Source organism: Acomys minous (assembly GCF_964271855.1).
Source record: "Acomys minous genome assembly, chromosome: 20".
NCBI classification, from domain to species: Eukaryota; Metazoa; Chordata; class Mammalia; order Rodentia; family Muridae; genus Acomys; species Acomys minous.
Genome location: NC_140502.1, coordinates 17,672,743 through 17,814,540, shown reverse-complemented (window position 1 = coordinate 17,814,540; position 141,798 = coordinate 17,672,743). Strand labels below are relative to the sequence as shown.

Sequence of the window (141,798 nt, the reverse complement as noted above, 5' to 3'; positions counted from 1 at the left end):
ATCTTGTTCTTGGAGTCAAACTTCTGCTGAGTGAGTTCAGGCGCTGTCAGGGCTCGGTACTGCTGGCTGCCCCTGCTGGTCAGAGAGGTCAAAGCCTGGCATGAAAAGGTGCAGGCGTGGAAAGGGCACCCATGTTCACAGCCAGCTTGCGCAGGTATGAAGTTCAGCTGGCCTGGGAAGCGCCAGCTGACACCAGGTGGTTGAGATCTCCATAGGTGGGCGTGGTCAGTTTGAGGGTGCAGAAACAGATGTCGTACAGGGACTCCACCACGGTGTCAGAGACTTTGGATGAGGGCATGATGCTGAAGGTGTCCATGATGCGGTCTGGGCACTCCTCTCTGATCTTTCTGATGAGCAGGGTCCCTATGCCTGAGCCAGTGCTCCCCCTCACCCTCCGCACACCCCCCCACCCCCCGCCCAGTGAGTGCGGTCAGCTGGAAGCCCTGGAGATAGTCACAGCTTTCAGATTTCTTTCTTACCACATCCGGGACGGAGTCCCCCGGCTCAGCACCCTCTGTGTAGTAGCCCTTTGCCCAGTTATTTCCTGCGCCACTCTGGCAGAACACGAAGTTGTCTGGCCTGAAGATCTGCCCAAGTGGTCCAGACCTGACTGAATCCATTGTGCCCGGCTCCAGGTCCACCAAGATGGCCGGAGGTACATATTTATCACCAGTGGCTTTGTTGTAGTAGACATTGATTCTTGCCCGATGCAAATCGCTGTCGCTCTGGTAACTACCAGTGGGGTCGATACCATGCTCATTACTGATGACTTCCCAGACTTTGGCACCGGATCAGGTTGGTGCACTCGTCCGCATGGATGTGCACGAGCGCTCACGTGGTTGGAGCCTCCTTAGCTTCTCGCTGGCCTGGGTCTGTGTCGTTGGGTCTGGCTAGCCTCCCCTTCCACACCCACTGCTGGGCCACCTGGAACTTACTCCAGAACCGACAGGCTGAGCCTCTTCACCTATTTCTTAACCCGGCTATCACACAAATGATTGAGACTCTTTATAGTGTAAGGCTTCACAACACAATCTGAGTTTTTAAAAGTCTGTGCTTAACCTTCTATGCTACGGTGGGTGTGGTGGCGCATGCCTTTAATCCCAGCGCTCTGGAGGTAGAAGCAGGCGGATCATTGTGAGTTCCAGGCCAGTCTGGTCTACAAAGAGTCCAGGACAGCCAAGGATACACAGAGGAAACCCTATCTCCAAACAAAACAAAACAAAACAAAACAAAAAAAACCTTCTGTGCTACTTTGTCTTACTCCTAGAAAACACCCCAGCGATACTTGCAGTTTGTTTCTTTGTTACTTTGCACAGGGTTTCCAGAGGTCCTGAGTTCAATGCCCAGCAACCACACGGTGCCTCACAACCATCTCTAATAAGATCTGGTGCCCTCTGCTGGCATTCAGGTGTATATGCAGACAGAGTGCTCATACACATTAAATAAATCTTAAAAAAAAAAGAAAGAAAGAAAGAAAGAAAGAAAGAAAGAAAGAAAGAAAAGAAAAAGAAAGATTGATGAACACGAGCCCAGAAGTAAACCAGTAAGCACAGTCCCTCCGTGGACTGGCTCTGCTTCAGTTCCTGCCTCCTGGGTTCCTCCTTGCGTTCCCGTCTCTGGATGGCCGACTGTAAATGCTTCCTGGAAGGTACAGGTAGCAATAGGCGTGGGATGGGGATGCAACACGTTCCCACGGTCCTATGGCTCTGGGAGGGGCTCCCATGATCACGTGTGAAGGAATAAGATTAGCACAGGAGCTGGGCGGTGGTGGCGCACACCTTTAATCCCAGCCCAGCACTTGGGAGGCAGAGGCAGGTGGATCGCTGTGAGTTCGAGGCCAGCCTGGTCTACAAAGTAAGTCCAGGACAGCCAAGGCTACACAGAGAGACCTTGTCTCAGGAAAGAAAAAAAAAAAAGATTAGCACAGGTGGGATCCAGGGCTGCAGCTGAGGTAAGCAGACACAGAGGCCATGGTACCCCCTTCTCTCTTTTTCCTCAAGGGGCTCCTGCTCACAGTGGCTGAGGAAGAGACCTCAGAAGGGAAGAGGCCCTGAGAGGAGACTCATTTTCTGCCTGAATCTTGAGGGGAGAGTGAAGGGGCCTTCCCCCAGGGACCTCAACACCCGCCCCCAAAGACCCCAGTTTGTTTGACTAGACCAACTCCATGACAGGCTTCAGGTTTCCTGTCTGCCTAACTAGGCCAAGTTTCTAACAATTCCTGGGAAAACCACAAGTTATGGACAGCTCATAAACAGCTAATCACCTTACAGAACAAAATGAGCGGATACCATGTTTTTTTATTACGTCATGGCCTTGGTAAAGAACGCAGCCTGGCCCCATCCAATCAAATTAAAGGCCAACTCCTGAGTAAGAGCCCAAAACTTCAGTGATGCAAAAAGTCCCCAGTAACCAAACAAACACCCAATGCTGAATCCCCTCGTACACTCTGACCCAATTCTGACCAAATTCTGTCACAGATCCCTCCAGCTGTCTATGATTGAGCCTACACACTCATTCTGGGGTCGCCCTGTAGAGGAAAGAGGTGACCCTAGCACGCTAGAATAAAAACACTCTTTGTTTTTTGCATACTGTCTTGGGGGTCTTTCTTCAGCAGATCACCTGGACCCTAACAAGAGGACACAGGGAGGGACAAGAGGACACAGGGAGGGACAGAAGTTGCACAGCTGGAAGTTTCAGGGAACAGGACATGCTAAGGGCTAAGCCAGATTACGCTTTATTCAAAGTGAGTCACCATCACCTGCTGTGTTTTTCCTGTGTGTTGATGGCTGGGGTCCAGACAAGGGTCACTGTGGTCATGGCGGGTACTTCCTGCCAGAGATTAGTGGACATAGGGTCCACATGAGGACTGCAGGTGGAGGGTGCAGGCTCTGTGGATTCAGGCCAGTCAAGGGTGTGGAACTCAAGACCTTGATGCTGCACTTAGGGTCTCCAGGCAAGAGGGCACTGCGGGAAGAATGACAGCAGAAAGGAATGTATTTGTGGGAGATGCCAGAGGAATGGAGATTGTTTAAAACCCGTATGTGAAATAGGACATTGGAGGGATAAAGCAAAAATTGTAAAATCAAAGTCCCTCAAAACAACAACAACAACAAAACAAAGTCCCTCAATGTGCCATTGACTACCTCAAAATCGGTGGATTCAGTGTGGTTAGCTAATAGTTATTGGCAATTTAAAAATACTTAAAAGGGGCGGGGGCTGGAGAGATGGCTCAGAGGTTAAGGGCACTGACTGCTCCTCCAGAAGTCCTGAGTTCAATTCCCAGCAACCATATGGTGGCTCACAACTATCTGTAATGTGATCTGATGCCCTCTTCTGGCCTGCAGGTGTACCTGCAGGCAGAGCACTGTATACATGGTAATAAATAAATAAAGTTTTAAAAAAATTTAAAAGGGATTCCTGAGTTCTAGGCCAACCAGCCTGGTCTACAGAGTGAGTTCCAGGTCATCTAAGATTACACAGAGAAATTCTGTCTCAAAAAGCAAAGCAAAACAAAACAAAAACAACAGAATGAAAAGATTAAGCCTGGTTTGGCTTGAGTCCAGGTCCCTAAAGCTTAGGGGACTTCCCCCAAGCAGCTGCTGATGACAAAGTAGAGCTGTGCTTCTGTCCCCCTTGGGACTGGCATTCCTCGGGGCCTGGGCTGGTCCATCTTTATGCACTGATGCTTATAACTGAAGGATCACACTGGGCAAAAGAAAAAACTAACGGGAAATTATGTTGGGTTTACTTACATACTGCAGAGTGAAACGGACAGTTCCCGATATCTGCAAGCCTGTAAATACAGGAGAATCATACAGTCAATCTAGATTGCTTTGACCATATCTTGTAAAAAAAATCTTTAGGGTCCTCTACGGACAACGTTGTGCTATCTGCAGAGACGCTTTCTGGCCTTGGAATAGTTGACACACATCACATGTACATATCACATGTATGACATATGTATCGTACAGCTTTGCTACCCATGGAGTTGTTGTTGTTGTTGTTGTTCTGAAGCATGGATAGCAGTCTCAAATTTCACTTCTAGTTTTATTCATATTAATCCATTTCCTTATGAAGTTAATCTAGTTAAAAGAGGTCAGTATTAATCACTTGTCAAAACCAAAACTAAAAAGTGGAACTGCCCTTTCTTTCTTTCTTTCCTTTTTGTTTTTGCTCTTGAGACAGGGTTTCTCTGTGGAGCCCTGGCTGTCCTGGATTCGCTTTGTAGACCAGGCTGGCCTCGAACTCACAGAGATCCACCCGCCTCTGCCTCCCAAGTGCTGAGATTACAGGTGTGCGCCACCACCCAGCTGGAACTGACTCTGGATACTGTTAACTATTTATCTTCACTCTCGGTCTTTATTGCCTCCTTCCAGTGGCTTTGTTTCATGGGCTGGTGAGTCTTGGGTTTTCTTTGTTTTCTTTTGGAATTGCCAGGGTCTCATGTTCTTGCTTTTTGTTTTTGTTTCTGTTTTTCTGAGACAGGGTCTCTCTGTGTAGCCTTGGCTGTCCTGGACTCGCTTTGGAAACCAGGCTGGGACCTCGAACTCACAGCGATCCACCTGCCTCTGCTTCCCGAGTGCTGGGATTAAAGGTGTGCGCCACCACGCCCGGCCCTCGTGTTCTTGCTTTAAGGGCTTAACATAAGAATCAAGGGCCCCTTGGGCGAAAGTCCTCTCGGGACTTATTAAGTTGCTTTTTGTTTGTTTGTTTGTTAGTTAACCCCACTCTAAGCCTCAGTTATTCCTCCAAAAGTGGAAATGATAGAATCCTTTTGACAGAAGCAAAAAACCACTCGGAGTGTTCCACCAGCTTCAGGCACAAAGGCTTGTGTGGGGGTAGAGAGCAGTCATAGTGTCTGATTCAGCTGATGTCCTGCTTCAGGCAGGTCCTGCTCAGCCGGGAGATCTGGCCTCACTGACTAACCCCTCCTTTCCATATGTTTTCAGAGGGGATCTCTACTTCCCAGAGCTAGTAATTTCATAAATCTTCACAGTCTTCTTAATTATAAAAAAAAAAAAAGTTGTCTGAGACAGCCCCGTAGAGAACCCAGGCTAGGCAGGCCTAAGGGAACCACGTTTCTAGGAGTCAGCCAATGCCTTCCCTCCAGCCTCTGTTAAAGACGTGGCTACTCTTCCTTCGGGAGAATTCCTTAACTTCCGAGAATTCCTTAACTTCCGGATGACCTGGGTGCTATGGCTTCATTGTTTCTCCTTGCCAGGAGCGTGTCATTGAGAATCACTTCTGTGCCTTAAAAGGGGGTTGGGGGACCCAACACTGTGAATTGGGGGCACTCAGTAGCGCCCCGCCCACCGGGCTCCTCTGATACTAACCCAGTGGGTCTGGACTCTGAGGGAAACTAATCCCTCCACTCACCCCTCTGCCTGCTGCCCCGTTCTGCTAGAAGTCCCAAAGCCTTACTCAGTTTTGCAACAGTCATTGCTCTAATACAGATTCTAACTCTTCCGGGGGAGTCTGAAGGTCTCTGATATCTCTCTCTCTCTCTCTCTCTCTCTCTCTCTCTCTCTCTCTCTCTCTCTCTCTCTCTCTCTCCTCTCCAAGTTACCATGACAGCATCCCGGGCCTCCTACGCGCTAGACGGAAAAACCACCGCATCCTTCCTGCGGTACCTTACTAAAGTGTGTATCTTGAGCTTAGCCTTGAAGAAAGATACGTTCAAACTGGGAGTTATTAAACAAAAACAAAACAGCCAGCAGATGCACTTCAGCAAGGCGCACTTCCGCCACCCCCCACAATGGGAAGGCAGTGCTGGGAGGGCAGCCTAGGCTGTATAGGGAATGCAAGAGCCTGCACTACAGGATAATCTGTTCCGAACCCAACAAAATGAAGCTGAGTGGGGTGGCCCGTAGTTCAACTCTGTCACTCAGGAGCTAAAGGCAGGTGGATCGCTGTGTGTTCCATGCCAGTCGGTGCTACAAAATTCGCCATTCTCACATAAAACAGTAACAATAACAAAAATAAATAAATAAAAAAAATCAAAATCAAACACAGGCCAGGCAGTAGTAACACGCACCTTTAATTCTAGCACTCAGGAGGTGGAGGCAGGCCAGTCTCTAAGTTCAAGGCCAGCCTGGTCTACAGAGTTAGTTCTGGGACAGCCGGGGCTACACAGAGAAACCTTGTGTCCAAACACCAAACACACACAAAACCCAGCAAAGTAAAAGAACCCCTACAGGCCGGGCGTGGTGGCGCACGCCTTTAATCCCAGCACTCGGGAGGCAGAGGCAGGCGGATTGCTGTGAGTTCGAGGCCAACCTGGTCTACAAAGTGAGTCCAGGACAGTCAAGGCTACACAGAGAAACCCTGTCTCGAAAAACCAAAAAAAAAAAAAAAAAAAAAAAAAAAAAAAAAAAAAGAACCCCTACACTGTACACTGCCCCCCGCCCCACAGTATTAGCTGGGTGTGCCCCAACCCAGCTTCGGCTACAGGACAGCCTGCCCTTTGACCTGGGATGCCTTGAGTAAAGATCCAAGTTAGAGAGGGGCTCTTCCGTGACATCTTCTACTCTGTCACCTGACCCAGGCCACTCACTGTCCTTGAAGCTTGCCTGGCTCAGCACGGGCCTCTGTCACAAAGTCTGACTGTGGCAGCTTCCAGAGAGCAAAGACCTGCCAGTGTGCGGAGAACGGCCAACAGCCGCAAGGCAGAGCAGACCGCAGAATGGGTTCGCATTCCCTCGCGGCTCCAGTCTACTCCAGGAGGCCTCCCTCGGCACCTGTGCAGGTTCCTCTTCCTGGTGCTGTGGTAAAAACACGGAGATCTGGTTCCGGTTCAGAGATCGAGTCCATGGCGGTGGCGCGGCCACGGTTTCAGGAGCTCAAAGCAGCTCCTCACATCACACCTACAGTCCGCAGTGCTCCGTGAATTCTCTTTATAGTCCAGGGAGTCCTGGCCAGGATGGTGCCACCCACACGGGAAGATGGGTCTTGTCACAGGTGCTAAGTGATCGAGCTAATATCGCCAGACGTCCTAGGCCCTCACAGATGTGCCTGGGGCCTGTCACCCAGAAGATTCTAGACTCTTTGCAACGGACAACATTGACCATGGACGATGACCTAGTATTAACACATGTGGATGACTGAAAGTCACCCATGCTTGCGTTAGCTTCCAAAACAATTAAATTACAACTAGCGAGTGGGGCCTAAACCTCATTTCTTTGAACAAATGTCCCAGCGATTGCAAGGTGTTGGCATTTTTTAAAAAATTAGATTTCTGTGTTCTGGATCCCTCTTCAGTTTTTGGAATCAAGCACAGGGGCTCGCCTGAAGTGGCAATACACCCGCTTAGTGCCCGCGCTCAGCACCAGCAGGCGCATTTGTCTAAGTCCAAGGTCGGCCTGGTCTACACTGTAGATCCAATACCAGCCGGAGCCACACAGTGAGACCCTGTCAGAAGAGGAAAAAGAAAGGTGCCCGAGAGATGGCCCAGTGGTTAAGAGCATGTGGCTGTTCTTCCAGAAGACCTAGGGTTTGATTCCCAGCTGCACACAACAGCTGACAACTCTCTGTACCTCTAGCTCCTGTGTCTCTGATGTCCTCACTTGGCCTGCCTTTGCCCCGTGCGTACAAGTGGTGCACAGGCTTGCATTCAGGTAAAATGCTCATGCACACAAAATAAAAACATATATATATATATATATATATATATATTTTTTTTTTTTTTTTTTTTTTAAGGTCTTTCGAGACAAGGTTTCTCTGTATAATAGTCCTGGCTATCCTGGACTCTCTTTTGTAGACCAAGCTGGCCTCGAACTCACAGCGATCTGCCTGCCTCTGCCTCCCAAGGGCTGGGATTAAAGATGCTCGCCACCACGCCCAGCTAATAATATATGTTTTGAAAATAGAAAAGAAGCTGGTGGTGGCGGCACATGCCTGTAGTCCCAGCATTCTGGAGGCAGAGACAGGTGGATCTCTGTGAGGTCAAGGCCAGCCTGGTCTACAGAGGGAGCTCCAGAACTGTCCGGGGCTACACAGAGACACGCTGCCTGGAAAACCAAAAACAAAACAAAAGACAACAGAGCAAGACATGCACGATGTAAACCTTGGCAGCTGCCTGGAAAGGGAGGTGGAGAAGAGGAAGAGAGGAGCCAGATGTGTGGGTCAGGCACGGAGGTCAGCATACCACACCAGCACAGGGCAGGTGAGCAGCCCCACTGGGGAGGGAGGGGGAAGAGCTTGAGAAATGGAAGCCAAGGGCCCGGTGGTGGTGGCGAGCGCCTTTAATCCCAGCCCTCGGGAGACAGAGGCAGACAGATTGCTGTGAGTTTGAGGCCAGCCTGGTCTACAAAGCGAGTCCAGGATAGCCAAAGGCTACACAGAGAAACCCTGTCTCGAAAAACCAAAACCAAACCAAAACAAAGCAAAAACAGAAACGAGCCAAGAAGCCCAGAGTGTCAAAGAAAGCAGGACCAGGCCATGCTGAGCGCCTGAAAGAAAGAAACGTTCTATATCTCTGTTGCTTAAAGCCTTCCCTGGAGCAGTTCTCTGTAGGAGCATCTCTGGAAGCTCAGGGATGAACAGCCAGCACAATCCCAATCCCAAGTCCTCTCTCTCCTAGCCTCCTGTTTTAGGCATATATATATATATATATATATATATATATATATATATATATATATATATATATATATATTTTTTTTTTTTTCCCTCTCAGAGTCTCTACTAGGATGTTTTCAGCTAGCAACCTCCAAGCTCCCCCACGAAGCGGTTCGACTTCTAAGGGGATAAACATCCTGTTCTCTCACTAGTCTGTTCCCCATCCCACACTTGGGATCAGTACAAAAGCATGCTTCTCTCTCCCACAGTCGGTGGATCTGCCCATGGCTGTGCTGCCAGAAACAGATGAACACGTGTGTGTCGTTCCACAGTGTCAGGATTAATTGGGTAGCAATCCACAGCAGGAAGAGGTTGCAGTGACAGCAATTTGTCATTTAACCCTCCTACCTTGGTGGCTTGGCTGAAGGGGAATGAGAACTGTTTTATTCTCCTTAATTATTAATGGGCGCTCTCACATCATGCAGCACGTGGCGTCTCGCGTCTGCGTGCGTGTCCGCGGGTGACAAAATGACACCAAGTTGAGAGGCGGCAGAAGTGGGGCAGAAAGCAGGAAGCAGACGGGACTGCAGATCAAAACTGTTTAAAGCCAGGCGATGGTGATGCACGTCTCGGGAGACGAAGGCAGGCGAATCTCTGTGAGTTTGAGGCCAGCCTCTTCTACAGAATTTTAGGGCAGCCAGGGCTACCACAGTGAAACCCTGGGTTTTTTTGTTTTGTTTTGTTTTGTTGGTGGTGGTGGCTTTTAGAGACTGGGTTTCTCTGCGTAGCCCTGGCTGTCCTGGACTTACTTTGTAGACCAGGCTGGTCTCGAACTCACAGAGATCCACCTGCCTCTGCCTCCCGAGTACTGGGCTTAAAGGCGTGCACCACCATGCCTGGCTGAAACTCTGTTTTGAAAACAACAGCAACAACAAAAAAAAAGCAAAACAATTCAGAAACAAATCACACCCACATGGGCAACGTGACCTCTGCCGTTATGCCTCACGTCACACATGAACGTTATCTAGACAGTATTGGTACTGGGTATCAGAAAAGATCGGAGCATCTGAGGGGTGGTGTTCAGTGCCGTGTTTAACACGGGACTCACGGGACTCAGAGCTTCCATGGCTTTTGGGGATGTGTAGGGCTCCTGAATTCAGTTCCCCACGAATTCTGAGGGTTGACTATGTGTTTGATCCGGACCCCGGGCTCTTTTTAGCCCCTTTAGATTTCTGCTCGCCGTACTGAAAGGGCCTCACGCTGTACCAGAAGCTGTCTCAGACTTTCCTCCTGCCTCCTGCTTTCTGCTGAGAGGACAAGCACGCGTCACCGCGCTGGCCTTCTCTGCGGCTTAATTAATAATTTTTCACTTCTCCATTTTTCACACCACTGACGAAGTGTTTCCCCCACTGTGGTGTGGGAAGGGGGAAGCGCTCACTCACTGGTCACCTTCCTTAGGCGCGAGAGGTTTGAAGGCTTCACACTGACAGACACGCCCCTACCCCTACCCCACCCCCATCGGCCCTCAGAGGGAGCTCTGCTGAGCCCCTGCGGTTTTTCATGGGGCAGCGTCATTCTGTCATTCATTTCCAGACTGCGGCTACTGAAGATTCCAGTGTCAAATAGGTGACAAGCAGGTGAGGGAAGCCAAGCCTCCTGCCCCCAACGCCCCACTCTTGGACTCTGGTTTTGGTGTCTTGCAGGGGGCGCTGTGCCATACAGTCTTTGAGAAGGACCAGAGGTCCCGATGGGAGAGTAGTTCATGTTCAGGGATCTCTGCCATCCCCTCTCTGGTCCACAGCCGTCTCCTAAGGCCTTTGGGGGTGGAGGAGTTGCTGCTGGGGCTGTAAAGGCGTATCCTGTGTTCCATATGATCTGCTGCCTATGGCCTAGTGACTGGATACAGTTGCTCTGTTTTCTGTTTCTCAGTTTCCCTATAAGAGGACACAAGGTAAAGGATCCTTGACTTGTTTTTTGTTTTTGTTTTGTTTTGTTTTGTTTTTTTGAGACAGGGTATCTCTGTGTTAGCCTTGGCTGTCCTGGACTTGCTTTGTAGACCAGGCTGGCCTCGAACTCACAGCCATCTGCCTGCCTCTGCCTCGCGAGCGCTAGGAATAAAGGCGAGCGCCACCATGCCCAGCCGATCGTTGCCTTGTATGACACGCAGTGGTTCTCAACCTGTGGGTCGAGACCCCTTCGGAGATTATACCATCTGCCTGTCAGATATTTCATTACAGTTCATAACAGTGGCAAAGTTACAATTGGGAAGTAGCAATGGAAATAATGTTACAGTTGTGGGGGGAGGGCAGTCCCCACAACACGAGGAACATTGTAGCATTAGGAAGGTCGAGAACCACGGTTGTCAAGACTACACAGAGAAACCCTGTCTCAAAAAACCAAACCGCCCCCCCCCAAAAAAGGTCACCTTAAGTACGAACAGAGAAGCATCCCCAATTCAGTAGTCTGCTACCATTTGCCTAGCTGTGAGATTTCACTGAACTGGGCCCGTGAGGACAAGCAGTTGGCAAGAGGATTTGTTTCTTAGAAACCTATCTGAGGAGTTGGCTGATGGCCCGGGCATGCATCTAGCTCTGTTCTTCGTGCTGAGCATACCAGAAGGAGACGGCTAGAGGACCAAGCTTAGCCGTGGCTATTATGCACCTTCTAGAGAGGCCCTCACTGCTCTGCCATTCAGCCCAGTAGAACTGGGGCTCTGTGAGGACAGGGACTAGGCTGCTGTTCGGGGTACAGCAACCACCTAGGAAAGACTCAGATACATGTGGATGGATGGATGGATGCATGCATGCATGCTTGCTCAGGGCCCTGCCTGCCCATAGATTTATTTACAAAATTCTCAGTTTTTGTGACTAATGAAAGCGTTTAATACCCAGTTCGATTTTTTTTTCATATTGGGGGTATGTGTTCACACTCGCCTGTGTGTACGTGATGAAACTGTATTCAAGGTCAGTTTATTCCTGGCAGCTGTCACCTGGCAGAGGTCTCCTATGGAAACGCACTGAGTCTTTCTTTCCCCCCCCCCCAAGACAGGGTCTCTCTGTGTAGCCTTGGCTATCCTGGACTCACTTTGTAGACCAGGCTGGCCTCGAACTCACAGCGATCCCCCTGCCTCTGCCTCCTGAGTGCTGGGATTAAAGGTGTGTGCCACGCACGCCCAGCTTCGCTGAGTCACTTTTTAAAAGACAAAAAATAAAAGGGATGGGTTCCTGTCAACCTGGCCCCAGTTAAAGTCACCTGAGCAGAAGAACCTCATTAAGAGAGCCCCTCCAATAAAAGCAAGCTGTAGGCAAGCCTGCAGGACATTTTCTTAATTCTTGATTGATTAGGGAGGGCCCAGGCTGTAGGTGGTGCTGTCCCTGGGCTGGTCATGAGCTTTATAAGAAAGCAACTGAGGTCGGGTGGTGGTGGCGCACTCCTTTAATCCCAGCCCTTGGGAGGCAGAGGCAGGAGGATCGCTGTGAGTTTGAGGCCAGCCAGGTCTACAATGCGAGTCCAGGACAGCCAAGGCTACACAGAGAAACCCTGTCTCGAAAAACAAAACAAAAAATAAAAGAAAGCAACTGAGGCCGGGCATGGTGGCTCATGCCTTTAATCCCAGCAGAGGCAGTCAGATCTCTGTGAGTTCAAGGCCAGACTAGTTACAAAGAGAGTTCCAGGATAGCCAGGGCTATTACACAGAGAAACTCTGTCTCGAAAAACCAAAAAAGAAAAGAAAAGAAAGCAAACCGAGCAAGGCGCGGGGAGCAATCCAGTAAGCAGCACCCCTCCATGGCTTCTCATCAGCTCCTGCCTCCTGGTCTGGGCTGTGTTTGAATCCCTGTCCTGACTTCTTCCATGATCAACAGAGATGTGAAAGTGTAACCTTTTCCTCCCCAACTTGCTTTTTGGTCATGGTGCTTTTTGTTTGTTTGTTTGTTTGTTTTTCAAGACAGGGTTTTCTCTGTGTAGCCCTTGCTGTCCTGGAACTCACTCTGTAGACCAGGCTGCAGCCCTCACTTCCCCCCAGTGCTGGGATTAAAGGCCTGCGCCACCACTGCCCAGGGCTGTCACAATAGCAATAGTAACTTTAAGAAGGGAAACCACTTGAGCCCGAGAGGGAACAGGTGCAACACACGAGGTTAGTAGCACCCACCCTTTGTCCCAGCACCCTGCAGGTAGAGAGAGGCAGACCTCTGAGATACAGCCTGGTCTACATAGTGAGTGAGATCTTGTCTTTTTTCTTTTAAAGAGAAAAATGGGGGTGGCGAAGGAGAGGAAACCTTATGGTTGTAAAAAGAGCCACACATTAACTTTTTTATTTCAGGGTTATTGTTTTTGGGCCTTACAGAGTTTTTTCCATCATCTTCCTACAACACGTTTTAATCATCTAATGTGCTTTTTCTTCATTTTCGTTTCGGAGCAGTAACTGACCGTACATTACTTTCTCTCATCCAAAGGATGGTTTTCATTTAATTTTTTTTTTTTTTCTCTTTTCGAGGCTGATGTGATGGCCCAGAGGCTAAGAGCACTGGCTGCTCTTCCAGTCACATGGTGGCTAGTGACCATCTATAAAGGGATCTGATGCCCTCTTCTGGCGTGCAGGTGTACATGCAGACAGAATACTCACACAATGAACAAACAAAACAAATAAAAAACAAGCCCAGGAGTTTGACCCTGCTCCAAGGAGTATATGGGCAACACAAATTGGGCTTGGTTATTATTCTTTCTTCTTCTTCTTCTTCTTCTTCTTCTTCTTCTTCTTCTTCTTCTTCTTCTTCTTCTTCTTCTTCTTCTTCCTCTTTTGTTTTGGGGGAGGTCTTAAGGGTGGGGGTGAACCTGGGAAGACTGGGAAGTGAATGTGATCAGGGGGCATTAATGAGAAAGTTCCAAATAATTAACAAAAATATTATGTAATAAAAAAAGAGTTAGGTCATTTTATCAGGCACTTTGATGTTGTTTTGTTTGTTTGTTGGGTTTTTCGAGACAAGGTCTCTCTGTGTAGCCTTGGCTGTCCTTGACTCACTCTGTAGACCAGGCTGGCCTTGATCTCTCAGAGATCCACCTGCCTCTGTCTCCCAAGTGCTGGGATTACATATGTGTGCCACCACACATACACTGCATACTGCATTGTTGTTGTTGGTTTTATTCTTTTAAACATTCAGTTCTCATTAGGGGTTATGACACATTTATAGCAGGAGTAAATGTTGGCATTTTGTACTTCATCCCTTTAAAGTCACCTGTTTACCCTTTTGGTAAGTATGCTAATCGTTTTACTTACTCTGTCTTTAAGACTCAAAACACAAAGATGAATAACTGTCCCAAGAAGATTACTAGGATGTAACACATTATTGTAAACTTTACGGGATATATTTGTGATCCTTGAAGCAGCTTTTATATTTACTTATTTTGGTTTTTTTGGAAACAGGTTTTCTCTGTGTTGCCAGGCTGTGTTCACTCTGTAGACCAGCATCACTTAGAGATCCACTTGTCTCTACCTCTCAAGAGCTGAGATTAAAGAGGAACACCACCACAGATGGGCACACCATGGCGCATGGATGCAATCTCAGCCCTTGGGAAGCAGAAGTGGGTGGATCGCTGTGAGTTCGAGGCCAGCCTGCTCTACAAAGCGAATCCAGAACAGCAGGTTTTTATTTATTTACCTTTTTTTGCGGGGGGGGGGGGGGGGGGAGGGGGAAGGGGTGTTGAGACAGGGTTTCTCTGTGTAGCCTTGGCTGTCCTGGACTCGCTTTGTAGACCAGGCTGGCCTCGAACCCACACGGATCCACCTGCCTCTGCCTCCCAAGTGCTGGGATTAAGGTGTGCACCACCACGCTCTGCCCTGAAGTAGGTTTTTTTTTTTAAAGTGACCACTTAAAAATAAAGTGGACTGAAGAGATGGCTCAGTGTTTAAGAATATATGATAGTCCCCAGCACTCGGGAGGCAGAGGCAGGCGGATCGCTGTGAGTTCGAGGCCAGCCTGGTCTACAAAGCGAGTCTAGGACAGCCAAGGCTACACAGAGAAACCTTGTCTCAAAAAACCAAAAAAAAAAAAAAAAAAAAAAAAAAAAAAAAAAAAAAAGAAAAGAAAAGAAAAAGAAAAAAAAAAGAATATATGATAGTCTTAGCGAGGAACGGAGTTCAATTCCTAGCGCCCACAAGATGACTCTTTTCCATCTGTAACTCCTAGACACTGACATAGTATATGTTCATACACATAAAATAAAGAAATAAATTTAAAATTAACAATATGTTTAGAGTTGTACCGCCTTCTTCTCTGTCTCTGTCTCCTCCTTCTCTTTCTCCTCCTCCTTCTCCTTCTTCTTCTTAAATTCTGTACGTACAGGTGCTTTGCCTGATGTATGTCTGGGCACCACAGAGCGTGTCTGGTGAGTGTGGAGGTGGAGGAGACATGGGATCCCCTGGGACTGTACTTACAGATGGTGCTGAGGCATCTCTCTAGCCTCTAGCACTGTATCTTACATAGTGTTGGCTAAGATATGGACCTTGAAAGTCCTGTCTGTTCATTTGCTTAATTTGTTTTGTTCTGGTTTTGTTTTCTGAGACAGGATTTCTCTGTGTAGTCCTGATTGTCCTGGAAATCACTCTGTAGACCAGGCTGGCCTCGAACTCACAGAGATCTGCCCGCCTCTGCCTCCCGAGTGCTGGGATCAAAGGTGTGCGCTAACAGGCCTAGCTCATTTGTTTGTTTATTTGGTTGGTTGGTTGGTTGGTTGATTGATTTTTTGAGACAGAGTTTCTCTGTGTGTAGCCTTGCGTTTCCTGGAACTCGCTCTGTATCATTTGTTTATTTTAAAGAGGCAGTAGTGATTTTTTTTTTTAATCCTCAAAAATCCTTGTAATGTTTATGTTTATGTATGTGTTTATATGTTAACATACCTCTTGTTTCAGGGGGTAAATAACTGAAGGGGTGGCCCCTTTATTGATGGTTTTTTTTCTTAATGTTTCCCTAATACCCTCAGTGGGTACATAAAAAGTGAGAACGCATGGGGTTTAAATTTAGATTCACCATATTAAGTAAGAGAGCTCAGGGCGATCGTGGTGGCACATGCTTTAATGTCAGCACTCGTGAGGCAGAGGCAGGCGGATCGAGGCCAGCCTGGTCTACAAAGCGAGTCCAGGACAGCCAAGGCTACATAGAGAAACCCTGTTTCGAAAAACAAAACAAAACAAAACAAAAAAGTTAGCTCAGCAATTCCTGAGGCCATCATAGGGAAAGAAGTCAGCAGAGGTGTTTCCCCTGCCCCCACCCCACCCCTCCCCCTCCCACATGACCCTCCCCTCACTCCGGAAGCTGCTAAATTTACCGACAGTGTCAGAGATCTCAGATGAGCAGAGACGCAGACAGCCAGACAGCGGCCGAGACTCTGGCTTTGGAGACTAAGTACGCACGGTCGGATAGGACAGGACGCAGCTATTCTGAACAGGCTGCTTCAGGAAATTTGCTCCCGTGGTGTCCTGAGCTGCTCTCTAGAGGCAAGAGACTGGCTTCAGATGTCTGCGGTATCAAGTCTTAAGATGATGTATCCCCAAATGCCATGTGTTTGTTATTATGAGCCAGGAACCAAGTATGGGGAAACCTAGGCAGGCGTTCTCAACCTGTGGGTCGTGACCCCCCCCAAGACCATTAGGGATCACCAGTGATTTAACTAAGCCTCATAACAGCAGCAAGATTACAGTCGTGAGGTGGCAACGAAAATAATTTTATGGCCGCGAGGGGGTCAGCACAACACGAGAAACTGTGTTAGGAAGGTTGAGGTATTAGGAAGGTAAGGAATTTCTAGTTTGAGTGCTATTGGCAATCAAACAGTAAGTGGGTCTCAGGCCAGAGAAACAGAGCAGGGAAGACCAGCAGGGGCGGGCAGGGAAACCCACGAACAGATGGACGGCAGGAGGAGCACTCAGTGTTGTCCACTCTGAGGGGTCGGAGACTGAGTCCCACCTTGCCACCCTCAGCAGCCAGTGGAAGTCCCCAAAACTTTAGGGACCTGACACAGCACAAACTGGGACTCAAGGCTTCAACACTGCTAAAGGGATTTTAGGACTGGCCTGTAGGAAAAAGACAGTTACACATAGGTTTGAGTGTGAGAGTGGAAAAAAGAGACGGCCGTGGTCCTGGCGAGTGTGGCTTTCCTGAGAGAACACAGCCTTTACAAATGAGGAAGAAAAAAATAGTCTGGAGACAGGGCCTCTCTAGGTATTTCTGGCTGTCCTAGAATTTGCTGTGTAAACCAGGCTAGCCTTGAACTCACGGAGAGCCATCTGCCTCTGCTGAGATTAAAGGTGCGCACCACTATGCCTGGCTACAGATGAAAAAAATTTAATATAGCAGGATATTTCTTTCTCCATCTGCCTTTATCTTAAACCAGGACATGTTATTTCCATTTGACATAGAATTTAGTAGAAAGCTATTCCCAGAATTTTCTTTGCTTTCGTTATAGCCTCTAAAGAATTTTCAAAATAGAGTTCGCTTTTTCTTTCTTTCTCTCTTTCTTTTTTTTTTTTTTTTGGGGGGGGGAGGTTTGCCTCGAACTCACAGCAATCCGCCTGCCTCTGCCTCTCGAGTGCTGGGATTAAAGGCGTGCGCCACCATGCACCGCAACTGTAGCACTCTTGCAGAGAACTGCGTGTGTGACTCTCAGCACCCACTTCCTTGCAGAGATGGACTGTAACTCCCTCTCGGCAGAGATGCAACGCCTCTGGCTTCTGCAGGCACCTACACTCATGGACACACACACACACACACACACACACACACCTGCACTCACCCAAGCAAAGGCACATACACATGATTTAAAAAACAAAAACAAGCCGGGCGTGGTGGTGCACGCCTTTAATCCCAGCACTTGGGAGGCAGAGGCAGGTGGATCGCTGTGAGTTCGAGGCCAGCCTGGTCTACAAACTGAGTCCAGGACAGCCAAGACTACACAGAGAAACCCTGTTTCTGAAAAACCAAAAAAAAGAAAAAAAGAAAAAAGACAAAAACAAAAACAAAAATGGGGCTGGAGAGATGGCTCAGAGGTTAAGAGCACTGGCTGCTCTTCCAGAGGTCCTGAGTTCAATTCCCAGCACCCACATGGTGGCTCACAACCATCTATAGTGAGATCTGGTGCCTTCTTCTGGCTTGCAGGTGTACAGGCAGGCAGAGCACTGTATACATAGTAAATAAATAATTTTTTTTTAAAAGCTAGGTGTAGTAGCACACACCTTAAAAAAAAAAAAAGATTCTTAGCCAGGTGTGGTGATCCACGCCTTTAATCCCACCACTTAGGAGGCAGAGGCAGGTGGATCCCTGTGAGTTTGAGGCCAGCTTGGTCTACAAAGTGAGTCCAGACAGCCAAGGCTACATAGAGAAACCCTGTCTCGGGGGTGGGGAGTGTGTGTGGGGGGAAGATTCTTAAACTAAAACCAATAAATAACCTTGAGTGGTCTGTAAGCACATTGAAGTTTCACCAGCTCTTCTCTAAAGTGTCTTCCAGCTGTAAACGCAAATGTATCACACTCACCTGAAGCTTGTCATTTTACTCAGAGCAGAACAGAATTAATCTATGAGGAAGGCCAGGTAAAGTCTTAGGCAACACCGGTGGTGTTTTGCTGCCACCTAGTGTCCATGATTGTTAATTACACTTAACAGCAGTCAGGCGAGGTGCTGGGGTGCTGCAGGGAGGTAAAGACCTGCACACAGCCAGGATCATGAACCACAGTCCTGCACGTCAACTTCAAGGGACTGTCGAGGCAGCCCAGCCCACACCACTGAGCAACTTCACATCTGAAAATGAAGTTTATAGAGCTCAGTGGTAAAGGCTGCGTAACTAACCTCATGGCTTGCACTTTAGCCAGATGGTGTAAGAATGCCCCTCTGGTCCAGCGTGTCCCTCCCACCCCCACCCCCCACCCCCACCCCCCAATTCTGAGACTCTAGTTGAAGGTGTAGGACAAGGAGAGGACTCTCAAAGACTGTCTCTTGACTTTCACTCACAGGAAATGGTGTGTGGGCACCCAACCCCCGCCCCCCCACCACAATAAATAATAAATGTCACGCAAAAGCGAGGCTTAACTTTTTATTGTGTTTTAATTTATTTCATATGTGTGCGTGTGCATATTTCTCTATGTGGTGAGAGTGGAGGTCATAAGACAACCTGGAGACATTTATGGGGTCTCTTGCCTTTTTTTTTTTTTTTTTTTTTTTTGGTTTTTCAAGACAGGGTCTCTGTGTAGCCTCACTTTGTAGACCAGGCTGGCCTCGAACTCACAGTGATCCACCTGCCTCTGCCTCTTGAGTGCCGGGATTAAAGGCGTGCGCCACCACGCCCAGCTTTTTTGGTTTTTCAAGACAGGGTTTCTCTGTGTAGCCTTGGCTGTCCTGAACTCACTTTGTAGACCAGGCTGGCCTCGAACGCACAACGACCCACCTGCCTCTGCCTCTCGAGTGCCGGGATTAAAGGCATGCGCCACCACGCCCGGCTTCTTGCCTCTTTTTAATGAGACCGGCTCCCACAGGCTTAGAAGCATAGTTGGCCAGCAAGCTCCGAGGGGCCAGCTGTCTCACCTCCCGTCTCACCATTGCTGGTGTTACAGGGACACAGCACCTTGCCCACAGAAGAAAACATTTACAGGGAAGGGAAGCAGAAGAAAAGACCCAAGACACAGTGGGTATGGGTGGACTCAATCTAACTTTATTTTTAAGCAGGATTTTTTTTTCAGTGTGTGTGTGTGTGTGTCTGTCTGTCTGTCTGTCTGTCTGTCTGTACCAGTGTCTCTGGAGGCCAGAGGCATTGAATTCCTTTGAGCTGAAGTTCAAGTGATTGTAACACACACACACACACACACACACACACACACACACGATACCTCACAAACAACCCATAACTCCAGTTTCAGGATATTGGGTGCCCTCTTCTGACCTCCAAGGACCCCAGGCATGAATACATGCATAAAGACAAATAATTACTTAGAAATTAAAAAAAAAAAAAAAAAGAACATAAAAGGTTTTCCAGAAAGCAGCCCATCCTACTACTCAAGATTCTCCAGTGGCCGATCACAAAGTTCAAATTTCCTTCCTCTCTAACCTTGCTTAGCTTCCACCACCAATCAATCCATAGCGCACGTCCTCTGTGGATCTGTCTGTCCATACTCTCTCTGGCCTTCTGCCCCACAGAGCATTTATTTATTTATTAGTTAGTTAGTTTTTCTTTCTTTTTCTTTTCTTTCTTTCCTTTTTTTTTTTTTTTTTTTTTTTTTTGAGATAGGGTTTCTCTGTGTAGCCTTGCCTGTCCTGGACTCACTTTGTAGACCAGGCTGGCCTCGAACTCACAGCGATCCGCCTCCCACAGTGCACTTACATCTTCCTTCAAAACCAATACCAGAATGTGACCTTGCCATTCTCTGCGGCCCAGAGCCATGCACACCTTCATCGGAGGCAACCCGTGACTTGCTGCAGGGCGGCAACTATGAACGGGAGACATGGGACACAAGCTAGGTACCCAGAGCATCTTCTCCTGATTTTTATATCCTCGTGAAAGACACGGAAATTAAGAAAGTAAGGTCCCCACTTCAAGGAACATAAGCAAATGCCAGAGAATAAAATGGGGAAATAAACATACAAGAAAGAAAGAAAGATGGCCGGCCGGTGGTGGCACACGCTTTTAATCCCAGCACTCGGGAGGCAGAGGCAGGCGGATCTCTATGAGTTCGAGGCCAGCCTGGTCTACAAAGTGAGTCCAGACAGCCAAGACTACACAGAGAAACCTTGTCTCGAAAAACAAAACAAAACAAAAACAAAAACAAAAAAAAAGGAAGAAAACAAGGAGACACAGGGCTAGTAAAGGAGATAGTGGGAAAGCCTTCTTTCCCCAGCACAAATGAGATCCTAGGTTTGTCCTGCAGCATTAACAAAGGGAAGAGAGAGAGAGAGAGAAAAGAGACGGAGACAGAGACAGAGACAGAGACAGAGAGACAGAGAACCAGCGCCGTCTATGGGACAATGTGGTTATGCACAGGCTAGTGCTCAGGCCTTGCTGATCACTTCCAGCTCCTCTGGTCTGGAAAGGGACCTGGCATTGGATGTTTTGGATCCTTACCACAGGCTGCTGCCGGTCCTGATGGAGATTCCGTGGTGATGGGGAGGAGTGAGGCTTCAGCCAAGTTTTCAGCTAGAGTTATACATTTTGAGTTAGCTATTATGTTCACTGTGCACGAGCCTGGGGGAAAAGCAGAGGTACCCTACGATGAACTCAGGCTGGCGTGTTTTTTATTTTTTATGTTTTGACTTTTCGAGACAGGATCTCTCTGTGTAGCCTTGGCTGTCCTGGACTTGCTTTGCAGACCAGCCTGGCCTCGAACTCACAGCGATCCACCTGCCTCTGCCTCCCGAGTGCTGAGATTAAAGGCATGCGCCACCAAAGCTGCGGGGCTGGCTGGTGTGTTTTTTAAAGCTCCCACAGGAAGCCTAAAGTAAAAAGATGCAGTGAGATGTTACACAGCAATAGAAAGAAACAGAGGCCTCTGGCTTCCTACTCCCAGGCCAGCCCAGCTCTTTAGTCACCTACCTCCTTCAAGCCACCAGACAGGCAGCAGTCTGCCTCACCCCTACAACATCCATCTTGTTGCCAGTGTTTTTCCATTTGGCTTTGGTTTGGTTTGGTGGTTCATTTTGCTTTTGTGTTTACACAGGGTCTCGTGTATCCCAGGCCAACCTAGAACTAGCTTTATTGTGGAGGATGCCCTTGTGAGTCCTGATCCTTCTGCCTCTACCTCCTCCCGTGGGTTATGGTTACAGGGGTGCACCACCAAGACAGAATAAAATGGCCAAATGTTCAAGAGGAGGCAGGAGGATTGATTTTCAGGTTCAGTTCAAAAGTCAGCCTGACCTACATACATATGGAAACTCCATGTCAAAATAATAGGAATAGCCAAGTGTGGCTCCCAGCACTCCAGAGGCAGAGACAGGCAGCCTGGTGTACATAGCAAGTTCCAGACTAGCCAGGGTTATGTAGAGAGGCCCTGTCTCAAAGCTAAATAAATTAATGATAAAAATATATTAATGATAAAATAAGTTATTTGCTCGAAACAGAGCATAGCCGTGTACACCTGGAACTCCAGCACTGATGACGTGAAGGCAGGAGTGTTAGAAGTTAGCCAGGCGCGGTGGCGCACGCCTGTAATCCCACCACTCAGGGAGGCAGAGGCAGGCAGGTCTTTGTGAGTTCGAGGCCAGCCTCGTCTTCAAAGCAAGTCCAGGACAGCCAAGGCTACACAGAAAAACCCTGTCTCAAAAAACAAACAAACAAACAAAGAACAAAGAAGTTCAAGGGCAGCCTTCATACTTGGAGATACTGTCTAACCAAAAACTATTAATAAAAATAAATAAACTGCATGCAGCCACCCTGACTCATTAGGCATACTGAGTAGGCTGGCCTGAGATCCAGGCTAGCCTCTATAATTTTGATGATCCTCCTGCCTCTGCCTCCCAAATCCTGAGAATACAGTCCGGTTTAACATTTTATATATGTGTGAGTATATACATGTAAATGGGAAAAACATGAAAAAAATAAAAAAATAGGCTAGCTGCGCATGCTCATAATTCTAGCATTTGGGAGTTGGAGGCAAGAGAGTCAGAGGCGCTCACGGTCATCCTCGGCTACACAGCGAGTGTGAGGCCGGCCTGGAGTACATGACAACTTGTCCCAAGAAGTCAAAAAGAAAGCCGGGTGGTGGTGGCGCACACCTTTAATCCCAGCACTTGGGAGGCAGAGGCAGGGGGATCGCTGTGAGTTCGAGGCCAGCCTGGTCTACAAAGCGAGTCCAGGACAGCCAAGGCTACACAGAGAAACCCTGTCTTGAATCCACCCCCTCCTGCCCCCCCCCCCCAAAAAAATAAACCATCCCCCACAGAGATCTGCCTGCTTCTGTCTCTGGAGTTCTGAGAATAGAGGTGTTGGCCACCACTGCCCAGCAGGGACACTCTTAACACATCACTAAGTTCAGCTCCCCAGGTGAGATGCAGCCCTGGCCTCCTCTGGACCACAGCCTCTGTGTGCTGACCTTGAGGAACCACTTCCCAGGAGATTTCCTCTTGGTGACGCTCGTCATTAATTGTTAATCACGACTGATTCTTCAGCCCCTAGCATCAACTGACCCAGGAAATCAAAGAAGAATTCAATTCCACAGATGTTGGGGGCAGGGTTGAAAAAGGGTTTATTTGGTTTTGATTTTTTTTTCTTTCTTTTTGGTTTTGAGACCGGGTTTCTCTGTATAGCCTTGGCTGGCCTAGACTTGCTTTGTAGACCAGGCTGGCCTTGAACTCACAGTGATCTGCCTGCCTCTGCCTCCCGAGTGCTGGGATTAAAGAAATGTGCCATCACACTCGGCTTGGTTTCGATTTTTTGAGACCAGGTTTCTCTGTGTAACCCTGGCTGTCCTGGTGCTCATTCTGTAGACCAGGATGGCCTTGAACCAAGATTCAAATGCCTCTGCCTCCCAGGTACTGGGATTAAAGTCATGAGCCACCACCTCCTGGTCCTAAGACCACAGATTCTTTTTTTTTTTTTTAAGATTTATTTATTTATTATGTATACAGTGTTCTGCCTGCACACCAGAACTTATTATAGATGGTTGTGAACCACCATGTAGTTGCTGGGAATTGAACTCATGACCCCAGGAAGAGCAGTCAGTGCTCTTAACCTGTGAGCCATCTCTCCAGCCCAGACCACAGATTCTTAATTCAAATACATAACACACAAATGGTTCTTACAGAAACTTTGATCCCCACCCCCTTTCTCCCCCAATTCATCCCCATACTTTACAAGTCAGGCCTCCTCCATTTTAAGTAATTGCTCTCAGCATCATCTTCCAAGTTCCCACAATAGTTTGGCAAACTCTGTGCTTTTCTAGTCCAGAGCTTGAAAATTTCACCCCTTCCTCCAGCAAAACATTGTACGGTATGAATGCCACATGGTCAGGTCTATTACAGCGATGCCTGTACACCAATTCCTATCCTAGCTGGCTCTGTTACTGTGATTAAAAAAAAAAAAAAACACTGGATAAACCCAGTGCGGAGGCACACGCCTGTAATCCCAGCACTCAGGGAGGCAGAGGCAGGCAGAGATCTCTGTGAGTTTGAGGCCAGCCTGGTCTACAAAGCGAGTCCACCACAGCCGAGGCTACACAGAAAAACCCTAGATTGAAAAATAACAACAAACAAACAAGCAACAAAAACCACACACATACACACTGGTTAAAAGCAAACTGAAGAGGAAAGGCTTAATTCAGTTTACAGGTCCACTGTTAAAAAGAGGCCAGGGGAGGGGGGCGCTGAAGAGATGGTTCAGTGGTTAAGAGCACTGTCTGCTCTTCCAAAGGACCTGGGTTCAATTCCTAGCACTCACATGGCAGCTCACAACTGTCTGTAACTCCAGTTCCAAGGGATCTGACACCTTCACATTTGGGTAAGTAGCATGATTTTAAGCCAGCATGGTGACACATGCCTTTAATCCCAGCACTCGGGCGGCAGAGGCTGGTGGATCGATGTGAGTTCGAGGCCCGCCTGGTCTACAGAGAGAGTCTAGGACATCCAAGGCAAAACAAAAGACCCTGTCTCGAAAAACAAAACAAAAATAAAAAAAATAAAAAAGAGAGGCCAAGGAGGTGGCACACACCTTTAATTCCAGCACTCAGAAGACAGAGGCAGGTGGATCTTGCTACGTTTTGAGGCCAGCCTGGTCTACAGAGCAAGTTCCAGGACAGCCAGGGCCACACAAAGAAACCCTGTCTCGAAAAAACAAAAGCAAACCAAACCCCCAAAACAGAAGAGGCCGAAGAGGAACCTGGACAGAGGAACTGAAGCAGTGACCCCTCTCCCCTTCCGCCTAGTGGCTTGCTTCCAGGCTCCCAGCCTGCCTGGCTTTCTTAGCTTAGTCCCCCCCACACCCACAGGGACAGGCACCACCCAGAGTGGTTGGGCCCTCCTACATCAATTAGCTATCAAGATAGTGCCCTGCAGACAAGGCCGCAGGACGATCTGATAGAGGTGGATGCTCAATTGAGGTTAACAACCAAGATTAGCTGTCGCAGGCTAGCAGGCTGGGCAGGCTCGCAGGCCAGCCTAGTCTGTCTACTTGGTGAGAGAATTCCAGACCAGCAAGAGACCTTATCTCAAAACAAACAAACAAACAAACAAAAAACAAAACAAAAAAACAAAAACACAAACAAAACAAAACCTAACAAAACGCTTAGGTTGACTTTTGGGACCGGAGAGATGCCTCCGTGGTGAACACTGACTTCTCTTCCAGAGAAGCCAGGATTCAATTCCCAGTACCCTTGTGGTGGCTCATAATTGTCTGTAAACTCCATTTCTAAAGGATTGACACACTCCTCTGGCCCCTCTAGACAACAGGCATATATACATGGTGCACAGACATCCATGGAGGCAAAACACCCAAATACATAAAATCAAATCAAAGGGGAAAAGAGCCAAAACCAAGTGTTTGGAAAAATAATGGAGCAACTGAAATTCTTTTATCCTCCCTTTCTTCCTGCAACCTCCTGCTCACCTCCCCTTCCCCCTCCCACCTTTTCTTTTTTGTTTTTCGAGACAGGGTTTCTCTGTGTAGTCTTGACTGTCCTGTACTTGCTTTGTAGACCGGGCTGGCCTCGAACTCACAAGGATCCGCCTACTTCTGCCTCCCAACCCTAACCCTAACCCTGGTGGTGAGCCACCACCGGTGGTGGTGCAAGCCTTTAATCCCAGCACTCAGGTGTGATTTTGAGGCCAGCCTGGTCTACAAAGGGAGTCCAGGACAGCCAACGCTACACAGAGAAACCCTGTCTCAGAAAAACAAACAAAACAAACAGCAACTACCACCCCCCCAAAAAAAACCCCAGATTTATTTATTTATACAGTAGTCTGCCTGCCTGTGTGCCTGCAGGCCAGAAGAGGGCACCAGATCTCATTATAGATGGTTGTGAGCCACCGTGTGGTTGTTGAGAATTGAACTCAGGACCTTTGGAAGAGCAGCCAGCTCTCTTAATCTCTAAGCCATCTCTCCAGTCCTTTTTTTTGTTTTTGAAAAAAGATTTATTTATTACTATGTATACAGTGCTCTGCCTGCAAATACACCTGTAGGCTGGAAGAGGGCATCATATCATATTACAGATGGTTGTGAACCACCACGTGGTTGCTGGGAATTGAACTCAGGACCTTTGGACAAGCAGGCGGCGCTCTTAACCACTGAGCCATGTCTCTAGCTCCCTGCCCCTTGTTTTGTTTTGTAATAGCATCTTACTGTATAGAAAGAACTGACCTGGATATCTCTCTTTCAAGGATTTAAGCGCATGAGTGTTGTTGCCTGCATGTAGTGGTTTGAATAAAATGCTCACCATAAACCCAACGGGGGGTGGCGCTATTAGGAGGCGTGGCCTTGTTGGAGAGAGTGTGACCCTGGGGGTGGGCTTTCGGGTTTCAAAAGCTCAAGCCAGACCCCCAGCGTTTCTCTCTTCCTGCTGCCTGCTGATCCAAATACAGAACTCTTGGTTACCTTTCTAGCACCGTGTCTGCCTGCATGCCCTATGCTTCCTGCCTCTATGCCAGCCATCCAGCCTCGATGAAATGTTTTCCTTTTTTCTTTTTGATTTTCGAGACAGGGTTTCTCTCTACAGCCTGGGCTCTCTGTGTAGACCAGGCTGGCCTCGAACTCAGAGCGATCTGCCTGCCTCTGTCACCCGAGTGCTGGGATTAAAGGCCTCACCACGCCCAGCTCTTAAAAGTTTTTATGTCAGGTGATGGTGGCACATGCCTTTAATCCTAGTACTCAGGAGGCAAAGACAGGCAGGTTTCTCAGTTCGAGGCCAGCCTGGTCTATGGATTGAGGTCAGCCTGGTCTATAGAGTGAGTCCCAGGATAAACAGAGCTACACAGTGAAACTCTGTCATTTGGACAACAACAGCAGCAACAACAAAACACCCCAGGCATGGTGGTACATGCCTTTAATCTCAGCACTCTGGGAAGCAGACGCAGGTGTATCTCTGTGAGTTTGAGGGCAACCTGGTCTAGGACCGCCAAGGCTGTTACACAGAGAAACATTTTCTGGAAAAAAACTAAAAAAAAAAACAACCAAAAAACAGGTGAAGCCCGGAGGATCAGGAGTTGAAGACCAATGTCAACTATATAGCAAGGTAGCCTTCGCTACAGAATACCACCACAAACAAATAGAGCCCGATGGCAAAATCAGTTAACTCCAGCGTCTACAGAGGTTGAGGCAGAAAGACGGAGCAGCCCGAACCACCACTTGGTTAAATTGTCTCAAAATAAAGGGTAAAAAGAAGCCTGATAACGTAGCTCCGTGGTAGAGAGCTTGCCTCCCACTCCTCTGCCACCAAAAAGAGAAAGAGCAAACAAACAAAACAAATAAGGTGTGATCTGTGCCTTATTCCAATTTACACTAATTTATTTCATCTCCCCTCCTCCTCCTATTGCTTTCTGACGCAGGGTTTTGCTGTTTCCCGTGCTGCCTTTGAGTAGCCCAGGCTAGCCCATAACTCACTTCACAGCTCAATCTAGCCTCAACTCTCCCAATCCTCCTGCCCCTCTCCCTCTTAAACGCTGGGGTTATGCCACGCCCGGCTAATTTTACACGTTTATAGAAACAGATTGATGGTGAATTCTTCCAACAAAATCTGGGCACGAGATGTCTTGCGCCCTTCCTGGAGCGCTGTGATTCTGCTGTGATTGCGAGCATCCCCTGCTCGGCCTCTCTTTCCTTCCTCATCCTTGGCTGCCTTTCTGGCCAAAGCCGGAAGATCCTTGTCATTTGCCGAATTTCCCCGCAGTTTCAGAGAGATGCACCTTTTTCTGCTCGGCTGGTAGGCGGCGCTGTACGATCATCGACTTCTTGCTCCCTTTCGGCCGAGGTCCCCGACCCTGCTCCGCTTAATTCTCAGGAATAGAGAGACTGAACAGGCTTCCGAATCGCCGGTTTCTCTGCAGAACTTTTGTGGCTGCGTCCCGGTCCTGTCAACCTCGCCTCCACCCATTTCTGCAATACCAAACAGGGTCCCTTAGCACTGTTGGTGGATGTGACCTCCAGCTATTCGGGCCTCCAGGGCCAGGCTTGGGAGATCTTGACAAAGCTCCAACCCGGCAGCCCGCTCTTCTCTCTGTCAGCTAATTGTTTAGTCGGATGTTTGTTTATCCTAGAGTGGAGGTGGGGGGGGGGCCGGGTGCGCGGGGGTGGTTGCCCCCAGGGAAGCCCGCTTCCTGTTGTTGGCTTACTCAGCTACCGTTCGCCTTCTTAAGCACTGGGAAGAATTGCAGAGCTGGGAAGGCCCTGCCCAACGGTGCCGTCACACAACAACAACAACAACAACAACAACAACAACAACAACAACAACAACAACAACACTTCCTGAGCCGTTCTCTTGTGCTTACACCGGTTAGAGCCGTCCTGTTAGGGACGTCGATGGGAGCGCTAGACCTGCTGTCGTGCGATAGGAGAGAATTATAAAGAGGTGGGAATAGTCAGTCTGTGGTGGCGCACTCGGGAGGTGGAGTGTGTGTGTGTGTGTGTGTGTGTGAGAGAGAGAGAGAGAGAGAGAGAGAGACAGACAGACAGACAGACAGACAGACAGACAGACAGACACAGAGACAGAGATACCGAGGGTGGCCCAGGGGCTTTAGGATGGTAGAGGGGTGGGCCATCGGATTCAGCCTGAGAGACTTCTGAAAGGACAGGGGATGAGCAGCTAAGGACTTTGTCTTTTTGACTACCATGAGGTTGAATGGCAACTCTACCTTTTGTTTAGTATTCAGTTATGTCTGCATGTGTGTATGTATGTCTGCATGTGTGTATGTATGTATGTATGTATGTATGTGTGTGTATGTATATTGGTTGAGCCAGAGCTACTGGCACTAACAATGCAGCCGAGGTGGACCTTGAACTTCGCTCTCCTTGCCTGTACCTCCACAGGGCTGTGGCGACAGGTATGTGCTGTCACGCCGTTTATGTGGTACTGGTGATTAAGGCCAGGACATGCTAGGCAGGCACCCTATCAGCTGAACTATATACCCCTTGCCTAGTGGACACATTTATCAAAGACCGAGGAAGTGACTCTTCAACCTGAGACTTGAAGAAAAGGGGACAAACTTCAAAAGGGTTTGGAGTGAGACACTGCCTAGTCACGAACTTTCCAAGAGTGAGAGGGTTTGCCTTTCGTTTTTTTATTATTTATTTATTTATTATGTGAATGGGTGGTTTGCCTGCATGGGTACGTGTGCTTGGTGCCAGTGGAGGATAGGAGAGGGGCATGGGAGCCCCTGGAACGGTATTATATGTGGGCAACCATGTGGGTGCTGGAAATCGAATTCAGATCACCTGAAAGAGCATTTGGTGCTCTCCCCTTCCCGCTTTGGTTTCTGGTTTTTAGTTTTTTTTTTTGGTTTTTTTTTTTTTTTTTTGGTTTTTTGAGACAAGGTTTCTCTGTGTAGCCTTGGCTGTCCTAGACTCGCTTTGTAGACCAGGCTGGCCTCGAACTCACAGCGATCCGCCTGCCTCTGCCTCCCGAGTGCTGGGATTAAAGGCGTGCGCCACCACACCCGGCCTGGTTTCTGGTTTTTATTTTCAGACAGATTTTCTCTGTGTAACCTTGGCTGTCCTGGACTCGCTTTATAGACCAGGCTGGCCTCGAACTCACAGGTGTGCGTCACTGTGCCCAGCTGCATTCAGTGTTCTGAAGCCCCCCCCCCCCCCCCCATGGAAAGATGTTATAAAGATAGTTTTCTGTTTTCTGGCTGAGAGGGGTGGCGCATACCTTTAATCTCAGCACTCGGGAGACAGAGGCAGGCAGAGCTCTGTGATTTCGAGACCAGTTTGGTCTACAAAGCAAGTTTAGGACAGCCAAGACTAACACAGAGGAAATGTCCCCAAAACAAACAAACAAACAACAGTTTTCTGGACTCCGTTGTGGGTTGTGTTAGTGCATGCATTCATGTGAGACATAGGATTTGTTAGGTTCTTGATCCAAGGTATGAGTCCAACAATGGCCCACCTTTCCTGACCCCTTGCCCTTTGCCTTTACCCAGTTGATTGGCCAATCATGTCAAAATGAGAATTTGAGTTCCCACCAATGGGACAAGACAAAGTCACTACATCTATCAGGAATAGAAACCTGAAGCCATCTCAGCCCTGTGTGCCCAACAGCCGGGTATGGGTTTTGGCACGTGGTTATACGCTTGCATATGAGTCTGTGCAGATCCTGGGGAGACCAGCAGAGGGCACCAGTTTCCCTGGAACTGCAATTTTAGGCATTTTTCGAGCTGTGATAGAACCTGAGTCCTTTGGAAGAACTGCTAGTGGTCTTAACCTCTGGCCCATCTTTACACCTCCCTGCAAGCACTGCTTTCGCAAAAATACTAATAACAGTAGTACTAATAGTAATTTGTCTTGCTGAGTTATTTTCTTTGTTCTTTTTTTTTTTTTTTTTTTTTTTTTTGGTTTTTCAAGACAGGGTTGCTCTGTGCAGCCTTGACTGTCCTGGACTCACTTTGTAGCCCAGGCTGGCCTCGAACTCACAGCGATCCGCCTGCCTCTGCCTCCCGAGTGCTGGGATTAAAGGTGTGCGCCGCCACGCCCGGCTTCTGCTTTGTTCTTCTTGGTGCAACTCCAACATCATTTTCTCCCATCACTCAAGAGGCAAAAGGACTGTCACCCGTTCAATCCCTGAGCAGCCAGGGATACCTAGTGTGAAAAAACGTCTATCTTTATTTTTACCAACTTTAAGACATTCTGTGTTGAGGATGGATTCCCAGGGCCTTGTGTATGCAGGCAAACATTTTACAAACGAGTTCTAGCCTCAGACCCAGGTAGTGATCTCCTATTTTTTATTCTTATTTTAAATTATGTGTCTATGTGTGTATCTGCGAACTTGGGTGCAGGTGCCCAGGGAGGCCAGGACTTTCGGGTTCCTTTGGAACTGGAGTTACATGTGGTAGCTGTTACTTGAGTGCTGGGAACTGAACTTGGGACCTCTGCAGGAACCCACTTTTTTTTTTTTTTAAAGATGTATTAATTTATTATGTATACCATGTTTCACCTGCATGTGCACCTGCAGGCCACAAGAGGGCACCAAATCTCAGTATAGATTGAATTCAGGCCCTCTGGAAGATCAGGTGGTGCCCTTAACCTCAGAGCCATCTCCCTAGCCCCGAACCCACTCTTTTCTTCCTTTCCTTCCTTCCTTCCCTCCTCCTCCCTCTTCGTATTTCTCTGGGTAGCCCTGGTTATCCTGGAACTCCCTCTGTAGACCAAGCTGGTCTCTGCCTCCTGAGGGCTGGGATTAAAGGCACATATATTGAGGTTTTTGTTTTGTTTTGTTTTTTCTGTTTTAGCTCTGGCTATCCTGGAACTCTGTAGACCAGGCTGGAGAAGAACTCCTCTCTTCAGAACCTGCCCTCCTAACAAACTCTAAATGAGAGGCTTCATTGCTGGAGTGGTTTTGTGCACATGTAATAATTTTATTTAGCAAGCGGAAGTCATTCCCCTACGCCAACCCCCCTCCCCCTCGTACATTTAGAGACACAGTAGCTCTCCCTTAACTCCCATGTTGCTATCTGATGTTTCAGTCACCCGAGGCCAGTTGGGAGATATAAATAAGAGATCACACTCACATTTCTTTCCTTACAGCATAACATATTCATAGTTGTTCTATTACTGTCGTGGTGAATCCCTTGCTGAAAGTAATTCATCGACTATTATAGATGTTACTGTATGGAGAGCTCCCATGTTTTACAGCGTTCTAGTGGTTCGATGACCCCACTGGGAATCGTGGCTTATAGGGGCCATTATACCGCACCCAAGTCTCCAAGCAAGCGACCCTTTTGAGCTGGGTCCTCTTATTCCCACTTTACGGATGAAAAGCCTGGACAGTAGTGCAACGCCTCCTAGGAAACACGTGCTTCCTTTTATGCATTCCACACACTTCTTATTCAGGCGCCGGGAAAGCCCGTCTTTCACAATCCATCCTTCCGGAGGGCTCCCAGAGGAACTGAGGATTAGAGGGGAGCCCTCTCCCATCACCATTTCCCCTGCAAGCACCCAAGGTGACATGTGGTATGCTGTCATTTGCCCGATGATGACCCGGTTGGCCCAGGCTGCAATGCAGGAGCCTGCCCTCCCTGTGCCCGGGACCAAGCACTGGGTGAAATCACCAGCAACCTGTATCAACGCGCCCGGCCCACAGGGGTTTTTTTTTTTTTTTCCTTCAGCGCCCGGGAAAGAGCACGTGCCCTCTGTCCCCGCCCACTCTTCCGGGCCGACCAACTGCGAGGCTCGGATTGGGCTGCGGAGGACCACGCCCCCTCCCCTCGCCCAATAGGCTCTCTCCCTGGGTACGCTCCCTCCTTCGCGGCCCCGCCTCCACACCCCACGTTACGTCCATCCCTCTCTCTCTTTCTGCGGGGCGCCCCCCCCCCAACCCCCCGTTAACCCGAGGCTGCAGCTCGACCAGGCGAATCCACCTCCCCCCATCTCCCATTGGCTGGTGAGGTCCCGCGCGAGCGGGATGGAGCCCCCCCCCACACACACACAAAGTCCCCGCCTCTCAGGAGCCGGGCCATTTGCCTCTCAGAGCTGGCTTTCTCCGGGAGCCGGTGCGCGCGGCGTGTTGTGTGTGGGGAGGGGCTGCGGGGATCTGCCGCCCGGAGCGCGCAGGGCCGGGCGCGCCCCCTCCCTCCCGTCCGTGGCCTCGCAGGCTGCAGCCGTCCGTGCGCACGCGCACTGAGCCCGCCCCCCCCCCCCGCGCCCCAAATCCCCCGCCGCCGTGCCCTCCCGGGGCCAGTGCGCGGTTTGTCCTCGCGCGCCGCCGGGAATCGGGCGCCGCAGCCGCTCGGGTAGCGGCGATTTCCTCGGGCGCGCACGCGCACTCGGCGCCCTTCGTGTCCGCGCGTGCCAGCCAGCCAGCCAGCCAGCCTTCCCGGGCTGCGGTCCTCGCGGCGCGCTTGTCCCCATAGGGCTGCTATCCACCGTCCGACACTCCCACCCTCCACCCACCGCCGCCCCCCGCCCCCCCCCCCCCCGACACATCAGAAACGCACGCGCACTGGCGAGAGGGTCTCCAGCGCGCGCACGGGCACGGCGGCCGCAGGAAGGAGGTGCCGCCGCCGCCGCCGCCGCCATTGCGCGGGAGGGAGGGAGGGAGCGAGCGAGCGAGCGAGGCTGGTCCGCCCTCCCCTTAGTTCCCGCCCCTCCCCCCTTTCCCCCTCCCCGCCCCCCGCCCCGAGGGAGAGCCGCGGTGCTGCGGGAGGAGGAGGAGGAGGAGGAGGAGGTGGTGGAGGAGGCGGAGGAGGGAGCCCGCGAGGGAGGGTCCGCCCGGCCCCCCGCCGCCGGAGCCGCCGCCACCGCCGCCACAGCCGCCACAGGAACGAGTCGCCAGGGGAACATGGCGCCGGGCCCGCCGTCGCTGCGGCCGGGATCGCGGAGGCCGGGGCCGCGCTGAGGGCGCCCCCAAGGCTGGTGAGTGCGGCGGAGAGCCCGCGGAGGGGGGGGGGGAATGTGGGGACGGGCGAGGCGCCGGGCGCCGCCCCGCTGCGGGATCCAAGGGTGGGGGGAAAGGCGGGGACCGCGGGGCCCGGAGCCCGCGAACAATGGAGGAGCCGGAGGGGGAGGGGAGGCAGCGCCCCCTCCCTCCCCAAGCGCCCCACGGTCCCCGCGTCTCAGCCGCTGCATGCCCGGGCCCGGCCCGCGCGGCCCGCCTTGCCCTTCCTATTCGCCGCTGTCCCCGCAGCCCTGCAATCCCGGCGTCTGCCTGCACACACACACGCCCCACCACGACCCGATTTGAGGGTTGGGGGTGGTGGTGGTTGATCTCGATGTCTCACAGCCTCCACTCGAGATATCCGACTCCTAATCCTGAGCCGCCTCCTTTCCCACTTCCTCCCCCCCCCCTCCCCCAGGCATACCCATCGCCGCCTCCTGGAGTGGGCTGTTGTGCTCCTGGGACGACCTCTGCATCCCTTCTGACGCCCACTTTGGACATCCGTGGCCCTTCTGTCTTACCTGTTTTCTGTTAGCATCACTTTTTTTTGGGGGGGGGGAGGAGGTCCCAGGCGTCCTCCTCCTTTGGCCTATCTGCTGTTATTATTCCTGCCTTAGAACATCTTGCATTCCCAGGAGCTGTCCCTTTAGGACCTGCCGTTCCACCTCCGGGGAGGTCCATGCTAGACCTGTGTAGATGTAGGCACTGCTGTCCTCCTTGTCTTCCCTTTAGACTTAATTCTTCCTCTCACTTGGGGGCTAACAGCCCCACACTTATGTCCCCCCCCTCCCCGGCCCAGACCTGCTGCACCTCCCTGATGCCCCTAAGCTGCTTCAACCGTTCTCAGGTTCTGATGCTCCTTGCTTGCATCCTTCCCTTCTCAGGGCTTGCTCCCGTTTATCATTCAGACCCTGTCCTCTTTTTCCAGACCCCTTCTGCCTGCCAACTCTGCCCCTTGCCGGAGCTCTGATCTTGCACCCGCACTCCCCTGCAGTGCCTGGCCTCTTTTTCTTTTTTTATTTCTTTTTCTTTCTTTCTTTTTTTTTTTTCCTCTTCTTTTACCCCCTTTTCTGTCCCTCATTTCTGCCATTTCCTATAGAAGACCTCTGCCCTAACCCTAACTGCACTCAGTTGTGCTGTGTCCTCTTTCCCACCTTATATCAGTGGTCCTCAGCTCTGCTCCATTCATCATCCATTCCCCCCCCCCCCAATCTTCTGTAAGTTACTCTACACCTGCTGTCTGTGTCTTCTAGGCTGCTGGCGTGCCTCTGCACCTCAGATGATGCAGACCCTGGCCCTCCACACTCTGCCCGTTCTGCATTTCCTAAGCTTACCCTACCTACCTTCCTTCTTTCCTTCCTTCCTTCCTTTTCTTTCTTTTTTTAAAACGGGCTTTCCCCTTCTCTTTCCTTGGTGTCCCCTCCCCACAGCTCGCTCCCTCCCTTCCTCCCTCCCTCCCTTTTGGAGCTGTCCATTTGTCGGCATATTTTTGACCTGTTTTAAATTTAACTAGCGCTGCCCCTGTCAGACTGGTCATCTTCACCACTGAGCCCTGCTTGTGTCCTATGTGTCCTGCCTTCGGTCCCTCTCACACCTAAGCCGGCCACCAGCCTTTTCCTTTTCATTGAGCTCCGTTCAGCCATTCGCTGCCCCCATTTCCCTCTGCCTCTTAGCCTCCTTTCCATTAGTTCTGACCCGAAGGTGTAGTTCCTTTCTTGTTATTCCCGTCCCCCCCCGCTCCCTTCTTGGAGCCTCCCAAATTCTTGGATAGATGCTCATTTTCTTTTGATACCCCTCTCCCAGCTCCTTTCCTCTCGGGCTCTCCCCCTTTTTCCTCGAACCCTTCAGGCTCCCTTTCCAACACTTCACTCCCACCCGACCTGCTTCTCGGGGCTCCCCACGGGGGCTACCTGCGATAGGTTCCCATTGAGGGCATCCCCCTTTACCCCTTTACGTCTGCTTCACCTGCTCTGCATCTCTCAGCCTTTGCTGGGGGGGGGGGGGGGGGGGGAGGCTGGACCGAGGTCCTCTAGGCACCAGTCCAGGCTGCAGAGTCTCTGTGGAGCCCTGAGTGTTGGGATTTTTATCCTCAAAAGTCCTCCTGAGACCTGCTACAGAAGCGCGCTTGACTGGTTGCCGCTCTCTGCAGTCTGGGAGCATCCCCCCCCATTTCTCTGATTCGGACCAAGGTTAGTGGTGGTGGGTAGGATTCATCCAATTGCCCCATCTCCCCCCCCCCCCCACCTCCCGTTCCTTCTCTGGGCTAAATAGCTTTGTGTCCTTGGGGAAGGGGACTGCAGCTGCCCTGTTCTCACTCTCCCTCCCTGCCTCTCTGAGCTGTTGTAGACTCTTGAACTCTACCCTCCTCTGCCTCCACACCAGCACCACCAGGGGAGCATTCAGAAGTATGCTTTTGTTTTGTTTTGTTTTTTTGAGAGTCAACCTCCCCCCCTACCCCCCCAGCTGAAAAGTCATCTGTTTTACTCCAGGTCAGGGAAATGCTAGGTCTGCAGGTCCCGAGGGGGTGTTGTGGCCACACTTGATGTTTACTGCTCCGGCCTTGAGAAGTGTCTTGGCTTCTCTCTTGGCCTTTGGTTAATGCTGTGACCTCGGGGGTGGGGCTAGACCCAGTAGGTTTCTTCCCTTTTTCACCTCTGCCCCCTGGAAGACTCCGCCAGCTTCCTGGTCTTCAAAAAATGGTGAGGGCCTGGGTTTGGGAAGCACTTTGCGGTTGTTGTTGAAAGAAAGAAAGAATGCCAAGTGTCACTCGGCTTTCTGCCGTCTGGTTTTGCCGGCACTCCCAGCCACAGGAGCCCAGTGCTACTGGGCAGGCCCGTGCGGGGTTCCTGAGCTCCCGAGCGTGCGGAGAACCAGTTCGTGAGTTCCAGTCGCCCGTGTGTTATGAAGGACTTGGTTGGGTAGAGTTGGAGACAGCTGCCGAGCGCTGGCTGATTTGGGATGGCTGTCGGTGAACTGTGGCTTTCCTGCTTCTAGCCCTGTGTTCCTCAAGTTCCTCAAGTTCCTTGGTGACTTTGTGGTGGGGTTCAGGAAATTCATTCAGAGGTAGAGGTAGCTTTTTACGGAGAGCCACCTGACCATAGCCGTCTTTAACTCGGGAGAGAGGACCTTTGGCATGCAGTTGGTTTATTTATTTTATTTCTTAAGTAAACATAAATCTAAATCAAAAGGCTCTTTTTCCCCCTCCCTGTGGCCTAGGGCAATTGCATATTAAGACAGCTGTCCAGCTGTGAAGGCACATTTACTGGAAGGGCTTTCTTTCTTAACTGAGCTATGATGAGACTGTTTATTTCAGCACCTGCTTAGAAATAGTTCTGTGTGAACACATTTGAAATAAAAAAAAAAAAAACAACCTTCACTGTCATCTACAGAATTAGACCATTGACTCATCCAATGTTAGGGCATTTGTGTACAAGAACACGGGGGTGGGGGGTTTGCACAATAGATGTGTGTGGCTCTCCTAGCTTTTTAGGACTGTAGGTTTTCTGGGTTTGGATCTTGTTTCTTCTCAGTTCTGTACTGTGGTTGGAAGGCAGTGTAGAACGTTGCTAGGCTTGTTCCGCCGCTGCACTGCAGGACTTTAAACTCTGACGAGGGGAGTGGGGATTTTGATGCTGGGTGTTAACTTTGGTTTCTTTCTTTGGCCCCGTGTCACAGTCTCCTGAATTTATTTTAGAGTTTGTGTTCTCCGTGCCAGTACAAACAGTTGTCTTGTTTTTCATTCTTAGTGTGGCGGTGACACCTAATTGAGAATAGGAAAGACTGTGTATGCAGCTACAGTGTGTGTTTTCTAGAGTTTTCCTAACACGGGTAGCCTAAAAAAGTTGTGCGTGCTCAAAGCTGGAGTTCACATAATAGAGAAGAGACAGACAGAACAAAGAGATGCTTTTCCTCCCCTCTAGGAACTGGTGTCCAGGCCTGTCAGGGTTCTCTGGGGGGGGGGGGCTCCAGTGCCAGAACTGACATTTGCTGTCACTATGGGATTGGGTGCTACAGAGATGTGAGGTGGTAGCCTTGGCCTTCTGGAGCAGTTTCTGTGCCAGTTGGGGCGGAGTGTGAGGCAAGAGATGGCAGCAGACGACTTTTTTTTTCCCAGCGCACTAGCATGTCTTCAAGGGCTCTTTACCCTGTCTAGATTTCTAGAACTAGCCTGCTAAGAATTCTGGACCTTTCTCAGCCCCTCCCCGTCTCTTGAAAACCACCTTTCTTTGTGCTCATGCCCCTTCTCCCTTGCCCATTGCCTCCAGTGTTTTGTTATTGTTGTTGTTGTTTTTGTTTTTTTTTTAACTGGCCTGATGGTGCTTCAGGAAAAATAACAAGTCAGAAACCATCAGTCTTCTTCATTCCAGACAGATGGTTGCAGGTGTCCAGCCCGAATAGTGACTTTTGGAAAAGGACAGTCTGGCCAGAGTGCAGGTTGCACAGGTAGTGGAAAGCCATAGCCTCACGGGCTGTGTGTGTGGTCAGTCTTCCAGATAGAGCAGAGCAGGCTGAGTCCCAGCTGAAGGTGGGTAAGGTCATATGGTTTAGATTGGTTTTCTATCCTTGGCCTGGTAAGGGCTCCTGAAAGGTGTTGGGCCTCTGGCAGGCCCCTTCTTGCCATCTCCTGGGATTGTTGTCATTTGCCACCTGGCAGTTTAAACAGTGTGTTTGCTCATTTATTTTATTTTATTTTTTTTCTGAGACAGCATCTCACAAGGCTTCTATCTGGACATGTAGCCGAGGGTAGCTTTCAGCTCCTCCTTAAGCTTCTAAAATTTAGGGATTGCATTGTACCACATGTGGTACAATTAATCCAGTCTGTGTGATGTTTGATTAATCATTTACCTCTTTAAAATTTCTGTTTCACAAACTCCAAGATTATTCGCCTGTAGAGGGAAGGCAGCTGGCAGAAATGCCCTGTTAGGCCTTGGAGTTTGCAAATCCTTGGAACCTAGTTTGAAAATCAGCGCCTCCTTCGTAGGTGGGGAAATGAAAGGCTTGCCTGGGCTCACGCTGTAGGCTTCTGCTATAGTGAAGAGCACGGGACAGGAGCAGGGCCTTCCTTCTGTCAAGGCCTGGCCCTAAGTAGTTAGCATTGGGGACAGCTTGCTTTTCCAGCGGGCTGGAGACCCATCTGAAGAAGCCCTTCCCTCATGGCAGACTCCACTCAGTGGAACATGCTGGGGCTCAGCACCCCGGGCTGTACTAGGACCCCCCTTTTGCCCTTGTCATGTCCTGAAACAACTGAGATGGGGCTTTTCCAGGGCTCGGAGGAGACTGAACAGCCTTACCCTTGTGAGTGCTTCCCCCCCCCCCCAACAGAAAATAAACACTGCCACTTTCCTCAGGCATTCACATGGAGACTAGTTTATAGCATGGGCGGGGGTGTGGGGGGGTCAGCTTTCTCTCCAGATTGTATTAGCTATATAACTCAGCTTACACCTCTTTTATAAAATGGTAGGGAATTTCTCAAGCTGAGTCATTGTTGACCTAGGCTCTCAAATAGCAGTGGTCTGAATAGCACTTGAATTGCTGGTATTAAGAAATGCAAACAAATCGTTCATGTTCATCTTCCCAAAAGCTTATTTCTATTTAACTTTTGATACAATACTTTATCAGACTTTATCTATAAAGAATTCATGAGGGGGGGAACAAAGAATTTGTAAAAATAAGTGAGCCCCTGTCAACCTGACTTTTCGTTTGTGGGCATCTGGGATACTGAGGAATACCACTGAGCTCAGTGGAGACCTGGGTACCTCCAGCATGAAGCATCATTACAAGAATGTAATATTTGTTTTTGCTGCAAATAGCCACCTAGGCTACCTCCCCTTACGAAAGGAGTGCTGCTGTGTTAGGGACTCTGGAGCCCTGTGACTTGGGCATCTGTTTATGTCTTCATAAACCTTTGTTCTTCCCTGGCCTCTTCCTGGTCACTGTGGTGACTACAGCAAGTTGGCAATTTCTATGCTCGCGCGCGCACACACACATACAGCTGAGCATGGTTGCACATACCATGCTAGAGGTGGAGGAAGGAGCAACCCTCAACTACTTAATGAATTCAAGGCCAGCCTGAGCTACATGAGATCCTGTCTCAAAAATACCCCCTAAAAAACAACAAACAAACTAGAAAAAATGTTGAGGAAACTCCCATCCTGACCCTTTGACTTACTAGCTCTGTAATTTGGGAAGACTGTTTCCCTTCTTGCAGAATGAAGGGAATGTGTCAGATGGCTCCTACCCTGCCTTAAACTGTCTAGCCAGCATGTTATGAGATTTGGTCTTTTTGTTGTTGTTGTTAAATCCAGGTATCATAAAATTAGGTAAAGTAACAGAAGCTACAAATGTTTCGCCAAGTATTGACTGCTTTACTTCATATTTTTTTTTAGGAGACAGATATTTAAGTACCTCCAAGTGCTGCTTTTTGGTGCTGGGCAGGAGCCCTGGAACAGCTGCTGCTGGGCATGTGCTCCACCACTGACTGACAGCCCCAGCCAAGAGTTTCTTCTTTTGAGAATATTCATTAGGCAACTGGAAATGTATAGGTGTAATTACTGCCATAGTTTGTCAGTTTACATTAAAAAAAGTTAGGAGGTGGGTGTGTAGCTTAGTGGTCATCTTTTGTCTGGCATGCATCAGGCCCTGGGTTCCATTTCTAGAACTGTAGTCAGCCAATGCAAAACATTAAAAGGTACCTAGAGACTAAAAGTGGCACACGTTTTAAATCCCATCCCTTGGGAGGCAGAGGCAGGCGGATCCCTGTGAGTTCGAGGCCAGCCTGGTCTACAAAGTGAGTCCAGGACAGCCAAGGCTACACAGAGAAACCCTGTCTGGAAAAACCAAACCAGCCAACCAACCAACCAAACAACAACAAAAAGAAACCATACCTAGATGTACAGGGAGAAAGCACTGCTTCTTAGTTTTGTCTTATTTGCTCACTACAAATATTACATTTGTTCATTTATTTGTGTGTGTGTGTGTGTGTGTGTGTGTGTGTACATGTGTGTGTGTACATACATGAAGGTCAGAGGACACCATATGAGAGTCAGTTCTCTCCTTCCACTAATGTGGAACCTGGGGACTGAACTCAGTCAAACTCAGGTGTCAGATGTGGCAGCAGGACCTTCCATTCACTGGGTCGTCTTGCCCAGCTCACTATAGCTATTTAGTAACCCTGACTTGGAATTGAAAATCACCGTTGGGGGGAGAGTGTGTTAGCCAGCTGTGGCTAATGCATAGCCTTCCCACTTAGAAGACATTTAAGAATACATTCTTTCAGAGGACCCAGGTTCTATTACCAGTACTCACAAGATGACACACGGCTGTCTATAACTCGGTTCCAGGCTCCGTTGCCTTGTTCTGCCCTCCGCGGGCGCCAGACACACAGGATGCACAAACATACATGCAGGCAAAACTCCCATACACATAAAATGAAAAGAAATACACGTGCATTTGCGTTGAACCTTTTCCTATCTGCGTTTCAATGAAAGGTCAAAATCGTGGTTTATCCCTTGGAGCCTGTGTTAGGCATAAGACAAAAGAAAATGATCATTGTTAATTGCCACAGGTAATTAAAAAGGGCTCTTTGTTCAGTAACAAATTGATTGTGTACAAATGAAAGTCAGCGCTGCATTAATGCAAGCTTACTAGAGTTATGAAATCTGTGTCTTCAGCAGAATGGCTCAGCGTGAGGACCACCTGGGGGGCGGGCGGGACAGTGCCCTGATACTGCTACATCCTCCGAGCTGTTACTGTTGGCTGGGCTCTAAGAAATGTCTCCCTCTGATTGGTCAATTGAATGCAGACAGAACCTTTTCTGAGAAATGGAGAAGGGAGGACGGATTCTGACGGCTACAGGAGTGAGCCCCAGCTGTTGGCATGTGCCCAGCATTAAAGCCACAAAGAATGAAAATGGCAGTGGCTTTTGGGCTTGTGATGTGTTTATGAGGAACACAGATCTTTCTAAGTTAACTTCATCATTATTATTACCGACTTTGTGGGTGGCAGGTTTGAGAGTTCCTGTATGAACATGCTCCACAGCTTGATGCCAGTGGAGGACGCTGGTGTTAGGTGCCCAGAACTGAAGGCATAAGGGAGTATATGCCTTCTAGTGTGGGTACTGGGAACTGAACCCAGGGCCTCTGCAGCTGTAGCAGGTGCTCTTAACTACTGACTGTTACCTCTCTAGCCCCAACAAATGGTGTGTGTGTGTGTGTGTGTGTGTGTGTACATATGTGTACATATACATATACACATTATTAAGTCAAGGTCTCACTGTAACCCTGGCTAACCTGAAACATACTTTGTAGAATTTGGTGGCTTTGAGCACACAGAGACCCTTCTTCCTTGGCCTCCTGAATGCTGGGATTTAAAGGTATGTGTCTTCATGCCCAGCCACTTAGGCACAATTTTAAGAGTTACACAGTTGTAGATGTATACATAGTTACCTGTTTAATTAACTAATTTTGGTTTTTTGAGACGGGGTTTCTCTGTGTAGCCCTGGGTGTCCTGAGCTCACTCTGTAGACCAGGCTGACCTTGAACTCAGAGATCTGCCTGCCTCTGCCTCTCAGTGCTGAGATTAGAGGCATGTGTCACCACTGTCCTGATAATAAAATAATTTTGTGGCAAGGATCTCACTGTGTAGTGCTGGCTAGTTTCTCGCCTCAGCTCCCTGAATTCTGGGATTGCAAGCATGCAGCACCACACTGGCCTATGAGTATAGGCTAAGAAGCAGAGGTGCAGACCAAGAGCCTATATGAATATATTGACGTTTATAAGCTTAAAAGAACAAAATATAAATGTTTTAACCTTAGGAGAATCACTACTTATGGAAGAGTCTGAAGTCATTTTAAAAATGTTTTTCAGGAATACTTGACATGGGAAAGTGCACACAAAATTAAGCGTGTGGGGGGGAAGCAGGATGTAGAGCTACACAGGGTGAATCCAGTTAAAACATGGGAAGAGGGGAAGGGAGAACGTGCTGAGGGACTAGTTGAGCTATCTGCGTTGTCGTGTTTGGGCTGAGAACCAGTTTCTCCGGAGTTGTGCATGGTTGTGTGTGTGTGTGTGTGTGTGTGTGTGTGTGTGTGTTTACCTTCATATAGCTATCTGTGCATCACATGCCTGTGCCCAAGGAGGACAGAAGAAGTCAATGGAGCTCCAGGAACTGGAGTTACAGATGGCTGTGGCCAACATGTGGGTGCTGGGAACTGAAGCTGGGTCATGAACAAGATCAGCAAAGTCCCTTAACCCCTAAGCTCTCTTACCTGCCTGGCTGGTTTGTTTTTAAAGACTGGGTCTCACTTAACCCTTTCTGGCCTTGAACTTGCTGTGTACATAAGGCTGACCTCAAAGTTACAGGGATCTGCCTCCCTTCCCCTGCATCTGCTCTGTTGGGATTAAAGGTGTGTATCACCGTGCCAGCTGGATTTTATTGTATTTTATTTTAAATATTTATTTAATGTATATAGGTGTTTTGTGTGCGTATGTCTGCACCCCACGCCTGCCTGGTGCCCTCAGAGGCAGGAAGAAGGCATTGGAGCCCCTGGAACTGGAGTTAAGATGTTGTAAGCGGCTCTGTGGGTGCTGGGAATTGAAACTGTGTCTTCTGGAAGAGCAGCCAGTGCTCTTGGCTACCGAGTCACCTCTCCAGCCAGCACTCCTGTACTATGTTTTTGAGAAATTATTTTAACATAGGCAGCTTTGAGGGATGCTATGCATGCCACTAGGCATGTGCGGAGGTCAGTGGGCAGCTTTGTGGAGTGTATTTTCTTTTTGGGGGCGGGGGTTGGGTTGAGACAGGGTTTCTCTGCGTAGCCCTGGCTGTCTTAGAACTCACCCTGTAGACCAGGCTGGCCTTGAACTCAAGAGATCTGCCCAGTGCTAGGTTTAAAGTCATGTGTCCCCACGCCTGATTCTTGATTTAAGGAAAAAAGTTAACCAAGTTGGTTGTACTGTATATTTTTCTATATAAACACGAAAGAAAATTATGCTGAAAAACAAGAAATTAAGAACGTGGAGATCTTTTGGACTCTAGTCTCTCCAGGGCAGTCACTTTCTCATAGAGTAATTGAATTAATTATTAACAACAGCCGCTGCTTCCTCTGTACCAGCGCCTGCCAGGCACTCCTTCCGTGCCGCCCAGTCACCCGCCCGGGTGGGCAGCATTGGCAGCTTCTAGGTGGGGAATTGAGACACAGGAGTGCGGGGCTGGCCTACCGCTACCTGGCTAACCAGCCTGTGTGGAAAGCTTCCCTGATCTGCTTTTTCCTTTCCAGAATGTTCTACACAGTGATCTCCTGAAGAGACCTACAGTCATTTTGGTGGCTGGCAGTTGGAGTATAGTTCTGTTCAGCAAATCCGTTGTCCCCCAGGTGTTCTTGGTTCAGGGAGAGTCAGGTCAAAGTCAGGAATAGCTATGAAGTTAGTTACGTCTTTTTCACATTTTGGGGGGCTTTAGTGGCGAAGGTTACGGTGCAGAGAGAGAGAGACAAGGGTCTCACTAGATTGCCCAGGCTTACTTTGAACTGGAGATCCTCCTGCCTCAGCCTCCCAAGTGTTGAGATTACAGGAATGTGTCAGCAAACCTGACCTAGGCCTTCTCTTTTATGGGCCAAAATGGTTTTTTTAAAGAGTTAAGTAATTTAAGCCAATAGCACAGCCCACGGGAGGTGGGAGCGGAAGGCTGTTGAGTTAGTTCAGAGTCCTCCTCAGCAAGCTAGGACGGTTTGGCCTACCTGATGCCCGAGCTGCAGATCCTGTCTCATAAAAGATGTGCATAGTTCTACTGAATATCTAATCTGCTTAATCCCATCTATTCAAATACTTTACATGGTTAGGAGCTGCTGAGCAGAAGAGAGCAGGCTGGCTCTTTGTAGCCCATGGGTGTAAGAACAGAAGTTGTGTTTAGTCTTCCACCCCCCTCTGCAGCCAGGTACACAAATGGAGCGTCCTGCTCCCCAGGTATGTGGGCCACTCAGGAACAAAGTCCTCTCTTCCCTTACAGGCAGCACAGGGAGCACACTGTTTCTGTACCCAAAGGCACACATTTTAGAGGCCAGTGGCCTGATTCTTTCTTCCTGATCTTACCTTAAAGAATCAAGTGTGACTAAACATTTCAATGCAAGAGTGCATTGACTGGGTCTAAGACTGATTGCATCTGAGGAAAAAAAAACATTTTTAGGAAACCAGTCGAGGTTCATGTTTCTCTTAAATAAGGAATGATTTGGGCCAGTGTGTAGCTGAGTGGTGGAGCGCTTGCCTGTGCACAGTCCGACTTCATCCCCAGCACCACAGGGAAGAAGGCATAATTAGCCATTTAACAGAACACTCATATGCGTGGCACATGCCTTCTTACTTGCCACTAGTGTTTGCTCATGGGGGCTAGCTCCGGAAGACCTGAGGGCCAGTTGCCGTGTGAAGGAGTGTATGAGGGGGAAATAGCGAATGTGGGGCTGGGTGTGGAGGCATGCCTGTACTCTCAGCACTCAGGAGGCCGAGGAACTTGTCTTGAGGTTAGCCTGGGGTGCGTAGCTGGTTTCTGTTTTAAATTAAAAAAATCAAGGCTGGGTAGAGGCAGTTGGACCTCTAGGAACTAAGACCCTATAAATAAAATAAAGTAAATAAGCCAAGACGTTAGGCAGCTCTGTGGGAATTTGTGTGTGTGTGTGGTGGTCTTCTTGTTCTGGTCCCAAGACCAGAAGAACCCAGGGCCTCGATGCTCAGCTTCGTTGCATTATTTTTATTTCTACAGCAGGATCTTATGATGATGTCCACCTGTAATCTCAACGCATGGCAGGTGGAGGCAGGGGGATTAGACTTTTAAGACCGGCTGTGGCTGCATGAGATCCTGTCTCCAAAAAAGGTGCAGGGAGCTGCCAGGAGGTTTAGCTCACTTCATAGAGTGTTCCCTGGGTCCCACTGCTTAAATCAAGCATTTGCGTTTGAGGGCAGCCTGGGCTGCAAGCGACCCCGTCTTCATTGTGGTGCCCCCTTCTTCCAGGAGGTAAGGCTTTGAGGAGAAGCCTGGCCGGATTCAGGCTTGAGTGCTTTGGTCCTTACTGGGATTCCTCACACGGTCCAGGCTTCTCTGCTGTTGTCATTTGCTTCTTACCAACCTTATGACGGGAGGCTGGTGGTTTACTTTTATTGTGAGTTGTCTATAAAATGGGCTAAATACCTACTCTGCCTGCTTTAATCTTTCACCACCATGGACTAAGTGTGGTGAGAATGCTGTAAAGTTGGGAAACCCTTGAGCTTGTGGCGAGGATGGACAGTGTAGCAATGTCCAGGTAAGCATTAGGCTGCCCCAGGCTGGATTTGCTGGGGTAACCTGAGCAGACCAGCTGCGAGCCTTGTTATCGCTTGCTCTTTGAACAGCTATCTCCACAACCCAACTGCTAGTAGCTTGCCCCCAGGATATACTGAGTTTTGGGGTCTTATCAGCAGGTATCTCATATTTGGAGATGTTAACTCCTGGTCACAGGCCAAACATCAGTTGTTAATGTTTGTCAGACCTTCCAGCCCTAGGCCAGACCTCAGCCACTTTCGCTCTCGGCAGGCTGCTGCCTGCACCTTGTCCCAGTCCGTTCCCTCTCACCTAAGGCTGAACCCCCTTAGGCAAGACAGACTGAGCAGAGCAGAGCAGAGCGGAGCAGAGCTGACCGCCGCCACAGTGAATGTGCAAATCCGAGTTCTAATGGTAGGTGTGGGGAGCTTGGAAAAGTGAGTCCTGGGTCATGGTCTGTGCTCAGCAAATGCCTTGTTAGTGCATTTAAGGACCAGCTGAGAGGATGGTGGGGGGAAAGTTTGTTTGGTTTTGGTTTTGGTTTTTTGAGACATTGTTTTTCTGTGTACCTCTGGCTGTCCTAGACTTTGTAGACCAGGTTGGCCTTGAACTCAACAGCGATCCACCTGCCTCTACCTCCTCTCGGCCCTTCTGCTTGGTGAGTTCCCTGCTCATCCTTCAGCATCTCCGACGGCCATGTTTTGAGACCTTGAATGCTTGGGTTTCTTCAGCCTGCTCTTCAACACACGTCACTTGTTTCAGTATAGTGACGTGTTCACAGGGCTCTGACTCAGCAGTCATAAAGCACCCTGTGCTGTTCCCTTGCCCCTGTCCCCGTCTGCCGTCGCCCTCCTTGGAGGACTCCATGTTTCACCAGAGGTGTAGATGTGTCACTCTCTCCTTTTGCTTGAGTGGTGTCGTGCTGTAGTTTGTGTCGGTATCTTTTTTTACTTAATGTCCTGGGAAGTCATTTCCTATTCAGAGTTTTGTTCTGTTAGACATGTGCACTGCTAGTGTGCTCCCAGTTGGTGCTGCAGAGAAGACTTGAATGTGTCATTTCCCGTCCAGTAGGAGAACTCAGAGGAGTGGAATTGTCTCTTTTCTTTGTTTCTTTTGAGACAGGGTCACATGGCCTAGGCTGGTATTGAACTTGCTATGTAGCCAAAGATGATCGTAAACTTCTGACAGTCCTGCCTCTTCATGGTGCCACAGTGCTGGCATCAAATCCAGGGCTTCCTGCATGCTGGGCAGCACTGCCTTGCCTGAGCTGTATTCCCAGCTCCTGTTTAGGTTCTGTGGAAAGCCACTGTGCCTGGCTCTCCCTCCTTTGTTTGCTTCTTTCTTTTTCTTTTTTTTTTTTTTTTTTTGGGGTGGGGTGGGGTGTGCACAAGGTCTCTGCATAGCTCTGGCTGTCCTAGAACTCACTATTTAGACCAGGCTGTCCTGGAACCCAGAGAGATGCATCTGCCTTTGTTTCTGCCTCCCAAGTGTTGGGAGTAAAGGCATGTGCACCACACCCGGCCTGGCTCTCCCTTCTGAAGGGAGGTTTGGTGGTGGTGGTTAGTGAAGTGCCTGGCATACGAGGGCTTGATTGGGACTAGTTCTTTTTGTTGTTTCTTGTCAGCACTCCATGTGTGCTAGGCCATTCCCTGAGGCCTGAATGAAGGATGAAGTATTGTGCCTGGGGAAGCCGACGCTAGCACTTACCTGGGTGCCCAAGGCTGCGCTGACCCTCCAGCTTGCAGCACTTGTGCAGCCGCCCTCACAGCCCATAGGACATGATTGGAAGGTGTCTGTTAGGGTGAAGGAGACGCCATCCTAATGCAGCAGTCAGCACATCATCCCTCTCCCTTGGGAGCTCACCTCTAGGGAAAGAAACCCTTTGAGGTTTCAGCCAGACAAACTAGATCCTCCAAGCTCCAAGCCTCCCCAGTGCTGGGATTAAAGGTGGAACCACCCCCCTACACACACCTGCTCCTGATCATCCTGGCTCTGCCTCCTGTGTGCCGGTGTTGCAGGCATGCCACACCATGCTCAGCTTTTGGCATTGGAGAATTGGTCCCAGGGCCTCGTGCATGCTAGACACTACCAACTGAGCGATATCACCCACCTTTCATATGCCTTGTATCTGAGGTAGTCTTTTGTATGCTGCCCCTCAGTCAGACTGAAAAAAACCAACAAAAGCAACCTAAAGACATAGCCTGACTAATTCTGTTTACTTCTTGATACATAGCTTATGTTGTTTGTTTCCCCAACAAGCCTTCCGTGACATGCAGAAGGAAGTGCCTTGTCTCATGCTGAGTGCCCTTCAGTACTCACTCCTCTGTCTTCCTTTGGCTTGTGTCGTGTCCTTCCCATGTCAGAACCTTTGGTCAGGGCCTTCTGTCATTGTTTCTGTAGGCACATAACCCAGGAGTGTCTGGGCATTGTCAGTGATCAGGAAATGCTGGTGGAAGAAATAACTTACACAGCAGAAGCAAGGTTCCTGCTCACACCTCAGGCTCTACTCACAGTTTCCTTCATATCCTGGAAAGGGGTGGCTGTGATCTCTCTGTGTCCGTGTGTGCTGAAGAGAGCCACAGTTCTGCCAGAGAAGGAAGTTCGGCTCTGTAGAGAGGAGAAACAGTTTTTGTGTAGGCTTCCTTGTATTTCAAGCTCCCTGGGGTCCCATTTGGAGAAATGTTTTGTTTTTAAAACCCTGCTTAGTTATGCAGCATGATCTTTTCTTGTACTACTTGAATCTACAGCTCATGTTATCATAAAAGATAATGTATGTGTTATTTTAAGCCTGTTACTTAGTAAACTAGTCAGTAAGAGCTAAATATCTAAAATGTAGTCAAGTGTGATGGTACATGACTTTAACTCTGGCACTGGAGAGGTTGAGGGAGGAAGAAGATTGAATTTGAGGCTAGTCTGAGCTACACGGTACACGGTAACTTCCAGGCTACCTAGGGATGGCTTCAAGTTTCATTCTGTCTGGATGGCCTCAGTTAGACATGACCAAAAGTACAGATTCAGAGCAAAGGCGATAAGCAGAGGAGTCTGCGATGCTCTCAGGATGATGCATGGATCCCTAGGATGCTCTTGGGCTGTAACCTGAATTTGGCTTTGTTTATTTTCTGCATAGAGCGGATCTGTAGCTTTCATCAAATTCTCAGAGGAATTCATGACCCAAAAAGCTTAGAGCCATTGGTTGAAAGTAATGCTGAGCCCCATGGCCTCGTTTTGTCTCCTCCTGTACTGTGGAGGCGGAGTGCTGTTTTTCTGACACTGATCTGGAGAGGTCCTTGGTGCAGGAGAACTCTGCTGTTGAGGTTGTAAGGAAGGAAATGTGTAAGTTGTTCTTTGGGAAGTTTGTTAATTTGGTTCTGAAAACTTTGTCTCTTCTCTGATTGTTTACTGTGTGTCTTCATATTTGAAACAGTCTTGCTTTTCAAGCCCAGGTATTCAGTCATTGGTCTTAGGTCTTACCTTGCCCAGTAATCAGAATGGTGTCAGGTTGTGTTTGGTGGGCTTTGAGATCCAAATACCAGAGCCCCAGAGCTCATTAGCCTCAGCCAGGCCTCTGTTTTCACTTACGTGAAATGATAATACGACTGCTACACATCAGGGCATTGGCAGGATGTGGGAGCCTGCGTGTCACCTGTTTTGTTGCTGAGGCTCAGTCAGTAGAGGCTTGCTCTGTCTGAACTCCTGAGTTCAGTCCCCAGCACTCACTGCAGTCATACTGCAGCGTGGGCCATGACTGCTGTTCAGTGCTGGGGAAGCGGAGACTGGAGGATCCCAGATGCTCACTAGCCGAGGTAAATTGGTGCGCTCCAGGTTCAAGAAGAAACCCTGCCTCAGAATACAAGGTGGAGAACAATTGAGATAGACACTTGTTGTTGACCTTTGTCCTACACACACACACACACACACGCACACGCACACACACACACATGAATATGGGTACACACATGACCTGAAAAAAATTACTGAGCCACTAGGAAGAAAGAATAATTCACTTAAGAAAATGGGAAAGTGGATATTGTGGTTATAACAGTGGCTTAAGTATTTTATAGTTTGGCTTTTCCTTACATAACGTGATTAGGATGAAGGCTCCTGATCCAGGGCTCTTGAAGTTGTTTCTGTGTAAGCACAAATTTTGATCAGATTGTCTAAATTGTTCATAGGTTGTCTGAGGGATCTTTGACCACTATAAGATTCCTTGAGAGAGCCAGGTGTGATGGTGCACACCTCTAATCCCAGCCCTCAGGAGGCAGAGGCAGGCGGATCTCTGAGTTCGAGGCCAGCCTGGTCTACAAATCTAGTTCCAGGACAGCCAGGGTTCTGCCACAGAGAGACCCTATCTTGGAACTCCTCTCCTCTGCACCCCCCCCCCCAAAAAAGAATTGGTTGAGAGCCGGGAGGTGGTGGCACACACCTTTAATCCCAGCACTTGGGGGGAGGCATAGGCAGGCGGATCTCTGTGAGTCCAAGGCAAGCCTTGTCTGCAGAGTAAGTTCCAGGACAGCCAGGGCTGCACAGAGAAACCAAGGGGTGCGGGGTGAGAGGGCTCCTGGAGAGGTGGCTCAGCAGTTAAGAGCACCTGTTCTTTCAGAGAACCTGAGTTTGATTCCCAGCAGCCACATGGCTCCTCACAGCCATCCATAACTCTTTAAACTTGGCTCATTTGGCCTTTTGGGGAGTGTGGAGCTGTAGTTTATCTTTCACCCTGCGGTTGTAGATTGTAATGCTATGTTCCTAGAGAGCTTTTCCCAATTAAAAGAAACATAATGAAGGCATAGAAAGTTTAAAAAGTTTCATATGCTCTTTTCTTGTTGGGTGTGTGGAGAGTGGAAGTGAGAAGAGGGAAGGAGGGGCCACCAGGAGGGACTTTATGAAGACCTTCCTTGTCAGCTCCTCCAGCTGGGAATTCCTTCCGTACGTTGGAGCTGCGCTGGACCGCCTGCTTTCAGCTCACTGCGCTTGTAGGCTGTCAGCTCATGAGGTGCCTCCACCTGGAACATGCCTTCTCCTGTCATGGAGTCTGGCTGGCACTAATAGAGGGTTCTGGAACTTAAGTAAATGAAAAAGAATGTTGCATATGAAGGAACAGAGCACCGCTAAAGGAGTCAGAATGACTGAAAATACAAAATAACTACCTGGCAGCCATTTGAAATCTGGAGAGAGCTTGGGACACGCTCACGACCGGAACATAATCTGTAGGCAATAGAAGGGCCCTGGCCGCAGCATGCCGCTTCTGCACTGGGTTCGCTCCAGGAAGAGTTGGGGCGTGGGCGCTGCTGCGGGGCTGCTTCTGCACCAGCGTGTGCTGTGGACGTGAGCCTGCAGAGGAGCACAGCCAGGACGCGTGGCTGCTGCTCAGAGCAGAGCTGGGGTCATGCGTGCATTCCGGCCCTGCAGGATCATTTAAAGGAGCATGTGAGGAAACACTTAAAGATGGGGGGATGTGCTTCCCTGTTAGTTATGAATGCTTTTCTCTTGTCTTTGTCTATAATTTAAACAGATGAAGATTACTTGAAGTTACATAGGAGCTCTTACTGAGGGTGTCAGCATTTGGGCAGAGTTGAGGACGTAACTAGTAAGCGAATTCCTTGACTGATCTGGTGTTGAACTGGAATACCAGATTCTCCATGCAAAGCCTTTTGGAGAGGAGTACATTTGCCTATGAAAAATTTGCAGGGCTTCTGCACTAGGTTATGTTTCTCTTTCCACGTGTTTCTCCTGTTTATTTTACGATAACGGACTATCTCCGTCATGGGTCAACAAAACTGCTTCTTAAGGAAAGCCAGATTTCTCCTTATGCCGGACCATATACCAAAGTTGTCCTCTAAGTAGTTCCTTTTTCTTTTCTGAGACAGGGTTTCTCTGTGTAGCCTTGGCTGTCCTGGACTCACTTTGTAGACCAGGCTGGCCTTGAACTCACAGCGATCCGCTTGCCTCTGCCTTCCTAGTGCTGGGATTAAAGCCGTGCACCACCATGCCCGGCAGTTCCATTTTTTATTAGACTGAATATTTTTTAATTAGCTGAAAAAAATGACTGATTTTTGTTGGTTCTGGGGCTAGAATCCAGGGCTTGGGCATGCATGAGTGACACTCTCAACCAAGGACAAGTAATTTTTAAGTACAACTCTTTGTCCTTGACACTCTGAAAACAAAGAGCAAATGATGCAATCAGGATGCAGTCTGTTGTTGCCTGTGGATTTTAAGGAAAACTACATACAACATAAAAGCTGGAAGATGAAATGACCTCTCTTCCTTTTCCCACTGGCTTTAGACTCTAGGTCATGGAAGATAACTTTGGTCCTGTGTCTCCCTCCCCCTTCCCCTCCTCAGATGTTGGACTTGGCAGGCATGTACCACCATGCCCAGTTTTTGTGGTGCTGGGGTGGAACCTAAGGCTCGTTGCTTGTGTGCTGGGCAAGGATTCTGCCAGTGAAGTTACATCCTAAGCCCCCATGGCGTCCTGTAAAGAGAGAGACTCAAGGCTTTTCCACATGGAGTACTGCAAAAGATATGTTAAGCAGCTCTGACTTACAAGTAAAGTAGCTCATTTGATTAATACTCTGAAACTTTAAATGGAATAGACTTCGCTTACACTCTGGTCCTGTTTGCTTCCTCTCTGGCCAGCAGTGAAGCCCAGACCCTTGCAGTCTCAGTTGGCTGTGTCCTGAGTCCCCGTTTTCTCTCTCTATGGTACTTTTCATTCCTTTAAATTCAAGGCCGGTTCTCTTCCCCCAGTACTTGACTGTATCGTTCTTCTCATGAAGGCTCAAACTCACGGTAACACTGGGAAAAGGTACTTTTTTTATGGAGTCTTCAGTGTTATCCCTAAAATAGTACCATTGCATAAAGGAAGGGGGGGGAGGATTAGTGATTTTTATATTTAAAGAGGTAGCCCTTTTGTGTGAGTAAAACTGACTTTTTTTTTCAGTAGGATGAGGAAAACTGAGGATAAATTAAGGGCAAAACCGTTATGGTATTAGCCTTTTTTCTGATTTTGGAAAGCAAAGAGACGTGCACAGTGGGGCAAATAACTGAAATGATACTAACTCTAAAATACTGTTTTGCATTATTGTGCTTGTTGGATGCAGGCGATGGGGTGGGGCTGTGCTTCATAGCGCACATGTGGAGGTCAGAGGACAACTGGGAAGAGTTCTGTCATCCCACCATGTGGGTTCTGAGGATCAGTCTCAGACTGTTCATCTTGGCAGCATCACTTTCCTCCACAGAGCCGTTTTGCTAGTCCTATATTAATTCTTATTACTGAAGTTGAAAGTCCATTTCTAGCTAGGTGTGGTGCTGCACGCCTTTAATCCCAGCACTCGGGAGGCAGAGGCAGGCAGATCTCTGTGAGTTTGAGGCCAGCCTGGTCTGCAGAGTAAGTTCCAGGACAGCCAGGGCTGCATAGGGAAACCTTGTCTCAAAAAGAAAAAAAAGAAAAAAAAGGAAAAAGAAAAGAAAGTCCATTCCCCACTTTGGTTATGGTATTTGTGGCTAACTGTGGAAGAAATGCTGAATTGACACCTGTAATCTCAGTACTCAGGGAGGAAGCAACTGAGGCAGGAGGCTTGCCGAGGAGAGTTTGAGGTAGCTTTGATTTTATAGTGAGTTCCAGGACAGTCTAGGTTTTCCATGAGATTGTGTCTCAAACAAACAAAAAAGCAAGCAATAATATAAAAAAAACCCAGCAACACAAAAGAAATTGTGCTTCTTCTGTGAGGCTAGGTGCTCAGTAGACAAGCTGTGAAGGAGACATGAGTTGAGTGACCTCTTCCAGGCCTCGGTGTTCTCACGTGTAGAATGAAGAGATAGCTGCCCGTCCTTCCTGGAACATTAAGTAATATTTTGAGCAGCATAAAGTACATTAATAGTGCATTGTGGGAAGCGGGCTATTGGAATTGTGGGTCTAGGCTGGTAAGAGCCTTTCCCATGGTGGAGAGCTTTGCCAAATGACCAGGGGGGCTGTGGTACTGGAGCCTTTTGTGTGTCCAGAAAGCCACGCTGCCAACTGCTCTCGTCCACTCATCTGTGGAGGAGGGCCAGGGCGTGGTTAGGCCTCCTGTGTGCGCTCAGAGGTCCGCATCTGTGGCTCTAAGCAGGAAGGAGTCACTTGATGTCTTTAAGATGCTTTTGCTCTCTATAGAGTGAGGATGGTGGTGTGCTTGCCCTGTTGGTTATTATGGAGAATTCTGTAAAGTTACAGGTGCCTGGGCTACATCCTGTCATGGCCGTTTTCACTTGTGCTGCACCTGGCTTATGAGGAACCGTGGACAGAGATTATGCTGAAGTCAGTCCTGATACATCCTGTGTTCTTCTCTTGCTCGTTTCTGGGCAGTGAAAGCACCTCACACTGGCACAGGACTCCTGCTCTGACTGTCCTCAGCAGGCCCTCAACACACCTCGAGCGATGCTTTCTGTGAGGCAGTCGCATCTCATTGTCACAATGAAGCATGCAGAAACGTCCCTTTTACCAGGTGTTTGAGTCTCTGAAAGGCATGTATTATATCCAGTTCTTGAGGAGAGCGGAGGCCTGGCTGTGGCCGTGGATCCTGGGGTCCTCTGTTACAGGTGATGGTGGAGCTGCTGCAGTGCTGAAGCGCTTGTCAAGGAAACGATGAGTGCGAATCTGGGCATAGGGTGCACTGTGGCTCCCGGTCTGTGCAGACACTGGATTCCGCTGCAGAGATGCTTACATTGGCTTCTTTTTAAAAGAATGGCTAGAGCCTGTGTGGTGATGCACGCCTTATACCCTTAGTACCTGGGAGGTTGACACAAAAAGATTGTTAAGAGTTTGAAGCCAGTCTGGGCTACATAGCAATTACCAGGCCAGCCAAGGCTACAGAGGAAGGTTCTGACTCAGAAAACAAAGTAAGAACAAAGGAGTGGTGCCAACACCCATAGCTGATGGCCACTAACTTCAGACAGCCTGGAAAGCAGCAAGAGGCAAGCCTCGTGTTCTCCAGGAAGGGATCTCACGAGGCGTTTCTCTCATGGAAAATGGGGCCAGTAGGCACTGATGAAGGGCCTTTAGTGTGGGCTTAGTAGTTAGGAAACTTAGGTTAGTTTTTGTGGTGGTGGTGGTTGGTTTTGTTTTATGTGTACACCTGGTAACCCTGAAGGCCAGAAGAGGGCGTCAGAACCCCTGGAACTGGAGTTAGAGGTGGTTGCCGGCCATCATGTAGGTGCTGGAAGCTGAACTCGGGTCCTCTGCAAGAGCGGCTGATGCTGTTAACCATTGAGCTGTTTGTCTAGCCCAAGTGACTGGTTTCTGCTTAGCTTTTTATTTTCCTTAAAGACTGCTAGCTGTTACTTTTATCTTGGTTTACTGTCCTGCTAGTGAGCGAGTTTGGTGTAAGGCTTAGGGACAACCATGTGGTGTCTGGGCAGGTTGTAAACACAAAGCCCTTCGGAATCTGCGTGAGAGCCACACAGCCCTCAGTCAGTCCTGAGAGGGCCGCTGGCTGGGATGCAGTTTCAGACTAGCCCTTAGGAATGAAGACGTTGTCTTCATAGGAGGCTTCAGCAAGGAAGGGGTGAGAAGCCACACGCTACGTGTGTGGCCAGCAACCCTCCGTTTCCCTCACAGATAAGCTGCTGGGAGTATTTCCATGCTGAGTTCATAGAGGCTAGTGTGTGCACGCGTGTGAAGCTAAGCATGGAGTGATCTGGTTCCGCAAACCCTTGGAATGTGGCCACATCTCAGGAGCGCAAGAGTTTGGGGTGTCTTCTGCTGAGTGCTGTGCCTGAGATTTGTCTTCAAACTGTTACACAACAGTCACCAGGCAGATACACTCACAAATAAATACCTAAGAAGCCCTTGCTGAGAGCCAGGGTGGATGGAGGTGTGCACCTGTGATCCCAGCAGTTAGGAAGTGGAGGCAGGGGGATCACGAGTTCAGTGCCAGTCTGGGCACCATGAGAAACTATATGTATATGAAGTCCAACAGCTTACCTGTGCTGAGACATGTGAGGAAACACAGCCTCTTCCACATCTGCAGATGCTGATTCAGCCCTGGAAATGTGCTTCTGTCACCTCCCTTCTGACATTGCAGCAGGAGCTAGGGGAGCCTGAGCGTTTACAGGGAGGCCCTGTCTCACAGTAACACAAGGAGCGGCATGCGTAGCCACCCTAGCCTTTCACATGATTTCTTTATTCGTGGGCTTTCGGGTAGTGCCATGGTACATGCGTGGGGGTCAGAGGACAGCTTCCTGGAGTTAGTGAGCTCAGCCTTTCTGAGAAGGGCTTTAGCTTTCTGAACTTTCTTACCAGCCCGAACTCAGCACCCTAATTGTCACAGTTCAGGCCTTCATGGGACTGTCCCCCAGGGATAAAGTTTCTGCCCCTGATTTCTGGGATACCAAAAAATAAATGATTGATGAAAGCTATGTTTTGCACATTTATATTCAAATGTTTAAAGAGATATTTATTTATTTATTTATTTATTTACTTATTAATTACGTGTACAGTGTTCTGTTTGTATGTATGCCTGCACACCAGAAGAAGGTGAGCCACCATGTGGTGGCTGGGAACTGAACTCAGAACCTCTGGAAGGGCAGCCAGTGTTCTTAACCACTGAACCATCTCTCCAGTCCCAAATGAAACTTGATTTTTTTGTTTTTTTGAGACAGGGCTTCTCTGTGCAACAGCCCTGGCTGCTGGAACTGGTTTGTAGGCTAGGCTGGCCCTGAACTCAGAGAGGCATAGACCCCTGCACCCAGCCGCTGCTGTTATTTCTTATTCTCATCTCTCATCCCCACTGTTTGTTGTCCGAGCAGGAAAGTAGAAACAGCTGTAGATAAGGTGAACATAAAAGTGTTAAACACCAACGTTTCTCTGTAGAGTATTGGAAAGGGGTGTTACTAAAAGTCAGTATGCTGCCGGAGGGCAGGAGCTTGCTGTCATGGCCGCAGGCAGTTTTGCTGCTGCGGGGCCTGTGTTGAGCACTTGCCTACATTCCTCCACAGGGCTTCAGTGCTCTTGCTTCTGGAGACGTGCTAGCCACATAGTTAAATTCTTCTTGCCATCCAGCTTCCGTTTGCCATTGGCAGAACCTAATTGGAGCCAAGTGGCAGAGGACTATAGGAAATATAATTTGCAGGCTTCCATTCTCTACTGTACAAGCAAGTGTGGCTTACTGAATGCTGTAGGTCAGTGGTTCTCAACCTCTGGGTTTCGACCCCGTTGACAACCCTCTATCTCCAAAAATGTTTACATTATGACTCAACAGTAGCAAAATTACAGATATGAAGTAGCAGCGGAAATAATTTTATGGTTGGGGATCACCACAACATAAGGAGCCATATTAAAGGGTTGCAGTGTTCAGGAAGGCTGAGAACCACTGCTGAAGGTGCTTGGGGTGATGAGGATTGGGGGGTGGGGATGGGAGGGAAGGCATTCTTTCATGCTGAGGACATCACAGCTGTGGAGCAGAGGTGCAGTGACTTCCCAGAGGCGGAGTGAGCGGGTGTGGAAGTGGATCTTCACAGCAGGGCAAGAAGCAACTTGGTCTCCTGTAAGGGATAGTTGGAATAAGGCTAGGGAGGGACCCTCAGGACGGTCAGTAGGTTGCTTGTTACAGACATCCATGCCCTGACCTGGTCAAACCAGGAGGGAGCATCATAGCAGGGTGAGTGAGCCTCGGAGTGAAAGGCAGAACTAGAGTTTGTAATGGAGCTGAAGAAGACTACCAACTCCAAGTTTTTAGCTGATGGGGGAAGTGATTAGCATAAATAATAAATAATAAAATCTGATTTTCTGTTTTTCTGAACAAGCTGGAATTTTTTCTCTGCCTCCCACCCCCACCCCCAAATGTGCTCCTTTAATCCCAGCCCCTGGGAGCCAGAGGTAGGAGGATCTCTGTGAGTTGGACTAGCCTGCTCTATATAGCATGTCCTAAGACAGCCAGGACTACGTGAAGAGACCATATTTCAAAAAGCAAAAACAAACAGGGAAGGTCTCAAGGTGTAGTGGTACACCTCTTTAATCTCAGCCCTCAGGAGGCGGAGGCAGATGGATCTCTGTGAGTTTAAGGTCAGCCTAGTCTAAAGAATGAGTTCTAGGACAGCCAGGGCTACACAGAGAAAACCCTGTTTCAGGGAGAACAACAAAACAAAACACCCCACAGAGGTCTTGTGTAGCCCAGATCCTCTTGCCTCCATCTCCCAGCTACTGGAGATACTGGTTTTGTTTTGTTTTGTTTTGAGAGGATTTCTCTGTGTAGCCTTGCCTGTCCTGGAAGTCTCTTTGTAGACCAGGGTGGCCTCGAACTCACAGTCATCCAACTGCCTCTACCTCCCGAGTGCTGAGATTAAAGGTTTACGCCACCATGCTGGGCTTTGTTTTGGGTTTTTGAGCTGAGGTTAAACCCAGGGCCACACCTGCTAGGCAAGTACTCTACTGAGCAGTGTTCTTGTCCATTTTGTTTTGTCTCTTCAGCTATAAACTTGGTGGGGTGGTTGATTTTGCTTTGTTTTGGTTGGTTTTTTGGAGACAGAGTTTCTCTGTGTAGCCTTGCCTGTCCTAGACTCGCTTTGGAGACCAGGTTGGCCTCGAACTCAAAGCAATCTGCCTGTTTCTGCCTCTGGAGTCCTGGGATTAAAGGTGTGGGCCACCACTTCCGGCTGTTTTTATTTTTGTTTTTGTTTTTTTGAGACAAGGTTATCTTGGCTGTCCTGAATTCCCTTGGTAGACCAGGCTGGCCTCTGCCCCCCAAGTGCTGGGATTAAAGGTGTGATATAAACTTGCCCCATTTAGCAGGTATTTAATAAGCCACGTACTGTGTGTTGTGCCGAGGTGGAATGGCAGCTAGATGACTCTCCTTCTGGAGTTAAGTGAGAGGTAACTCTTGCTGGGAGAACCTGGAGTCGCTGTCTCCTGCTGGAGCTCACCCGGCAGCCCTGCGTTACTCCTGGGTCGGCCACTGGATGACTTTACTCTCAGCCTTCACACCGAGGCCTGCTCTCAACATCGTTTTCTTCAAATGTGATGTTTGTGCACTTATGTATATGTCATAGCATACGTGTAGAGGTCAGAGAAGATTTTGCTGAAGTTGGTTCTCTCCGTGGTGTGGTGTGGACCCTGGGGAAGAACTGAGGCCGTTTGGCCTGGCTCGTGGCCTCTTACCCGCCGAGCCCCTTGCTGACCTGTCAGAGCAGCTTCCCTCACAGCAGGTGTGTTGTCTGTCTCAGCTGTTGACTCTGAAGTGTCCATCCCTGGGCAGGGGCTGATGGTTATCAGGCTGATTATAATGGTATGCACTTAGGTTTTTATTAGGTTAGCCTGCGATCTCTACCTGCCTTCTTGAAGAACGTCGCCATCCACAGATCTTGCTGACAGGAGAGAGCTGTCAAGATAGCTTGGCTGTGAAATGCCATTTAACTGGTTTTTATCTGTGTGTGCTTTCCCTCCCCATGGCAGGATTTGATGACCCAGCTAGCAAGAGTCCAGGCGTTGTTGGCTACTTGCCAAGTACTCTTCCATGAAAATGTTAATATTACCTTGCTCAGAATTCTTTCGGGCTTGCTCACAGTGAATGGCTCTTTTGTGTGTGTGTTTGTTTGTTTGAGACACGGTATTTCTGTGTAGCCCTGGCTGTCCTGGAACTAACTCACTCACTAGCTGTCCACAGAGATCTGCCTGCCTCTGCCTCCTGATTGCTGGGATTAAAGGTCTGTGCCACCAGCACCTGGTCCCTGAATAATGACTGTTTAAAGTCCATTTTTGCATTGTTTGTTTGTTTGATTCAGGGTCTGCCTATGTGGACAGACCGGACTCAGAGATCTGCCTGCCTCTGCCTCTGCCTCTTGAGTGCTGGGCTTGAAGGCGTGCACAGTCACACTCAGCATGATTCTGCCATTTTGTTGTTGTTGTTGAGATTTTGCACTATTTTTTCCTAAAAGTGTGGGCCTCTGAAGTTTTAAAGAATTTTTTTCTGTTGTCTTTGACTTTCCAAGTTTGGTAGCCTGTGATAGGAACGTTTTGCCTCCTGACGTGCTGGCAGAGCAGCAGAGGCAGCCCTTTGCGAAGGCCACTGTGCGAGCGGACTCACTGGGCACTTAGCATTCTTGACATTCTTACAGAGCGCTCCAGGTTATGGCTGTCTTACGAAGTTCTAAAAATCAAACGGCCTTTAATTAGAAGCAAGCAGAGAGAAAGCTTTGGCTGCAGCCGGCAGTGGGGTGTGCACTGTGGATGGTGCTGTATAAGGTGGTGGTGCAAGAAGGCTGGCTTGCACACAGCCCAGCTGCTTTTCACTGTCTGTTCCCTGTAGACCTACTAGTGTGGATGGGACCCACAGCTTTTGAGCCTCGTCGACTTCTGTGTGGGCCTGACTCAGCTTTTTTGGCTCTCATGATTCAACTGAGTTGCGGTTCTCTGTTAAATAGTAAGGAAAATAGAGTGGTTCCTAAAGTGTTTTGAACTCAGAGTCTTGGTGGGGGTGTGCTTTGTTTTCAGTTTTGAAACGGTGTGTGCCTGTGTTTGGAGGATAGAGGAGGTCTGATGGCCCTCCTGTGTTGCTCTCTGCTTTATTCCCCATCGTGTTCCACTAGAACACCCCCTGCCGCTGCACACTGGAGGTGTAGGTGTACAAGATCACCACCTGCCTAGGTTTCTTTGAGGTGGGGGGGGTGTTGTTTGGGTTGGTTTTTTTTTTTTTTTTTTTTTTTTTTTTTTTTTGAGACAGGGTTTCTCTGTGTAGCCTTGGCTGTCCTGGACTCACTTTGTAGACCAGGCTGGCCTCGAACTCACAGCGATCCGCTCGCCTCTGCCTCCCGAGTGCTGGGATTAAAGGCGTGCGCCACTACCTACGCCCGGCTTGGTTTGGTTTTTTGAGACAGGTTTTCTATGTACAGTCCTGGCTGTCCTGGAATTCACGCTGTAGACCAGGCTGGCCTCAACGTACAGAGATCTGCCTACTTCTGTGATGAAAGGCTTGGCGCCACCACCGCCTGGCTCACACCTGGCTGCCTATGTGGGTGCTGAGGCTCTGAATGTGGTGCTAAGTGTTCTTACCCACTGAGCCATCTCCCCAGCCTGATACGGTTTGCTTTTTTATGTTTTAAATACAGCTGAAGAGTTTATAAGCCTACAGATTGACAAATTATTACAAACGACCCTCACAAAGTAAACACAATTCATCTTGTGCTGTTTATTGTATATGACTGTTTTCTGGGCAGAAAAGCGTCATCTGTTTAGCTGAGTGTGATCTATATCCTTCACAAAGACTGCAAAAGGGTTAATGTTTCTGGTGCGGCATCTTGGCATGCACAAGTTATATAAGTTTCTTTCCATAGCTTGCTGCTGAGGGTTAACAGGAAGGGCTTGTCAGGTCATTTTAAGCCCCAGCCAGGCTCTTGCGTGGTGGGGTGGTGGGTTCTCGCAGGAGGCAGTAGGAACAGATGGATCTAGGCAGAGTCAGGGCTGAGGGCTGAGAAGAAGGAACGTACAAGGTGTCAGGAGGTGCTGGCCCTGAGGCCTTGAATGGTGTGAACAGCAGGAAATGGCATTAGCTCTGCTACCTGTTTTCACATACATGTAAGATCACAGCTGCCGTGGCTGGCCGTGCGCTTCAGGGTCCTGTTTGGTGGCAGTGGCCCTTGTGCAGCTGAGAAAGGTATTCATGTTCGTGGTAATTTGGGCCAGGAGAGGAGGAATTCCGAAGGGCAGCCAAATGCATGAGGTCAAGGTGATTTCCTCCTGCAGGTAGGTCAGCTGCTGTGGCAGAAGAGTGTGCTGAGCCTGTTTTCCTTCTTAGTCTGAGGGCAGCAGTGATGAAGACGTGACTCACTGATCTTCAAAAACTCACAGGCAAGCACTTTCTAAGGAATGGTGGCTGATAAGGAGGAACTAGTTACTATTCTGGTCTGTTATCTAAAGGGAAGTCACGAAGCCAGCATTATATAGAAAAGTATTTACTAGATTCCTCATAGGAGCACAACTGTTGGACTCTCCAACAAGACATTATTTTACAGTTTAAAGTTGCTCTTGAAGTGTAGATGGGTGAGCAGGTGCTGAATGAAACAAACAGGCAGGCTCAGAAAATATGCCTGTGGTAGAGGCAGAGCTGTTGCTGTAAGTCAGTGGTACTGGCTGGCCTCAAACTCGTGATCCTGAGTCTGCCTCTGAGTGTACCACCATGCCTGCCCTGAGCCCCAGCCCCCACCTCCCCAGCCCCCGTCCCCACACACTTCTCAGTCTTACCGCTTCTAGGATTTTGGTTAACCCCCCACCCTGGCTGAGCACAAGATGGCCCCAGGTCTGAAGTGAGTTTTGGGACTGCCTCTTTTCCTGGTCAGCTTGTGGGCCTTACTGAGAGAGCTGGCCACCAGCCCTGTCTGCCATGTGGGGGATCTCAGTGAGAGGCTGCGGGCTGTGTTCTTCAGCAGCCCTCTTTAGTTAATCTTGAGAAGAATCTTAGGAATCCTTTCAGATTAGCCCAATTTCTTCAGATTTTGCTTCTTATTTTTCTGCCCTTTACCCTCGGCCTACTCCCTTGACAGAGAGCCACAGGGTCATTGATTTGAGTATGGGAAGGAAATTACGGCCTTGAACACCGGCAGAAAGAATCTGGCTCCCAGCGCTTCCTGTGAGCCACCACTAAATTATATAGCCCGGGCCCGACAAGCCTTTTCAGAGAAGCGTCCCACACCACCAGCGTGTCAGTGATGCCATCGAAAGCAGCTGTTTGTCCACGGTACTTGTTAAAAGCAGGTTGGACTTGGTCTTTACATGGCAAGCGGTTCCCGGGAGGGTGAAGGAGGAGGAGCAGGAAGGCGGCCTTCTTCTCTCCAGACCTGCCCTGCCGTGTTCCTGCAAGCATGCTCAGACAGTGAAGGCTGCATCCTGGTGTTCCAGGGCCCCTGCCTAACCTGATGCTTCCTTCCTCTGTGTCACAGTCACTTATCTGGATAGGCTTCCAGGAGGAGGAAGAATTTGAGGGAACATTCAGTGTTTTGTTTTAAAAAGAAAAAACATAGAACGTGTGTGTATATGTGTGTGTGTGTGTGTGTGTGTGTGTGTGTGTGTGTGCGCGCGCGCGCGCGCGCGTATAGCCCAGACTGGGGTTATATAGTGGAGGGTGACCTTGAGCTGCCTTTCCTTCTGCATCCTAGGATTATAGGTGTATGCCACCGAGTCCAGGTAGTTTATTTGGGGAAGGGGTGGGGGTTGAACCCAGGTTTAGTGCATGCCAGCCAAGCACTCTGCCAACTGAACCACATCCGCAGCCCCCTGCCTCCCTCCCTCCTTCCCTTCTCTCAGGCCCTGGCTATGCAACCCAGGCCTCCCAGGTGCTAAGTGCTAGAGTTGTGTAGAGTTGTGTACCACAGTGCCTGGAGCTTGGTGTGAAGACCAGGCTGGCCTGGAATTCACAGAGCTCTGCCTGCCCTTACGGGTCACCCAAGCTGCCAGTTCCAGCATATAAAAGCCGACTAAGCTAGAGCTGCTCTCTTGAGCCTCATAGTCCCGGTGCCACTTCTTGAGCCTACTTCATAACCTGAGGAGTTTTCCAGTTACATCCTTGGCTCCCCAGGGCATGGCTTTAGCACCTGCAGCAGTGAGGATTAGTGTCACCTGTTTGCTGTGACCCCAGCGGGGGCCTGGAGAAGGGTCAAGAACATGATGAAATAGCCTACTAAGAGTCCCAGACATGCTCGCTAGCCAGATGAACTTGATTTGCCTGCCTCCCTCTAGAGAGTGGTAGAGAAGTACACAAAGCTGTGCAGTCTGAAGGTATGCTCTGTCCTGCCTTAGAGAAGAAACCAAACTTAGTGTGTTGGCCCATCCATCCGTGTCCCGTGTGTGTGTGTGTGTGTGTGTGTGTGTGTGTGTGTGTTGCACATGCCTTGCTGTATCTGTGGCTGTTTCCATCATGTGAATTCTAGGAATGGCAGGCCTAGGCCTAATAGTAAGTGCCGGTAAGCCGGCCCGGTGTTTTCCTAATGCTTTCGCTAATAGTAAAACAAGTTTTTTCCTCAGACAGTCCATTTATTTGAGTTTAGGAATGTAGCTCAGATTGTAGAGTGTGTGTCTAGCATGCACAATGCTATGACTTGAGTCTGCGCATACTTGTAAACCCCGGTACTCAGGAGGTGTAGGCAGGAGGATCAGTTGTTTTGTCCTCAGCCTCAAGTTGGAGGCTCCCAGGATGTAAGATCTTGTCTTTGTGTTTTCTCCTCCTCCTCCTCTTTCTCTTCTTTCTCCTCCTCTTCCTCTTTCTCCTCCTCTTCCTCTTTCTCCTCCTCCTCCTCCTTTTTTGAGACAGGGTTTCTCTGTGTAGCTTTGGCTGTCCTCAAACTCACAGCGATTTGCCTGCCTCTGCCACCTCCAGTATTGAGTGCCAGGATTATAGGCATGAGCCACTGCTCCCAGCTGAGATCTTGTCTTAAAACAAAGAAAAAAGAAAACAAAAATTTAGCTTATTTAAAGCACAATCTTTTGCAAGAGAACAAAGAGCAAAGCCCCAGTCGAGCAGATTTTGAGATAAGATTAGGCCTAGGGCACAGTTTGTGCAGGTTCCAGTCATTTGTTCAGCTCTTTTACCACAGTTTTGTGTTTTGTTTTGTTTATTTAGTTCGTGATGCTGTTTTTAATTTCATTTTAAACAAGACAGGCATATACATAATTTTGGGGAACAGAAAATGGCCAAGGTGAATGAGTATTGGTTTTGCCTGTATAAATTTAAATTCGGTCATAACCATGTGAATCCAACTGTTTCCATTAAAGTTTGCTGGGTGTAGAAGTTAACTCCCTTCTAGCCCGTGATGCTGGCCTTACTCCTTACCTTGCAGTTCGAGAGTAGAAGCTAAACACTCCTCCCTCCCTCCCCTCCCCCCTCCTCCTCCCAGTCCCTCTCTGAAAGGTTATCCATTTGGTTTAAGTCTTGTTACTTGCCCAGTAGCCTGTTTTAGGACTGGCAAATTATAGAACAATGCAAACGAATAAAGAGGAATAATTAGAAATAATGGGTTGAAATGCTGTCAGGGGACTAGTAAGGCGTATTGCTGGACTTAAAACTAGGCTAACATTTTTTTGTTGTTGTTTATTTTTTGAGTCAGAGTTTCTCTGTGTAGCCTTGGCTGCCCTGGACTCACTCTGTAGACCAGGCTGGCCTCCGTTCTTTTCAGTTAACAGCAACACACTGTGCACAGTCAAGAGCATTCATTTTCTTTTTTGTCAGATAGGTCTCGCTCGGAACTCAGGTTAACCTTGAACTTTCCATCCTTTTGCTTGGCTCCCAAAGGCTGGAGTAAAGAATCTTTTTGCATAAAGAACTTTCTGCTGCCAAGAAATTAACAAACAAAAAGCCCTGTTAGATTATAAGTGTTTAAAAGCAAATGGTGAGGGCTGACAAGATGGCTCAGTGACAAGAGGTGCTTGTCACCAAGCTTGATGACCTGAGATCTGCGAGGTAGGAAGAGGGAAGTACACAGGTTATCTCCTCAGTGACTTGGACACATCGTGACCTGCATCCCCCGCCCCCAAAGAAAAAAATGTAATAAGTAATTTTACAGGCTTTCTATTTCACAGTCTGGGTAAAATTGGTCTTAATGTGAGGCTAAGGCTCACTTGTTCTGTTTGTTTGTTTGTAACTTGCTAAGGATACCTAAGCATACTGTGCCAGTGGCTACAAAGGCTGCATGATGCCGGGCTGGCTTGTTGAGATGGCTTTCAAATTTGACTTTGTTTAGGTGATTGTATTGCCTTTCATGCTTAGTGCTTACAGCTTATCCTAATTACCGGCCTTTGTTTTCCTTACCATGGGAACCAACAAACTCTTTTGGTCCCTGCACGTGTGCCCACGCAGACCTGCACACTGTTTTATGCTGTCTCTTTGCCGTGTCCCCAGCCCTGCTTCCTTAGGGTCATCCTCCCAGGTGGTTATAGGACACTGTCCTAGCATCTCTAGTCCTAGGGAGAGAGTACACTTGTTCCTCCCGACCGTCCCAGGTACTGTTTGTGGTGCTTATGACCATACTGTCCCATGAGTGACTCACCTAGACGTCAAGGACCCTCAGGTTATGTGTGCCCTTCAGCACGGGAACAGCTTCAGTCAGTGTCCCACAGCAAGGTAGAGAAAGCCCCCACATTGAATTTGCCTGGCCGAGTTGTTGCTGTAAGCCCCTGTCAAGGCTGTGCCTGGGGCTGCTGCACAGAAACGTGCCCAGGCCAGCCCTCCTTCCCTGCTGCACACGGCGTGGGCTTGGGGAGCTTGGGCAGCAGCCCTGTTACAGATTCACATGTCCACTTAGTCCTGCCAGAAAGTGGAGTCCACACTTGTGTTTTAACAGGAGACAGTGCCTAGTGAGACGCGTTGTGCATCACCACATACAGTCAGGTGGAACATTCAGGGCAGGGAGCTTAGTGGGTCAGCAGAAACCTAACTGTCCGCTCTAGCACCAGATGCGGGAGAGATGCTGTCAACCCTGACGGCCTTCCTGTGTTCTCTCAGTCTAATGCAGCTTCTTTGGAGCGTGGCTGATGTGTGTTGCTACTACTATAATGCATCCTGGGAACTTTTCTTCATTAGCTTTTTATTATTCATTTTTCAAAGGGGAAGAGGTCTGATTGGCCCTCAAACTGTGTAGATCAGGCTGGCCTCACAAAGATCTGCTACTTTCTGAATCCTGAGGTTAAAGCTGTGTGCCTGGTTTTGTACATCCAGCAGACCAGCTTCCTGGCAGTTTGAACATGTCTCTGAATAATTGTACTAACTTTTACCTTCAGTGGCTGAGCACAGTGAGAGTGTTTGACTTGTGATTTTCCTTCCTAGTCTATGTTTCTCTGAACCAGCGTTGTCTTAGGAAATCAGCCCGCCTGCTTCTCTGTCTCCTGTCTGCCTGCCTGCCTGCCTGCCTGCCTGCCTGCCTGCCTGCCTGCCTCCCTGCCTGCCTCCCTGCCTGCCTGCCTCCCTGCCTCCCTGCCTCCCTGCCTGCCTGCCTGCCTGCCTCCCTGCCTGCCTCCCTGCCTCCCTGCCTCCCTGCCTCCCTGCCTGCCTCCCTGCCTCCCTGCCTGCCTCCCTGCCTCCCTGCCTGCCTCCCTGCCTCCCTGCCTGCCTCCCTGCCTGCCTCCCTGCCTCCCTCCCTGCCTCCCTGCCTCCCTGCCTGCCTGCCTCCCTGCCTCCCTGCCAGCCTCCCTGCCTCCCTGCCTCCCTGCCAGCCTCCCTGCCTCCCTGCCTCCCTGCCTCCCTGCCTGCCTGCCTCCCTGCCTCCCTGCCTCCCTGCCTCCCTGCCTCCCTGCCTGCCTGCCTGCCTGCCTGCCTCCCTGCCTCCCTGCCTCCCTGCCTCCCTGCCTCCCTGCCTGCCTGCCTGCCTGCCTGCCTCCCTGCCTCCCTGCCTCCCTGCCTGCCTGCCTGCCTCCCTGCCTGCCTGCCTGCCTCCCTGCCTCCCTGCCTCCCTGCCTCCCTGCCTGCCTGCCTGCCTGCCTGCCTCCCTGCCTCCCTGCCTCCCTGCCTGCCTGCCTCCCTGCCTGCCTGCCTCCCTGCCTCCCTGCCTGCCTCCCTGCCTGCCTCCCTGCCTGCCTCCCTGCCTGCCTCCCTGCCTCCCTGCCTGCCTGCCTGCCTGCCTGCCTGCCACCCTGCCACCCTGCCACCCTGCCTGCCTGCCTCCCTGCCTGCCTACCTCTCCCGCTTCCCTCTCCCTTTCCCACCCCCCTTAAAGCTTTTTCTGTATATGAGTGTTTTGCTTGCACAATCACATGCACATATGCACATGCCTGTGGTACCTGCAGACATCATCAGATTGCCTAGACTTGCAGTTATAGAGATGGTTATAAGCTATCACATGGGTGCTAGGAACCATACTCAAGAGCAACACGTGTTCTTAATCACGGAGACAGTCTCTCTAGCACCCCCACCCCCTTTAAAGCAGAGCAAATAGCTTAATTAGGGGAAAGTGAAGGGGAAAATAAACTCTGAGAGTGAAAGAGGACTCCGAGGGAGCAATAAATGTTCTTTTTCTGGTTTTTGAGACAGGATGTTATGTAGCTGGGCTGGCCTCAATATGTAGCCCAAAATGACCTTGAACTCTTGACCCTTCTGTGTCCACTGTGCAAGAGCTGGCATGTGCCTCCACATCCGGCTCAGCAAATCCCTGTTGTGACAGCAATTCTGAGAATACAGGAATAAATACAAACTTTTTTTCTCACTATACTCTGACACCTTAGTTCTAACATCAGAAATGTAGAGGGTCCCCACCCACCAAGCAAACAGACTGTTCTGCAGTAGACACCAGCGGGTCCTCTCAGATTCAGGGTAGCCCAGGGATAATGTCACCCCTCAGGTCAGGGCACAGCCCATCAGAGTTCTTCCCTCACTTCCCACCTGAGTCCTGAGTAATTCACCCATGCTCTGACTACACTGGTCTTCCCATACCCCCTTTCTTGCTTGGTTAATTTGCTAGAGTGGTCCACAAATCTCAGAGAGACACTGTAGATGTTATGAAGGATGCAGATGAGATGGAGAGGGTGGGCAGGGTGCGTTGGGAGGAATGCAGAGTGGCCTCACGCCTACCTTCTGTGAGCTTCCATGTTGTCAAATGTATGAAGCTACCTGATCCCTCGCCTTTGGTTTTATGGGGCTTCAATAGGTAGGGATGGTTAATTAGATCATTGGCTGTTTGTGTTCAGCTCTGTAGAGGCGGGAGCTACAGACCTCTAATCCTGCCCTGTTTTTCCCTGTGAGCTGCCTCCCTTCTAAAGCCGTCAGCGTACAAAAGAACATTTACTACTGTGATGATTGCACAGATTTTAGTAGTAAGCGAGGAGACAGGAATAAAATGAGATTCATATTTTATAACATAGCAGGCAGGTAACCCAGAGAGTTACAGTGAACCAGCTTCTTTCTGATTTTGTCTTTGTTTATTTTTATCTTATACTTTGATCAGATAGGCTGGCTGGAATTCTGAAGCTGCCTGGTTGCAGCTGCTGAGGATAAAGTTTAAGGAAATGCTTTTGCTGAAACGGCCGCCTTCATTGATCATGGGAATCTGATTCTATCCTCTTAGTAGTTTGGCTTAAAAATGCTGGTTTAGGACCAGTCTGTAGAGTTTGACTGGCCTCAAAGCTTGAGAATTGTGTTTTGGGTGGAAAAAAGACTTGCTATACTGAGTGTGGGCCAGGTGGGATGGCAAGGGTGTCGTTGCAGTTCTGTCCTTGACACTGGAGCTCAGGGCACTTTTACCAGGACTCAGGAAAAGGAACGGAGAGGGGCGGTTGGCAAATACTGCAAACAGAGTACTTTGAAACCACATGTGAGCGTCCAGTTCTTGACCTAAAGCCTTGCCGCCCTGGTGTTTGGCTACTTGGGCTTTCTGGAGGCTGCAGAGCGTATAGAGTGCTCATGCCCAGTGTCCACGAACAGCCTGTCTGACAACCATCACTTAGCTCAGTCTTCCTAAAGTCGGAGGATCCAGAGAATCCAGAGACTCCCAAGCCCAGTACAGTTAGATTCCCTACCTGTAAGAGCCTTCCAAGTGTGTAGCTTGGATGAGAGGCAGCAGCCAGCAGGGCTCTCTGCTGCCTGCCAGACTCTTTTCTTCCTTTGTAAACACGCCCAGATACTATTATTTCAGCTTGTATTGGGTTGAAAGGTAGAATTATAGTTGCCATGCTCAGGTGGAATTTTCTTTCACGTGAGATGATTAATTCATTAGAATATGATAATTTGTTGAGTAAAGAGTTCTGGTGGGAGCCCGGCCCAGTGGCACACACCTGTAATCCCAGCTAGAGGAGGCAGAGGCAGAGTGACTTCTGTGAATTTGAGTCCAGCCTGGTCTACAAAGGGAGTCCAGAACAGCCAAGGCTACCCAGAGAAAGCCTTGAAAAACAAAAAACAAAAAAGTTTAGGTGACAATATCACTAACAGAAACATGAGACTGAGACTGCTGGAAAGGCTCATTGGCGGCCTGTTTGCCTGGTATACGGGAAGCCCCTGAGCGGCGCTATATCTGTTGGCTGAGGTGACATGTGCTTGTAATCCCAGTGACTCTGGTGTGTTTCAAGGTCATTGTCAGCTTGAAGCCAGTATGAGACCCTGACTCAAAAAATAACATCAAGAGGGGCAGAAATAATTTTAAAATATTTTTTAAAAAATTAAAACTTTCTTTTATGTGTGTGCCTATTTTGTATGCATGTGTGTCTGTGAGCCATGTTCATGCATGCTTGATGCCTGTGGGAGTCAAGAGGGGAGGGGTGGACCCCTAGAGCCGAGTCAGAGATAGATGTGCCATGTGGCTGCTGGGAACTGAATCCAGCTCTTCTGCAGGGCCAGCCACTGCTCTTACCTCCTAAGCCATCTCTCCAGACCCCGAGGTTTGGGGGGATGTTTGTTTGTTTGTTTGTTTGTTTGTTTGTTTGTGGCAGTGTCTTACTGTAATCCTGCTGCCTGAACTTGCTTTTTAGCCCGGCCTGGGTCTTGAACACCAACCGTACTCCTGAGGGCAGGGCTTATTGACTCCTCTGTTATTTTAATCAAGTTGTGGATTGAAACTATGACCTCATGCTAAGGCAGCACTCTAGCACTGAGCTGCAGCCCCACTTTGCTTTATTTTTATTTTTTAAAAATACTTTATTTAATTTTTAATTTATGTGCATTGTTGTGAGGATGTCAGATCTTAGAGTTACAGACAGTTGTGAGCTGCCATGTGGGTGCTAGGAATTGAACCCGGGTCCTTTGGAAGAGCAGGCAGTGCTCTTAACCACTGAGCCATCTCTCCAACCCCCCTTTGTTTTATTTTTTAATCTTTCAGCGGTAGGGCCTAAGTTGCCCAAGAAAGCTTCGAGCTTTTGTTTCTCCTTAGCCTCCTGAGCGTGGGTTATAGATGACCACTGTGACACCTGGTTTGTACTCCTTGCTTGCTTTATTTTCCTTGAAGGGGTGGGGAATGTGCCTCCTCCTCCTGCCTGCTCCCTTGCAGCTGAATATCAGACATTATACTGCCTGGCCGCTGTTGACGTCTCTGAAACACACTCAGAAGCTGAGGTTGAAGAGGGCTGGGAGGCGCCTTTCCATTGTGCTGCTTATATGTGTTTCCATTCATTTCCTGACGAGGATGCGGAAAACTGACAGTAACAAGTGCTGCACTGTGCTTTTCAAGAGTAGTGGCCCATGAAGTTATTTCTTCCTAGCTATAGGTGGTGGCATTTGGAGGTTGTTGCATATTCTTATATTTGGACACTGTAATTTCTGCTTGGTTTCTGGTTTTTGAGACAGGGTTTCCCTGTAGAGCCCTGGCTGACCTGGACTCACTTTGTAGACCAGGCTGGCCTCAAACTTACCACGATCCACTTGCCTCTACCTCCCAAGTGCTGGGATTAAAGGCGTGTGCCACATCACCCAGCTTAGACACTGTAATTTTAATTATGGGTAGAGGTAAGAATACTGTGTCTTGTGAGTTATTCTAGACCAGAACTCAGGAGCATGTGTTACTATGGGTAGTGGTGGTTATGGGGAGCCATATTTGTCAGGGAATACACTCCAGGCACAGCCCCTGAGCTGTCGTGGTTCGTGTGCTTTGGGTCATAGTGTGCAGCTTGGTTTGTTTTGTTTTGAGACAGGGTCTCTCTGTGTAGCCCTGGCTGTGCTGGAACTCACTCTGTAGATCAGGCTGGTCTCGAACTCACAGAGAGCCAACTGCTCTACCTCCCAAGTGCTGGGATTAAAGGCGTGCGTCACCACACCCGGCTTCGGGTGTAGCTTCTTACTCTGAGTGCTGGGTGAACAGTGTCCCTCTTGTAAGCAGAGGCTCTAGTTTAGAGTCTGTGCTGTACACACCACAGGCAGTTCTGGACTCCTGGTGACAGGATCTGCAGAGCACACAGGGGTTTCCATGGTTTCCATGGCTTTACTGCAGCACACACTTGTGACACTGAATTGAAAATACCCCTGAAGGGTTTTTCTCTCGAAGGTAGTTGACTTGACTCCTAGCACCAAATGTTAAGCTTTTAGGCCCTTTTTTTTGGTTTTGTTGGTTTTCCTAGTATTAGTAGTTCTACAGAATTCAGTGATACAGGGAGTTAAATGTTTTTAACCTATTTTTAAAAAAATATCTATTTATTTGTTTTCATTGTTTGAGAAGGTTATGTGGCTAAGGGTAGCCAGGAACTTGCAGCTGTCTACTGCCTCAGACTCCGGAGTGCTGGGGTTACAAGCATAAGGCGTCACAGCAATTTGAGTTAGTTTCATTCATTTTTAGATTTAGTCTATGTAGAGGAAAGTACTATATGAGTGCTGTGGAGTGACTGACGGTTGTGGCCTAAGAACTCATGTGGGGGCTAAGAATCGAACTCAGGTCTCTGCAGGAGCAAAAGACACTCTCACCACTGAGTCTTCTCTCCAGCACCTGGGTTAGGCTTAAAGATGTGTTCTTCCTCTGTTGTCTGTCACTCTCCAGTTTTGAAAGGACTAGGGCTGGAAACACCGCGGTGCGTATTGAATTTGTTCCTCCCCAGATGGAGGTTGGAGGACACTGGACATCATAAAGTCTTGGACACACCTTCCCTGTTCTCTGTGCTCTCTTTATGGTCTTTTGATATTAAGTTTAGTGGCTCAGCTAAATTTTTAGCCAGCTCTTTGAAAAGTTGGATGTGGCCAGGCACTTAAAAGTTATTTCCTCTAAACTAAGTGTTTAGGACATCCTTAGATTTATGACCAGCTTTGTTTACTGTGTAATTCGGTCCAATTGAGGAACTAGTAAAACCGCATTGTCCAGACATCAAAGCTGAGAGAGCACTTACACCAAGGAACTTATTAGGTTTCTAACAAGTAGAAGTTAGCAGGTGTCCAAAAATTAACTACTTCCATGCCACCGGATCTGTAAGTTTTGGTAACTTTTTTTGGCTGTGAACATAATTTGGAGTTTAAATTATCCTTTGCATTCAGACATGGTGGTGCGTACTTGTCTGGAATCCAAACCCACACTCAGAAGGGAGTTCAAGGCCAGCGTGACTTACCTAGTGAGACCCTGCCTCAAAACAGCAGCAAAACTGCATCCACATTAGTAGCTGTCCTCTTCAGAGCTGGCTGTTCTTTTCATTTCAGCTTTCTGCAGCTAAGAGCATCCTGCCGTTTGAAAATTATAGCTAAGCAAGGGTTGAACAGGTGATGATGCATTTTTACTTCAGATTTGGTCCAGTCTTTCTGTTGTTTCATTTCTTCTCTGAGGTTTATGGGAAGGCACGTGCTGTTAGACCCACTGTGCAGAGAGCTGGGTCACAGATTGCCAGTTGTGTGTAGCAGTCACTTCAAGGAGGACCCTGTTGCTACATGTGTGTCAGGATAGGTAAGTTTGAGACCTTGTGACTCCTGTCCCTGAGGTGAGGACTGGTAGGCAAAAACTTTGCTGGGTGAGCACCCTTGCCTTCCTGGGCCTTCATTGGCGCTCCTTCCCGTGCACTGTTCCCACCCTGCCAAGCTCACTGGGTTTTGTATAACTCTCCGCTGTCCTGTGTGGGAGGGGTGGTCAATACACGTGAGGTATTTACAAGCAGCTCTTAGTTTTGTTAGTGTGGCAGCCACGTAGGGAAGTGGAGCTGGAGGTTTTCTCCAGGTGCCCAGCTCTTCCTGCTGACTTCTGCAGCCTGACGTCAAGCTTGTCATCTCTAGGCTGGGCACACACAGGCTTGGAGATTTTTATTTTGAATGGTCAGTGTTTACATACTACATCTTCTTAGATTTCTTTAGCAGTTTTGGTTTTCCAAATTGTCATGGAAAATGTTTAGAGGTAACCCATGGCCATTTGAAGATATCATCATCTCAGTGGACACAGTGCTGTCTCTTTTGTCGCTTAGAATAAAATGTGGTGTTACTGAGCCCAGTGGCTCAAACCTGTGAGACCCTGTGTCAAAGTAAAAAGCAAAGGCAGGAGAATTGCAGCAAGTTGGAACTATAAAGGGGATGGGGAAGAAAGAGAACAGGGGACGCGGCTTACCAGAGAGCTTGCTTAGCTGGAACCCACCAGGGACGGGCTGGGGGCGTGGCTTACCAGAGAGCTTGCTTAGCTAGAACCCACCTGGGACGGGCTGGGGGCGTGGCTTACCAGCGAGCTTGCTTAGCTGGAACCCACCTGGGACGGGCTGGGGGCGTGGCTTACCAGAGAGCTTGCTTAGCTAGAACCCACCTGGGACGGGCTGGGGGCGTGGCTTACCAGCGAGCTTGCTTAGCTAGAACCCACCTGGGACGGGCTGGGGGCGTGGCTTACCAGCGAGCTTGCTTAGCTGGAACCCACCTGGGACGGGCTGGGGGCGTGGCTTACCAGAGAGCTTGCTTAGCTAGAACCCACCAGGGACGGGCTGGGGGCGTGGCTTACCAGCGAGCTTGCTTAGCTAGAACCCACCTGGGACGGGCTGGGGGCGTGGCTTACCAGCGAGCTTGCTTAGCTGGAACCCACCTGGGACGGGCTGGGGGCGTGGCTTACCAGCGAGCTTGCTTAGCTGGAACCCACCAGGGAAGGGCTGGGGCCGTGGCTCAGCAGTGGAGCGTTTGCACAGCCTGTGCGAAGTCTTTGGTTGTACTCTCAGCATTACCCAAAAGCAAACAAGGGCAACAAAACGATGCTCTAGATCCATAGCAGTGGTTCTCAGCCTCCCTAATGCTTCACCCCTTTAACGCGGTTCCTCATGTTGTAGTGACCTCCCCACCATAAAACTATTTTTGCTTCTCCTTCATAACTGTAATTCTGCTACTGTTATGAGTCATAACTTCCGATGGTCTTAGGCAAGCCCCGTGAAAAGGTCAGTTCACTCCCAAAGGGGTCACGGCCAAGGGCTGAGAACCACTGGTCAGAGCGATGGCTCAGCAATTACGTGAACTTGTTGTTCTTGCAGAAGTTTCCCCCAGTAACCACATGGAGGCTCAATACCGTCCGGAACTCCATTTCTGGGGAACCCTTTTCTCATCTCCATGGGCATTAGGCATGCACAGGGTGCACATACATGCATGCAGACAAAACACTCATACACTTAAAATGAAATTTAAAAATCTTTAAAAAGTTTAAAGAAAAGATCTGATTTCTTGACATTCCTGTGAGGCATGCAAAAGTATGAAGATTATAGAAATGCCTGCTTCCCACCAGATACAAATGAGATTCAGAAGAAAATTGGTCTGCCTGCTATTTTAGATAGTCTCAGGAGACTGTTGGCTTGGCTACAGACTCAGCAGTCTTACAGCTACACTTGAGTGTGCAAGTAAACGTCAGTGCCACAGAATAGCTGGTGCCAGAGGCCCATTTGTACAGAAGTAGCCAAGGTGGGTTATTTTACTTACTTCAGTTGAAAGAATGCTGAAGACTTTGTGTGGCATCATGAACTGAAATTGTTAAAACTTTTTAACAGTTTAGATCCCTTAAAGTGCCTCTCCTCAGCCCCATCCTTCTGTCTCCTATCCTGGCAGTGAAAGACTGCATTAGCCTGGCAGTGGTGGTGCACACCACCTTTAATTCCAGCACCTGGGCAGCAGAGGCAGGCAGGCGGATCTTGGTGAGTTCGAGGCCCCCCTGGTCTATAGAGCTACTGAGGGCAGCCAGGGCTACTGAGAAGCCCTGTCTTGAAAAACCAAAAGAAAGAAGGGGGTGGTGAGGGGACGACTAAAGAAAGGCTGCATTATTTTAAGTGGCTCAGCCCGGCCCCTGCTTACTGGGTTATGTGTCTATACCATCGTCTCTCCACACAGTTTGTATTCTTGCTGGTCCCCCAGCTACCCTGACTTCTTCTGCTGAGGAAGCAGTCTTTGAGGAGTCCACTCTCTTTGTCTAGAATGCTGTACAGGGATCACCTGTGATGGAATGTCTCAGTCTAGAAAGCTGGCTTTCAAGAGCTTTGCATGTGCTTTGTAGCCACCGCAGAACTTATTTCTCTATAAGTATTATAGGTGGAGGATGCAGCAGCAAATGTGAAAACTTTCCAGCGGTAGCTCATCAGAGGAACCATTGCATATTTACACTCTTGAGAATTTGTCATTGATAACAGTAAAAACAACACAAAAGAATATCATATACACTGTCTTAGTTACTGAAACACCGTGACCAAAATCAACTTGAGGAGGAAAGGGTTTATTTAAACACTCACAGTTCCACATAACAGTCCATCATCAAAAGCCGGGAGGGCAGGGACCTGGAGGCAGGAGCTGATGCAGAGGCCATGGAGGGGTGCTGCTGCTTACTGGCTTGCTCATGGTGGATTGCTCAGCCTGGTTTCTTTTAGAACCCAGGACCACCAACCCAGGCATGGCACCACCCACAGTGGGCTGGGCCCTCCCGCATCATCACTAATTATACAGATCTTATGGATGTATTTTCTCAATTGAAGTTCCTCCTTTCAGATAACTCTAGCTTGTGTCACACACATACTTGATCCAGATTTACCTGTTAACATTTTATTCCTCTGCAGTGGATTTGGAAGGTTCTCATGTGGCCTTGCACAGCCAGGCGTCTCTCAGGGGGTAGAATTACATGCAAGTACTACCACTTCCTGTTTGCGTGGGGAGAAGATCAAGACCAGGGTTCCTTCACACTAGGCAGGCCCTCACCCACGGAGCCGCAGCCCTGCTCCCTCGTTGGCGTTCTTACTGTCTCTCAGATCCCCCCCCCCCACGAACATTTACATTCTTTTTTGCTCTTTACCCCCAAAATACTTTTGTATGACTTCTCTAAAAGTAGGAATACTTTATTTCAGTATAACCATCCATTTCATATACACTGGTATTGATTCTTTCTTTTTTGTGATGTATTCTTCTTAGTCACTGAGCTTTGTCCCTCACCTGCATTGATTTTACTGTGTAAAAGATGTGTAACACAGCCGGGCGTGGTGGCACACGCCTTTAATCCCAGCACTCGGGAGGCAGAGGCAGGCAGATCGCTGTGAGTTCGAGGCCAGCCTGGTCTACAGAGCGAGTCCAGGATAGCCAAGACTACACAGAGAGACCCTGTCTCGAAAAATCAAAAAAAAAAAAAAAAAAAGATGTGTAACACAAAATTAGCATCTTAGCCATCTTTTTAGTATACAGTTCATAAGTGTTCACACTGTTCATAGTATGTAGCCATTGCCACCACACGTCCCGGTGACTTCCTTCCACACGTGAGTGCAGGGTCCTGTTCACTCCTTCCCTCGTCTGCGGCAGCCAGAGTTATTACACTCTCTGCTTCTGACAACTCTTAATATAGAAACATTGTATTAAGTCTACTGTTAAATAATTTTCAGAAGTGTATATGTTGTGTATGTGCGTGTGCATGTGCACAGTGTGCCTGTGCAGCAAGGGAGATCAGCTTGATGGGGTAACATCTTTGACCGGCTTGGTGGCCAATACTTACCTCTGCACCACCCACCAGGGCTAACGGGGGTCTTTCTTCAGTGTTTTGTAGTTTTAGGCCTTTGATCCATTCAGAGTTGGGTTTTGGTTGGTTAGTTGGGTTTTTTAAATTGAGACAGGATCATACTGTGTGGTCTTGGAGACCCTGGAACTCACTGTGTGGACCAGAGGTTTGCCTGCCACTTCCTAAGTGCTGAGGTTCAAAGTGTGCACCAACTTGATCCTCACCCCACACAGTTGGGTTTTTTGTTGTTAAGGTGAACTCAGGACCTTGCAAATGCTACACAAGTACTCTCACAGCTGAGCCCCAGCCCCAGCTTCTGTATGTGGTGGAGATAAAGACTTAACTCCATCCTTTGCTGTGGGAAGACCCACCTTTCCCAGCATCAACTGGTAAAAGTCTGTCCTTTCCCCAGCAAATGACTTGAACATCCTTGTCAGAAGTCGTTTAGCCAGCCAGGCATGGTGGTAGAGGCAGGTGATCCCTGTGAGTTTAAGGTCAGACTGTTCTACGTAGTGCGTTCCAGGACTACATAAATGAGACCCTGTCACAAACCATACCTCACCCCTGCCTCAAAAAAAAAGATTACTCAGTGACATATATGATGATGTAGCTATGAGTTTTCTGTTTGTTTTCCATCAGTCTGTGCTTCATGTTACTGCAGGACTGTTTAGTTTTAGCTTTGTAGTAAATTTGAAAGCAAGATTATGAGTCTTCCAGCTCTGTTCTTTCCCTCCTCCTTGATCTTCTGTCCTCCTCCTTCCACGTCTGCAGTCAGGCCTTTCCTGCCTCAGTCTCCTCAGTGCTTCCACACCATATTGATGATGTGAATTTTGACTACCCAGTGACGGTGTTGTGTTGTCTGCTTTCTCTGCTGTAATTACTGTTGAGGGCTTTCTCCTCCTCGCAATCAATAGGCAGTCTTAGGAGGTACTTGACTTACCTGCCCATAAGATTTCCCCTACATTTAACCTTTGGTTATGACTTTTATGTATACAGTGTTGTGTCCGCAACTGCATGTCAGAAGAAGACACCAAATCTCATTATAGATGGTTGTGAGCCACCATGTGGTTGCTGGGTATTGAACTCAGGAGGACCTTTGGAAGAGCAGCGGGTACTTTCATCCTCTGAGCCATCTCTCCAGCCCCTGGTCATGACTCTTATCTGATCCAGTTGTATGGACTTCAGTTTATATATTTTTTGCTGTGGGGTATAATTCATTACTGTATAATTCCTTTAGTTCTCAGATTATCCTAGACCTTACTCATGGGAGCTCCTTCCAAGTTGACACCGTAAAAGATGATACCATAGTCCTTGTGAGATGTCTGTTGACATTTGTTTGGTTTCTGTTTGTTGGGTTGGTTGGTTGGTTTGGTTTGGACACTTTTTTGGTTTTTCGAGACAGGCTGTCTCTGTTTTAGTCCTGGCTGTCCTAGACTCGCTTTGTTTGTAGAGCAGGCTGGCCTCTAACTCACAGCGATCTGCCTCTGCCTCCCAAATGCTGGGATTAAAGGTGTGCGCCACCACACCCGACTGACACTTGTTTTTTTTTTTTTTAATAACTCTTATTTTATTTGGGGTATTGAAACCTCTACCTCCGTTCCACCAACCCCTTAACCCTGAGTATGAGAAAGAAGGATCCTGTCTCAAAACAAAACAAAAAGACATTTGTGGCCCAGTGTTAGAGTTAGCCACATCTGATTACTCCCTTGTCATCTTAGCATTTTACACTCTCCTTCTTTATATCCTCCTGTCTAGGTCTGGACTGTATCTGTTAGAAAACACATTGATATTGGCCTTTTCATTGTTGTTATTATCAATGTATATGGTGCATGTGCATCCCTCCTCCTGTACAAGCATGCATATGCCACAGCATATGTGTGGGAGTTAGATGGAAGCATCGGGAAATTGCTTCTTTCTCTGTGGGACCCAGGAATTGCACTTGGGTTGTCAGGCTTACACAGCCTGACACAGCTTTGATGGTCAGCCTTTATGACTCAACATAAGGCCTGGCACATTACGGTTACTCAATGTTTGTTGGTTTGAAAAATACTTCTATTGTAATTCAGTAGTTAAAATCATTTGGATGCTGATGGTTTTTCTTTTTCCCCCTCCATCTAGGCAGACATGTTGACTATTTGGCGATGAGTAGTAAGAACTGATACCGCACTGGTTTAGAGCACTATGGGACCTGACTCTCGTGCTGCTGGGGCGGCCGGTCTCCACGGGCTCTGCTGAGAAGCCCTCTCACTCTACTGCAAGTCGCCAGTCTGATCTCGGAAGTGGCTGATCGTGGCAGGATGTTTCCAAGATGATGATGGCAAGAAAGCAAGATGTCCGCATCCCCACCTACAACATCAGCGTGGTGGGCTTGTCCGGGACCGAGAAGGAGAAAGGCCAGTGTGGCATCGGGAAGTCTTGTCTGTGTAACCGCTTTGTGCGCCCGAGTGCTGATGAGTTCCACCTGGACCATACTTCTGTCCTCAGCACCAGTGACTTTGGTGGGCGGGTGGTCAACAATGACCACTTCCTGTACTGGGGAGAGGTTAGCCGCTCCCTGGAGGACTGTGTGGAATGTAAGATGCACGTCGTGGAGCAGACTGAGTTTATCGACGATCAGACTTTTCAACCTCACCGAAGCACGGCACTGCAGCCCTACATCAAGAGAGCTGCAGCCACCAAGCTCGCATCAGCTGAAAAACTCATGTATTTTTGCACTGACCAGCTGGGGCTGGAGCAGGACTTTGAGCAAAAACAGATGCCGGATGGAAAGCTGCTGGTTGACGGTTTCCTTCTGGGCATCGATGTTAGCAGGGGCATGAACAGGAACTTCGATGACCAGCTCAAGTTTGTCTCTAATCTCTACAATCAGCTTGCAAAAACAAAAAAGCCCATAGTGGTAGTCCTGACTAAGTGTGACGAGGGCGTTGAGCGGTACATTAGAGATGCACATACTTTTGCCTTAAGCAAAAAGAACCTCCAGGTTGTAGAGACCTCAGCAAGGTCCAATGTGAATGTGGACTTGGCTTTCAGCACCTTAGTGCAACTCATTGATAAGAGTCGAGGGAAGACAAAAATCATCCCTTACTTTGAAGCTCTCAAGCAGCAGAGTCAGCAGATAGCTACGGCGAAGGACAAGTACGAGTGGTTGGTGAGCCGAATCGTGAAAAATCACAACGAGAACTGGCTGAGTGTCAGCCGGAAGATGCAGGCCTCCCCCGAGTACCAGGACTACGTCTACCTGGAAGGGACACAGAAGGCCAAGAAGCTCTTCCTGCAGCACACCCACCGCCTCAAGCACGAGCACATCGAGCGCCGGAGAAAGCTGTACCTGGCAGCCCTGCCGTTGGCTTTTGAAGCCCTCATACCTAATCTAGATGAAGTGGACCACCTGAGCTGCATTAAAGCCAAAAAGCTGTTAGAGACCAAGCCAGAGTTCTTAAAGTGGTTCGTTGTGCTTGAAGAGACACCGTGGGATGCCACCAGCCACATCGACAACATGGAAAATGAGCGGATTCCCTTTGACTTGATGGATACCGTCCCCGCGGAGCAGCTGTATGAGACCCACTTGGAGAAGCTGAGGAACGAGAGGAAGAGAGCTGAGATGCGGAGGGCATTCAAGGAAAACCTGGAGACCTCTCCTTTCATAACTCCCGGGAAGCCTTGGGAAGAGGCTCGTAGTTTTATTATGAACGAGGACTTCTACCAGTGGCTGGAGGAATCTGTGTACATGGACATCTACGGCAAGCACCAAAAGCAGATTATAGACCGAGCGAAGGAGGAGTTCCAAGAGTTGCTTTTGGAGTATTCGGAGTTGTTTTATGAGCTGGAGCTGGATGCCAAGCCCAGCAAGGAAAAGATGGGCGTCATCCAGGACGTTCTGGGGGAAGAGCAGCGGTTTAAAGCGCTGCAGAAGCTCCAAGCAGAGCGCGATGCTCTCATTCTGAAGCACATTCATTTCGTGTACCACCCCACGAAGGACACGTGCCCGAGCTGCCCAGCCTGCGTAGACGCTAAGATCGAACACTTGATCAGTTCTCGCTTTATCCGACCATCTGATAGGAATCAGAAGAACTCTCTGTCTGACCCCAACATTGATAGGATCAATTTGGTTATCTTAGGCAAAGATGGCCTTGCCCGAGAGTTAGCCAATGAAATTCGAGCTCTTTGTACAAATGATGACAAGTATGTCATAGATGGTAAGATGTATGAGCTTTCTCTGAGGCCAATAGAGGGGAACGTCAGGCTTCCTGTGAACTCTTTCCAGACACCAACCTTCCAACCCCATGGCTGCCTCTGCCTGTACAATTCAAAGGAGTCGTTGTCCTATGTGGTGGAGAGTATAGAGAAGAGCAGAGAGTCCACGCTGGGCCGCCGGGATAACCACTTAGTCCACCTCCCTTTGACCTTAATTTTAGTTAACAAGAGAGGGGACACGAGTGGAGAGACCCTGCACAGCTTGATACAACAAGGCCAGCAGATTGCGAGCAAGCTTCAGTGCGTCTTTCTCGATCCTGCTTCTGCTGGCATTGGGTATGGGCGCAACATTAACGAGAAGCAGATCAGCCAGGTTCTCAAGGGACTCCTGGACTCTAAGCGCAATTTAAACCTGGTCAGCTCCACTGCTAGTATCAAAGACTTGGCTGACGTAGACCTACGAATTGTCATGTGTCTGATGTGTGGCGATCCCTTTAGTGCAGATGACATACTCTCTCCTGTCTTGCAGTCCCAGACTTGTAAATCTTCCCACTGTGGGAGCAGCAGCTCTGTTTTACTTGAACTTCCAATTGGCCTACACAAGAAGCGCATTGAGCTGTCCGTTCTTTCCTACCATTCCTCGTTCAGCATCCGAAAGAGCCGCTTGGTTCATGGGTACATTGTTTTTTATTCGGCCAAGCGTAAGGCCTCCTTGGCAATGTTGCGTGCCTTTCTCTGTGAAGTGCAGGACCTTATCCCCATCCAGCTTGTCGCACTCACGGATGGCGCTGTAGATGTCCTGGACAATGATGTAAGTCGGGAGCAGCTGACAGAGGGGGAGGAAATTGCACAAGAAATTGATGGGAGGTTCACAAGCATCCCTTGTAGCCAGCCCCAGCATAAACTTGAGATCTTTCACCCCTTTTTTAAAGACGTGGTGGAGAAAAAGAACATCATTGAGGCCACACACATGTACGATAATGTTGCTGAGGCCTGCAGCACCACTGAGGAGGTGTTCAACTCCCCCAGGGCCGGCTCCCCACTCTGCAACTCAAACTTGCAGGACTCAGAAGAAGATGTGGAGCCTCCATCGTACCACCTGTTTCGTGAAGATGCAACATTACCCTCCCTGTCCAAGGACCATTCCAAGTTCTCCATGGAACTGGAGGGAAATGACGGGCTGTCTTTTATAATGAGCAATTTTGAGAGTAAACTGAACAACAAAGTACCTCCACCAGTCAAACCAAAGCCTCCTGTCCATTTTGATATCACTAAAGATCTGTCCTACCTAGACCAAGGCCACCGGGAGGGACAGAGGAAGTCTGTGTCTTCTAGCCCCTGGCTGCCTCAGGATGGGTTTGATCCTTCTGACTACGCAGAACCCATGGACGCTGTGGTCAAGCCGAGGAATGAGGAAGAAAACATCTACTCGGTGCCCCACGACAGCACCCAGGGCAAGATCATCACTATTCGGAACATCAACAAGGCCCAGTCCAATGGCAGCGGCAACGGCTCTGACAGTGAAATGGACACGAGTTCTCTAGAGCGAGGCCGCAAGGCATCCGCTGTGAGCAAGCCTGTGCTCTACAGGACGAGATGCACCCGGCTGGGCCGGTTTGCTAGCTACCGCACCAGCTTCAGTGTGGGGAGTGATGACGAGCTGGGGCCCATCCGGAAGAAAGAGGAGGACCAGGCATCCCAGGGCTATAAAGGGGACAATGCTGTCATCCCGTATGAGACAGACGAGGACCCCAGGAGGAGGAATATCCTTCGAAGCCTAAGGAGGAACACCAAGGTAAGACCTGGCTGACTGAGGATGCACTGCTCATCTCGGTAAGACTGGATTGATGATGACAACTGGCAAAGGACAACTTGGTTTTTTTAAAAAAATGCATGTGAGCTCATAAGCACAAGAGTCCATTCATCCTTTGGCCTAGGGTTGAGAGTGCATTAGGTACCTGCTACTGGCAGGTCTTGTGTAGGTGGTGCCTTGGGTAAGTACCCAGGATTGCCTTTGCCTGGAACACTAATTACCCAAATGAGCGTGTGCTGTAGAGCCCTTCAGTGTCCTGACACTCTTTCCTCCCTTAAAGCTTGCAGATTTGCACCCTCGGCATCCATCATCTGTGTGGCTCTCAAATGATCCCCCTTCCCCTGCTGATCACAGAGGGTGCTGCGTTTTACACTAGTGAGGAGCTGATGGTTCTCGAATGTGCTGAAATAACCAAAAAAAAAAAAAAGAGAGAGAGAGAGAGAGAGAGAAAAGAAAAATTGAGGGTAGTGCTTATCTGTATTTGTAACATGAGATTTCCCATGTCCCTTACTTCACCCTTCTGCAGCCATTCTTCCATCAGTGAGTCTAAACTTCGGGGACCACAGGTGTGGGAGGGAAGACGGTACTAGCAGTGTTTTACATGTCAGGCCTGTTGCTAAGGTGGCAGCAGATGACGGGTCTTCCTGCTGAAGGCCGCAGCTTGGTGTTTGAGCTGGAGACCGTGCCCTGCCCCCTTAGGCTTATGCTTTGAGCCGGAGAACGCTCCACCCAAGCCCACCTGCTGTTTGTGTAGGGGACTACTGCTCAGAGATGGCCTCTTGGTGCCACAGACAGCACTAAACCCCCCTGCTCCCTGCCGTGGAGTGACATAGAAAGCATCTGGAGTGTGACCTGGAGTCCTACAAGGTAGCAGAGAGGCCATGGTGGGAGCCCTGGCCCTGGAGAGCGTGCCGCGCTTGTGTTCCTGGACGCGCAGAGTTCCTCAGTCACTGCGTTCTTCCCATGCAGTTTCCCCACTTGTTTGTCTACTTGGGGTCCGTGCTGCCTTTAGATTTTGTTTTTCAGGACTTGGAGGGAAGACCCAGTGACAGTTCATAGAAAGCTAAGCAACCTCTCGTGTTTCCCCAGGCTCCCCTGTTTAATGATACCGATTCTGAGCATTTTAAATGTTTCAGTTTTCTTCCTCCTCCATCCCTGGTAAAAACCATTGCTGGAGCAGCTTATATGAATGCTGACAGTCTTCTGATTTGTGGGGGTGTTTGGCACACCTGGGAATTAGGAAGGTGGCATAATAGCACATTGAATTATATGTCTTTTTCTGACTCCTGGCAATATTTTTAGTACTGCAAACGATGCTTTGAAAACATGTTCCCAGACTGGGGATACCTCAATCGGTAGAGGATGTGTCAAGCCTTTGAGAGGCACTGGGTTCCAATTCTGCCACCACATAAAACCAAGTGTGGTGATGCACGTCTATATCTCCCACACTCAAGTAGTAGAGACAGGAAGATCCTACCAAATCTAAAGCCAGCCTGGAACTTTTCTCAAAAAAAATCAAAATATGAGGTTTTAAAAAAAATTGTCAAACAAGCCATGATTTCTAGCTTGCACACTATGGCAAAGGCCTTACTCAGGAGAAACAGCTAGCCTGTACATCTTGAGCTGTGTTCCTGGTAGGGACCAAACATGTCCCCAGCTGCTAGATCAGCATCCATCCTGTCTTGAGCTAATAGGGCCACACCTCTCCAAATCAGACAGAAATGATTCCGCTGGCCCAAGAGCCATGGCGTGCCAGCAGTCCTCTTAGGAGTATCCTTGGGGAAGAGTGGGTAGAAGCTGGCATTGTGTTTCCCTGGCTTGGAGAGCAGTGCTTTGTCATCCCTGCCGAGAGGAGAAAGCCTCCGCCACAGAGCGGGCCTCCTGTTAGGACTGCCGCTGGGAACGCAGACCCACACTTGTTTTACTGGAAGAACAAGATACCATCAGGGCAGAGAGTGCAAGCCGCCCTCCGTGGGGGGTTAGCCTTTGATTTTTATTGGCATGACAAAGCAGTACAACATTTATTTGAAGTGAGGGGGAAAACACTCTGGATTTCACTGGTCATAGAATGCAACTCAGACCTCCTGCAGGCCCGACTTCTAGGGAAGTGCCCCCCCTTCTGGCCCAAGCTGTAGCACCCAGATAGGGCAGCCAGAGCTACACAGTTGCTATGAACAGGTCACCTCTCTGCCCAGGGAAGGCCCGTGAACAGAGCTCAGGCTAGGATAGCTCAGGCAGAGTGGGGGTCGCTATTAGCTGCCGAGGCTCTGGGAATGGAGTCTGAGGGTCAGATCCCACTCCCTGCTTTCTCATTTGGACCTTGAGCACGTGATGGTCCTCAGAGGGCCAGAAGTTTAGGCTGTTGTCACCATGAAACTAGACCTGGAAGAGGGTTGAGCCTGGAGCATGGCATAAGGTGGCATGCCCCGGTGGCAGGTAGATCGTGGCACTGTACCCAGGGAGAAGTCTGCTGTGGTCCTCCAGCCACGCCACTTCCTCTGTGGTGCAGGCTTAGCTCACAGTGATTGAGCTGCTTGTTCTCTGCTCACCCTGGCAACCAGCGTAATGAAGAGAGGCTCTGCTCTGGGTACCAATGTGATGGGGAGAAAGGGAAAAAAAAACTGCTCAGTACTCTTGCTAATTTGCTAGATTAGTACCTTACTATAGAACTATAGTCAGAGAGAGGGACGCTTTCATCTCCTCTAATGAAAGTGCAGACTGTAAAGCCAGTGCTCCCTCTTGGGTCCTTTTCCCAACGGATCCATTCAGCAGCCCACCCTCAGTGGGAGCCTTCCGCACTCAGCTGAATGAAATTGAAACTCCAAGATTGCACTTGGGCTGCTCTGAATAGAGCTTTGTCTAAAGCTGCTGCTGCTCACGTCTCTGTCCCCCAAGGCTGTGCCTTTGCAAAGACGAGATCGGGACCAGCAGCTCTTATTTTAAAGCCAAAAAGCAGGCCGTAGTGCCTTGCTCCACAATTGTGCCTTTGGGGCTCATTCAGTTTACCGAAACTTGGTGTGTTTGACCATCATTTAAAGACTAGACATTATTAGCTATTTACCCTCCTGTCAGAAACGTTCTTACTCTTGTGTTTAATAAAAAGACAAAACTGTGATAAAGAAAATCTTTGACTTGCTGTAGCTGCCACATGACAAGACAACCTATTGAAAAGTGAACTGTTTGAATCACGCATTGTTTGGTCTATAAGGCACCAAGTAACCAGTTTGACAGTTTGTGTCCCCCCAGTGAATTGGCTTATTTCATTGGATTCAGTGAATTGGCTGGTTGTTGTGGCTTTGTGTGGACACAGCTCTCGTTTTGTGAGGCCTAGAACGGAGTTAAAGTTTCTAGTGTGAATGAAAACCAGCTGGGGAGTCAGGCTGCCCACACCCCTGGGAGGGATGTTGGCTTTGACAGACAAGTGGAATGTGATAAGAGCTCTTTGTAACTTGCTCAGAAAAACTCAGTGTGTGCTTCTGCGCTTAGCTCTGCTGAGTGAGCTGCAGGACCAGACACCTGGTTTGCTGTGGCCCAGCACTGGAGAGGGTTAAGCAGGAGGGTCAGGAGCTCAGGCTCATCTTTGGTGCAGAGTGAGTTTGAAGGCAACGCAGGCTACCAAAAACTGCCCTTTAAAAAAAAAAAAAAAAGACTTTTCTGACTTCTAAAAAAAAAGGTTTGTTGGGGCCGGAGAGATGGCTTAGTAGTTAGGCATGCAGGCTAAATGCATGTACATAAAAATAAATATTTAAAAATTTTAATTTTTAAAAAAGATTAGTCTTCTAAAGAAAGTACTTCGGCTTCCATGTGCAAGCACCTCTGCCCTGTAGGAAGGCAGCACTCAGTCCAGTGCCAGGGCATCAGTGGGCGCTCGTTTCCTGCCATGTATGTGGTGTCCAAATGTGCTAGATAGTGGTCCTCAGTGATAGCTTCTGAACATGTGTGTACCTTGTGTTACCAGACGGAGCTACTGAATACTAAGGGGTTCTTGAACCAGCACCCGCCCCCCCCCAACTTAATTTAAAGCTAACATGGAAAAGGCACCAGGCAGGCAAGTAATTAAAGACAGAGGGTTTATGGGGATACAGTGTGGAGTTAAGAGTGGAAAGGGGAGACTAGACTCTTTTCACATGGGTACAGTCTGTAATGTGGCTGCCACAGAAACAGAAAGGTAATACCCAGTAACAGCAGGTGGTTTCACTTGCATGGGTTCCCCCCCCCTCCATTATTTTTTACATGCGAATATTTTGGAGCACAGTTTGGGGATATGATGCATGGGGACAGGTGTGGTCTCAGTGGGGTAGGACTGCAAGGCTTGCTTACTTCTTCACAGCTTTGGCTGGATCAGGAAACAGAGCCCATTCATACCCTAGAGGTGAGGTGGTGATATCTGCTTTTGATCCCAGCATTTGGGAGGTAAGGGTAGAACCATCAGTTCAAAGCCAGCCTCAGCTCCACAGTGACTTGGAGGCCAGTCTGGCTACATGAGACCCTATCTCAAAAACAAACAGGTGAACAACCTACTCTGCCTACTTTACCACCAGTGTGCAGTAGAGTGGTGAGTTTCTGAGCCCAGTCTTTTACACCACTCCCATTTACAAGAAAGTTGCTAGTATTCACTGCTCATGCGTACTTGTTAAGACCAGTGACCCGTTTGAGTGTTTCCATTCAAGCAGGGACTAGGTTAGTACGTCCACTTCTTCACGCTGCTCCTCCTAAGAACATGCTGCTGTGGTTTCAGCCTTCAGAGCTAGCCAAGTAGGGCCAGCATAAGCATGGAGGAACTGAATTAGCCATTGAGACTTTAAGACGTTGTTTTAAACTCATGCCCATGGATTTCCGGTTTGTTGCATTGTTTTGTGAGGCAGTCTCTATGTAGCTCAGGTTGGCCTCGAGTGCAGTTCTCCTGCCTGAGACTCCTGAGGGCTAGGACCGTGTGTACCGCCAGGCCTGTGCTTCTTAGTTTATAGTAAACTTAGAGAACTTCTGTAGTGCATTTTTGCTGATAAAAATAGACAATCTTTTAACTCTCCGCTTTAGCTTGCATATACTTGTTCCTTAAATAAAATACAAAGGACAAAGAATTGCTGTGGTGCTTCCCTAAGCCAGCTTCCCCCCGTCACCTGGTCATACCAAAAGACCTCTGCAGGACCCAGGGGAGGTCAGTTGCAGTCAGGAATTGCCCAACCCCCCCACAACCCCCAGGCCAGGCCCCCAGCTCTGGAGAGCCAGAGTCAGTGTGCGTGGGAGTCCAGGCCATATCTGGACCCAGCTGCCGCTCCTACCTTCCCACAGCTGCAGTGTCCACGAATTGAGTCTCAAGATTCTCGGCTTGCCAGACTCCTTCACTCTGCCATCCTCCCTTTCCCCTCTCAGGAGGGCTAGATGGTGGGGAGGCCAGGGTTGTGTTCTTCCTGTTTTGCCCTAAATTAAGGTGCTCTAAGCTGATGGTGCTGGGAGCATGGATAGCTTAATTGGAAGGGCCCCTTTGACGCTCTCTTGGAAACACGAGACTAATTGTTCACTAGAAAATCATAGTGTTGGTGATGAAGTCAAGAAGGGGTGAAGGAGCCCGAGTGGTGCTCTTTGCTTTGTTTTTCAAGCTGAGCTTTTACTATATTGTCCAAGCTGCCTATTCAGACTTGGGCAGCCCTCCTGCCTCTGTCTCCCAAGCACTGGGATTGCAGGTGTGAGCTAGTACACACAGCTTTAAGTTTGTTTTTAAGGAAACCAAACAGTCTGAAACGGTGGATCCGTTATTCATTCTATGAGCATATTTCTAAAAGGATAGGAGGAGGTGACTTAAGCTGGGGCCACCCTCACCTGGGGCATTGACATATGTATTCCTGGAGGAAGCAGCGTGTGCTTTGGCTGCAGTTGCTCACAGCCTTTGTAGAGTCTCTGATCTGTGCTGTGAAAGGGGCTGATGACACCTTTGCCTTGCAAGATGGCTGCGGGGTCTCAACACCTTGCTTCCTTCCTAGGGAGCTGCTTGCCCTTGCATTGTTTGACCCACTCGAGGCACAGATGTGTGGGTCATTCTAGGGCGTGGCCTCGCCTAGCTTTTTCCAGCATGGCCTGCTAATTGAGTGCCCCCAAAAGAAGATGGATGTTGAGAGCACCTGCTGTGAGAGTGCTCCCTGTGATTCCCTGAAGAGGGACATGAGCCCTCTGGCAGGCCACTTGGGAGAATGGCAATTGCAACTAAAATGTACGCAGTAACCCTTCAGATGCCGGAAGTGTTGGTAATCTCTGGAGCTAGCCCACAGGCTGACCAACTGCCCAGTGAGGAAGGTTTAGAATACTTGTGAAGAATTCCTTCTAGTTTTGTGATGCTCTGGAGAACCTTCAGCTATCTAAAGAATGGGTTTGACACTCTGTAATCCAGGGTTTAAATCTTAAGAGAGTGCACGAGGGGCGGTGGGGTGGAATTCTTGTCACTTGGCAAAGGGGATAGAGCCTGTCTTCATTGCCACATTCATAGGTGAAGGGTCCAGCTAGATTTTGGACTCTTTGAGGTAAAAGAGACAAGAAGCAGTCTGACGTATCTCTTATCTGCTCTCTTCTCTGAAGCATAAGTATTCAAAATAAGCCTACTCCTGAGAAATTGTAGGGGCCCCACAACTGTTTGAATGGAACTGCTTTAGGGCCCCCCCCCTCGTTTGAAATTGCCTGATAGAAGCTGGGCATAGTGGCCCATGCCTAGAATCTCAGTACTGAGGAGGCAGAGACAAGAGAGTTCAGGACCTTAAGGCCAGGCTGAACTCTCAAACAGTAGTGTTAGTAGCATTAGTGCTGCTGCTGCTGCTGCTGCTGCTGGTGGTAGTAATGGCATCTGGGACTGGAAAGATAGCTCAGAGGTCAAGAACACTTAGTGCTCTAACCAGAAGATCAGAGTCCAAATCCCAGCCTTCACATCAGGTGACTCACAGATAACCCACTGTAACCGCCTCCAAGGGACCTGACAGCACTGCCACCCATCTCGGGCATCAGTGGGTACACATGCACGCACACTGACTGGGTTGGCTAACTTTTTATCAACTTGACACAAGCTAGAGCCATGTCACCATGTTGGCTCTGTTTATTAACAATTAAACTTTATTATACAACCCAACTACAGAGCATTTTCTTGACTGATGACTGATACAGAAGGTCCCAGCGCACTGTGATCAGCACCATCCCTGGACAGGTAGTCCTGAGGTCCATAAGGAAGTAAACTAGAATAAGGCGCCGCGGTGCCCCCCTTTAGTCCCAGCATCTGGAAGCAGATGCAGGGGGAGCTGTGAGTTTGAGACCAGCCTGCTCTACATGGCCAGTCCAGTCAGAGCTACACAGTGAGGCCCTGGCTCAAAAACTAAAATAGGAGAAAGACGGCCAGGCGGGCAGGAAGGTCATTCCCCAGTGGTCCCCGCTTCGGTTCTTGTATCCAGGTTCTTGCCTTGAGTTCCTGCCCTGACTCCCTTGAATGGTGGGGAGTAATAGAGAGTTGTAAACCGAGGAAAAGTCCTCTCCTCCCCAGGTTACCCGTGGCCTATCACAGCGATAAAAAGCAAGCTGACACATACACACAAATAAAATCTTCAAAAAAAGGTCCAAGTGAATTTTGATAAACCAATGTATATTACCTTTAGAAGTTCTCCAAGTAGTCGGTGCGCTTTCACTCCTTTCCCAGCATCCATTTCTTCATTCTGCCCATCCCAAGAACTCCCAAGAAGCTTACCTGGACTGTAGTGCTAGAAGAAGCACAAGCTCCGCAGCCTCACAGACCCACCTAGGGGGGCCTCCAGGCCTCCTCTCTACCTTTCTTTCTTCCCTCCTGCCCTCCGTCTCCCCCCCCCCCCCCCCCCCCGTCCTTCCCTCCCTCCTCTTTCTCTTGCTCCTCCTTCTCCATTATTTTCTGTGTAGGCCCAGAATGTCTTGTGCCTATAGAGATCAGAGGACAACTTTCAGGAATAGATCTTCTTCTTCCACCATGTGGGTCCTGGGAATAGAAAAGGGTCCACAGCCTTTAATAACAGGGGTCTTTATTTGCTGAGCCAGCTCAGTGGCCCCGTGTTTTTAGTGTGCATGCTTTTTGTGGGAGTGGGGTATCCTGGGTACATGGAAAGCAGTAACACGCTATCCTAGGATCACGGGAAGGGGCTGGGGTGGGAGTCTAGTAGGGGAGTGCTTGCTGTCGTGAGGTTCTCTGCCCTAGGCTCAGGCAGGGAGAAGGAAGGAAGGAAACTTAGAATTTGATGCATAGAAAGTACTTGGGTAGCCGGGCACGGTGGCCCAAGCCTGTAATCCCAGCACTCAGAGAGACAGAGGCAGGAGGATTGCTGTGAGTTTCAGGCCAGCCTGGTCACAAAGCAAGTCCAGGACATCCACATACATAGAGAGACCATGTCTTGAAAAAAAAAAGAAAGAAAGAAAGAAAACTTGGGTGAACAAATCTGTAGCCAGTACCTTGGTAGCATGCACCTGAGCGTTGTTCTCAGGACTTTTGTGTCAGTGTGACTAGATGCTAGAACTAGGCCTGCAAGGCATCTGGTGCTGATTGGGAGAACTGAGTTCCACTCTTTGCCTTAGCAGTGTTTTCTTTGGAAGTCGCTTCAGTTTTCCAGAGGAGTAATGCTGTCTTCATTTTGACAGAGAAATTTGTCAGGACTAGTGGAAGTGCTGTTTAATACAGCCGGTCATCACTGATGGTTCACACTCCAGAACTGACCTTTTAAATGGCAGGGACGGTTAAAAGGAGAGCAACAGTGTATGTCAGCTGAAGACTCCCCCCATAACGCTCTGTGCTATCGGAAGGGCGGGGGCGGGGGGGCAGCTAGACATGGTAGAATATTTGACCCAAGTCATATCAGTCATATTGAAAGCCTTGAAATCTCTTCCTTTTGTGAGATAGGGTCTTATGTAACCTAGCCTGGCCTCACACTCGCTATCTAGTCAAAAGTGGCCTTGAACTTCTGATCCTCTTTCTCCACCTCCAAGTGCTATAAGTAAAGGCATGTACCACCACACCCAGTTTTATGTGTTGTTGGGCATCAAACCCAGAGTGTTCTGTGTGCTAGGCAGCAGGCTGTCAACGGAGCAGCAAGTTAAATTCTTTTGGGGGCTGTGGGGATGAGTTTCAGTGTGGTTTTTTTGGGCTGGCCTTGAGCTCAGAGATCTGCCTGCCATCCTGCCTTCTGGGACCACCAGGCTTTATTTATTTGTTTATTTTTTAGATAGGTTTTCTCCAGCCCTGGCTGTCCTAGACTCTGTAGACTAGAGTGGCCTCAAATTCACAGAGATCTACCTGCTCCTATCTCCCTGCTGGGATTAAAGGTGTGGGCGACCACTCTGGGCTCTTTGACAATTTCATACATACATGTACAGTGTAACTTGATAATACCTACCTTTTCCAACCCTATACCACCCACTTAGCCTTCATCTCTCTCTTTTTTTTTAATAATACACTGAGTGATGTTAGCTACATGCACATGGGCAGCACATCAGTGTCCACATCCCAGAAGGAAAGTGACTCCCTCTCTCCAAGACAAATCTTATATGTCAATAGCTCCTTAGCTAGATGAAGCCTCATGAGTCCCTCCTTCATGCTGGAGTTTCCACCAGGCTTACTGTACCAGCACGCCTCCTGTGGAGCAGGCCTCAGCGCCGGTCAGGAAGCAGTTGGTTACCCCACAGCAGCCACACCACTGAGCACACGGCTGGCACATAGTGCCTGGCAGTGGAGCTTACGTTCATTATGTCGAGCTTTACACACGGATAGGTTAGCAGTCAGCATCACACACACACTGCTGGGCAATAAAGAAAGATTACAAGTCACCAGTTTGCTTCTCCCTAAAGTCAGTGCCTGAAGAGTATGGCTTGTGTCTGGCAGGGCCAAGCCACGTGGGACCCATGGACCTCCACATTGCATTACTTATCAGGCTGAGGGTTGGGCTCTCTTTGCCTTTTGATTTATTTCCAGTTAGCAGCCCAGTATACTTTTAAATTTGTCTCTACCCTCTCTGATCCCAACGCATACTCCCACATCTCTTAAATTGCATAGGAAATTCTTAAAGAATCTCAGACTAATAGGAAGTAACATGTCCCCTTCTAAGGAGTACTAAAATTTAAGGGGGGGCACAGTTTGAATGATTTTGAGGCATTCTGTCTCAGTTATAGGGTTAGACAGTATAGGTTTTGGTGATCAAGCATTTTCACTAAGTCATTTAGATCTGTGAGACTTCTTTTTCTTAGAAAGGTAAAAGGGTTTGAGGTCTTAAAGGATGTATGTTCTGGAACTTGTTTGGTAACAATAAAATCTCAGTGGCTATCACTGCCCCATCTGTCTGGTTGGTGGGCTGGTTGGTGTGATACATGGCCTCACTATGTAGCCCAGGCTGGCCTGGAACTGGTAACATTCCTGCGTCAGCTTCCTATTGACTGAAGTTGTAGGCGTGGGCGTGGGTCATGTTATTTTCTGGTTAGTAGGCTTTACTATTTCCTAATGTGGAAAACACCAAGAATTAACCACAGGCCAATAGATCACTATACTTCTTTTCTGGAAAAAAGAATGTATTGGTTTTTGCACCCATGTTTGATCTTTCCAAGGCATCAGCCATCTCTGAGTCTTTGCCGTCTATCACCATGTAGACTATTTGGAAAACTTCCTGTTTACTCCAGCGTGTGCCCAGTGGAGGATGTGGATGCCGTTATGTGGTTAACTTTATTAAGTAAACTTGGCCTGGTTCTTATAAACATCTCTGTTCTAATAATGCACTGTCACACTAAAGGTGTGGCCGTGCGACAGCTTTCCAGTATCTTGTGTGATATTTGGAGGTCAGAAAATGCCATTAGGTAGATGAGCAAATTTGGGTCTGTTCATCTGCTTGACATCTTTTCAGCACTTTGTACCAGCTGCCAGTTCCTCTCTGCATCCCTTGCTGATACACACGATACTCATTTTGTTTTTGTGTTTCCTTTTCTTTCCTGGACAGAAACCAAAGCCCAAACCCCGGCCATCCATCACAAAGGCAACCTGGGAGAGTACCTATTTTGGGGTGCCCTTAACAACCGTGGTGACTCCAGAGAAGCCGATCCCCATTTTTATTGAAAGATGCATTGAGTACATTGAAGCCACAGGTAAGCATCCGTCACAGTGGATAGTGCCCGCTACTCCCTGCAGGGAGCTTCTGGGAGAGCTGGGATTTGTGAGCTTCCTGGAAATGAGAGCTGCTAAAAGAGGAGGAGCTGGGTGGCCCGACAGCTGCGGCCTCAGTCAGGACCCTGCATGTGGCCTTGGCTAGACACAAAAGTATGTGAGAGCAGCTCTGCTTTAGCGCGTGGCTAGCTGCTTGGTAGTTGCCTGGCTATTTGTGTCCCCCTTGGAGGTCTGTAAATTACTTGAGAGTAGGGACAGGGCTTTATATGGGACACATTACATTTAATAATAGGAACAAGTATTTGAGACTGTTGTCATTCTGGCATTCTGATGAGGCATCTGAGACTCTCAGGGTCTCTGCTCTGAGGTCAGAAAACAGTCACAGTGCTTGGATGTCTTGTGATCAGGTAGGTGGGTTTTAAATTATATATATATACACACACACACACACATACATACATACATACATACATACATACATACATACACAGAAGAATATGAGACACATCAAAGGGAACTTGCCTTCAAGATTTTCTGTTTTTGAGATAACATAATTTTACTTGTGGGTTGCTTCCTTTTATTGACTTGGGCTCCGGCGTAGTCTCTGTGTCTTCCTGTTTCTCTCTACTTTCTCCCGGCTGCTCTCAGGGACCTTCAAGGAGGTCCTGGAACATGCACCTGTCACTGAATTCTCAAGCATTATTGGTTGAGCTTAAGAATGTAAGTTTGGAATTGAACTTATGACCTCTGGAAGAGCAGTCAGTGCTCTTAACCTCTGAGCCACCTCTCCAGCCCCACAACCATCTATAATGTGATTTGACACCCTCTTCTGGCCTGCAGGTGTACATGTAGGCAGAGCACTGTATACATAATAATAAATAAATAAATATTTTTTAAAAAAAAAAAAGGAAGAAAGAAAAGAATGTAAGCTCGGAAGCCAGGCGTGGTGATGTACACTTAAATCTTGGGAAGCAGTAGCAGGCAGATCTCTTGAGTTCCAGGCTAACCAGAGCAACACAGAGAGACCCTGTGTCAGAAGAAGAGGCCTAATAGCTAGTACAGGTCTTCTGGAGTGCTGACAGAGCTCTCAACACATAGCCCTGCTTGGTGCGGAATCACTGCTCAGTCATCTGTCCATCACTGGCTCAATAACCACTTGTAAGTGGTCTGCCTCGTGGAGGGGCCGTAGTATGAGAGGCACAGGTCATGGTGTCTGCCCATAGGCGTGCTCTAAGAGCCCTGAATCTTGACAGGCTGCTGTGGCTCTGTTTGGTGCATCTCATTCTCTGCCCATAGAGGCACTGTCATTGCCTCTGCTAGTGTGCCCAAGGAGCGACTGATGGTGGCCAGCATTGATGACGGCTACACATCAGCCGGGGCTACACAACCACCCTGGCAGTTACGCCCAGGCCACCTGTGTTCAGCAGGTCTCCTTATCAGGCGCTCACTAATCATCTTGTGGAAGCCCACTCCACAGAGTCTGTTCGGAGGGCCCTGCCAGGCTCCACTGTGAATCAGGGCTTTATGCAAGAAAAACAAAGTGAAGGAAGCCTGGGGGCTGGAGAGGTGGCTCAGTGGTTAAGAGCACTGACTGCTGTTCCAGAGGACCGGGTTTCAGTTCCCAGCAACCACATGGCAGCTCACAACTGTCTGTAACTCCAAGATCTGACGTCCTCACACAGATATACATGTAGGCTAAACACCAGTGCACATAAAATTTAAATAAATAAATAAGACCAAAAAACAAACAAACAAACAACTCTGGTCTGTAAGTCAAGCGGGCCTCCTTGGTCTGCCTTCTCTTTGCTAGGATCACAGGTGTGTGTCACACACCCATGTCTTTCCCCACTCCACCCCTTCCTCTTAGTTTGCCAATTTGAAGGTAGTAAAAGCTATTGAAGAGTTGAAAGAGCATTCATACTACACTGGCATTGTCACCTGTCACTATAAGAATATTCACCAGGGGACTGGCAGTATATTCAGTTGATAAAAAAAGCCTTTGGTGGCAAACCTACAACCCATGGTGTAAGGTAAGAAGCCCCTCAGAAGTCCTTGACCTACACACACACACACACACACACACACACACACACATACACACACACACACACACACACACACACACACACACACGAACGAATAAATTGTGAAAGAATTTTACCGAGTGCTGGGGTCTCATTGCTCAGGCATAAGTTGTGGGTTTCACCTCCAGCACCTGAAAGAAAAATATCACTACCCTTGATAGTGTTAATAGTGTCATTTCACAAGCAGTCCATTTTGAGTTTGCTCAGCTGACTTTAAACTGTTAGGGTGCAAACACTTGCACACTACACTTGACTACTGGAACTGTCCTCTCTCCGCTCAACCCCACCCCTACACCACCTCCCCTACTGCCAACATGACAGTTGCCTTACAGAATAGCCCTTTGGTGTAGAGTGCTGTCTGGACCTCTCTGCAGGCCATGTAAGCACTACCCACAGCCTCCTCATAAGTCCCCAGTGTGCTGTGACCATGGGACCACTGCATCCCCCTCAAGCAGGGCACATCTGTGATGTGAACCCTGAGAGCCGTGTAGGTTGGTGTTGAGTTATTTCCCTCAGGAGAGTGGGTGCTGTCACTGGTGTCTCGTTTCTTGCTCTTCACTCACAGGAGGAATAACTGTATAACTGCACAGTTTGATACGGGTGTCTGGGCAAGCCTGAGCAGACTAACGTCAAAATAATTTGAACCCTGGTTTCTGCATCTGTCCCCTTCATTTTTGGACCTTTGATTCATGGCTTTGGCAGATAAAACAAGCACTGCATCTTGGATTGCAGAGGGAGGGCTTGAGAGCTCAGACCGCAGCCTCGGGGCCCAAGGTGGGACCCCCACCCCCAGCATAAACAGTGCAAGTGGCAGGAGCACATTCAGCAGAGTGGGACTTCACCGTCCACAGCACTTAAGCCATCCTTGCACCTTTAGAAACTGTGGGGTTTGAGGTTTTGTTGTGGTGGTTGGCTGGGGTTTTGTGGGGGGGGATGCGGTTTATGGCGCCCAGGCTTGGTGAAGATGACCTTCTGAGTTCTTCATCCTTCTGCTCCACCTCCCATGGCTTCCTTCCTTCCTTTCTTTGATTTTTTTTTCGAGACAGGGTTTCTCTGTGTAGCCTAGGTGTCCTAGACTCACTTTGTAGACCAGGCTGGCCTCGAACTCACAGGGATCCTCCTGCTTCTGCCTCCCAAGTGCTGGGATTAAAGGCGTGCGCCACTGCTGCCCAGCCTGGCTTTCTCTCTCATGTGAAAACTGCCCTTCTCTATGTTGTGTTTATAACCTGGCTTCTGTTGAAGCTCTCCCTGAGTACATTGTCTCCTTAGGTGAACACTGGGACATCATAGGAGCAGACTGATTCTGGTTTGATCTTGTCTTTTTTTTTTTTTTTTTTTTTTTTTTTTTTTTTTTTTTTTTTTTTTTTTGGCTTTTCGAGACAGGGTCTCTCTGTGTTAGCCTTGGCTGTCCTGGACTCGCTTTGTAGACCAGGCTGGCCTCAAATTCACAGCGATCCGCCCGCCTCTGCCTCCCGAGTGCTGGGATTAAAGGCGTGCACCACCACGCCCGGCTTTGATCTTGTCTTTTTTCATGACCAGTTTCTTTACCTTTGTCTCGTGTTGCCTGAAACTGTGTTGTGCTGAGGCGGTGGCCAGTGGTTAGAAGAGCTCCCAGATTGATTTGCAGATGCTGTTAGGCAGCTGTGGGGTCAGCCTCTGTGCTTGCTGTGCTAATAGGGTGTTAGATTTTCCATCCTCTCAGCTCCAGTTACATGGAGGGGCTGAAAGAGAGCATGTTGCTACCACAGCTGCTCTGGGACCTCCATGAGAGTCGTGGGGCGTGGGGAGGCGCGAGGCTGTCCTCCTGTCGTATGCCCTCCCTGGCCTTTGGTTTTCATTTACACGGAAAATTGGTTGAGGCCATAGAGTCACTGCTCCCTCGTGGAGCAGTGTGACTCCTAAGTGCCGGAGAATAGTGGCCAAGGTAACTGAGCTCTCTGCTTCATGACAGGAAGTAGGGTGAGGGGTCACTTTTGCAGCCTCCCTGCTCTGAGAGTACCTGCTCAGAAGAAGGTTTGATTTGGAATTGCCCTGGTGATTACGTGACGTCCAAAGCCTGGGTCTCCAGCCGCACTGAGTCAGGCTTTCCAGTGGTTCAGGAAACGTTCATGCTGCAGAATCACAGGACCCGTGAGGGCCTTGTTCCTCAGTGCATCCCGGACACTCAGCGCCTGGCACCCACTGGGCACAGCAGCTGTTCCCCGACTGCGACACAGCCTCGTCTGTAGTAAACCCTGCTCTTGGCGCAGAATAACGTGTTAGACCAACTCTGCTGTGAGTTCTAACCTTGTTCTCTGAGAGGAGGTGGGGTAAAGCGGTACCCAACGGTGTCCGTCTTCTAGGCCTTTCGTAATTGGTTTGCTTTCTGAGGGGTCCCCAGTCTCCAGCCCTGTAGTAAGTGTGGCAGGCAGAAGTGGTTTCGTGGGCAGAAGGGACCTGTCTGCCGTCCTAAATCATAATACTCAGGTGTTTCTGTGCACATGTAGGCCTCAAATTTGAGGTTACATTTTTTAAAACTTCACTTTTATATATGTGGGTGTTTTATTTGGGTGTGTGTCTGCACTGGGTGTGTACAGGGTCTGTGGCAGCCAGAAGAGGGCTCTGAACCCAGAACTGGACAGCTGTGAGCCACCATGTTACTGCTTGGATTTGAGGGACCTCTGGCCACTGCACTTGGCCACTGAGCTGTCTCTCCAGCCCACTCTTGGCACATTTTAATTTTAGTTAGTTCCCAAGGTTAAAAATGTCCCTGAAGTCAAGGAAGCTTGGTAGATGCCACGTAATGTCAAGATGGCTTTGCTGTCATCAGCCCACACTGCCTAATCTGTACATGTTTATGCATGTTGGTGTGAGCTATCATTGTTTAGGACGTGTGTGTGTGTGTGTGTGTGTGTGTGTGTGTGTGTGTGTTTGTGTTTGTTTCATGATAGATTTTCTATTGTTTGAAAAACTCAGGGGTGGTGGGAAGCTAGGTGGGCAGGGACATCCTAACCCTCTGTCCTTCTGGGGGGACCTTGCTGCCGTCACAGAACAGGGTTAGCATCACTGCGAAGAAGATGGTAGTGTGTGTGCTCCTGTCCTCTAACCTCAGGAGCCACGTAAACCACACAAGCCTTGAGAAAGCCTGGCATCCCTAAGGGCTGCCCGGGGTTGGGTGCAGTGTTGCACCTGAAGCCCATTGGTTTTTAAAGTTCCTTGTGGGCCAGGTGTGGTGTTGACGTGTGAGCACTCAAGGAGGCAGAGGCAGACAGCTCTGAGGTTAAGGCCAGCCAAAGCTACCTAGTGAAGGCCTGTCTGAAAGAAGTGGGAAGTCCTAGAATGAGGTAATGCCACCACCCCACCCCCCCCTTAGTGACAGTGCAGTGTGTGGTCTGTGAAGCAACTGCTGCTGGCCCATCTACCCTTCCGGAACACTGAACTTTGCTAGACAGCGTAACTGGTCAGGCTTGCCTGAGTGGGGAAGTCCCAGATGCAGGACCACAGGCTTGTGAGGAGACAGAAACTTCCTGAAGACATGAGTAGGTCTAAAAATAATCTGCTGGTGGGGGGTGACAGATTTTGTCCAGCCAATATTCGGCAAATATTAAGCACCTGCTGTATGCTAAGCAGCACTATGTTGAACTTGGCTTACCCTTATGATGTCCAGGACACGAGAGAGAGAGAGGGAGAGGGAGAGAGAGAGAATATGAATTATATACCCATAACTAATCAGCAGAGAACATGATTGGGTTTTAAAGTGAAAAGGAGTAAAGTGACTAGCCGGATCAAGTGTTGGCGAGGAGGTGGAGTGGTTAGCACCCTCAAAGAAACCACGGAGGGCCATAGGGAAAGTGGGTGGCTTCACAGAGCTCTTCAACACATTATGAAAGTTAAACATATACTCGCCATCCACTTCTAGGTATTTATTTGCCCAAGAGAAATAAAAACATATGTTGACCCAGACTCGGATACCACAGTTGGTAGTGGCTTTGTTGGGAAGAACCCAGATATCCTTCAACAGGTGAAAGAACAAACTGTGGCACTTCCACCCATGGAGTACAGCATGGAGCCTAAAGGCAGTAGCGTTGCCACACCCACTGACAGGATAGACTGCCATTCATTCTGCCAAGAGTGACAGAAGCTAGACACAAAACCACAGAAATAACTCCGTAACTCTGGAAGTGAGGGCCACTCTGTGGCGGCTCAGATCAGTGCAGCCCGGGAGCTGGCCCAGGAATGACTTATCACAAAGAACCTGAGGAAATTGGGGGCAATGGTCAGTGTCTTGATGGTGATTTTGCTCACACACAAGTTTTATAATTGGTACTTTTAATGGATACCTCAGTAAACCGTGCTTTAGTGAAGTTGGTCTTAAGAAACTGGAGTTGCTGGCTGAGTAGTTCAGAAGTCTTAAGTGTTTTATGGACGTAAAGCCTAAGGCAGTCAGCTGTGACAGCTCATGCCTCTAGCCTCCTTTCGTGGGAGGCTGAAGCACGACGTGCTGTTTCAACAATAGATGGTTGTCTACGTATGTTTGTGTGGCTATAAATGACTGCTCATGGTGGCACATCTCCTTAATCTCAGCACTCTGGAGGCAGAGGCAGCTGGATCTATATTTTGGGGGCCAGCCTGGTCTAACTAAGTGAGTTGTCGGCCAGCCAGGGACACACAGTTAGACCTTTTCTCCACAAAAAGGAAAAGAAAAAAAGATGACCAAGCACGTTACCTAGTACTTGAAGTGCCTAATGTTGGAGAGGGCTAAGGCACCATGCTAACAGTGGTTGGACGTAGCCTGCCCACTAGCAGTGCGTCCTAACTGTATGAGCCACCTTGCTAAATATCTCATCTGAATCTTTATCAGGAAACAGTGACCTTGGATAAAACAGATGTGCTATATTTACAAGACAACTGACCCAACCTCAACAAAAAAGTCATTGTAAACAAAGGGACCTAATATGATACCAATGATGGCCCTTCCCTGCATTGCCCAGTGTTAAGTCAGCTGGCTGTGAAGTTGTACCAGCTTCGCCCACGTACCCATGCTGTCAGCCAGCAGATTCTGAGAACCAAAATCTTGTCTGTGGTTTTAGAAGGCCTGGTGATGGCTTACTCTGGGGTAAACACCAAAATAGAGATCTCCCCAGAGCAGCAGGCTGGGTAACACTGGACTGTGTCCACCGTAGATGTCTTAAAACTTGTCACTGAAGCTGTCTGTACGTTAAGAGAAGCGCACCTTTCATGAATACAGATGTGTGCATGATGGAGCGCGCCTGTGCTGCTGCAGCCAGTGCAGAGAAGGAGCAGAAGGTGAGCAGTCCCCAGCCGGGCCCTAGTAGTTCTTTCCCTCAGGAAGGGTAAGCGCTGTCCTGGCCTCTGACAGGTGGAATAGCTTTAACAGTGGAACGGCACCATGTTCTCCTTCTGTACCTGGCTTCCCTCCTTCAGCATGGTATCTGTGGGGCAGTTATGAACAGTCAGTCCTGCAGTCAGTGCTTCAGCATATACCTAGAAGGAAAGCAGGCTGAATGGTTCTATTTAGTATGCTGAACATGGTGGCTCTGTGGTTTCCTGTAGGAGGCACTTGGCGGCACCTGTGCCCGGCAGCGCCTCTTTTGGTGGTTTTGTTTTGTTTTTGAGACAGGGTTTCTCTGTGTAGCCCTGGCTGTCCTGGAACTCTCTCTGTAGACCATGCTGGCCTCAAATTCAGAGATCCTCCAGCCTCTGCCTCCTGAGTACTGGGACTAAAGGGGTGCGCCACCACCGCCCGGCTACAGCCCCTCTCTTTACTGTGGCTTTCTGTGGTTTCTTGTTCAAACTGATTCACAGACTCTTGATGAGGCCAGGATTCTGCTTGCCCAGCCTTGTTCTTTGCTGAAATCTTGCCTGTGTGTGGAGCAGGCAAGGGTGCTCTCTGTGACACTTGATGGTGACACATAGGTCTCACACCCAGACCGCAGAGCAGAAGGGTCAGCTCTCAGGTGGCGTGGGAGGACAATTTAGGACACAAGCTCTAGATGATGCAGGGGCCTGCAGCCACACTTGTGTCGCTCGCTGTGCTCTGTGTGTGGGGTTCAGTGTTAATGTCTCTACTCAGAGGCAGCCCCCAGCTCCTCGGCACTAGTGAAGCCCTCCATAAAGAGACTGGCTCGGGGCTGTGGCCTTCCCCCTGAGCTCATTTGCTTGGGTAAGTGTGTCTAGTGCTTCTGCACGGCAGGGTTAGGTCTCCCTGCTAACTGACAGGCACACCCTCAGGGGACAGTTCTTACCATTACGTCAGGGGCCTGTGGGAGACAGCCTTGCAGCAAACACTCAGGGCCGGCTGAGCATGCCTGTGGGGGAGGGCACAGAGTGCCACTGTCGCTGTTAGCAGAGGCCCTCAGCATAAGCCCCTGCTATATGCATTTAGCATATTTTGGTGTGTTTCTTTCTCGCCAGTGCAGCATGAACCTCACGCCCAGGCTTGGCTTTGCTCCTTACTAGCAAATGTTTAACCTTGCGTAGCCTTCACTCTGGGCTATAAAATGGGGCTGGTGAAAGCACTCTGAGTCAGTAGGATGAGTCAGTGTGTTGCAGACCTTGTAGCAATAGCTGGTAGCCATAACTAATAAGCCCATTGTCATTGCCTCTGCGGTGGCTGCTGCGCACACTGTCCAGCATACGGCATCCTAATCTGCCCTCTCTCTACACAGAGGTGCCCCTCTTGGGGTCCAGAAAAGGCGACCTCCCCCACAGAGAGTAGCTTGCCTGAGGGAAACTCCTTTATATTAACTGCTAATGGTCATAGCAGGGTGGGTCAGCATGAACTCTGGAAGCCATATAATTGCAATAAAACGTCATATGTTACGCTATGTATGCAGGCCAAACTGCTTCCTGTCTCTACAGCCCTTGCCCACCTTCTAGGACTGAACCTCAAAAACTTTGTGTATGAAGTGCTTGCTTAGCTCAGACAACCTCGGAACAGTGAGTGGGAAACTGTTGTAGCCATGCTGTGAAGTTTCACTTTTAACTTCTTCTTCTTCTTCTTTTTTTTTTTTTTTTTTTGGTTTTTCGAGACAGGGTTTCTCTGTGTAGCCTTGACTGTCCTGGACTCACTTTGTAGACCAGGCTGGCCTTGAACTCACAGTGATCCGCCTGCCTCTGCCTCCCGAGTGCTGGGATTAAAAGTGTGCGCCACCACGCCTGGCTCACTTTTAACTTCTTGTTACTCACTCTTAGGGTTGAAATCCCACTACTCTGTTCACAGCACTTCCTACTGTCCCCGAGAGCTCTCACACCTGCCTGCTCCAGAGAGTCCGAGAAGTGGGCCTGCCTCAGTCAAGGCTCTGCAAGTAGAGATTGAGCATCCTGTGCTTCAGGATGCTAGGCACTCCCTGCAGGACAACACACAAGCCCTCGCCCCTACGGAGCAAATGCTGCCATGGGCAAAAGGAGGGCAGCGCTTATGAGTAAACTGTGAAGGATACTAGTGATGAGTGCTTCAAGTCTGACTCTGTTCCTCCATTAGGAGAGAAGGCACAGAATTCCTGGTCCCCGACATTTCTACACCCCTAAACCTGCAGTCCCAGCTGGAGTGATGCAGCTTAACCTGGGAGTGACCTGAACAGGAGCCCTCACTGGGAAAACACAGCATAGGCAGAGCTTGTCTGCCCAAGCCTGCTGTTTTACACAGGCCGTGTAACATGCCGTGTCTCCACATCCTTGTTCGTCTCTCCTTCCTGTCTGTTGGGCCACTCTGGCAGGCTGCTATATAGTACATCTCTTTATAGATGAGTTGTCTGTCTGTCTGTCTGTGCATTGCCATTCATAAGAAAAGCCCTGAGAGAATTCATCTGTTGCTCTCTTTGGACCATGAACCTGAGGGAAAGAACTACTAAGGCCCGGCTGGGGACTGCTCGCCTTCTGCTCCTTCTCTGCACTGGCTGCAGCAGCACAGGCACGCTCCATCACGCACACATCTGTATTCATGAAAGGTGCGCTTCTCTTAACGTACAGACAGCTTCAGTGACAAGTTTTAAGACGTCTACGGTGGACACAGTCCAGTGTTACCCAGCCCGCTGCTCTGGGGAGATCTCTATTTTGGTGTTTGGTGATGGTGTTTACCCCATCACCAGGCCTTCTAAAACCACAGACAAGATTTTGGTTCTCAGAATCTGCTGGCTGATAGCCTGGGTACATGGGCGAAGCTAGGAGGCCTTCTGCAGGCCAGGAGGAGGGTCTCACCACAAACTAACTTGTCACTTTGATCTTGAACTTTCTAGCTCCACAAGTTTCAGAGTGTAAATGTTGTGTTGTTTCCCAGTGTCTGGGGTGTTGGGGTAAGCTTTGGATGAGTTTTGGGGTTAGAGTGCTGAGCGCTGAAGCAAAAGGGTTGCTACAGGCATCAGCATGCCGCCAGTCTCTCCTCAGCCCCAGCTCCCCGCTCCCCAGAGCCTCGGTAAGAGAGACCACACAGCAAATAACTGGGTCAGCAGGAGCGGGAATTGAGGCGACAGAGTCAGACGGACAAGGCGGGGATGAAGATGTGAGCGTACACTTGAGAACCCCCGGCAGGAAAGATAAAGATACTCTTTTGTGCAGTGCCTGGCTCTCAGCTGCCGAGCTGGTTTGAAATGGAAGATGACTTGGGAACCGGATAATGAAACCTCACTTCTGCAAAGAGAGATGGCGCAAGACCTTGTGATTTCACCCTGGTTTAGGTCCTTTCACTCTTGGCTGGAATCCTTCAGCTGTTTAAGTTCGGCGGCCTCCCAACAGCTTAAAACAAAACACAGTTTATCTTTTCACGTCAGCTGCAGTTGTGTTGAAATGAGACCTTTCCAGTGTGTGTCCCAGAGCTCCTGATAAGTGAAGCTACAATTGGTTTCTGTGCTTGGTGATCTATTTTGTGGGTTTCAAAAGCCACAACAGAGAACTCTTTCTTCTGTTGTGGTTGTCAGGAGCCAATATTTGGGCTGTGACGGCAGGACAGTGTTTGTGGAGCAGTTTGGGGCTAGGTGTTCACTTCTGGCTGGCTGCTCCACGAAGAGGGGGGCTGTGCTCTCTTCTAAGCAGAAGGTCCTGCAGGACCCCAAGTCCACAAGTCTCTTGAGGTGGTTTTCAGCATGCCCCTCGCCTGTCATGCTAGAACAGCAAGGTGTGTGACGATGGAGTAAGAGTAGAAACTGGGGACGCCTGCCCTGGACTTGACTGAATAGGATTGCATTGATTCTCACAGAGGTGGTAATGCTATATATATATAGCTCAGGCTGCTCTAGAACTTTTCAGTCCTCTTGCCACAGGCTCTCTTCTAAGTGCTGAAGTGACAGGCTTGCTCCTCTGTTCAACCTAAACATAGTTTTTCTATATGTGCTTGTGTGCAGCGTGTGTGTGCACTGTTACACCCATATGAAGGTGAGAGAACAAATCTCAGGAGTCTACTCGCATCTCATTGAAGTAGGGGCACAGTTTCTACGATGCACTATGGTACTCCAGGCTGGGTGGACTGGGAGGCACCAAGGCACTCTCCACGCCCATCTCAAAGTAGCTGTGGACTTAGAGCCACACGTCGCTGTATCGGGCCACTTTACATGAGTTCCAGAGGCTTGAACTCGGGTCATCAGGCTTGCATGGCAAGCACCTTTACCTGCTAAGCCGTTTCCCCAGCCCCTGAACAAGGCTCTGATCCCAGGCTGCCCCTCCATGGAGATGGGTGGTTAGTGGGGGGCTTGGGCATTGACACCAGGCTGGCCCGGTTTGGAAGACATTAAAATGGACACAGGCTAGATGAGAAGAGTGTGGTAATGCCTCTGTTAATAATAATTCAGACTGGGTTGGCTACTGTTTTAGAGGCACCTTCACATCTCGTGGTTACCTTTCAGCAGACTTGTCGCAGCCGCCATGCGTCCCTAGTATGTTGCTCATACTCCTGTATTAGGGCAGGGAAGCTGTACCTTTAAGTGATCTTTGCAGGGAAGAACTAAACATTTTCTTCCTTTCTTTTTACTTAAAATAGAATTGCTGTGTTGTTCCCATGCGGTTTCTCCCTTTCCCCCCTTTGTGGTACTGGGCACGAAGCACAAATCCTTGTTAGGGAAGCTGCAGTAGCACAAATCTACATCCCAGGTACATCTTTTCTGTTCTGAAAAAAGCAGAATCAAGCCTTGCACACAGATCTAAGCGTCACGTTGCTGGAAAGGTGATAATGTAGAGCAGCTGGCTGGGCATGCGCATGGCTCTGCACAAGTACTACAATATACGTGTAGAGGTCGGAGGACCTTGAGGGGGTTGGTTCTCTTCAGTCGTGTAGGTCCCAGGGATGGCGTTCAGGCGCCTTGATCTGCCAAACAGCTCATTGACTCAGATACATGCATGTTATGTTGTCCTGAGTTTTTGGTTTTTGAGGCTAGATCTTAACTAGCTTGCTCAAGCTAGGCTCAAACTCTAGGACTTAAAGATCCTCCTACCAAGGGCTGGAGAGATGGCTCAGCGGTTAGGAGCACCATCTGCTTTTCCAGAAGTCCTGAGTCCAATTCCCAGCAACCACATGGTGGCTCACAACCATCTATCATGAAATCTGGTTCCCTCTTCTGGTGTGCAAGTGTACATGCAGACAGAGCACTGTATATGTAATAAATAAATAAATCTTTAAAAAAAAAAAAAGATCCTCCTACCAGAGCCATTGGTGGTGGCACACGCCTTTAGTCTCAGCATGCGAGAGGCAGAGGCAGGTGGATCGCTGTGAGTTCGAGGCCAGCCTGGTCTAAAGCGAGTCCATGGCAGCCAAGGCTACACAGAAAAACCCTGTCTGGAAAAACAAACAAAAAGGATCCTCCTGCCTCATATTCCTAAGTAACTGGAGCTACAGGCACATACCCAGCACCTGTTTATCCTATGTTTAACTGTGTCTGAGTGTTTGGGAAACACTTGTTTATAGGTCTTAGCGTTCCACATTTAAAATGATTTTTAAAGCCAAGCATGTCCTTTATCTCAGCACTTAGGAAGTAGGGCTGTAGGCCTGGGTCAGTGATGGAGTGCTTGCCTAGACCCCACCAGTAACAGATTGGAGGTGGAGCTCAGTGGTAGGGCCTCCTGCCTAGAATCTTCCAGAGTGTAGCTAAGTTATACAATGATTGCCTGGCCGGCACTGGGAAACAAAAATCCTTCCAAACTGTTCTCTTTTTTTTTTTTTTTCTTTAGTGGTGGTGGTGAGGGGGCGTGATTTGAGTTATTAAAGGAATGGTTTAGTACAGCAGACATATACATTCAGATAGGCTTTCTCTGTGACCTTAGAGCCTTGTGAACATTGTGGATGGTGGCAAGGTGACTATGGCCAGTGTCAGAAACCATCCAAGTTGAGCTCTGGATGTGTACTTCTGTTCCTGTGTGTGAAGATGCTTACCGAGTCTCTTTCAGTGAGGACCGTGACTAGTGCACAGTTGCAGTCCCTAGGCGTTAGAAAACAAATGGGAGCTCGATGCTGTGTGGAGATTTGTTGTGTTCAATGACTGGGAAAGGGCGAGAGTGTAGTTCAGTGATAAAGCGTGTACTCGAGGCTCTGGGTTGTATCCCCAGCACCATAACAATGGCCCTGAGGAGGTGACGGCCCTGTTACTGGTGCTCTCTCGTCCTTAACCTGGGTGTGGAATGGAGGCCCTATCTTCTCTGCCTAGGCTCCAAGAAAGATGACCTCAAAAAGAGAAATGCATGTAAATACTTTCCATAAGTTATAAAACTTGACAACTTATTTTTGCTGAGACCATGTTAGTCTCCTAACTTGAAGTAGGACCTCGACTAACTTGACTAGGGCCTTCCTAGAGGCTTCATCTTCTGATCTGTGCAGCAGCTCTGGGGGACTGACTTCTGACAAGGACATAAAGATTTGCAGATATTGAGAGTAAGGCGTTGTGTGGATGCAGCTCAGTGACAGCACCTGCCCAGCATAGCATGCCTGGGGCCTGAGCAATAAAACATGCAAGGTCAGAGGCTATTAGCCTTCTTCCTCTCCAGGTGAGGAGGTGGCTTCTCACAGCTTCTCTTCCAGCAGATCTATTAAGTGATTGTCACTTAACAGTGACCTGTGGTGGTGGTGGCAGCAGCGAGAGCGCACACCTTCAATCCCAGAGGCAGAGGCAGGCAGAGTTCAAGGTCGGCCTCATCTACCGAAGGAGTCCAGGATAGCCAGGGCTACACAGAGAAACCCTGTCTCAGAAAAATGAACAAACAAAAGTAGGTAATTTATGCTTTAAAAGCAGAGAAGGTGGGGTATCTATGTTTCTGGATGAGCATGCAACATATATGTGAAGTCTAGAAGTCTTTCTTTTAGTTGTTTTCCTCAAACACTCTTGACTTCTTGAGAAGGGGTCTCTCACTGAGCCCTAGGCTAGGCTGGCTGCCCAATGAGCTCCAGGAACCCACCTGTCTCTACTTGCCCCTTACTGCAGGGCCAGGGTCACCCCACATCCAGCTTGTGGGGATTTGAACTCAGGTTCTCGTGGTTCTGTGAGCAGGTAATACATTGACTGAGCCACTTCCCCAGCCTCCATGGCCTTAACATCGTAAGACAGACAGCAGCAGACAGTTTTGTTGTCCTTGCTAACCAGAGGTGCTTTTTTGTTCTCAAGAGGCCAGGTCTCACTATGTAGCCCTGGCTGACCTAGAACTCACTCTGTAGAGCTAGCTGCCCTTGAATTCACATAGATCTTCCTGCCTCTCTTTTCCAAATTAAAGACTAAAAATTTCTGCCATCATGGCCAGCCTTATTATTTTTTTTTAGCCTTATTTTTTTTTTTAAGGTTTATTTTATGTGTATGAGTGTTTTCCATGCATGTATGTCTCTTTACCACATGGACTTGGTGCCCATGAAGGTCAGAAGAGGGTGTCAGATCCCCTGGAACTGGAGTTCTGTCTTTTTTAATTACTGCTTAATTTATTATTTGTTGGTCTGTGTGGGCTGTACCTTTGCTGGGAATCAAACCCAGGTCCTCTGCAAGTGCTCTTGTCTGCTGAGCCATCCTTCTGTGATACGTGCTCGTCTGTGTGGGTTTGTGCGCCCTGTGAGTCTCAGTGCTCTCCAGAGTCTACAAAAGGGTGTTAGATACTGGGGCTACAAGACACCCTTCAGTGCTCTTCAACTGCCGCTCATCTCTCCAGCCACTCCCTTGCAGAAATTTCTGCATATGCACATATTCTTGGTTTTGTTGTAGTTCTTTCAAAGAAACAACAAATTAGCCTGGCCTGTAGCGCACGCTTGTAATCCCAGCCCTCGGGGAGGCAGAAGCAGGTGGAGCTTTGTGAGTTTGAGGCTAGCCTGGTCTACAAAGTTAGTCCAGGACTGCCAAGGACACAGAGAGAAACCCTGTCTGGAAAATACAAAAGAGGAAGAAAGGAAGGAAACAACAAACTCAAATAACAGTGCATTTGTGTGATGGGTTTTGCTCGTTTGCTTTGCTTTCTTGAGACAGTGTCTCACTAATACCTCAAGTCTTGTGGTGTTGGGATTGCAGGCCTCTTCCAAGCTCACCTCATGTAAGCCTCTCCCTTCCCCACATCTCCCTTCCCTGCATATTCCTTCTTTGGGTATATTAGGTTATTTAATCAGCTGGCTGCCACACAGTGTGCTTTCATCTCCTGCCACTACAGGTCACTCTGCAGACTTGGCTCCTTTGTCTTTCAATGAGGTTTCCTTCCCACCTTGTCTTGCCTCCTGCGTAAGCCATAGCATCCTATAAAGCTGGTTGTTTTGTGTCCCCATGCCCCAACACTGTGCTTCCAGTAGTTTGTTGCTTTGCTTGTTTGTTTGCTACATTTACTTAAGTACATGAGTGTACGCACAGAAAGGGAAAGTCAGGACAGCTCGAGAGAATCCGTTTCCTCCTTCCACCATGTGGGTCTTGGGTTGTCAGGCCCAGTGACAAGTTCCTTTACCAGCTGAGGCATCTCACTAATTCAGTTATTGCTCTGATTATCTATCCAAGTGTGTATAGATTTAAAGGGAAAAAAAAACATAAAACAAAGAGAACTAAGGCAGTGGTTCTCAACCTAGGGGTTGTGACCCTTTTCACAGGGGTCACATCAGACATTTACACGACAATGCATAACAGTAGCAAAGTGACAGTTAGGAAGTAGCAATTTAATAATGCTGTGGTTGCATCATGAGGAGCTGTGTAAGTGTCACAGCATTGGGAGGACTGAGCACCACTGGACCAAGAGACCGTGAGAGAGAACTCCCAGAGTGGATTCCAAGGGAAGAATATGCTCTGTAATGTTTGATTACATGTTGTAGTTGTGTGTGTGCATGCATGTACCATAGTGTGTATGTGCAGGTCGGGGAGACTAGTTCTTGCTTCCACCATGTGGATCCCGGGGATGAAACTCAGATTAACAAGTCATGTAGCAGGCACCTTTACCCTCTGAGCAATCTCACCAGTCCTAATACTCTGCTTATTTAATGCCATTGTGTATCCTACCAGATCACCATCAGGTGAAATTATTATCAATTTAATTTTTAAAGTTTTAGTTTGTTCTGTGAACCTGTGGCTATGGCAGAGACTCGCAGAGAGTCCAATAAACTGTGTGCAGTTTGCAGCTCACACCTCAGCCAGCCCTCTGGAGTAGTGTGCGCACAGTGGAGCTGTCTCAGCCAGCAGAGCAGCCAGTGCAGCTGTGTCAGAGAAGCGGCTCTGCCTGGGTCGGGGTTGGCTCCGTTTCAACCAGTGTGAGAAACACGCATGTGGGAGCGTGTACATGAGGACAAAGCAGAGCCACAGAGACGTGTAGAAGACTGCAGCTTTAGCCAGGAAAGAGGGTGCATATCTGTGATCCCAGGACTCCGGGAGAACAGTGTGGCAAGTTCTGGGGTAGCTTCTCAAAATACGAAACATAAACCAAACGTGACTTCATTCTCCTTCGTGTGTACTTTCAGCTGTCATATTACGTCTAGACAGCTTTCTGTTAGATTTTTAACAGTTAGTTTATAGAACGGTAACTCTATTTCCATTTTTTATTCTTTGTGTGTGGGTGTCCTGCCTACATGAATATCTGTGTTCCATGTGCATCCCTGGTGCCCACGCTTGCCAACAAGAAGGCACCAGGTCACCTGGAAGTGGAATGACAGGTGTTCGTGGGTGCTGGGGGTTGAATGGCAAGTCCTCTAGAGGAGCATCCGCACACCCCACCCTTCAGCCATCTCACCAGCCCCTGTGAATAATAAACCTTGGTTCTGTTTTGTTGTTGTTGTTGTTGTTTTGTTTTTGGAGGGTTTTTTGGTGGTGTTGTAGGGTAGGTGTTGATCAGGCCATCCTGGAGCTCACAGGCATCCACCTGCCTCCACTTAGTGAATGCTGAGGTTAAAGGCTCATGCAGGAATAGTAAGTCTTTATATTGAGTCTTTTCTAACAGCTAAGTCACTGGGCAGGTGAAGGCACTTGCCGCCCAGGCTGGCTCCCTAGTGCCATCTTCAGGTCCCACATAGTAGAAGGAGGGAGCCAACTCTTCCAAGTTTTTCTCTAACCACATATATGTCATAGTATGCACAAACATGTCCATATACACACATAACACACATGTGTGTCATGGTATGTGCAAGCATCTACGTATACACACAACACAAATGTGTCAGGGTATGCACAAACATGTCTGTACACACACACTTAGTATTATAAAGTAAAACAAGGATTTTCTAAAATTTGTCTTACTGATTTTACTTTCTTCTCATATCAAAATCACAGCTTCTAAATTCTGATTTTTAAATGTGCTATAAAATAATTATTTTCAATTTCCATTCCCTTATTTTTTTCTTAATTTTTCTCCAGAATATTTTGTATCCTCATAGTGTTAAATTCTTACTGCTTATGTTTGGTGCTGAAGGTTAAAAATGCCCTGAGGGACTCAGCCTAGGTGAGCCGGAAGCCGGAAGCAGTGGAGGGTGGTCTTCCTGGGGTCACGGGCATGTGTGGAGCCCAGGATTGGCCCTGGAGTCTCATGCTTGGCCGCTGAGCGATGTCTCCAGCCCTGCTGTCATGTCTTCACACAGCACTTTAGTGTATTTTGTTTTTTTAAGATTTATTTTATTATTATGTATACAGTGTTGTCTGCTTGTTTACCTGCAGGCCAGAAGAGGGCACCAGGTTACGTTACAGATGGTTGTGAGCCACCATGTGGTTGCTGGGAATTGAACTGAGGACCTTTAGAGAAGCAGGCGGTGCTCTTAACCACTGAGCCATATCTCCAGCCCCCAGAGACGTATTCTTGTTTCTGTTTTTCAGTAGGGTCCTCGCTTTGCAACCAGGCTGAGATTACAGGCAGACAACATCATCTCCAGCTCATTATCTTGTTTGGTTTATGTTTAAAATGTGCAGTTGAATGTCTTTGTCATGTGTTTGGACTTTCAGTGCAAAGTCTTGCTGTCTTTGTGCTATTTTTCCTGTCTCATACGTTCTTGCTATGGTAGTTACCTTTCTATGGATGGTAAGTTTAGCAGCAGGTGAGTCTATCTGAAAATGCACCCCATTGAGTTCAAACAGTGTGTTCCCAGTGCACAGAATACCTTAAGAAAGCCTACGGCCAGCCCTCTCCGGAGACCTGATTCACTAGAGAATGTTGAGAGCAATCGTTAGGAGCTAGCGTGGCCTGTTTACCCAGTATCCAAGCAGCTGCGGGCCTTTAGTGCTGGGAGCGTCAGGAAGGAAGCAGGCTTGTCTTCTGTGAGAGAAGCTGTGTTCTCAGACAGGGTGGGCGGGTATTCTGGGAGGGAAAGATGGACTGGTTCAAAGCAGGGGTGGTGGATAGGGGTGATGGGCTTAGTGCTTTTATCCTTTGAAGGTCAGCCTGCAGCACCTGGGGTTGCTCAGGGTGTTGCAGACTCTTCCTTAGGTTCCTTGGAGGCTAAAATAGGCCAGCCCACCAGGATGCTGGGGCTTGCACTTTTATTAAAGATTTCCTTGGGAAAGAGATATCCCACCCCCTCCCCTTTCACTTTCCCATCATTATTTCTATTGAGAAGATAGGTTTTGAAAAGTTTTTGGGAAGGAGGTGGGAAAAGGTTTTGTGTGTAGAAAGTTGCTGGCCTGCCTTAGGTTGACTTAGGGAGTGACTCCACCGCAACCAGCTTTGTCAGTCAGTGCTGCTGTGGCTTCCTGCTCAGGGCACCCTGAATTTGGTCCCTGCCTCCAGCTTAGTCTCACTCAGTTCTGGACTTACTAGCATAGCTCCTTAGTGAGAGGTCGCTCATCTTGCCAGCTGCTTATCCACACCGCTGCAGTATCTTTGTAAAGTCAGTGGAGCCCATGTCAACTTCCTCGTCAGTGTTCTCCGTCATCCTGGACAAAGTTGAATGATGTTGCGTGCAGAGTCTGGTGTAGTCCCACATCTGCACAGCTAGCCAGCCTTGCCTCTTCACTCACCCCAAATGTAAGGTCACAATCCGAACTACCACCATTCTTCCACAGTCCTCCCTGGAACCCTTCTCTGGCCTGCCCCCTAAGCCAGAGCCCACCCTCAGCATCTGTGTGCCCTGTACCTTTCTCTATAAGATCTCTATGCACTGGACCCTGCTTGTTTGCCTCCTCAATGGACCCTAAGTTCCTCAAGGGAAGAGACTGCATCTTTATCATTGTTTCTTTCAAGCCAAGTGCACAAGACTCTAGTAAATGTCTATGAATGAATGAATAGTGTAGAACACTCAAAAGACCCCATCCCTCAAAAGCTCCATTTAGCCCTGAAAATGTGGAATGTGTACATAGAAAAGGAGAACGGGAGAGACACATGTAATACCAAGGTCCTAAGCAAGGTTTCAGTATCCGGGCAGGAACAGTGCCCTCTGTCTTTGGTGTGGGGTAAGGGAAGGTTGCAGACAGGGCGCGTGCATGAGACTGGTAGCTGCCAGCCAGCAGAATGAGGCAGCAGCCAGCCTAGAAACGCTCGTGGGAAACTTGGTGTCCTCCCGGTGGGAGCTGACAACAGATTCCAGGACATGTGCCCCAGTCTGGGAAAAGAAAGTAACAGAGTACTGTGGTGAGCTATTTCTGTTCATATTAGCCAGAGGGGTAAACGCCCAGCTAGCAAACCTGTGCCTGGCCAACTAAATACAGTAGCACCCATCCATACTCCAGCCTGTCCCTTGGCCATAAAGATGGAGTACTTAAAGTCCTTGAACAGTGCAGTCATTGAAGTAGACCAGTTACAAAACCCAGGATGCTCAAACTGTCCAAAACCGGCAAGCCTGTCTCTTCAGAAAGTTGGGTAGCAGTTGCAAGGAGGCAGGAATTTGGAGTATCTGCTCATGCAGATAGCTTCTGTATGGGCTGATAGAAGGATTGTAGAGTTGATGCTTCATTTTCCTAGACCTACTGGGGGGTGGGGATGGACAAAGCCCTCGTGTTGTATATTTTGAATGAATTAAACAAATGTGGATTGTTAATCAACAGTTCTAAAATAGTAACAGTAAGTAGAGGATAAGTAGGTACCTTTCTCCAGGGTTGGTTAGTTTATTACTGAGTCCACAGTTGGGGGTTTGATTTGAGAGAAGAGGCCTGCTCAGGGTGGTGTCCACTTGGTGGGGCGCCTGGAGGCTGGGAAGGAAAACAGCATTGGTAGTGCCAGTTGTTTTTTCATTGTTGTGACCAAATACTTTCAAGAAATAGCTTAAGGGAGAAAAGGTAAGGTGAATAAGGAAACCAAGTCATAAGATACAGTACAGGCTGAGTCATGGGCGCTGACCCCTCAGGGCCTCTGATTGGCTGGAGTGGTCAGCACGGCCCTCTTCCTTTATCCTCCGTGTTGTGTTTGGTCCTCACTCGGTGTTCCATTTTTGTTCCATACGAATGCTGTTCCATCTTTGAGTGCCACACAAGGTATTGCTGCTGCATGCTGTCCTTGGAGTTTACTTAAGCATTTGATGTGTGGGGTCCCCACTGCGGTGCAGAACAAAAATAGGGGACAACAGATTCTTAGACCCCTGCCACCTTTCATTTGCAAAACTGCAGTTACATATTTGACCCTTGGGGTGTTCAGTTAAGTGTTTTGAGTGAGCTTCTGGAGATCCGGACCTGAAAGTCACCGTGGAGACTTCATTCTATGGGTGTTTACAGAATGTTTATATCCTGCATCTGGTGATGAACACAGCGGTGCCCCCACCCAGGGCACTGTGAGTAGTCACTTGGCGCAGTGCTGCAGCAGGAGCACCTAAGGAGGGAAGGTTTGCTTTGGCTCACAGTTGGAAGGTGTGCGAGCAGCACAGGTGGTCACCTCAAGTCCAGGGCTGCGTTTCCTCTGGGTCGGTGCCACCCACCGCCACAGTAGATCTTCCCACCCTCAGTTGAGAGGCCTGTCTCAGGTGACAGTAAACCAAGTCAAGCTGGCCATGAAGGTGAAGCATCATACTATCTGGCCAAAGTGTTTGTGAAATACCCACCGTGTATTTCTAAGATCCTGGCCTTCAAAGGTGCAGGCATAGTGTTTTAAAAAGAGATGAGAGAACCCCCAGAGGGGGGCTCAGGGTGACTGAGCCTGTGAGTTGTTATATGCTCTTCACAAAGGAAGGCCCGAAAGTACACTGACAACAAGCAGATAGTGGGGACCAGTAGCTGTTTAAGCACAGTACTGAGTTCACCCTTGGCTTTACCTCCCACATCTCACCTCTGTATAACAGACTCAAAATTAGTTAGCTAGACCTCTCATCTGGTTGTGTTGGAGTCTGAGGATAGCTTCAGTTTGGTGGTTGTTGTTGTTGTTGTTGTTGTTGTTGTTGTTGTTGTTGTTGTTTGTGAGTTTTTCTTGCTTGGTTGGTTTGGTTTTGGGAGACGGGGTTTTTCTGGCTGTCCTAGACTCCCTTTGTAGACCAGGCTGGCCTCGAACTCAGATCTGCCTGCCTCTGCCTCCCAAGTGCTGGGATTAAAGGCATGCGCCACCGAGATAGCTTCAGTTTATCTCTCATCAGTAGCACACTGCTGTACTACTGGATTTCACGTGATCTTGGGAAATAGATGTCCAGTATTAGGGAGCACTTGAGAGTATGAGGCACGATTCAGAAAAGACCAACCCAGTTTTTCCTGGAACTAATCTCCAAAAAATTCCACCAAGCTATTAAATGGAAAATAGCTGCTAAGAGTTTGGACATGCAAATGTTTTCAGCTCTATAACTAACCCAGCCAACTACAGTGTCGCCCTGATGGGGGACAGCGGGACAAAAGGCCAACTATTGCCTGAGCTGACTCCTCCCAGCTGTCGGTGAACTCCCGGATTGCCCAATCCAGTTAGGAAATGCACTTTTATTTGGACCTAACACATGACAAGGTGCCAACACAGCGTCTGCGGCAACGTGGCCAGAGTGGCTCTGAGCAAGTTCCTCCACTTCTGGGTGCCCATTTCCTTGACTGTTGCATGAGACAAAAATAGCACCTGTGGGTGTTCAAGGGACAGTACACGCCAAGTACTGACTTGGAGTTCACCTGCCAGGCTCTGGGTTTCCTAGTTCTCTTTCTGTCCCTCCTCACCTAGGAGCTGGCCCCTCCACTGCCCTGGTACTAGAACCAGAGAGAGGAGACCAGGCCTGGGTCTCAAACCCAGAGCCATTGTCTTCCTAGCTTCCCATGGCTGGGATTATCAGAGGCCAGAAAAGACACGTCAGGTGTACCCCTGGAGCCTCCCAGGGGAGCAGAATCAGGCCAGATAGCGTGTCAGTCTGTCCTGGGTCCCAACCCCTATGCGCCCAAGGGCCTGCCTCTGAGTGTCCAAATCTGACAGGATGACACCACCCACCACACACTCCAGTGTTGACTCTACCTTCCAGAGTTGGCAGGAAATTTCCAGAGCGTTTAGAAGCAACTGGTACACCACCCTGCCCTCCTCAGTATTCCTACATCCAATCCCTTGGAGTTGTACTTCTTCTAACCCCTGAGGGGACCCGCAAGGAGCCTAGAGGCCACAACCTGAAGCTGGAAAGCCCACTTAGGCCCCTTACCCCCATCTGCATCGGCATCTTTTTCCTTGGAGAGCTTTTTTCCTCGAAGACTGGCTTCACCATACATTAGCTAATCTCTCGTGAGCTGGACAGTGTTAACCTCAAAGCCACACTAATCCCTTTTTACAATAGAAAACAAAAATCCCTGGGTCCTTTAGACACTGGCTGCTCACAGCATCATTGCAGACCTTCCTTCTGTGCTTGGGCCTAATGGAACTGTGATTTAGAGTCTTAGACTAGACAGAGCTATTGGGGAGCCTACAGATGCACTACAGCTTGTATTGGTGCGTGCAGGGCTGGACACACCAACAGTGAGGCCTGCATTGTGCCCTTCCCATTGCTGGTAAGACGCAAGGATACAAGAAGCTGTGGTTGGAGTATCCCCTCCTCTTCTGTGGTGCTTTTTTTCCTCCCTCACTTAGCTGTCCCTCCTCACCCTCCTGTCTCTGCTTCCTTATAAGTGATGCAAGCACAAGCCACTTGCATTCCAACAATTCCTCACTGCCACACGTCCAGGTGGTCATCTCGCCAGCTCTTGCATGATTCAGATAAGTGGAGCTCATTTAGCTTGTGACTGTGCCATGCTAGAGGGTTTCCTCAGCGCTGCGTGCCCTGCCTGATCAGAACAGCACGCCCTGGCATGCTGCCTGGAGAGCCCAGCAGCCAAAGAGAAGTGGAGCATGCCTCACCAAGTAACCCTGCCTTCCGTCCAAGACAGAAATAGTCTGGGTGTCAGCCCAAGTCCCCATCACAGTTCCAACAGGCCCACTCTGCCTGGCTGCCTTGGTCCTCGATGTGTTGGAGAAGATCAGAGAGACAGGCTGCCCTGCCCTAAGTGAACAGAGAGGAGACCTTGTGCCATGCAAGGAAAGCAGGGTCATGGGGACAGCAGCCTGTCCTGTGAGGGCTGTGAGGGTGTCCCTTCATAGGCTGGCCTACTGTACCATCTAGCTGAGACCTAGGGAGTTCCTTTGGCCTTGGCTCGTGACCTGTTAGTATCTGTCTGTCCTTCCATCTCCATTCCTCCATCTTATTGGGTGAAGCATCACACGCAGGGCCTCCCACTTGAGCTTTCCAAGAGCTGAAGGGTGGGTGTCCTGCCAGCCCTGCTGATAGCAGTGAGTGGCGCTGGCAGGTGATGCCACCTTGCCTTCCTGAGCACACCCCTCTTGCAAGCAAGACTCAATGCTGATGCTCTGTAGGCAGCACAGAAACAGCAGCCCAGCCTGGAGGTCTTTTAGTTTCCCCCACTTTCATATACAGACCTGGGCAGTTGAGAGGACAGGTCACTAAACATCACTGGCCAAGCCAAGAAACCTTGTCTGCAACAAGCCTGGTTCTGCCCTTTGAGGCCAGTTACAAAAATTGTCAAAGATCCACATAGATTAACTGGGAAGGCTGAGTGTATCCAAGAGGCCAAGAACTTGGGTAAGCCCCGAAAGCAGTGCCACCTGTTGTGGGACATCCCAGATTTAAAAAAAAAAAAAAAGCACACTACAGAAACAGCTAGGAGCAGGCATGATATTGCAGGACCTCACTTGTTTGTGCCTGTTGTGGCAGGTGGAGGAGCTCGGGCAGTGGGACTTAGTGTTGTAGCACCTACTAGTGCTACATTAGGATAAATGCCATTCTAAATACAGAGCCAAACAGAAACCACTCTGCTAAGATAGGCCCTGTGCCTCCAGGGCCCACAGAAGGGCATGCAGCACATTTGCTTTTGGCTTGGGCTCAACTCTCAGCCCTCTATATACCCTGTTTGGTGAGGTGATGTCAGACCGCGGGCACCTGTCCCGAAGGAAGAGCCGCTGATGCCCCCTGAGAGCCAGTCCTCGAGAAAAGAGTGTGGTGTGGTACTATGTTCCCTTGACCCCCAGATACATCAGAAAGGATAAGAATGGGCCATGTCATCCCTTCTGCCTCTGAGAAAGTCCACAGAATTGTATACTGTCCATCCTGTCTAGGTAGAGTGTTTCAGCGTGCAGTTCCTTTAAAAAAAAAAAAAAAGCTAAAGTGCTGAATTTTTATATCCAAATATAGAAAGTAAAAACATAAGCAAATCCAGGTTGCATTGGAGGAAGTATTGATTCACTGCTAAAAAGGAAATCAGAAGAGCCGAGTGGTGGGAAAGACGCCTAGCCATAGGGTTGCCGGTGTGGGGAGAGAAACTCATTTGGCTGTTCACATTTGCTCAGAAAGCTGGGTGTGATTGCACACGCCTTCGGTCCCAGCACTCAGGAGGCAGAGACGGGCAGATCTCTGTGAGTTCCATGCTGACCAAGGCTATGTAGAAAAACCCTGTCAGCCATTGGCCAAAAGCCAGTTCTCCCTAAGTTCTCAGGCTCCTGTGAGATGTTGTGCCACTGGCCTCTCTCAGGATCTGGATGGTTGAAGAATGAAAATGGGCCGCTTGTAGCCAAACGAGTTTTTACCAATACTAAAGGCTCTGCACAGTAACTTGCCTGCCACGTTGGTGAGCTCATGATTCCCACTTGGTCATGCCAAAAGGACAAAAAGCAATAGTCAGTTCTGTGTGTGTGTGTGTGTGTGTGTGTGTGTGTGTTCATATTCCATCCCGATTGCTATCCCCTCCTTCCCGCCCTCCTCTCCCTCCCTCCCTCTTCTGACAGGGTGGGACCTCTCCCCCACCGTCTGGCCACAGCCTATCAGCTCTCATCAGGATAGCCTTCTTCCCCTTCCTCTGTGGGCCGGCATGGTCTCCCTGCCAAGGGGAGGTGATGAAATGGGGAGCATGAGAGTTCATGTCAGAGGCAACTGGAGAACGGGCTTCCCATCGGCTGTATCTGAGGGGGTCTAGGTTCACTGCATGCATTGCTCTTGGTTGGTGCAACAGTTTGTGCAGGCGCCTCCCCCCCACCCCCCGGTCCAGATCTGCCTGCCTCGATGGTCTCCTTGTGGGGTTCCTGAACCCTCTGGGTCCTTCCATCTGTTGACCAATGAATTGAATCAAAGACCCAAGAAGAAACCCACACACCTATGGACACTTGATTTTTGACAAAGATGCCAAAACCATACAATGGAAAAAAGAAGGCATCTTCAACAAATGGTGCTGTTCTAACTGGGTAGAAAGATGCAAATAGATCCATACTCATCACCATGCACAAAACTAAAGTCGAAGTGGATTAAAGACCTCAACATAAAACCAGACACACTAAATCTGTTAAAGAAAAAGGGGAAGAGCCTTGAACTCATTGGCACAAGAGACAGCTTCCTGAACAGAACACCAATAGCTCGGGCTCTAAGATCAGCAATCAATAAATGACGCCTCATGAAACTGAAAAGCTTCTGTAAGGCAAAGGACACTTGTCAACAGAACAAAGCAGCAGCCTACAGACTGGGAAAAGATCTTCACCACCCCTATCTGACAAAGGGCTAATATCCAAAATATATATATTTTTAAAACTCAAGAAATTAAACATCATTAAACCAAATTATCCTATTTAAAAAATGGAGTACAGAGTTAAACAGAGAATCCTCAACAGAGGAACACCAAATGGCTGAGAAACACTTTTAAAGAAATGCTCAAAGGCCTTAGTTATCAGGGAAATGCAAATCAAAATGACTCTGAGATTCCATCTTCCATAATAGCCAAGGTCAAAAATTCAAGTGACAGCACGTGCTGGTGAGGATGTGGAGAAAGGGGAACACTCCTCCATTGCTGGTAGAAGTGCAAACTTACGCAACCACTGTGGAAATCATTCTGGAACTTTCTCAGAAAATTGAGAATAGTGCTACCGTAAGACCCAGCTATAGTAAATTCTTACTGAATGAAGGAATAGATTTTGCTTTTATCTGTTTTAGAGGGTGAGCGATGGTTGAGTTCAGGTTGGCCTTGAACTCACAGAGATCTGGCTGCCTCTGGAATACTGAGATTAAAGGTGTGCACTGCCATACCCGGCATTCCCCCAACCAATCCTATTATATGTGACCATGGTTAAAGATTCAGTGGCACCTAAGGGCTTGTTTACATAGAAAAAGGTATGGTGGGTGGCTGGACAGATTGCCTAAGCAGTGTGGCTTAAAATATGTACTACCATGCCAGGCGTGGTGGCACACACCTTTATCCTAGCACTCGGGAGGCAGAGGCAGGCAGATTGCTGTGAGTTCAAGGCCAGCCTGGTCTACAAATTGAGTCCAGGACAGCCAAGGCTACACTGAGAAACCCTGTCTCGAAAAACCAAAAAATAAAAAAATAAAATAAAATATGTACTGCTTTTCCAGAGGACCTAGGTTTGGTTTCCAGCACCCACATTGGGTGGCTCAGAATTGTTTGTAACTCCAGCTCCAGGATCCAACACCTGGCCTCAGGTCACCAGCAGTCATGTACACACACACAGGCACACAATTGAAAGTTTCGTTTTGTTTTAGAGCAGTCACAGCATTTTTGGACAAGCTTATTTGTGAAGGCGTCTTTGTTTTTGCCTGTATTGTCCACAGGTTTTATTGACACTCACGGAATTTAGGTAGTAAAAAGACAAAAATTCTAGAATGGCCACTTTTTAGAGCCACAGTTGGAAATGTGTTGTTCCCTTCCAAAGCATAGCAGGATGCTGGAGCCTGTTCTGTTCAAGCCCAGCCCATCCCCCCACCCCCGTGTGGCAAAGCACCCTATTGAATGGGTGGAATCCACCAGGGTTAATGAAGACGGTGTCTGTGGAAGCTCTCCACCTTGCGTGTGCTGTGCCGTCTGTTAACTTCAGCGTTCCATCCCTGCAGCGGGCCTGCCTTAAGGAGCTGCTCTGAGGACTCCTGTGCTTGTCCTCATATCTGTGACAAGCCAGCACCGTGCACCTGGGCCTCTCTCTGATGAGCACTTGGCCCGCGGCTTGTTATGGAGATTATTGTTGGGTACCACCTCCCTGGGCCAGATACTGATCTTAAACAGCATCCCATTCAGATGGTTATCCATGAAGGAGGGAAATGAAAAGCTCTGCACCATTCTTTTAAGTGACATCCATGGCTATTAATAGTTATTTTATGTATTGAGAGAATATTTGCTGTCCTGTAATTTCCACTCTTAGTCATAGCTCTGCTCCCTAGAGCTGTTGGAACAAGACTGTTGCACATGGCAGTTGTTCAGATATTTGACAATAGTGACATTGGCCACTGTTGGTTTTTTCTTGTTTTATTTGTGTGTGTGCATGCACAGCTAACCCATGCAGAGGCCAGGGGTTAACAGCTGGCTGTCTTCCTCATTTGCCTCTCCTTACATTTGAGACCAAGTCTCACTGAATCTGGAACTTGCTGTTTTGACCAGACTGGCTGCACAGCAAGCCCCCAGAGACGACATGTCGGTCAGAAGAGGCATGTAAGAGATGGAAGGCTCCTGGGTGAGGGGGCTTTATTAAAGAGGGGTTCTCTGGAGACTCATGGTAGGCAGGATGCCGCAGTCTTCAGGAGATTGACATAGTGCATGTCAGCCATTACAAGTAAGAATTCTGCTGGCAGTTGTGAGCATGTCACCCTAGAACTCTCTTTCTGGTTCTCGGTGTGGTCTCAGGCCCATGTCAAGTGGCCTTGCCCTGTACAGCATCCTGGTGTCCACCGGTCACTTTCAGCCCTCATGATAGGCACAGTCAGCTCTTGGTGCTGTTTGTTTTTAATTGATTCTAAGTGGTGGTTGTAATAAAATGTGCTCACCACGCTAATGATACCTTTCCTAAATTATGCCATGGCGTTGGGTACAACAGCAGCAGGATTGCTATTTTAAAATGAGGTTTGGTAAAACAAACAGGCAGGCTGCTTACAGGAAATGCTGAGCTGATGATTAATTGATGTTCTGAGCTGGCCTCTTGTTCCCAGATGTGCTGTCCCTGTAGTGATCCTGTAGTGGGGCTGCAGCCCACACCCTAGTTCGTTTCCAGAGAGCTAGCGCGTGGCTTCTCTTCTGCCCTCTTGTGCAGTGGGGTGATGCCTGACCCAAGGGAGCCTGGTGCCAGGAGTGCCTTTCCATCCTGGGACGGACAGGGAAGAGAGCCTGGAACATGGCTCCAGACTAGTAATGGTGTGTGCCTGTAATCCCAGTGAGGAGGCTTCAGCAGAATCACCATGAAGTCAAGGCTAGCTTGGGCTACATAGCAAGACACCATCATCTTCCAGTGGGTGCCGTGTCTGCAAGGCAGCCATCATTATTGGCAGCGGCAGCGGCAGCATCTGAAAAAAGCTGGAGATGCAGCTCAGTTGGTAAGGATTTTGCCTAGCATGTAGAAAGCCTATGGCAACACAGCACGCAGGAGGTAACTAAAGGCTAGCCTGGGTTATATGACACCCTTTCTCAAAAACAGATTAGCTCAAGAGGTAATCAGTAAAACAGGACAAGAGTAAAAATCAACCATCTCCCAAGCTACACAGACAGCTGGAGAGATGGCTCAGCAGCCTTGCAGCTTCTGCAGAGGATTTACATTTGGTTCCCAGCAGCCATTGGTGGCTCGCAGCCATATATGATGCTGGTTACAGGGGCTCCAACGCTCTCTTCTGGCCTCAGGGTCCCAGGCACATACCTACATGCAAGCAAAGCAGTCATACATGTGATGTAGTAAGGTTTTTTTAAAGTAGAGCAATGAGGCCATGTGTGGTGGCGCACACCTTTGATCCCAGCACTCAAGAGGCAGAGGCAAGCAGATCTTCTCTGTGAGTTCAAGGCCAGCCTGGTGTATAAAGCAAGTTTCAGGACAGCCAAGGCTACACAGAGAAGTCCTGTCTCCAAAAAACAAAAAACAATTTTTTTATTTTATTTTATTTTAAAGAACAGAGAAGCTAAGTTTGATTCTGAGCACTCACATCATGTTGCCCACAACCACCAACTTCAGAGGACCTGGTGCAACTACAATCACATGCACACACCTGCATACAGACTTACAAATGTTTGTTTAGTGGGTTGTTTGTTTGTTTTTTAAGGTGGGGTCACTATGTATCCCTGGGTGGGTGCTCTGCACTCTATATAGATACACTAGGCTAGCTCAAACTTAACCAAAATCCTCCTGCCTCTGCCTTCCAGTGATTGGGATTAAAGGTCTCTTCCCCCCTACCTAGTTTATACACATAATTTAAATTTTAAATTAAGCTGTTTTAGGGGTTGGTATTTCAAGACAAGGTCTCTTTCTCTCTCTCTCTCTCTCTCTCTCTCTCTCTCTCTCTCTCTCTCTGTGTGTGTGTGTGTGTGTGTGTGTGTGTGTGTGTGTGTGTGTTTCGAGACAGGGTTTCTCTGTGTAGCCTTGGCTATTCCAGAACTCACTCTATAGACCAGGCTGGCCTTAAACTCAGAGGTCCACCTGCCTCTGCCTCCTAAGTGCTGGGATTAAATGTGTGCACCACCACTGCCCAGCAAATTTAGGTTGGAGGTGGAGGGTGTTTAAAGAAAAGAAAAGAAGCATGCATTTTTCTGAAGAGACTGCGCCTGGACCCCAGCTGGTCCATGGGCTTAAAGAGCTGTACCTCCCCTGGCCTAGCTGGCTCTTCCTAGCCAGTGCTCACGTCCGCTTCCCTGGCTCACGGGTGAGTGGGTGTGGGGACCACTCTTGGCCAGCAGGCAGAGGATAGTATGGCATGGTGGCTTCTCTGGCCAGCTGCTGCTGCTGAGTTTGGGCCAAAGGCCTGTGGGCGTTTAGTTTTTTAGATCAGGAGTTGGGGACCTCTGTCTTCATGATTGTCAGAGTCCACCCACCTGCCTGTCCAAGGCCCTAGAACAGATGAGCCGAGGCATTTTATTCATCATATGGCTTCTCCAGATGCAGCAGTCACAGTGGTGACCAAGGTTGAGGTGCCTGGCTCTCAGGAGCCTATAGAGGTCCTGAGTTCAATTCCCAGCAACCACATGGTGCTCACAACCATCTGTAATGAGATCTGGCGCCCTCTTCTGGTGTACAGGCAAGCAGAGCACTGTATACATTTCATTTCTTTGGGGTCTAGAGAAGATTACTGAGTACCCAGCAGGTGAGCAGCTGAGGTGACGCACGCTGCACCTTTCCTGCTTTCTGTGTCTCTGGTACTAGAATAAAGGCAGCTGCTCCACACTGAACCACACTTCCAGCCCTTTATCTTACTTCTGAGTTTTCTGTATTTGTTTGTTGATTTTTATTTGTTTTGTTGGGGGGTGGAGGTAAGTGTTTCTCCTTCCTGTGAGTTCCAGAGATAAAACTCAGAATGTCAACCTTGGCTGTGCCTTTCTCTGCTGAGCTGTCTGGTCAAGCTCCTTTTCTGGCTTGCTGAGACACGGTCGCACTCTGTTACCTTGCAGACCTGGAGCTCATCCTGTGGCCCTGACTGGCCTCTGCTCCCGCCTTCTAGAACTGAGGTGTGTGTACCACCGTGCCTGGTTTTTATCTTTAGCTTTAGTAGAAAAGCACTCATGCTAGAGAGACAGTTCAGTGGTTAAGAGCGCTGCGTTCATGCAGCTCACCACTGCCTGTACGTCTAGCTCCGGGCTGCCCGTTGCCCTCTTCTGCATTCTTTGGGCACTGCACTTACATGATATCTACACACACACACACACACACACACACACACACACACACACACACACACGAACAAAACTAAACTAAGTGTGTTGCATGGATTTTTCTTCCCAGCCCCAAGCTCCCGGAATAATGACTCATGAGACTCAAAATATGCAAATACCTAGCCCATACAACTAGGCTCTTCCCTGACTAGCTCATACCTAAAATATCCCATTTATACTAATCTACATTCTGACACGTGGCTGGTTACCTCTGCTCAGGTAACATGCATCTGTCCTCCTCATAGCTTCCCGGGCAAATCTCCCATGCTTCATGCCTGGCTCTTTCCCAGAATCCTTTCTGTGTGCCAGATGTCCTACCCCCTATTTCCTGCCTCAGCTATAGGCCATTAGCTTTTTATTGATAGGTGATGATTCCATACAGACTCAAGAGATTCCTTCTACATGAGTGGGCTGTTTGTTTGTTTGTTTGTTTGTTTGTTTGTTTGTTTTAGAAAAGGATAAAGGAGCTAGTGAGATGAGCACTGACTGTTCTTTCAAAGAACCAGCACCTTTATCTGGCCTTTATCAGCACTAGGCGTGCAAGTGGTGCACAGATATACACCCAGGCAAAACGTGATGATTTTTTTTTTTTTTTTTTTTTTTTTTTTTTTTGGTTTTTCGAGTCAGGGTCTCTTTGTAGCCTTGGCTGTTCTGGACTCACTTTGTAGACCAGGCTGGCCTCGAACTCACAGCGATCCGCCCAACTCTGCCTCCCGAGTGCTGGGATTAAAGGCGTGCGCCACCACGCCCGGCAACGTGATGAATTTTTAATTTGTTTTTTAGGAAAATACTCAGGACTGTACACATTAAAGTGTGGGTGACAGCCGGGCGCGATAGCGCACACCTTTAATCCCAGCACTTAGGAGGCAGAAGCAGGCGGATCGCTGTGAGTACCAGGACAGCCTGGGCTACACAGAGAAACCCTGTCTCAAAAAAAACTGAAATAAAGAAAGCAGTGTTAACCCTGCTCCTCCCTCACAGTGGGAGCCTTGTGGACTCTGCAGACCGCCCTTGTCCAGCCCTGCGTTACAGGCCCTGCTTATTCTTTTTCCACAGGACTGAGCACTGAAGGCATCTACCGGGTCAGCGGGAACAAGTCAGAGATGGAAAGTTTGCAGAGACAGTTTGATCAAGGTAAGGCACAGCCTGGTGGTCCACAGCAGACGCCATGGCTGTATTGCCAACAGGGCATGGGTGCTCCTTCCACCCATAACCCTGAACCCGAACAAGAGGTGCTGGTGCGGAGCCAGGCCCGTGTGGCCCCGTGTGGGACCGGGCCTTTCAGTACACTGTCCCTGCCAGGGCTGCTCATTGCTGTCTGCAGCCACCATCACAGGTTTCCCCGGCCCAGGCGCACTTCCTGGAAAGCCTCCCTGGGCTGGGGCAGTGTTTGAATTGATGATCCAGTCTGTTTTGACAGAGGTGTCTACATCAAGCACATTTCTCCTCAAAGTGGCCCTGTAGGAGAAAAACGTTGGAAAATAGTTCAAGATAATGAGGTAGCTGGGTGTGGTGGTGCTCGCCTTTAGTCCCAGTACACGGAAGGCAAAAGCAGGCAGATCTCTTTGAGTTCGAGACCAACCTGGTCTACAAAAGTGAAAAGAAACCTGTTCTCGGGGGAGAGAAGGAGAAGAGAGGGAGAGAGAGAGAACTGAGGCACTGGACTGCAGCTCCCAAGCTGAACTCTTAGTCACATCAGCTTTGGAAGGGGCGGCTGCCTGGCTCCTAACGTTGTCAGGTGTGAGAGGCTCCCAGCTGGGAACTCAGCTCTTAATGTGAGAAATGCCCACACTGAATGCCAGGCTATACCATCAGTGCCAGAGCAGAGCAGTGAAACCCTCTCAGCCAGCAGCTGAGTGGGCAAGCAGAGGGGACAGGAGAGCCAGCTGACAGGGGCCACTGTTTGAAGGTAAGTCACAATGTCACCAAGTGGAATCACCTCTTCAGACCTTTGCTGGCCAAAGTGGTTATGTGGTCCATGACTACCTGTAAGAATCTGAGCAGCTGGTAGCCCAGGGAGATGCTTACCCATTTGTAGGCACGTCTTACAGATTCAGGCATGCAGTGAGGCCCCGAGAGAAGGGAAATGAGAGGAGGGGTCCATGGAGCCATGCGATGAGGCAGTGACTGTATGGTTGGCGGGAAGGGAAGTCAGAACCAAGTGGGATGAGCAGGTGGCCTAGGGGACCAGAGGCTGGAGGTGACCGACTGCTCAGGCCATGTCTGTGAACCCAGGCTGCCAGCTCCTCCGTGGCTGGTGCTTCTCCCAAGCCCCTGCCCCTGGGCAGCATCGAGAAGCCTTTTCTGGGAGTGTTCTTGTGCCTTCTGCTAACTCAGATGTATCTGGCCTCACTTTCTTGGCTTGCCCTCAGACCACAATCTGGACCTGGCAGAGAAAGACTTCACCGTGAACACCGTGGCAGGGGCCATGAAGAGTTTTTTCTCGGAGCTACCAGACCCCCTGGTACCATACAGCATGCAGAATGACTTGGTGGAAGCACACAGTAAGTACAGGCAGCCAGAGAGGGGCTCCAGGCAGCCCTGCCTTTTGGACAGAGGGACTTCTCTGAGTTGCAGGTCTCTGAACCTCTGCTATGACTGACCTCCCGTGTCTCCCCTTAGTTTGCTCTCTGGAGTAAAACTGGAACTGCCTGTGACACAGACTATCCTGGGCCCTTTCCTCACCTCTCTTCTGCCTGTGATCTGAGGCCATACAAACTCTTAGAAAGTTACCTCCGGGACTGCAGAGATGGCCCAGTGGTTAAGAACACTAGCTGCTATTGCAGAGCGCCCAGGTTCAGTTTCTAGCATGACGTTGTGGTTTACAGTCAGCCGTAACTCCTGTTCCAGGGTATCCAAACACATGGTGTGCAGGCAACACACACAAAGTAAAAGTAACGCATCTTTTTTTTTTTAATGTTTTAAGAGGAAAATTACCTGGATGGGGAGGAGGGTGTCCAGTGTCCAGAAGATCAGAAGGCTCTGCAGCACATAAGTACTCTGGGATTGTCTGTGAGCTGTCTGAGGTGTAGAGCCTTGTATATCCCAGGGTGCCCTCGGGCTCCTCCTTTGTCTTGCTTCCTCTACCCTCTATGGGCTGGCATTATAGTGTGCCACCATCTCTGTCTTAGAACCCCTAGTTTTAATGGCAGTCTCTAGTGCAGCAATTCTCAGCCTGTGGGTCATGACCCTTTGGAGCGCAAACAGCCCTTTCACAGGGGTCACATAGCAGGTGTCCCTGCACATCAGATACTTAGGATTCATAACAGTAGCAAAATTACAGTCATGAAGTAGCAAGGAACACAGTGTTATGGTTGGGGGTGACCACAGCATGAGGAACTGAATTAAAGGGTTGAGAACCCCTGCTCTAGGGTGACCTTTGTGTGGGAGTTTTCTCATTGTCTGGCTTTTTGGAGAATGCCCTGTGCCATAAAAGACCTGGCCTCTTGGGGCTGCCCACTGTAGGGCACTTACTAATGTTGTTTAGCCAAAGGAAGCTTGTGCCCTTGCAAGGGATAAAAAGAAGACCCAGATATACCAATTTCTCCACAGCTGCTGAAAGGAGGATTCCTCTGGGTTTAAGAACAGCCAAATGGTACAGTGCTGGGAGTGTGGGGGAGCTTTCCAAGCACCAAGAAAGAAGTCAGGCAAGAAAAGGGGAGGTGTGGTCCTCAGCTAGGTTGCCCCTGCCTGAATCTGGCAGTTTACTCTCAAGGCTGTGTTAGGTTATGGGTCAGGTGGCTTCCAGTCCTGGCTTCCTGCTCCTCTAAAGAAGCCATCCCCAGCTGGGGAAGGTGCAGAGCTCAGGTTAGCCTGCACATGGCCTCTCCTTTTTACCCACCTACCTAGGCTGGGAAGCAGCACTTAGCACCAGTGGGGAAGCATCTCAGACTCATGCTGTCTCCCTAAGTGATGGTTGAGGAGGTTCAGGAGGTGTGGGCTGCTTGGTACCCAGCTGCTGAAGACCCGGCTCTCTGCACAGTTGCCTTGGCCTGGCGCCATCTAGCGGCGTGTAGAACACTGGCACCCAACAGCATGCCATTGTTTCTTGGAACAGCTGACTTGGCACCTTTTTGTCTGGGGAGGGGCAAGAGAGGGTGCTGCTGATAGGAGCCCCACTTCCTCCAGTTACTTCTGCCACCCACAGCTCAGAAGGTGCCACACAGCAGCCTGGGAAGGGCGGAGTCTCATAACTTCCTCCCCATTGTCTACTTTTTGAGCCCTTCTCGTCAGCCAGGCTGCCTCTTGTCTATCCTTTCTTGACAGCCTGACAGGAGGCAGGGAGGAGGGGACCTCGCTGACATGGCACCTCACAGCAGAAGCAGCACCTGGAGCACAGGGCTCTGTGGATCAGGGTGGCTTAACTGAGTCAGGTGCCAGGCATGAGAAAGCTGTCGAGGGAAGATTGCCATGCACTGAGGTAGCACAGGTTTCCATGGCAACAGCAACTTGACCGGCTCTTTTCACTTATTGCCTCAGAGTAGCTGTGTGTGTGTGTTCGTGCCTGCGTGCGGCTGTGCATCCCGTCAACAGATATCAAGGTCACTGTCTGATTGTTGTGTGTGCATCAGAGTCTGACAATATAGAACACTCCTGAACAGTGCCCACAACGTGGGATCTCTGTCATTATGGCCAGTCATCTTCCTGGCTCAGTCGAGGTGACATGGCGACTGGAGCTCGCAGACGTTGCTTGCTGTGTGCAGCAGGCTCTGCTGGGTATTTATTGGTGCATGCTCTCAGTCACCAGAGCGGTAGAGGATTGTCTCTCCATGGTACAGAGGAGCCCAAGGCTCTGAGAGCGACACAGCTTGGCTGGAGGCCCAGGTCACACGGCTGGGGGCCGGCAAGCTGGAACTTGAGTTCCTGCTCTCCCTGGGTGGAAGCTGATGTTCTCTGTAGACAGACTGGAGCGGGCTGAGCGGCGAGTGCACAGAGCTCTGTGACAGGGAGTAGTGAGGTGGAGGGCTCCTGAGCTGTGTGCAGCAGGTGGGAGCTTTGTGCTGCCCGCTCTTCCCTGGCACCTCATCCCACCCAGGACGTGGTCCCAGCCTGCATGGCCTTCTTTTCCTCTCCTGTTCTCCCCCAGCAGCACAGCCAGCCCCTTCCCTATCAGTCCTACGCTAGGTCCACCCTGGCTCAGGTTCAGGCCGAGGCCCCGCGGGTGCTCGGTTGTCCACTCGATGCAGGCTTTATCGTGTACCCTTCCCACAGGCGGATGAGACAGCTTAGGCGAGAGGTACTACGTGACTGACATCCCAGGCTGTGGGATGGATGGCGCTCACTGTCGGCTCCTGTTCCATACTTTGTCAGGATGGTGCTCTCTCTTACCTGTCCAGATGGCTGCTCAAGGACCCCATGTCCCCCTCTACAAGTACCTGTGTGAGGCCCTATGCAGACACAGCTTTAACAGACAGTATATGGTTCCGCCTGTAGTCTGGTGGGGAAGAGACACTGCCAAGCTTGCTGCTGTGTGACCATGCCTCCAGAGTAGTCTTAACTGTTCCGTTCTGAGCCGAGCATGGCCAGTCCAGCATGTCCTGTGCCACATGGAAGGCCAGGGCACATCTGGGCCTGCGTACATTTCTCAAGCCTGTACTCAAGTTTCTCCTGTTGTATTAGTATAAATTGCAGAGTTTGCAGCCTGGAATTTAGTTAGCAGTAAGCACCCAGAGTGGGGACAGTGGGGCTCGGGGTTCTTGCCACAAGCCGCAGGGTTTATGACAGGGCCAGCTCTTGACCCCTTTCACGGTTTACGTTTTGTGGTTGCCTGGTTGGTTTGGATCTGGGATTTTTGAGACAAGATCTCACTCTATAGGACATGCTGCCCTCAAACTCTGGGTTGCTTTTCCTGTCCTAGCGCCTCTAGTGCTAATTGCAGGTGTGTGCCTCTGCAGCTGGCTCTTTGTACGTTTAGAGCCCTGCGTGTGTACACTATGCGGGTGTTTGTAAGGTCTCTGGAAGCCGTGACTTTCCCTCTCTTCCTTACGGGTTCTCGAGGATCTTCTGGGCTGCGTCTGTGTATATGCAGGCTTCAGCTTAGTTCGTCTGGCCCTACCCACAACCCCGCTCCATCCCTTCCACACTCTCCAGGACACGGCAGGGGGTGTGGTGCAGACAGCAGGGCTGAAGGCCAGCCCCACTTCTGCCCGGGTGCCTGTTAAGGATTGCACAGAGAGCAGCCGGGAAACGGTCCCCAGGGCATGCTAACACCGTGCAGACATGAACAGGGGGACTAAATACAATCTCAGTGTCAGGAATGGGAGGCCTCCCTCCTAGCTTCTGGTCATGGGGCACCCAGAACAACAGAGGATCATACCGTGATGCTTGGTTGCCCATCATAACTCAGTGATAGGATTCTCTTGCTAAAGACGGCACTCACTTTTGGACGTAGGACATAGATTTCAACTTCAACTGCACTGGCTGGCCTGCATATTGCCACAAGGTACCGTGTGGACTGCATGGGCGAAAAGACAATCACTAGTCCTACCCACTCTGCATGTGACAGTCCCACCCTACCCACCTGACCAGGCAAGGGGTGTCCACTGGCACAATGACAGTTGGGGCTCAAACCAACTTGTTCCTGATGGGCGTGGTTAGGTGTGAGCCTCCTCCACAGGAAGATGTCATGTCAGGTACTGCTGAGCAGCTAGATCATGGGCAGGGTGGAGTGGGGTCTGCCTTAGTGGGACAGTGCTGCCTAGCATGTGCAAGGTCCTAGGTTCCATCCCAGCACCTTGGTTAACAGGGAACCTTGGTTAACGCCAGAGGCTCAGGGCCAAACTTCGCAAGGATGACCCTAAAGCTCTCCTGGTGGTGCTCCCACCAGACACTTGGCGCTCCTGAGTACAGGGAGCTGGAATCACAGAGGTAGGGAGAGGGGGTGCAGGACAGGAGCCGTGGCAGCCACGGGAGGGGGGCATGAATGAGTATCAGAACAGCTCCAGCATCACCCCAGGGAATAAAGGAAGCAAACCCCCAGCCGTGCTGCTCCTCAGGTGGGAAGGCCTGGTCTGTTTCCTGACTGAAACTGCTGTCTGTGATGCGCTGCCACACAGGTGCCTGGTGAAAAGCTATGTTCATGTCATAGGCTGCCTACATGGACATGCATGCTTAGATCTGGAGAAGGCGCACTTGTTCTAGTAAGTGAGAGTGAGCCATGTGTTCTTGTGGAGTCGGTCTCTCCTGTGGCTTCCTTCTGCTAAACAGACTTCTTACTGAAACATAACAAATTATTTTAAAACTCGGGGCTACAGGTCAGCCACAGAGGCTGAACCATTGAAGCAACTCTGGTTAGTCACCTCAATGCCTGTGGTTCCTGGCATCTTCTGACAGGCAGATGGCTCCCAGTGCACAGGTTCCCTGCAGTCAGACCAGCTCCAGGCCCTTAGTACATGCCCAACCCTGAGCTCACTGAGAGCCTCTGGCTGCCTCCAGTCTCTTACAGACAGGAGGCTGAGGCGGACCTCAGAGTCCCAGAAATCCCCGCTGCCTCTGCCTCTGCCTCCCAAATTCTGGTGTATACCACCACACCCAGCTGGAAACAGATTTTGGTTTTACTACAATTTGTTTTAATTATAGATTCTCTTTCCCAGATCCTCCCCACTTCCCTACCTGCCCTACCACACCTTTCTTTCTGTCTCATTAGGAAACAAACAGGCATCTGAAAAATAATAAGATAAAGTAAAAAACAAACCAGAATAGGGCAGAACAAGCAATCCAGCAGAAGAAAAGAGCCAAAGAGAAGGCTCAGGAAACACACATTCATACATACCCAAATCCCAGAAAATTCACACACGTGGAGGTCCCTGGGGTCAAGCTTAGGTCATCAAGCTTAGCAGATAATGCTTTTGCCCATGCGCCCAGCACCTGGGAGGCAGAGGCAGGCGGGTCCCTATGAGTGCCAGGACAGCCAGGGCTACACAAAGAAACCTTTGGGGGGGGGGGGCGGGGTTGTACCTTTCCATGTGCAGAGGAACCGGAGTTTGCCAGATGTCACTCTAGGTGGAATCTGGACTGTTTTTTGCCTCCCTGCCGGAATCAGCCTAGCTCAGCTCTGCAGCTGGCCAGCTCAGCTCCTGGCTCCACAGCCATTCTGTCTGTTTCCTTCTTTCCCACCCTCAAAACAGAGCAGATTGTGGAGACTACTGACCTGGCATGGCACGGATGACATGCTTCCTGCCACCGCACATTAGCACTCTCAGTGGGCACAGGAGGCGGCAGTAGGAACAGGGGCCTGTGGTGGCTTTGGTGAGCTGCGTAAGAATCGCCCACTGTTAGCAGCCCCTCCAACCGCACCATGTGCAGAGCTCCTCATGTCTGCAAGAAGGACAGAGCCCTGGTCTTGTGGCAGACCCCCTCCTTCCATGGTCTGTCAGTGTGGGTGGGTGGCAGCATCCCCTCCCCCCGTCTGGCCAGGAAGCAAGCAGTCTTTCTGCATGGGGTGCCTGTCTCCAGGGGCAACCGATGAGCAAAGAATGGTGTTCTTTATGGTAGAGCCTGTGGGTGCTTCGTCTTGGGGGGTAGGGGGGAGCAGGAAGCCCAGGCACACAGTACTGCCCTTCAGCAGGAGCCTGGGACATAGAAGCAGCCTGGACCCCAGTCCAGGTGTGCAGCCATGAGTGCAGGCTCTGGGCACAGCGTAGGATGGGGCTGCCCTCCCAGAGGATGTGCAGAGTACACCTGGGCTAGTCAGCAGCCCCGTGTCCTACCAGCTGCCGCCCCTCTGCTTTGCACCCCCAGAGCACCCACCAGACTCAACCCTAAAACCTCTTGCTTGCTTTCTCAGAAATCAACGACCGAGAGCAGAAGCTGCATGCTCTTAAGGAGGTGCTGAAGAGATTCCCAAAGGAAAACCACGAAGTCTTCAAATACGTCATCTCCCACCTCAACAAGTAGGTTTCCTCCTGTGTGAACAGGCATCTGGGCTAGTCAGCTGAGAGAGGTGGCCAGCAGGGCCTGGGCATCCTTAGTTTTCGTTCTGACTCTGGCTCCAAGCCCACAGGGGTGGGTAGTTTCTCTGGCAGGTATTATTGCCTTCAGAAATGTCACAGGAGCAAAAAAGCCAAGAGCTGTCACAGCTGCTCCCATCCACATCTCCATTTTTGTGTGAGGCAGATCTCATATCAGGGGGGGTGCCCTGGGGCAGCAACCTGCCGTGTGAGCAAAGCCTGTAACTGATCCCTGGGTTTGTCTGCTCATGTTGGGCCTGTTGGCAGAGGGTGGTTTTGGAGCCATGCACTGACTTCCGGCCCAGCACAAGCATTACCGCCGCTGTGGTTGGGGGGTCTGTGCACTGTGCCTCCTGGGGGCTTGTAGGGCCTCGGGGTGTCCTCAGCCTCTGGGCCTGCAGCTCCCTGGAGCTGTTGGCAGGTTGAGCTGAGGCCCTGTGCACCTCTGACCTGGCTGCACTGTCACCTGCAGAGTCAGCCACAACAACAAGGTAAACCTGATGACCAGCGAGAACCTGTCCATCTGCTTCTGGCCCACCCTGATGCGGCCCGACTTCAGCAGCATGGACGCGCTCACGGCCACGCGCTCCTACCAGACCATCATCGAGCTCTTCATCCAGCAGTGCCCCTTCTTCTTCTACAACCGGCCCATCAGCGAGCCCCCGGGGGCCATGCCCGGCTCCCCGTCAGCTGTGGCTCCCACGGTCCCCTTCCTCACCTCTACACCCGCTGCCAGTCAGCCGTCGCCTCCTCAGTCACCGCCTCCGACCCCTCAGTCCCCGATGCAGCCATTGCTCTCCTCTCAGCTCCAAGCCGAACACACGCTGTGAGCCACCGCAGCAGGAGGCAGGGGAGCCAGTTGTCTTCTTAACACGGTGGCATTTGGCCTTGAACAAGATCAGGTGCCCTGGGGTGGAGGTCGGAGCCAAGCGCCTTTTTAAGACTTGAGTGGCGGCAGTAGCTGGTGTCGAGCACTCTGCAGCCTGCCTCTCACCTGGCCCTGGCTGTGGCAAGCTGTGAGGTCTCGGCGTTGGCTTGGACCACTCTGAGGACTGAACTGACCAGACAGGGGTCCCAGCACCCTCACTGCTCCCTGCACCCCTTGCCCAACCTGTCTGCCTGCAGCAGCGTCAGGCCCCGCCGTCGGGACTCACCCCAGCCTCTGCCAGGGGCAGAGGTTGTACCCCAGCAGGGCTGGCCCCTCTAAAGAGGACATTTCCCACAGATTGTCCTCTCTCGTTTTCCATACCGACACACACCTGCAGTGGGCCCTTGGGAACATGTGGGCTACAGCTCTGCCGCCCCACGGTACACACTGGGGCACTGTCGTGGCCCAACAGCACAGCACGAGGAGAGCGTTGTGCCTAGATGCAGTGTGTGGCTTCCCTTCAGCCCTTGCCAGGCTTCTGATCCATTCCCTGCAGCAAAGGAACACTGGAAGCCGGATGGAGCCCCAGAGACAGGATGACAGGACGCACGGAAGAAAACAGACCTCAAGTTTCTACTCCACCGGCCAGGTGACCACTGGGTTTAAAAAAAAAAAAAAGCCCCTTGTCTGTGTGTGACAGCAAAGCAAGGACACCTGGGCAGTGACTGCAGACCCACTGCCCCACCCCGCTCCCTGAGGAGACAGTTAGAGAGCCCTTGGATTGTTGGCGTGGGCCCCACCCACTGCCAGCCAACACACGACATGCACTGCTATAGAAACACTACAGGTGTGTGCACGCAGCAGCGCCCAGGCTGGCATGCTTGGTGTGGCTGTGGATGCCACCAGCAAGAGTGTCTGGGATATCTGGTTATGGGACAGGATCCTGTTCTCGGGCGTAGGCACTGTGCCTGGCCTGTCACATAGCACTGACCCAGCCCTGCCACTTACCCCAGCAGCCTCCCCACACTCTGCCCCTGACATGGCAGCCCTAGTTGGCTCCTGCCTTTGTCCCCCACCGCCACTACTTTAAGCACTGGGCCATGAAATCTGACACTAAGGTACCCTGAGCATAGGAGGGGCATGGGTCGCACCATTGCACTTTAGAAATAGCACGTGGGTGTGTTCCCAAGGGCCCCAGGTAGACTGCAGCCCTGCCTTTGCTGCTGTAGGGCAGGGGGGGAGGGACTGGGGACTGGCCTCTGGCCCAGGGTTCTGCCGTAGCAAAGCTAGCTGTCTCCCCATCTAGTACTTGGCAACATAAGGTGCTTGCAAACACTAAGCTGCCCCTACAAAGTGTAATCTCCAAGACAAAACCAAACCCATGGTACAAATGTGTTGTACGTACATGTTCCCCCCCAGGGGTCTGTTGGGTGCTGTGAGCCTGGAGTCAACAGGAGCATAATGTGTGTGGTGTCCACTAAGGTTGCAGACAGTCCCCTGCCCTCACGCCCTGAGCCCCACAGCCATTGGAATGAGGAGGGGGTCATCCTGCTTTGAACAGAGTTGTAAAACAGACCAGCCATCTTTGAGGCGGCTGCATGTGCCTACTGTGTAACGTGGCAGTGGCTGGCGGCCAGGCACATGGCCAGTAGGGCCCTGCCTGGACCCCCACTCCTGCTTCTCCAGGCACCCTGGTTACTGTCATAAGCCCCGAATGGGTGGCCAGGTCAGCTGCTGCCCTGTCCAGAAGGTGTCCCTGGCGGTGGCCCCAGGCTGGTGTCACCCAGCAACACCAGGGCTCGAGAGGCTGGGGTTTGTGCTGTGCCCTGGGTGGTGTCACTCTTTTTGCGCTGTCCCACCTTTCTCATCTCATCTCGTAGGGGCATGGAAACGTCTGGTGCTCTGTGTGTGCCCCCACTCGCTCCATTTTCCCCAGCCAAGGCAGGCAGCAGCAGTAGCAGGCTTCTTGGAGCCCTCGCACTGTCTCTCCCTCTACATGGAGAGCAGCTTGCAGGCCAGAGGGGCGGGTTGAGCCCTCCTGTGCTCTGCCTCCACCCACGGCCTAGTGGGGGGATCCCTGAAGGCCTGCCGCGTGCCCTAAGTGAGGAGCCCACAGGGTACTCTGTGCTCTGCCCCCACGCCCTGAGGTGTAACAGCGGCTCAGCCGCCATGCTCATCCCCCAGGTCACAGAGCCGGCAGGAGGAGGAGGGTGGGGAGGGGGCAGGATGACCCTGGGCGGTCCAGGACTGTACCAGCCAGGGATGCTGCAGAGAGGCCCTAGCTGGTCCCTTACCTATGACCCAGCCATGAAGCCACCCAAGTAGTGGAGGCAGGACGTAAGTTATTGTTCACACTAAGGAATCACGTTCCCCGTGTGCATTTTAAGCAAAGGAACCGTCTCGGGTTGTATGGGAATAAAACTTGTTTGAAAATTTGGAATAGTGCTGCTGTCGGCTTATTTTTCTGGTACTTGTATTTTCACATGTTACATGATCTTTATATGTGTTGGATTAACAAATATTTTGAGTTTCCTGAGAGCAAACAGGAGCATTGATGGTGTTGAAGTGTGTTAGTAGTCTGGCCGTGTGCCCAACTTCTGTTTTGCAGCAAAAGTGGAACCCTGTCTGTAAAGCAAGTGTACCGATGATTTCCTGTGTCGTGGCGGCTCAAAGCAGGACCTCTCTAGTTGGTGTTAGGAGTGTCTGCTTCATCTCTAGCCCTCCCCCCTTCCCCCCCCCCCTTTTTCTTTTTTAACATGCCATGGGTCTCTGAGGCTCCAGCCTGTTTAGTGCATGGGCAGCCAGCCTGGCAGCCAAGGCATCTCTGTCTGAGGTGGTTTTGTTTGCTTTTGTTTTTTTTAAATCATGTATTTGCTACAAAGTATTGTACTTGTCTCAATGGGAATGGTGTAAAAAAAAAAATGAAAAGGCCTTATGTGATATGTACCATAGTTAATAAATCAATCTTGTAAAAAATAAAATAAACACAGGCCTGAGGAATGAAGGCTGCGGTCTCCAAAGCAGCCGGGGCAAAGTGGGGGCATCTCTGCCCTCCCCCATCTCCTACAGCGGTGTCCCACAGGACAGAAAGTCCCAAGTCGCAAGGCCAGCCTCCCAAAGAAGCCACTGCCAAAAGCATTTCCCCCTCATCCCCAAAGGTGTTGAAAGAGTAAGTGCATGCGGTGGTGCGCGCCTGTAATGCCCGAGCTGATGAGACAAGAGTGTAGTGTCTCAGCCACACAAAATCCTCCGTGCTCGGCTCTGTCTGCCTCAGCCTGTTGCTTCTATGGTCTCTATACCATATGGTTTGGCTTTGGTTTTGAGGTAGATTCTCACCATGGAGACCAGGCTGACCTTGAGTTCAGAGATACAATTGCACCTGCGTTGGCCTCTGGGGTGCTGGTATGCAAGGCGTGACACCACCATGCCCAGCCTATAGGCCAACTTTATGTGAGTGGATGCACATAGCCATGAAAGCCACCGGAGGACAGTTTGCTCAAGTAGGGTCATTCCTCCCACCGCCTGGATCTTAGATGGTGGCAAATGCCTTTACCAACCTTGCGGGTCCCTCTGCCTGCCTTCTAATGCTCTAGAGTGCCCTAGCTCAAGCTTGCCTGGATTCACACGCACACACCCCCCATTTTATCTGAGCTCCCTCCCTTGATCTTGACCACCTTACCTTATGGCAGGGGTTTAGGAACTTCACAGTGAGATGTCATTACAGCACCACAAAAAGGGCGGGAAACACCCACACAGCTTCAAACTTGAAACAGACCTACCCTCTGCCTCCTAAGTGTGCCTTTTTATTTTTTATTTTTATTTTTTTTGAGACAGCTTTCTTGGAATAGCTCTGGCCGTCTTGGAACTCACTCTGTAGACCAGGCTGACCTCGAACTCAGAGATCTGTCTGCCTCTGCCTCCTGAGTGCTGGGATCAAAGTGCTACCACTGCCCAGCTACGTAAGCGTGAGTTACAGGCAGTTGTGTGCCACCCAGTGAACTGACCTTGGGTCCCCAGTGAGAGCAGCAAGCTCTCTTAACCTCTGAGCCTTCTCTCCAGCCCGTTTTGGTTTTTTGTTTGTTTGTTTGTTTGTTTTGAGACAAAAGATTCTATATATGTGTGTTTGTGGGTAAACACTATGGAGGCCAGAGAGGGCATAGAATCTCCTGGAACTGATACTAGTGCTGGGAACAGGATTCTGGTCCTCCAGCCCCCAAGACAGTATTAATATGCAGCCCAGACTTCCATACTCAGCGCAGTCTTCCCACCTCAGCCTCCTGAGTGCTAAGACTACAGTTGTCACCCACCACTCACCTGAGTCCAGAGTTCTGGTGGGCACATCGGCGGCTCTCCTGTGCCCAACAAGAATACCCTCACCTAGTTCCAGGCTGGTGAGGTGGCTCATTGGGTAAAGCCCCGTACCACCAACCAAGCCAGAGTCCCTGAGTGAGAGCATGCACTCTGTGCCAGGCCCCAGGGAACACAGGCACACCTTTGCCTGCCCAGAACCTACTTCCCAGTGGAAGGAGCAAGCAAAGATGTTTCCCTATCAGTTCCAACTGTGGTTCTGCGTGTGACCGGCAGACCCAGTGTGATGCTCACACAAAGGCCTCCCTGAGGAAGTGACCGGGAGGAAACACACACACACAGCACTTGCAGAGGATCTGAGTTTGATTCCTAGCACTGACAACTGCCGTGCTCACATGTACATACGCGTAATTTTTGTTTTGTTTTTCGAGACAAGGTTTCTCCACTTTGTAGATCAGCCTGGCCTCAAACTCAAAGCGATCTGCCAGCCTCTGCCTCCACGCATGATAGAATTAGAGGTGTGCACCACCACGCCTGGCTCATACACATAAATTTTAAGTCTATGAACTTAAAAGACAAGACAGCCAGGCACAGTGGCACACACCTGTAATCCCAGCACTCAGGAGGCAGAGGCACATGGATCTCTGTGAGCTCGAGGACAGCCTGGTCTACAATTTGAGTTCAGGACAGCCATATACACAAGAGAAACCCTGTCTTTAAAATAAATAAAAATAAAAATAAAAAAGCCAGGCGTGATGTTAAGGCATCAATCATCCTAGCTGCTTGGGCAACAGAGGCATTCAAGGATTAGCAAAACCCACGCTAGAAAAAGGAGGGGCCGGAGAGATGGCTCAGCGGTGAAGAGCGCTGTCTGCTCTTCCAGAGGTCATTGAGTTCAATTCCCAGCACCATATGGTGACTCATAACCATCTATAATGTGATCTGATACCCTCTTCTCATGCAGGTGTACATGGAGGCAGAGCACTGTATACATCAATAAATAAAACTTTTTTTAAAAAAAGAAAGAAAAAGGAGGGGGGCTGGAGATGTCACTCTGTGTTACAGCACATACCTAGAACCCCCAGTTGGGGGGCTGAGGTGCAGCTCAGTGGGAGTTTGCCCAGCATGCGCAAGGCCAAAGTCTATGGGTTCAATCCTCAGTGTGGCAAGTACGTGGCAAAAAAAATCCCAAAATGAGCAAAATATTAAAATCCACAAAAAAGCAGGAGGATTATGAGTTTAAGGACGCCTTCACACACACACACACACACACACACACACACACACACACACACACACACACACACACACACACACCTCAAAAAATAAATGACTAAAAACATCAGTAACTAGGGAGAAAACATAACAGCACCCAAGCTAGGAAAATACTTGAATAAATCCCAGCCTAGGATGCTGAGCTGGTGAGCTGGGAGTCGATTGGATTAGCGCACAGCAAGAATGTGAGAACGGAAGTGAGAGCTGGGCTTCTGTGACTCCTAGAATCCAGGCAACAGAGTCTATTGCTCCCCTCTGTGAGAACCAGTGCCAGAGGGAGGTACCAAGATCGGTGTTGGCCTGCAGAAGATGCGCTGCCGTGTTCCCTGTGGCCACCAGGGGGCAGCAGAGCATCGTCCTGCCCAGCTGCACGTAGGCGTTCACTGAAGTTGAGGTTGAAGACTTCACTATGAAGAAAGATCTAAAGAATCAGCCTAGGGCTGGGGGCCTGGGAGGAGACATGTTCTGAAAACTGGCCCCAGAGTCAAACTGTCTCACGTGGCATTCGAGAAGGAGGGGGGTGGCTACTTCCATCGTTCCCCGCTGTCCCAGTCACTCCCAACATCCATCTAGTCAACCACTCCATCATTGGGAGGTCAGGGTCCAGGCCACACGGAGCTTTATAAACTACAAAAATTGCCAGGTGTGGTGGCGCACGCCTTTAATCCCAGCACTCAGGAGGCAGAGGCAGGCGGATCTCTGTGAGTTCGAGGCCAGCCTGGTCTACAAAGTGAGTCCAGGACAGCCAAGGCTACACAGAGAAACCCTGTCTCAGAAAACCAATAAAATAAACTACAAAAATTAATTCATGCCAGGTGCAGGGTACCAAGCATTTGTAATCTTGCCGCTGGGGAAGCTGGTGGAAGAGGAACGTAAGTTTAAGTTAAACAAGACCTCGTCTCAAAAAGCAGTAGCAAAAGCAGGGCGTGGTGGCGAACGCCTTTAGTCCCAGCACTCGGGATGCAGAGGCAGGTGGATCACTGTGAGTTCGAGGCCAGCCTGGTCTACAAAGTGAGTCTAGGACAGCCAAGGCTACACAGAGAAACCCTGTCTCAAAC

The 141,798-nt window shown here is 49.4% G+C and overlaps 1 protein-coding gene and 1 long non-coding RNA gene across 5 annotated transcripts; one reads left to right on the top strand and one right to left on the bottom strand.

Annotated features, from left to right (window-relative positions):
• Positions 1-10,117: 10,117 nt before the first annotated feature.
• On the bottom strand, positions 10,118-20,773 carry LOC311591437. Of its 2 annotated transcripts, none has more exons than XR_014777100.1 (3): positions 20,653-20,773; positions 15,880-16,042; positions 10,118-10,490 (listed from the first exon to the last, which is right to left on the bottom strand). It is a non-coding gene; the product is annotated as an uncharacterized lncRNA (long non-coding RNA). The 2 variants fall into 2 exon arrangements; XR_014777101.1 differs by lacking the exon at positions 10,118-10,490 and adding an exon at positions 13,188-13,398.
• A 12,039-nt stretch (positions 20,774-32,812) lies between these two features.
• ARHGAP35 (Rho GTPase activating protein 35) lies at positions 32,813-137,597 on the top strand. Of its 3 annotated transcripts, none has more exons than XM_084770991.1 (7): positions 32,813-33,072; positions 78,806-82,676; positions 93,665-93,809; positions 126,398-126,475; positions 127,714-127,845; positions 134,127-134,232; positions 134,762-137,597. In XM_084770991.1, exons 2-7 carry the CDS (start codon positions 78,996-78,998, stop codon positions 135,117-135,119), a joined length of 4,500 nt encoding a protein of 1,499 aa, XP_084627117.1. In that variant the 5' UTR covers positions 32,813-33,072; positions 78,806-78,995; the 3' UTR covers positions 135,120-137,597. The 3 variants fall into 3 exon arrangements, with proteins under 3 accessions (XP_084627117.1, XP_084627119.1, XP_084627118.1); XM_084770993.1 differs by lacking the exon at positions 32,813-33,072 and adding an exon at positions 35,875-35,971; XM_084770992.1 differs by lacking the exon at positions 32,813-33,072 and adding an exon at positions 44,962-45,097.
• The last annotated feature ends 4,201 nt before the right edge of the window (positions 137,598-141,798 follow it).

Coding starts and splice junctions, on each gene's coding strand:
- ARHGAP35 (XM_084770991.1), top strand. CDS start 78,996: ATGATGATGGCAAGAAAGCAAGATGTCCGCATCCCCACCTACAACATC. Junction 82,677..93,664: donor GCCTAAGGAGGAACACCAAG/GTAAGACCTGGC, acceptor TTTCCTGGACAG/AAACCAAAGCCCAAACCCCG. Junction 126,476..127,713: donor GCAGAGACAGTTTGATCAAG/GTAAGGCACAGC, acceptor GCTTGCCCTCAG/ACCACAATCTGGACCTGGCA.